Raw genomic sequence first — 128,952 nt, forward strand, 5'->3', positions numbered from 1 at the left:
AAAGAGGACTTTGATGAGAAAAGTGCAGAATGGGTGTATTTTTGTTTGACCTTTATTAATGGCTCAGGTTTAGTTGAAATGTCTTTGCTTTGCTTTAGTGAAGTTCTTTCTCTGTTGTGAATCATATTGTGCCAATTACAAAAAAGAAAATCTCAAAGGATTCATTCTCTTGTAAATCATATATTTTTTTAGCCCGCAGATATTGGTCCTCGTACTGAAAAGTTCAGAGATCCCTTTATATGGTTTGGACATTGATAGCTTAGTAATGATTTCCTGACATTTCTATTGGTTAGCGGTGAGATGAACTATTATTCTCCTGTATGGTATATATACTACTGAGTTGTCTTCACACATTGAAGTCTATATCGCTCACAATCTATAAGGGGAAAGCACATATTAAATCCATGAGATTTGTCATAAAATAATTAAAAAATAATTAATAAATAATGAAATAAAACATCAATTTCCACATTTATAAAGATTCCTGCAGGTGTATTATTTGTATTTTGAATACCTGGGATCTTCTTTTCTGACAATGAGATGTTGTGATGATTGTACACATTTAGTAGAGGTATACCTAGTGGGAGAGGAAAGAAGAAAAAAAAAAGGGGGGGGAGGGGAGTAAGGGGGAGCGGAAGGGGAAGGGATGGTATGTCTTGTGCAGGTGGGGTGGGGACTGATCTAGCCTGAATTCCATACTAATACAAGAAAACTTATTCCTGCGCCAAAACTTTCCAAATAACACTCTAAAAATGCTGCTGTGCCAATCGTGAAAACACAAACAATATAAATATAAATAAACAGCGCAAATTTAGATAATTAATCAATATAATAAATCATTAAAATAAGTGCATAAATTATTCGTGTTTCCCCTTAATAATGAACAAAAACACCCAAAAGTCCATGTGCTGAAGACATAATTGAATTGTAAAAATAAAAAAATAAAAAAATATAAAAAAATATAAAAAAATGAAAGTGCCAACTTCTTTTCTTCAAAAAATATTTTCACCTTCCACCAGTGCACACACCAACATTGAATACACTCACCAGAACTTGGTGAGTAAAAGACCTTTAAGGAATTTTAGGGATCCTAAACCCTCTTTGGTGCCACGCTAGGGAAAATCTTCACCCTCCGAATAGACTCCACCATCCAACCAAAAGAAAAAAACTCACATAGCATAATATTGTCACACAATAGTAACTTATTCCAAATCGAGATTAAGGCCACTCACATGTTAAACACTTGTTAAAGGCATGTTTATTATGTATAACAGGCTTCAGTTCCAGCAGATATACAACCTTTTCCTTCCAGGACTCTCACATCCACAATGGAACAAGGACAAAACTCCTCTTAGACCAAACAGTGAACCAAGATGGCCGCTGGAACGCACCGCTCCGCGTGCGTTCCACTCACCGGAAATGACATCAGGCGCATAGAGTGTGGACAGGAAATGCGTCAACGCGTTTCGCCCCTCCCATAGGGCGTTATCAAGACACCCATCTCCCGTCCTCACTCATTTAAATATCAATGTAATGCCCTCCCCTCCAATTTAATTGGTCAGACCACCTCCCAGGATAATTACAGAGGCTGCTCCTCCCACTACAATGAATGGGAATATCCTCCTGCGCTTAGTATGGGTGAGTCCCTATCCTAACAGCTGCTATCACTCTGCCTTAACCAATAAGTAATAAAGTATCAAAACCAAAAATAGTGAAGCGCTAGAATGAATCCCTAAATACACACACAGTGCATATAATACTAAGTGAAAACCATACCTCATAAAATAAAAAAAATAAAAAAAAATTTATATCCGTGACTAGAGATGAGCGAATCGAACCAGGCGAACCGGAATTCGAGTCGAATTTCAGGAAATATTCGATTTGCGTCGAAACCGAAATTTTGCCTACTTCGGGTGCGCGAATCGAACATTTCCAGATCAGCTGGCAAAAGTGTCCCTGCAGTGAGCTCCGCTATTTCTGACAGTTCTCTGACAGAAGGAACACATGTTTAGCGGTTGAAACATTGTATCTATTAGTTTACATTTAGGATACAGATGTTTCAACCGCTGTACATGTGAAGAAGCTGTGAGAGAACTGTCAGAAATAGAGGAACTCTGCACATACACTTTTTGCCGGCATGGAATTATTCTTCTTTTCATCCTACTTCTTCTTCTTCTTCTTCTTCTTCTTCATCCTCATCCTCTTCTTCTGAGGATGAGGATGAAGAAGAAGAAGAAGAAGTAGGATGAAAAGAAGAATAATTGCAAGCCGGCAAAAAGTGTATGTGCAGAGTTCCTCTATTCTGCAGATACACTTAGAGGAGCTCTGCAGATACACTTAGAGGAGCTCTGCACATACACTTTTTGCCGGCTTGGAATTAATCTTATTTTCATCCTACTTCTTCTTCTTCTTCTTCTTCTTCATCCTCATCCTCAGAAGAAGAGGATGAGGATGAGGATGAAGAAGAAGAAGAAGAAGTAGGATGAAAAGAAGAATAATTCCAAGCCGGCAAAAAGTGTATGTGCAGAGTTCCTCTATTCTGCAGATACACTTAGAGGAGCTCTGCAGATACACTTAGAGGAGCTCTGCACATACACTTTTTGCCTGTTTGGAATTAATCTTATTTTCATCCTACTTCTTCTTCTTCTTCTTTATCCTCATCCTCAGAAGAAGAAGAAGAGGATGAAGAAGAAGAAGAAGAAGAAGAAGAAGTAGGATGAAAATAAGAATAATTGCAAGCCGGCAAAAAGTGTATGTGCAGAGTTCCTCTATTCTGCAGATACACTTAGAGGAGCTCTGCAGATACACTTAGAGGAGCTCTGCACATACACTTTTTGCCGGCTTGGAATTAATCTTATTTTCATCCTACTTCTTCTTCTTCTTCTTCTTCTTCATCCTCATCCTCAGAAGAAGAAAAAGAAGAAGTAGGATGAAAATAAGAATAATTCCAAGCCGGCAAAAAGTGTATCTGCAGCGCTCCTCTAAGTGTATCTGCAGAATGTCATTTATGGAAAAAAATAGATACAATGTTTCAACCGCTGTATGGAGTGAATGTCCCAGAACTGTCATAAATAGTCTATTTCTGACAGTTCTGGGACATTCACTCCATACAGCTGTTTCAACCGCTGTATGGAGGGAATGTCATAGAACTGTCAGAAATAGACTATTAATGACAGTTCTGGGACTGTCCTTCCATGCAGCGGTTGAAACATTGTATCTATTTGTTTCCATAAATGGATCCATTTATGGAAACAAATACATACAATGTTTCAACCGCTGTATGGAAGGACAGTCCCAGAACTGTCAGAAATAGTCTATTTCTGACAGTTCTATGACATTCCCTCCATACAGCGGTTGAAACCGCTGTATGGAGTGAATGTCCCAGAACTGTCAGAAATAGACAGAAACTGTCACAGAACTGTCCTTCTTCTCATCCTTCTCCTTCTTCTCATCCTTCTTCTCATCCTTCTTCTCATCCTTCTCCTTTTTCTCATCCTTCTCCTTCTTCTCATCCTTCTCCTTCTCATCCTTCTCCTTCTTCTCATCCTTCTTCTCATCCTTCTCCTTCTTCTCATCCTTCTCCTTCTTCTCATCCTTCTCCTTCTCCTTCTTCTCATCCTTCTCCTTCTTCATCTTCTCATCCTTCTCCTTCTTCATCTTCTCATCCTTCGTCTTCTGCTTCTCCTTCTCCTTCTCCTTCTTCTCATCCTTCTCCTTCTTCTCATCCTTCTCCTTCTTCTCATCCTTCTCCTTCTTCTCATCCTTCTCCTTCTCCTTCTTCTCATCCTTCTCCTTCTCCTTCTTCTCATCCTTCTCCTTCTTCTCATCCTTCTCCTTCTTCTCATCCTTCTCCTTTTCCTTCTCCTTCTTCTCATCCTTCTCCATCTTCTCATCCTTCTCCTTCTCCTTCTTCTCATCCTTCTCCTTCTCATCCTTCTCCTTCTCCTCATCCTTCTCCTTCTTCTCATCCTTCTCCTTCTCCTTCTTCTCATCCTTCTCCTTCTCCTTCTTCTCATCCTTCTCCTTCTCCATCTTCTCATCCTTCTCCTTCTTCTCATCCTTCTCCTTCTCCTTCTTCTCATCCTTCTCCTTCTCCTTATTCTCATCCTTCTCCTTCTTCTCATCCTTCTCCTTCTCCTCATCCTTCTCCTTCTCCTTCTTCTCATCCTTCTCCTTCTTCTCATCCTTCTCCTTCTTCTCATCCTTCTCCTTCTCCTCATCCTTCTCCTTCTTCTCATCCTTCTCCTTCTTCTCATCCTTCTTCTCATCCTTCTCCTTCTCCTTCTTCTCATCCTTCTCCTTCTTCTCATCCTTCTCCTTCTCCTCATCCTTCTCCTTCTCCTTCTTCTCATCCTTCTTCTTCTCATCCTTCTCCTTCTCCTTCTTCTCATCCTTCTTCTTCTCATCCTTCTCCTTCTCCTTCTTCTCATCCTTCTCCTTCTTCTCATCCTTCTCCTTCTTCTCATCCTTCTTCTCATCCTTCTCCTTCTCCTTCTTCTCATCCTTCTCCTTCTCCTTCTTCTCATCCTTCTCCTTCTCCTTCTTCTCATCCTTCTCCTTCTTCTCATCCTTCTCCTTCTTCTCATCCTTCTCCTTCTCCTTCTCCTTCTTCTCATCCTTCTCCTTCTCCTTCTTCTCATCCTTCTCCTTCTTCTCATCCTTCTCCTTCTCCTTCTTCTCATCCTTCTCCTTCTCCTTCTTCTCATCCTTCTCCTTCTCCTTCTTCTCATCCTTCTCCTTCTCCTTCTTCTCATCCTTCTCCTTCTCCTTCTCCTTCTTCTCATCCTTCTCCTTCTCCTTCCTCATCTCCAAGGGCATTTAAATTAAAGGTACAGTGTTCTGCACTAATTTAAAGGCTCTCTGAAGCCTAGAAACCCTTTTTATAAGTCATCTTCGTAGCGGAGAAATTCGCATCGAATCGAATTTCATACTGGAATTCGCCGAATCAGCCGAATCGAATTTTTCATTTCTTCGCTCATCTCTATCCGTGACATAAAAAAATATATCAATAGAAAAACAAAATATATAAGGAAAAACTTTTCCTTGCCCTTAAATTATTTCTTCAAATCAAACATTAATAAAAAATAGAAAATCCATAATATTGCGAATAAACAGTGATGAAAAAAATATATATATAAAAAACTGTGTTAATTAACATATATATATATTTGTGATTATTTCCAATAATAAATGTGACAACCTAACAGAATAAAAATATAAAAAAGTGAATCTCAATCAAATATACGTGATTATTGTGAGAAAACCATATATTAAACTATTACATAAAAAAATCCACTAGAACTGGTGATATTTCAATATGAAAAAGTGTCCATAAATGAACAAACACAGTCCATGCAGTAAGGTGAAAACGACACTCAGTGTTCTTCACTTCTAGTGCTCATAAAAAAGAAAGGAAAGAAATCCTCCAATGGCAGCAATGCCTGCTCACCTCCCCAACTCGACCCGCAAAGGGCCACAAGGCTATAACTCTCCTCCAGGTAATCGTTTACTTCCAAGCAGCTCAGTAAGGAATCACAGGACCTCCTCTCCACCTCCAGCATTTGTTTGTAGTGTGGGAGGAAACCAAAATGAACCAGAGGAAACCCATGCAGGAACATGAAGAACATGCAAACTCCAGGCAGGTGGTGCTGTGGTTGGGATTCTGATAGGTTAATTAGATCCTGTTTAAATTGTCTGTGGGGTTAGTGGCTAAGTAGTTAGCACTTCTGCTTGGCAGCACTGGGGTCATTGCTTCAAATCCCAACCACAGCACCACCTGCCTGGAGTTTGCATGTTCTTCATGTTCCTGCATGGGTTTCCTCTGGTTCATTTTGGTTTCCTCCCACACTACAAACAAATGCTGGAGGTGGAGAGGAGGTCCTGTGATTCCTTACTGAGCTGCTTGGAAGTAAACGATTACCTGGAGGAGAGTTATAGCCTTGTGGCCCTTTGCGGGTCGAGTTGGGGAGGTGAGCAGGCATTGCTGCCATTGGAGGATTTCTTTCCTTTCTTTTTTATGAGCACTAGAAGTGAAGAACACTGAGTGTCGTTTTCACCTTACTGCATGGACTGTGTTTGTTCATTTATGGACACTTTTTCATATTGAAATATCACCAGTTCTAGTGGATTTTTTTATGTAATAGTTTAATATATGGTTTTCTCACAATAATCACGTATATTTGATTGAGATTCACTTTTTTATATTTTTATTCTGTTAGGTTGTCACATTTATTATTGGAAATAATCACAAATATATATATATATGTTAATTAACACAGTTTTTTATATATATTTTTTTTTCATCACTGTTTATTCGCAATATTATGGATTTTCTATTTTTTATTAATGTTTGATTTGAAGAAATAATTTAAGGGTAAGGAAAAGTTTTTCCTTATATATTTTGTTTTTCTATTGATATATTTTTTTATGTCACGGATATAAATTTTTTTTTTTTTTTTTTATTTTATGAGGTATGGTTTTCACTTAGTATTATATGCACTGTGTGTGTATTTAGGGATTCATTCTAGCGCTTCACTATTTTTGGTTTTGATCCTCCCACTACAAGATGTTATTGGAGGGGAGGAGATAGGGTCAAGTCCATCTCACAGAATGAAACGAGATGGATCCTAAAATTGGGTTCTTTGTTGCCCAGGGGGTTGAACTCAGATATAGATATCAACTGTTTCCTGTCAGATTGGTAAGAGTAGAGGATTTAGTGTTTAAAGACTGCTATTTATTTCCAATTTTTTATTTTTATTTTAATTTAATAATTTTTTATTTTTATTTTTATTATTATTTTTATTTTTATTTATTTTTATTTTATTTTTATTTTTATTTTATTTATTTTTATTTTTATATTTATTTTTATTTTTATTTTTATATTTATTTATTTTTATTTTTATTTTTATTTATTTTTATTTTTATTTTTATTTTTATTTATTTTTATTTTTATTTTATTTTTATTTTATTTATTTTTATTTTTATATTTATTTTTATTTTTATTTTATTTATTTTTATTTTTATATTTATTTTTATTTTTATTTTTATATTTATTTATTTTTATTTTTATTTTTATTTATTTTTATTTTTATTTATTCTTTATTTTTATTTTATTTGATTTTGTAATTTGTTTTTAGATAAGATACATATTTATTAATATGAATTATATTAAATTATAAAGATATTGTTTTTATTTGAATTGTTCATATCAATTGTTAGAATTCATGTTGTTGTTATGTAGATTGGCATCTTGTAAAGGTCTCTCACGTCTTGTAGTGGGAGGAGCAGCCTCTGTAATTATCCTGGGAGGTGGTCTGACCAATTAAATTGGAGGGGAGGGCATTACATCGATATTTAAATGAGTGAGGACGGGAGATGGGTGTCTTGATAACGCCCTATGGGAGGGGCGAAACGCGTTGACGCATTTCCTGTCCACACTCTATGCGCCTGACGTCATTTCCGGTGAGTGGAACGCACGCGGAGCGGTGCGTTCCAGCGGCCATCTTGGTTCACTGTTTGGTCTAAGAGGAGTTTTGTCCTTGTTCCATTGTGGATGTGAGAGTCCTGGAAGGAAAAGGTTGTATATCTGCTGGAACTGAAGCCTGTTACACATAATAAACATGCCTTTAACAAGTGTTTAACATGTGAGTGGCCTTAATCTCGATTTGGAATAAGTTACCATTGTGTGACAATATTATGCTATGTGAGTTTTTTTCTTTTGGTTGGATGGTGGAGTCTATTCGGAGGGTGAAGATTTTCCCTAGCGTGGCACCAAAGAGGGTTTAGGATCCCTAAAATTCCTTAAAGGTCTTTTACTCACCAAGTTCTGGTGAGTGTATTCAATGTTGGTGTGTGCACTGGTGGAAGGTGAAAATATTTTTTGAAGAAAAGAAGTTGGCACTTTCATTTTTTTATATTTTTTTATATTTTTTTATTTTTACAATTCAATTATGTCTTCAGCACATGGACTTTTGGGTGTTTTTGTTCATTATTAAGGGGAAACACGAATAATTTATGCACTTATTTTAATGATTTATTATATTGATTAATTATCTAAATTTGCGCTGTTTATTTATATTTATATTGAATTCCATACTAACTTATGGGCCTTCTATGTTCATCTAGAGATAATAACTCCTTTCTGGGGGGCTCAGTGTAGAATACTTATGTCCAACAGTCAATTTCCACCTTCATAATAATTCACCCACAGGAATTTTTATATTTTGAATTCATGGCATCTCCTCTCCTGACAATGGGATGTTGTGATGGTTGCACACATTGAGATACATGGCAATCTGCATAACAGGCACTGTTTATGAACAAGGCTCCAGGCCTCCCTCACCATGGTTGGGGCTGTTGAGTTGTAAATGAAGGTTGGAGGCACACAGGGAGTGAAGACCATTTATGGAGGGGGAGGAGTGTGCATTGTGCCCTGATGGGATACATCAGGAGAACATTGGGGTTTTGATGAATTACTTTAGACTTCTGGCATGTACTATTTACTGTAAACAAGATTCAGGCTGAGAAGTGAGACTCCTCAAGGCACATTATGGAAAGTCACTTTCATAAAAGTCATGGAACTGATCACAGGAATGGTGTCAGAATTGTCAAATTAGCCATCAATATTCCATGTTCTTGTGTAAATGGTAAACTGAGAATACTGACATTACGCCTCAACACATTTGTATCTGATTGTAGGATCTTCTTTAGATCTACTAACAACTATGTAGTGCAAGGGGCTTGCCTGATTGGATACAAATTGAATGGATAGATTAGGTAGGTCCTAACATTATAGAGTTTTGGTAAATATGAAGTTGATTCTACAATGCCCCAAACTCTTTCCGGCCCTTCTTGCTTTGGACATGGAGCCTGTTGTGGAGGCGGCCTCATGTCTCGCTCAACATTAGGAGTCATTTGATTGGTTGGCTGGCGGTCCTGTATGTGGACTATTTCCTGCTCTTCCTAAACAACATGGGCCTTTCCCTTCAAGGAGCCCTGCAAGGCTTACAAGTCTTTTAACAGAACTTAGGAGCCTCCAGGTCAATCAGACTAAGTACCTGTTGTTCCCTGTAGAGCCCAGCACCTCCAAAGCCCCGAACACACAATGAGAATATTGGACGAATGATTGTCTGGTTTTTTTTTGCATGCTAGCCTCCATATGATAAATGAAGAGGTTACGAAAACTCTCCAGGACAAGACAGGATCCTTTAGAGATACTACATCTAAGAGATGTGGACTATTATCTTACCATGTGGTGTGAAATATAACACCGGAACTCCATTAATGGTGTCCTTACACCTTTTGATATTACATTTAGGAACTGTTCAAAGCTTTTTGAAAATTCTCCAAGGAAGTTTTTTTTTTCTACCATACTTCTCTGCTTGTGACTGTCCAGGGACATCCTTATTTCAAAAAGATTTTTGATACCATATTGCATACCTGTGGGCTACCATAGCTTTCAAAAAGGGTTCTTTTAAGTGCGACTCTTTAACGTTTATGCGATTTTAATTGACGATGATCTTTTTTGCAATTCAAAATAAAGATTTTTTTCACTTTTTATATATATTTTTTTCATTTTAGATATGTGGTCATAATACTTTCTAAACAAGAATGAAGGTAAAAAAATCCAAAATGTTAAATTGTCACCTGGACAGGTACAGAGGGAAATCATCATCCAATGGGACAAGCTGTTCTAATGACAACTGTCTAAAGCTGGCCGTACTCTAGTGGATTTTCAAACTAATGTTTGTATGAACATTCGTTTGATACATTCATTATGTTGAAGAATGCCATTCAAAGATACTTCAACATTTCTTTTGCTTTTTAGTTGATTTTGGAATTAATACATTTTCCTGAACAAAAAAAAAAAACACATACACTGTTAGAAATTAGGTTTTTTAAAAAAAAAACATTTTCCATCCTGCTCCTTTTAATTTTTTAGTCACTGCGGTCAAAACAAATGTTGCTTTTACCCCACTAAAACTAGCCATAGATGGGTAGAATTTAAATGACAATTCTTGGGAAAAGAAGGTTCTAAAGTTCATTTGTTTCTCTAATCATTAGTGGGGACAAATTGATGTCCATTTTTGACCGCAGTGATGAGAAAATTCGAAGGAGCAGGATGGAAATTTTTCTTGAACAAACAAATTCCTAACACCTAGTATACATGATGAGAAAAATCGGACAAACAACCACATACAAGTGTAATATTAAAACCTTGTCACATATTTTTAAAAACCGAGCCCTTTTATTCTTTTTTAACCTCTCCTCACATGTTAACCCCCCAGCTTCATGTCTCCTTTGATTCCTGTAGTTGTCCCATGCTCTCGGGTCTCAGTTTCCACACAAATCCCATCCAACCTTGAACACTGACTCAGGACGACATGCTTTGAGAAACCCACCTGGACTATCTACAGCCATCTCACCCTGCTAGCAATTCCTGACCTGTCCTCAATCATGTAAAAGTGGCTGATGGACATTATGGACCTAAACACTGATGATTGGAGGGACATGTGGGACCTTCCTTCCATGCATTTAGTCTCGATAAAGGATAAACGTATTAAAATTAAAATGATACTTAGAGCTAATGACACCTTATACACGCTCCACGTGAGGCTTCCCTCAATCTCTTGGCCTGGGTGCTCTACAACTACTCACTGGGGGATTCTCACACACGTCTTCTGGTCCTGCCTGGCTGTCATGCAATACTGGCAGGACGTAATAAATGTTGTTGATGGGATAACTCATAACTGCTTTTCTCCCTCTCTATGGATCTGCCTGGTTGAGGACTTACGTGAATTTGCAATTCCAGGTAGGGGGCACGCACGCCCGAACCGCACCACCATTGGCGGTCTTAGCTGTTGACCACCGGGTCCAGGCCAGTGATTCCCCCACCATCACCCAGAGATCGCCAAGTATCGCTGATGGGGAGAGGTCTGTATGCAAAAAATATAGATCTCTCCCCTGTCAGCTCCTGCACACTGCTTTGTATTGCAAGAGCAGAGCCATACAAAGCAATGTGCTGACACAAGCACACACACAAGGTGCACAGTTAACCCTTTGATCGCCCCAGATGTTAACCCCTTCCTGCCCAGTGCCATTAGTACAGTGTCAGTGCTTTTTATTAACACTGATCACTGTATTGGTGTCACTGGGGATGTCAGTGGCAGTTAGTCAGTTCCCCCCCCCCCCAGTGTCAGAATGCCTGTCGCAGTCCCGCTATAAGTCGCTCATCGCCGCCATTACTAGAAGAAAAAAAAAGATCCATACCACCATTGTAAATGCTATAACTTTCATGTAAACCAATTAATTTACACGTATTGGGATTTTTTTTTTTAGCAAAGGCATGTTGCAGAATACATTTTGGCCTAAATTTATGACGAAATGTGATTTTTTAAAAAAAATTTCTACTGGACATGTTTAATAGCATAAAGTAAAAAATATTGTTTTTTTCTTAAAATTGTCGGTCTTTTTTTGATTACAGCGCAAAAAAATAAAAACTGCAGAGCCCAACAAATACCCCCAAAAGAAAGCTTCATTTGTGGGAAAAAAAGACATACATTTCATCTGGGTGCAGCGTTGCATGACCGTGCAATTGTCAGTTAAAGTAACGCAGTGCTGTATTGCAAAAAATGGTCTGGTCAGGAAGGGGGGGGGGGGGAATCCTCTGAAGGGCGAGGGGTTAAAATCAAGCAGACTAATTTGCTCCTGCCTTTTTTTCTCTCTCTTTTTCCCTTTCTCTCTCCTCCTCTTTCTCTCCTGTGCTTTCTGACTTATTGCTCTTTCCTATCTCTTTTTCTCTTTTTTTTTGTTTAACCTCCCTAGCGGTATGATGATTTCAGATTTTTGGTGCTGAAAGAGGTACAATTATTTTGCATGGAAATATGTAGTTTTTTTATTGTAGGCTGTAATTTTTGGGAATAACATACTGAAATCTGTCTGGACAAGAGTCTAGTAAACATCCCGGGGATGATAAAATTTGAAACACAAAATAATAAATTATAATTTAATAAATAATCATAAAAAATAATAATATAATAATAATACATTTAATTCAATAATATAATCAAACCAAAAACACTGAAATTTGAAATATAGCGCCAAGTTCGCACATCGCTGAGCAAAGTTGCAAAATCGTTTTCAGTGTCTGATGAGGAATTTCCCCCACGAATCATTATCACTCAATTCTGCAAGTGGTTCTGATTTACTATCGCTGTTCTCTAGCCGGTCTAAAACCGCGTCTGACCTAAAGGGACGCTTTTTGGATGCCATGGACTTTTCTAAGTTTCCAGGAAGAAAGAACAGTAAAAATGCAGGCAGGGCGCCGGACAAAGCACTCGGGACAAAATGTATGTGAAATGGGACCGGAACACAGAAGCCGGATGCCGGCATCCGCAGGAGGAGATGGCCAGGGATGCTGCAGGGGACACATCTCGGGAGCGCAGGACAAGGTAAGCTCTGCAGGGAATCCTTATGCAGCGCCGCATGGTAAGCCCGAGTGTAGCTCGGGGGGGTTACCGCTTTTGGTACTGAAATTTTACCCCGAGCTACACTCAGGAATACTGCTATGGAGTTTAAACTACAGCGGGGTTGTGACATTTGTGTGCACTGAGTTGCCCTGTACACCGCCTTGGGATTGTATTTTTCCCTGTACTATTTTGGAATTTACACATTCTTGTATCGCTTTTGATACCTTTATTCTGTAATTTGTTTATGTGTATATGGATACATGATACGTGTCTTCTGCTGTTCTGTTGTTTTAAATAAAAATAGAATTTGAAAAAAAAAAATAAAATCAAATAACTAAATCTTTCGAATGACAAACACATTTTCTGAGAATTTTCGTACAAAGTTCCTATTCCTAGTCTTCCTATTCCTTCTGTACTGAAATGTATTGTAATGGTATTGTCTCCTGTTAAATTGTAAAGTGCTGAGAAAACGGTTGGCGCCATAAATCCTGTATAATAATAATAATAGTAATAAAAAAGTTGCCTAAAAATTTTTGTTCAGAATTCTATTCATTTATGGTCAGCCTAAAAAACATTCAGAACACAAACCTTTTCAAATTAAGTTTTACATAGAAACATAGAAAAATAGAAAAATGACAGCAGAAATAAGTCTGAGTGGTCCATTGAGTCTTCCTGTTCTTTTTTGTTTTTATTTAAACTTGTTTTTTTATTTGTTTTCTGTTTTTTTTCTCTTTTCTTTTTTTTTAACTTTCTTTGTCTGAGTATAGATCTATGCTAGTCCCAAGCATGTTTGAAGCCATTTACATTTGAGGAACTCACTACCTAGAAAAGTGAGGGCAGAAAAGGACTGAGTGGTCAAACAGGTCTGACCAGTTTTTTTGTTTTTTGGGAGGGGGGGTTGTTTTGTTTTTTGCCCCAAGCATGTTTTTTAAGCCATTTACTGTTGACTGGCTCGCTGTCTCATTTGGGAGTTTCTTTCAAACATCAACTACCCTTTCAGTAAAATAATACTTTCTAAGGTTAGTTTTGAACTTTCCTCCTCTAGTTGAAGGTCATGTCCCGTGTTCTTGATCTTGGCTTCATATTGAAAATCCTGCCCTCCTGAGCCGTATTCACCCCTTTCATGTGTTTAAAGGTGTCAATCATGTCTCCCCTTTCCCTTCTTTCCTCCAGACAGACTGTACATATTATGTTCCTGAAATTGCTCTTGATATGTTTTATCTCCCAGACCTTTCACAATTTGTTTTACCCATCTCTGGACTTGTTCTATCTTATCAATATCTTTTTGTAAGTGAGGTCTCCAGAAATGGACACATGGGGGGGGGGATATTTACTAAAACTGGAGCACTCCGAACCTGGTGCTGCTGTGTATGGTAGCCAATCAGCTTCTAACTTCAGTTTGTTCAATTAGGCTGAATTCGCACTTGAGCGTTTTGTAGTTCAAAGCTCCAAAAAAGCTCAAACTTAAAAAAATCAATTGTTCTCTATGGTGCCTGTCTGTGTGATCAGGTGTGAACAGGCACCATAGAGAACAATTGATTTTTGAAAAGTTTGAGCTTCTTTGGAGCTTCGAGTTTCAAGCTACAAAATGTTCAAGTGTGAATGCAGCCTTAAGCTTAGGCAATAAAACCTGGAAGCGGATTGGTTACGATGCAGAGTTGCACCAGATTTTGCATTTAGTAAATAACCCCCAATATTCTGGTGAGGATCTAAAAGTGTATGACCAGTTTAAGAGTAGATTTCCATTCCTTTGGAAAGATGTCCTGTGTTGTCTAGATCAGGGGTCTCCAAACTATGACCCTCCAGATGTTGATGTACTACAAGTCCCATCATGCCTCTGTCTCTGGGAGTCTTACTTGTGGTTGTCAGAGTCTTGCAGTTCCTCAACACCTGGAGGGCCATAGTTTGGAGATCCTTGGTCTATAGCAGGGGTCTCCAAACTATGGCCCTCCAGGTGTTGAGGAACTGCAAGTCCCATGAGGCCTTGCAAAACTTTGACAGCCACAGGCAAGACTTTCAAAGTCAGAGGCATAATGGAACTTGTAGTACTTCAACACCTGGAGGGCCATAGTTTGGAGATCCTTGGTCTATAGTATAGGAAGGGAAAAAAAAATTTTCACCATTTTCTACTCTATCCAACTTTTTTAAAAAGGTTTTACTTTTTATACATTTTTATATAAGGTTTTGGATGAAGTGTGGAAGATCTTCCATTAATGAAGGCAGACAGTAAGACATCTGGACAAAGGTTGTACCCCGATCCCACTCCATCCAAAACTCTGCTTCCTCTTCAGACTAAATTCATTTTCCACTTTTACATAAAACAGTTTTGGCCGGAGTTACTTGATTTGGTTTATTAAAAGCAAATAGGCTGTTCACTTTGCAGGATAATATACTCCAAGTGTGATGAGTGAGGTGAACTGGATGGACTTTTGTCTTTTTCAGCCAGACTAAGGCTGGCCATACATTATACAATTTTCTGTCCAATTTCTACCCAATTTCCTTTTTATTTACCTTCAACTATGTAGTACAAGGGCCTGCCTAATTGGGTACAATTGAAAGTGTTTGTTTAGGTTTGACCTCATATTATATAGTTTTTGGTGAGTCTAAAGCAAAATTCTCAAGAAAATTGTATAATGTTTAATGCATTTGGCTGGCCATATATCATACAATTTTCTTCAGGATTTTGGTTTAGATTTACCAAAAAACCTAAACGCTTCCAATTGTATCCAATTAGGCAGACCCTTGCACCACATAGTTGATGGCAAATCTAAAGAAAATTGGGCAGAAATTGGACTGGAAATTGTAAGAAATACAATATTAGGCTGGCCAATCATTTTACAATATTTTGAGATTTTTGGTTTAGATTTAACAAAAATAATAAATATAATAGACGGTCAAACTTAACAACACTTTCAATTGTATCCAATTAGGACAGCCCTTACACTACATAGTTGCAGGTAAATATAAAGGAAATTCAGCAGAAAATTGTAAGAACATTTATAGTGTATGGCCAGTCTAAGGCTGGCCATACACTATACAATTTTCTTTAGAAAATTGCTTTAGATTTACCAAAAACCATATAATATGAGGTCAAACCTAAACAACACTTTCAGTTGTACCCAAGTAGGTGGGCTCTTGCACTACACAGTTGAAAAAAAAAAAACTAAAGAAAATTGGGCAGAAAATTATATAATGTATGGCCAGCCTATCTACGTAACTATGAATCTCTGGACTTCCATCATTCAATCATGTGTATGCGAAAATACAGTTTTTAAAAATATTATTCTTACACATGGTTGGGTTTTTTTTTGCAAAGTGAATATTTACCACATTCACGAAGTTAAAGGAAAATTCCCTTGCAAAGTGACCAACTGTTTGCCTTCAGCAAGTCATCCCCCACTGCGCCCAGTTCTGGAGACATCACTTACAAAAAGATACAGATAAGACAGATCGAGTCCAGAGATGGGCAACAAAAATGGTGAAAGATCTGAAGGACCAAACATATCAGGAGAGACTTCAGGAACTTAATATGTCCTGCCTGGAGGAAATAATGGAAAGGTTGGACATGACTGACACCTTTAAATCCATGAAGGGGGTGAATAAGGTTCAGGAGGGCAGGAATTTCAATATGAAGGCAAGATCAAGAACAGGAGGACATGGACTGAAACTAAAGGAGGAAAGGTTCACATAAACCTTAGAAAGTATTATTGTACAGAAAAAGTACAGAACAGACTTCCAGCGGAGGTAGAGATCTATACAATTTGAAAAAAGGAAAACAAAAACTCAAAAAAAACAAAACAATAAATAGAAAGGTGCACACTTGCTAGGTTGCTTTGTCTTTCACTGTTTCTTTGTTTCTACCCTTTCAACTTGTAATAAGTAGGATCAGTGGGGTTTATTGACTAAAGCTGGTTCACTCAGAATCTCCTGCACTTCTGCATAGAAACCAATCAGCTTCCAGGTTTTATTTCTAAAGCTTAATTGAACAAGCTGAGGTTAGAAGGTGATTGGCTGCCATGCACAGATGCACCAACCAGCTGAACCAGCTTTAGTAGATCAACCCCACAGTCACTATAGCCTAATAATGGTCAATTTTATATAATTCAATTTAATATGTGGCCTTTGTTATTTTCCTTCATTTATATAATAGCACACAACACATTACACCAGGGTTCCTCAACCATGGATCCCCCAGAGGTTGCTAAGGGTTCCTTGTGCAATGAGCAATTTCTGCCTCTCAGATAAGTTCACTCTGACACCAATGATCTTTTTATCTGTAAGGGGGGGATTCTTCCCAATGACCACAAGCGTATAGAGCAGGAGTCTCCAAACTATGGCCCTCCAGGTGTTGAGGAACTGCGAGTCCCATGAGGCCTTGCAAGACCCTGACAGCCACTGGCAAGACTCCCAGAGGCATGATGGGACTTGTAGTACTTCAACAGCTGGAGAGCCATAGCTTGGAAAACATTCTTCCGACTGACCTAATGTATCATAATTTGTAGATATAGTAATTATTAGCAAGGGTTCCCTGAGACCACAGCATTATTTCAAGGGTTCCTCTGCATTGAAAAAGGTTCAGAAAGGCTGCATTACTGAAAAAAAAAATTAACTTTTCAGGAGCTGAGCTCCACTTGGAATCTATCCATTAATAATAGATTATCTGAAATGTGGCACCTAATGGTAACAATTGTGGCATGCCAGCAGCTCCAAAATTAATTTCCCCGTATTTATAAACTGACAAAAGTATTTTAATATACATTTTGCTTGAGACAGTATATTTATCATTGCTGGGTATATAATTCCCTAAATTTTTTCCCCTGCTCCGCGTTCTTTCTCTACTGTGTTCACCAATTGCAGATTGTTCTGGGAAATATTGAGCTGCAATACATGTCCTTAATTATAACATATAAGATAGTAAATTCAAGGTATGTCTATCATAGATATAAAATGGCCATTTTGTTACTGGGGTGTCAAATGTTTTAAAAACATTTCTGCTACAAGGAAGAGAAATAAAGTAGCTTCAAAACTGCTCCCCATTACCCCTAAACCAATAAGTAATATGGCTTATTTAACTCTCATTAATAATACATATGTAATGCCCATTAAGTAAGAATTATTAATATTAATCAATTATTATGTACATAGTTACATAGTTAGTCTGATTGAAAAAAGACAAAAGTCCATCCAGTTCAACCATTAAAAAACAAACCAAAACAAAAACTATGTAGTCATAGATACCCATTCAGTGTTAATTTGGTTATTAGTAATACACCTCCCATGTTTAAAAGTCTAAAATATTATAAAATAATAAATCAAACAAACAGAAAACAATTGCAAATTTGTGTAAAAAGCCCAATTCTAATTTAATGAATGTACTCCCTAAATTAAAGATCCTCCAAGAAAGTTACCTTTCCAAGTTTAATAAATAAAAGTAATTACCAAATGCAATGTGCTTGTAAATGTGAAATGGATAGTTAAAATGATTTAAAAAAAATAATATAAAAACAGTTTAATTCAGGGTTGAAATCTTTAACAGAGTTTGCTGGATAAAAAGTTTTAAAATAAAGTCAACTTTAAGATTAGGTATGTATGCCAAAAAAAGTCATTCTAAGCTTGGTAACTTTTAAAAATCTAAAGTTAAAACAAATATACAAATATATTTTAATTAGTAACCAATCTAAATTATTCAAGGGATATACAAAATCTGAAACACTATATCCACAAGTATGCACACCATATACAAGGTGAACTAGGTATATGCAAATAATATACATGCCAGCAGCAAAGGATATACACACCAGCAGCAAATAGTCTACACAACATATACATAACAATCATACCACACCACAGCCCTGAAATTTCTATAACCTCCACTGAATGGAGGGATGGGGACCCTCTACAGTAAGCCAGGTGTGCCCTATTCTCCTAAAGGGCACATTTACATCATAAAACCAGGGTGGGGGTCCCAGCCTTATGTATATCTGGCAGCCCCAAGACTTCCAACACACTTGACAAAACATTGAGTTATCCACATCATCCCTGGAATCGCCTCAACATGCCTGTCTCTGACCCCAACAACTTGGACAGAAACCTGCCCGACATCGAGAACTGCCCTGGAGAGGCCAGTGGAGACCCCAAAGCCCCCGAGTCAAATGACCAGCACAGCAAGAATAGCAAAAAGAAGAATTATCAAAGATACGCCAAACCACCATACTCCTACATGGCCATGATTGCCATGGTGATCCAGAGCGCCCCAGGGAGAAAGCTCAAGCTTTCCCAGGTAACTAACCCCCATTATGGGTCTTCTTGGGACTTTACTGCAACTAGGGGCAGGGGAAGGGGGTGACATTGAGACCAGCTCAGAATAAGGACCAGTCAGAGGGAAAGTCTTTATTTTCAGAAAAAAATAGTTTAAGGAGAAAATTAATCTCTGGTAGACTTACGAAGGCTGAAAAAAACATACCAATATGTAGTAAAAACAGAAGTAGGGTGAATTTTCTGTTTTTATTACTGATAGGCTTTAAAGGAAACATTTCTGGACAAAAAACATGGAGGCTTTCAACATCAAACCTCTTCAGAAAATTGCTAGTTTCCCACCAAAATCAATACAAGCATGTACAAAGAGTTCTGTCTTTACCATGACTGCAATTGCTATATGCCCAGATTAGAAAGTATTGTATGATAGATGGGCTCCTGGCATATTCAGAAGGTCTGCAGAGGTGTCCTCCTAAGTGTTTCAGTGCAGGTTTCCTGGTGAGGGTCAAAGTCACAAATGGAGCTAAGTATTACTTATATAATGTGATAGGTATTACGTATCTGGGTTTATGGTTATGCTCATTTGCTTATGACTATATTTTTTCCTTGCAGATCCTCCAAGAGCTCAGCAGCATCTTCCCTTTCTTTAAGGGGGATTATCAGGGCTGGAAGGACTCTGTTCGACACAACCTCTCCTCCAATGATTGCTTCAGAAAGGTAAGGACTTGGTGCTCCTGTGATGTGATGGTGGTGGTAGGCTCTTAAGGTTCTAATCCTGCAGAATAGTCCTTGTATTAAAATGTAAATGTGATAATATGAGAGTGTGCCCAGAGCCCTGTTGCCTCTAAACTTCACACAGTCCCCCCCCCCCACCCCAAGACTCCCTGAGAGCTCTCCTGCCTCAAGAGTGTTGACTTGCCAACCTCCAACAGTGTCCCCCAAGCTCCTAAGGTGAACCCCAGGCTCTACAAAGCTCCCAGTCTCCTGGAGAGACCATCAACTCTCCCATCTACTCCCAACTCCCTCCAAAAGCCTCATCCCCTACAAGGGCATCAGGTCTGCTCTAATCCCCTCCAGAACCCCCAGTCCCCCACAGTGACATCCAGCCCCAGCCAAAGCTTTCCAGCATTTTAATACATATTTTGTATTCCGTAATTTAATTGTGTGACTATAGACTTTTTGTTTCTACTGTTTGGTCATAGAAAATTCTGGAAGAATTTATCAAGCCCTGGTCTCAGTACGGTTGCAAACCCTTGTTGTATGGTAGCTTGGAATATTTTCTGTATCCCGTACTTTGGATTTGTTCCATTTCTGTTGTTGGTCTGTCAGTTGTGTATTTATAACTAATTGTATATTTATGGTTTGATGTATATTGGTAATTGTCTATTTATAGAGCTGTTGAGGAATTTTCTTTTTTTGGCCGTATTTTTACAATTTATGAAGACCTCCAAGCAGGAACGGAACTTCATTTAAAATTGTTCTTTTCGTGTTCAAAAGTCTTTGTTTTTTTAAATTTCAAGGTTTTTTTTTACACTAATGTTTTTATACATCGCTGGAACTTTCTGCTTTAAATGTTTGTGAAACTGAGAACAGCAGCGTTGCGAAATACTGTCAAAAGGGAAAGCAACAATTTTTTCCTGCTCATTATAAATAATCCCGCAGACTCAACTAGAGTTATATTTTACCCAAACATAAACATCATTTTACTGATTATTTTTTTAAGTTCTCCTACTGTGGGCTGAGCGCCTCCAGCACTGCTGAGTGACACAATGGGAATCTGGTGTCACTGGGTGATGTTTGGGATTGTTTGGAGTCCCATGTGCTACAGACATTGTCCCAGGATGACACACCCAGTATGACCCAGTGAAGGGAGCTTCATTTGCAATGTCTTCAAATACAACTCAGATACCCAAAACAGAGCAACTATTGTATCTACTCCATGGGGGGGATTTACTAAAACTGGTGCACTCAGAATCTGGTGCAGCTGTGCATGGTAGTCAATCAGCTTCTTACCTCTGCTTGCTCAATTAGGCTTTGTCAGTAAAACCTGGAAGCTGATTGGTTTTTATGCAGAAGTGAACTTGATTCTGAACTCTCTAGCCTTAGTAAATAAACCCCGGTATGTGTAGATGTCCACTCTGCTTCATTACTCTACCTTGTGTTTTTACCCTCCCTCATCCTCCCATTACCCAACACTGATTCTACCTATTGCATCAGTATATTCTTCATATGGCCACCCCAGGGCCGGCATTGTCTCCTCCACCCCAGGGCATTGTCTCCTCCACCCCAGGGAAATGCCATCACCTCTACTGCAGGTTTGACCCCCTTCCTTTCAGCACAGGGTATTGTCTCTCCCCCCCCCCAGAGCTGGGCATTGCTCTATCTTCCGGTGCAGGGAATTGCCCCTCCCGCAGCAACCAATTTCTTACTTTTCTCCTGGAATTTGCAGATTGCCAGAAACATCACAGGAGGGGCAGAGACAACACTGCAATAGGTTGATTTTTGTATTTTGTATATTCGTGTATACTTAGATTTATATACAATTTGGATAAAAAAAAGAACTCCAGCTAAAATCTTAGCACACACCTGATAGGGGATCCTACTGTTTCCCACTCTTTAGAAAGCAAACATTTTTAATTTTCTACATATATTATCCATGTAAAATATAACCATTTATGATAATAGGGGCAGATCCGGGGAAATTATTTGTCTGTATTATAAATAGGCCGTAAGGATCGGTCACCCTGACTCGTAATAGATTTGTGTGAATTTGCTGTGCCGGCCTACGCCTCTAATGTCTTCTCACTCTTTGCAGGTCCTAAAAGATCCGCTAAAGCCGCAGGCTAAGGGCAACTTCTGGACGGTGGATGTGAGCCGAATTCCTGAGGATGCCATGAAGCTGCAGCATATGAGAGGCACCCGGCAAGAAGCCTACCCTCCTGACCTGGCTCCTTATATCCTGCATGGACAGCCCTACAGATCTGTAGACTTTTACCACCCCCATCTTTCAAACGAAACTACTGTGGTCAGATCAGATACAGAGGCTGGTCCCTCAGTACAAACCCAACCCCCAAATATAGATCCTGCTGCAACATTCCCAAACATCTTATGGAACCTTCCAACGTCTTATTCACAATATGTGCCCCCTAATGTTGTGGCCCCTCCCAGCATACACCCTCTCCTGCTTTACCCCAACTTCCCCTTTTCTTCTCAGTGCAACTACATACCTTCCCCATACTCAAGCTCCACCTATGCGGAGCGGAGGGATGTTTACAATCCCAGTCAGATGCCCCCAATGCCTCCCCCACCCACACCCTCTGAAGCCAGATTCTCCTCTTCAGATTTCCCTCCCATTAGAATGGCCTTTAACATCCCCGAGTATCCACAACATGGGGGCTACATGAATATACAAAATGTCTATGGCCAGCAATTTACTCAGGGTGGGGTGTACCCAGGGTACAGACCCAATGGTTTCTGATTGGCCAGTTGCTGAGACAAGGCTGGTCTTGGGCTAGTCACTTTTGCCTCCAGGACTATCTGCGCTTCAAGTCTTACCCAGTGATGTTGGCACCCAACGTGGCACATGGCCCAGCGGAGGTGGCAGTCCAAAGGCATTAGTCAACAATGTATATATCAGTCATTTTCTGTCTTGTCTGTCTTTTTTTACTTCAAATAAATTTGAATTTGTTTTTTAATCTCAAGTGATATCAATGTTTTTTTTAAATAACAAACATGTCATACTTACCTTCAGTGTGCAGTGGTTTTGCACAGAGCAGCTCAGGATCCTCTTCTTCTTGGGTCCCCCACCAGTTCTCCTGGCTGCTCCCCCTTGACCAGTGCCCCCAATAGTAAGCCTCTTTCTATGGGGGCACTGGTGCATGCTCACTCCTGAGCCCTGCTCTGTGCATTCATAAGACACATAGAGCCGTGGCTCGGTCCAGCTCCTCGCTCTCTCCACATTGGCTCACTGGCTGTGATTGATAGCAGTGGGAGCCAATGGCTCCAGCTGCTGTGTTTCAGCCAATGAGAAGAGAGACCTGGGACAGCCAAGGCACCCGTGCATATCGCCGGATCAAGAGGGGGCTCAGGTGAGTATTGGGGGGGGGCTGAGGGGGGAGCAGCACACAGAAGGCTTTTTACCTTCAAGCATAGAATGCATAACAGTACAAATCCTTCATCCTTTACAACCACTTTACCTTTATCATCAGTGTTGTAATTCTCTAGTTATATAATCTGTAAAAAGTACTTTGGAAGATAAGATCGGAACTTTATTGTCATTGCAACGGAAATCACAATGACATTCTATAAAAAAACTCCACACACATATGTGAACATATAACATTCTCAACATACACGCATGTGAACATTGCCCCCCCCCCATATAAAAGCCTAAAAGACACCCCGACCACAACATCAAGCCAAGTCACTTGGAGCGAGATAATATTACTCAGAATGACCATTTAGGGCCTTGATAGATCTTGGAAAGAAACCTTCCTCGAGTCGTTCTGTCCTCACCTTTTTCTTTTCTGAACCTCCTGCCAGATGGTTTCCAGGTTTAGTAGTTTATATTTACTAAAATAATTGCATTTCCATGTTGTGTGTACTGTGGGAGACCAGATATAGTGAATGCGGGGTCCGGGGAGAGCGGATATAGTGAATGCGGGGTCCGGGGAGACCAGATATAGTGAATGCAGGGTCCGGGGAGACCAGATATAGTGAATGCAGGGTCCGGGGAGAGCGGGTATAGTGAATGCAGGGTCCGGGGAGAGCGGGTATAGTGAATGCAGGGTCCGGGGAGAGCGGGTATAGTGAATGCAAGGTCCGGGGAGAGCGGATATAGTGAATGCAGGGTCCGGGGAGAGCGGATATAGTGAATGCAGGGTCCGGGGAGAGCGGATATAGTGAATGCAGGGTCTGGGGAGAGCGGATATAGTGAATGCAGGGTCCGGGGAGAGCGGATATAGTGAATGCAGGGTCCGGGGAGAGCGGATATAGTGAATGCAGGGTCCGGGGAGAGCGAATATAGTGAATGCAGGGTCCGGGGAGAGCGAATATAGTGAATGCAGGGTCCGGGGAGACCAGATATAGTGAATGCAGGGTCCGGGGAGAGCGGATATAGTGAATGCAGGGTCCGGGGAGAGCGGATATAGTGAATGCAGGGTCCGGGGAGAGCGGGTATAGTGAATGCAGGGTCCGGGGAGAGCGGATATAGTGAATGCAGGGTCCGGGGAGAGCGGATATAGTGAATGCAGGGTCCGGGGAGAGCGGATATAGTGAATGCAGGGTCCGGGGAGAGCGGATATAGTGAATGCAGGGTCCGGGGAGAGCGGATATAGTGAATGCAGGGTCCGGGGAGAGCGGATATAGTGAATGCAGGGTCCGGGGAGAGCGGATATAGTGAATGCAGGGTCCGGGGAGAGCGGATATAGTGAATGCAGGGTCCGGGGAGAGCGGATATAGTGAATGCAGGGTCCGGGGAGAGCGGATATAGTGAATGCAGGGTCAGGGGAGAGCGGATATAGTGAATGCGGGGTCCGGGGAGAGCAGATATAGTGAATGCGGGGTCCGGGGAGAGCGGATATAGTGAATGCAGGGTCCGGGGAGAGCGGGTATAGTGAATGCAGGGTCCGGGGAGAGCGGATATAGTGAATGCAGGGTCCGGGGAGACCAGATATAGTGAATGCGGGGTCCGGGGAGAGCGGATATAGTGAATGCGGGGTCAGGGGAGAGCGGATACAGTGAATGCGGGGTCAGGGGAGAGCGGATATAGTGAATGCGGGGTCAGGGGAGAGCGGATATAGTGAATGCGGGGTCAGGGGAGAGCGGATATAGTGAGTGCAGGGTCCGGGGATACCAGATATAGTGAATGCAGGGTCCGGGGATACCAGATATAGTGAATGCAGGGTCCGGGGATACCAGATATAGTGAATGCGGGGTCCAGGGAGAGCGGATATAGTGGATGCAGGGTCCGGGGAAAGAGGATATAGTGAGTGCAGGGTCCGGGGAGACCGGATATAGAGAATGAAGGGTCCAGGGAGAGCGGATATAGTGGATGCAGGGTCCGGGGAAAGAGGATATAGTGAATGCAGGGTCCACGGTTTAGTCACACTTTAATACCTAAAAACTTAGGTATTAAATTGTTTGCCCCACACCACAAGGGTGTAAACTACCTGTGAGGCTGTTTTGATACATTTTAACACCAATCCCTCAAAGCACTTCATTATTACCGGGGGGGAGCACAATTGGCCTATGGTCCTTCATACTATCTGTTTGCTACGTTTGGTATGGGAGTAATAATAGTAGATTTTAGGCAGGTTGGAACCACAGCCAATGATAATGATCAGTTAAATATATTAGTAAAGACCCCTGCAAGCTGGTTGGCTCAGGTCTTAACAGCCCTCCCTTGGACCCCATCTGGACCCACCGATTTACTGATATTGACAGATTTAAATGCCTGATGCACCTCATGTTCCTGTACCACAGGTGCGGCATCACCCATGTACGAGCTCAAGAAATTGTGTTTGCCGGGGTACTGCATCCTCGAAGTGTGAGAAAAAGCTGTTGAATTTCTCAGCTCGTTGGATATTAAAATGTGCACCCTGGAGAGTGTTCTCTCTGTGGTTTAGGATATCCTGTATCCCTTTCCAACCTTCCCATACATCATTCCCTCTGCAGTATTCTGCAATTTTATTTTTATAAACTAATTTGGCCTCTTTTATGCCCCTCTTTAGGTTTGCTCTAACAACACTATACTTCACCGTATCCCCATTCCTAAAGGCACCATCCCGTTCTGTCAAAAGACAACGCACTCTCTTGGTCATCCAGGGCTTCTGATTAGGAAAAACCTTGATATGCTTCCTAACCAGGGACGTATTTACCACAAGGCAAACAAGATTCTTGCCTAGGGTGGCATTTTTCAAGGGGGCAGCACCTCCCCCCAGCAGAAAGGATGAAAGAAGGGATGGACACGCGCACTGTGGGAACCAATTGGGATCCGAGAGATACTGCTTGATGGTGTATGTAGAGCCTGACTTTTGTTCCCGGGGATGTCTGAAGCTGTGAAGATGAGTGTTTCTCTATCACTGGGGGTAGTGGAAGGCTCTTCCGGGTGAGGGGCAGGGGTGCTGGTCAATGTCAGGCTCTCTCCGCGGGAGGGGGAAGGGGGGGGGGGTTGTGTTGTTCAGTGTCCCTGGGGGCAGACAATGGTTGTGTTGCCTAGGGCAGCATGAAACCTAAATACACGACTGCTCCTAACTGTAACAAAGTCTACACAAGTGCTGATGTAACTCAGTATTGTATCAGTGTACGTATTTAGGTCTAGTGATGGGCTGAACACCCCCCCCGTTTGGTTCGCGGTCAAACATCCAAACCTACAGAATGTTCGACCGCGAACAATTTACAGAACGGTATCTTACCACCTCTGAGTATGTGGAAGGATCCCGCTCAGTTACTAATATCCGGCATGAGTTATATTATGAAGTCACGCGGTATTATAGTAGTGAGACATTCATTCATGTCTCCGCTGTCAGTGGGGTTCCCCACTGAGAGCTGAATGTAAAAAGAATTATAATGTGAAAACTTACAGCGCAATATGCCTATCCAAATTCGTATAATAAATAACATAACCATAAAATATTGCAGCTAACATATACAGTGTTCCCACATACAAATACTAATATACAAAAAATGCAGCACAATATTACCAAATAAATAAATATTAAATATGCATAAATCTTGCTCTGTGACAATAATTAAATACCATATAAGTGCAAATTCTGTGCTCAAAACGTATTGCTTTAAATACAACACAATAACGCAACCCTCATATTCCTCATAAAACCATGCGTTATCTGAATTCTATCCACTGTGCGTTTATCTAATAATAGTGTCCCAATATAAATCTTGGTGAACCGTCCCTTTAAGACTCAGTGTTCCAAGTGCTAATGTGCAATGTCTTCTCTGTATATATTCATCCAGTGATATTGTGTGACCCCCAGTGTTGGATCCACCTCCGACACACTTATGCGCTCACCTTGTGGTTTGACCACATGAATGTAAAAAGAATTGTCGGCATTGCCCGACAATTAAATATTTTTTTTTTCAAACCAGCATGAGGTTCCCCCTCCCATCCATACCAAGCCCTTTGGGTCTGATATGGATTTTGAGGGGAACCCCCACATCAAAATTTTTTAAAAAATGGCTTGGGGTCCCCCCTAAAATCCATACCAGACCCTTATCTGAGCATGCAGCCCAGCATGTCAGGAAAGGGGAGGGACCGAGCGAGCACCTCCCTGAATCATACCAGGATATATGCCCTCAACATGGGGGAGGTGCTTTGGGGCAGGGAGGGCTCCCCTTCTCTAAATAACCTTGCCCTGGGCTGTGGCAGTGGGGGCCTTATTAAAATCTTGAGCCCCCCCAGATCGCCCCCCATTTTTTTAACTTTATTTTTAATAAAGGATATTTTTTCCTGGTGGTTTTTTTTTTGTGAATGAGTAATATTACCATATACCACATACTCATTCACAAAAAAAAAAACCACCAGGAAAAAATATCCTTTATTAAAAATAAATTTAAAAAAATATCCTCCAAAGTAGATCCAACATCAATCACAAAAAAACAAAAAAAAGAAATTTCTTTCCATAGTAACTACTTTGGGTGCTATCAGAATTGCCCACCCACTTTCAATCTGCTTCTGGCTTGTCCCCTTGGGTTCTCATGGAGTCATCCTTCCACAGCTCCCGGGTGAGACTCCCCTGGACATCACCATTTGGAAATACTGTAAGTATTAGGGACCCTCTGGTGACTCTTGAGATCGGAACGACTTCAAATATTACAAGATCCCACTAGGTTGTTATATACTTGATGATTTACCTTGCAGATATTATACCTGCATCTACTCCTGGAGAAGTGAACTAAGAGTCACGAAACACATTGAGTTTTTGGATGCAATTTTAATGTCATTATGTATTGACATCTGGATTGTATACCGTCAATTGTATATCCAATGATGTATGGAATGCATTAATATGGATTTATTACAAATGAGCTTGTTACCATTTTATCCTCTTTTGTGAGCGATGAGAAGTTTGCTCGTTGGTCGTGTGTGTTGTGCCTCATTTAAAGTCCCAGGACAAATAAATTGGTTGTATGGATATATTAGGGATGGGGGCACATCACTGGGTGCATCAGGTCACATTCTATTTTTGTTATATTAATTTGGGTGGACACCCCGGTCCATAGTGGCCTCTTGCACCATGCAGATGTACAATAATGACATTGTGAGATACTGACCAGAATTTATTGTATTACTACACAGATTATGTAAACTTCCTAGTATGACATTTCTGGTTTGGGATTGATGGCCAGGGTCTGCCTCATCCTCCAGATGTGATGCATTGAGAAGGCTTTTGCCTCTTTTTGCTGCCCAAGCCTGCTTATACAGGCGGGGTCTGGGCCGCATCGGCACCATGTCTGTGATTGATGTGTGATGTCAGCGTCATTGCGGTGTCATCACACCAGTGTGCTTTGTTCCATCTTGCTGCAGCCTCGAGGGGTATGGTGCTCACGTCGCCATTGTGCCTGCATGGCGGTGGATGCCTCTTTGTTGAGCGCTTCCCCTTTTAGACTGTTGGGAGGGACCAGCACCTAGCCCCTGGGGACAAATGGTGGAAGCAGATGAAGATTTTTTTTTTGTTTTGTTTTCCTTTTGAGAACACTGAGAAGCCACACTTGTTGAGAGCCTCCTCTCTTTGATTGCACACACAATGTTGGGAGGGACAACTGATTAGCCCCCCTCCCGGGATAAATAGTTGTAGCTTATGGGGGTGGTTTGCCTCATGAGGATACTGAGAAGTAACACTTTGATGTATAGGGCTTGAGTCATGGTGGGTCATGGGTTGGCTGCATATATGTATGTTTTTGCACATGGCCTTGGTGGTCTATTTTTCATTGGCATATTCTTTTATCTTTGGACTGGATTCTGTGATTTGGGTCCTCTTTTCTTTCTTTTTCATACCACCAGGTGCAGTACATTTCATAAAGTGATCTTGTTTCCTTTTATTATTGCTAAATTACAGCCAGGGCCGCATTCCATTTTTGTTGTATTGTGACTCAAATATCTATTCAGTATTACAATGACCGCTTCTGATCCATGGTGGTTTATGCTTTTGGCTGCCTACATTTTGTCTTCATTCGGCTCTGGCTACTTGGTGGTCTCTTTTTATTTCCACATGGAAGAAAAATATATTTTAAAAATATTCTTCCCATATATATTGACATATTTGAAATACTATAACTTTGTTTTATTTTAAATACAGCCATATACTGTATGTTGAAATGTCTTTTTATATATTTCCAAATATATGAAAATGTTTTTAAAAATACATTTTCAAATATACTGTGTCTTTAAAAATACATTTAATCTACATTTTTGGAATGCATTTACAAATATTTGCAAAAATGACTTTATGTTAAGCAAAATCTAAAAGGATATATTAAAATATTTTTCATATTTTGTAATATATAAAAAACCCAATTCCCCCCTGACTGAATGGTTAGACACACTGATGTAGTAGAGAACGCCCTGTCCACTGTAGACACATTTGGATGGACTGAGACTTGACATCGTAGCCTGCATTTCGGCTTCTGGACCCACGTGTTACCCCCTTGATTGATCTTGCAAGTATTGCATCTTAATCCATAGGACTATATTTTTGGCTTGCACTAAATGATGTGCACTATTTTATCCAAATCTATTCACTTTAACGTCCCCGTTACAACCTACCCATTCTCCTCTCTTCCTCTTTTTTTTTTTTTTGTCTCTTTTACCCCTCCTCCCCCCCACTACCTCACTCTATATCTTTTTCTCTAACTATTCTCCTTTCTGACTTTTTCCTCTCTCACACCTTCTACACGCCTTCATTGTTCATATATTCTATACAATTATTGCATTTAATCTCCCATATAGGCGTGACTGATCTCACATGGCTCACACATCCCTGCAATGGATGCACATACTATATCATATATTATCCTGTGCTAGCACTACCCAACACATCGCTCCCCCTTAACTTAGGGGCTCACAAATACATAGGTCATTAAACAATATGCCCGCTTTGATTTATCTATTATACTCTTGGTATATACGGGTTTGCTATATACAATAAGGATATATTTCATACCGATGTGTATTCTGGTTTAAACCCATGGCCTGTCTGCGTAACGGGATGCTACATGTTGTGTCTATGTTCGGACTGTGATCCGTTTTTGTATGTACACTGTATATCCTGCTTTTCTTCTAATAAAAATATTTTTGGAAACACATTTCAATATACAGTGTATGTGTGAAATATATACTTTTTTTTTTAAATATATTGAATATGGCCAAAATTGTAGTATTTCAAATATATGCCAATATATTTGGGAAGAATATTTTTCTTCCATGTGTGTTGGCACACCTTTCTGTGAACTAGACTGGGACCTGGATGTCTTTCCATTTTTTTACCACTAGGTGCAGTCTTGCACCTTTCATATAATCGCTCACTATGTCTCCCTACTCACTTCTATACTGCAGCCAGCATTACAAGTTGTTTTTGTCGTTTATCACTCATCTTGATTTTGTCATTCATTTTATTACTATAGTGTATATCCAAATTTCTTTCAATAGTAACTACTTTGGGTGCTATCAGAATTGCCCACCCACTTTGAATCTGTTTCTGGCTTGTCCCCTTGGGTTCTCATGGAGTCATCCTTCCACAGCTCCCGGGTGAGACTCCCCTGGCCATCACCATTTGGAAATACTGTCATATATTTTCAGCTGATTTGTAAGTATTAGGGTCCCTCTTGTGACTCTTGAGATCGGAACGACTTCAAATATTACAAGATCCCACTAGGTTGTTATATACTTGATGATTTACCTTGCAGATATTATACCTGCATCTACTCCTGAAGAAGTGAACTAAGAGTCCCGAAACACGGCGAGTTTTTGGAAGCAATTTTATTGTAATTCTGGATTGACATCTGGATTGTATAGAGACAATTGTATATCCAATGATGTATGGAATGCATTAATATGGATTTATTACAAATCAGCTTGTTACCATTTTATCCTCTTTGTAAGCAATGTGTCACGATCAGGGGTCAGGTTCAGAGACCAGTTGCTATAGCAGTGGAAAGGCTTACCTGAAACCAGCAGGATAGGTACACAGGCAGGTCACTGTGGCAGAGGAGTGGGATCACCCGAGGTGTGGAGTCTAAGTACCAACCGGTGTTCACCAGAGCTCCTAATGGTGGGGATGGATTTGGCTGCGTGTTGGTACCAGGTCACAGATCTCAGGATCACCCCACCAGGGAATGAGCAAGCCAGAAACCAGTAGCAGATTGAACAAGTTAGGGATCAAGCAGAAGCGGAGTCAGTCAACAAGCCAAGGGTCGGTCACAAACGGTAGTAGATGAGGATGAGGCAGAATCGTAGTCCAGGAACAAGCCAAAGGTCGGTAGCGAAGGTATAGACGGCAGTAGGAGAGACAAGTGGGATATTGGCTGGTGAAGGCACAATAATCTGGCAAAGAGGAAATGCAGAGACATGACTTTTATCAGGAAGTTCATGGGAGGAGCAAGGGGTTCAAGGTTCAAGACAAACAGGGCCAAGGCAGGATCATCCAAACCGTTGTCAAGGGAGCTGTCCAGCCTTCCAGGTGGCTCAGCAAGTAGAGACATTGCCTCTCACTGCAGAAGGCCCAGGTTTGATCCCAGGCTCTGACAGTCCAAGAGCAAGCCTGCCCTCCGAGGTCAAGATAAATATATGATGGCAGTAATGCTGGGGCAATTTACACAAGAATCGGGACACGTGGTTGGGGGAGTGATAAAAACAATGGTGGTTGACCTGTATTTACTGCCCTCCCCAAGCTGCAAAGGTAGCTTAGCATGTATTTTTGCACGGAAGTAATTGTCTCTGTTGAGTTTGGAAGGCAGTTGCGGTGAGGGATGTTAGGAGTTCAAATAGGCAATAGGGAGGTGATGTAATGTCAACTCACTGCCTTTCAATAGTCCTCTGAAAAGTGATCCACCACAGATTGCTTTTTCAGAGGGCAACACAAGGGTAAATGAGAGTAGAGAGAAGTACAGAGAGTTTGTTGGGTGAACTATGTGCAGGAGAGGAGTGTGGAGGGTATGACAGGGAGAAGTATGTGCAAGAGAGGAGTGTGGAGGGTATGACAGGGGGCAGTATGTGCAGGAGAGGAGTGTGGAGGGTATGACGGGGCAGTATGTGCAGGAGAGGAGTGTGGAGGGTATGACAGGGGAAGTATGTGCAGAAGAGGAGTGTGGAGGGTATGACAGGGGAAGTATGTGCAGAAGAGGAGTGTGGAGGGTATGACAGGGGAAGTATGTGCAGAAGAGAAGTGTGGAGGGTATGACGGGGCAGTATGTGCAGGAGAGGAGTGTGGAGGGTATGACGGGGCAGTATGTGCAGGAGAGGAGTGTGGAGGGTATGACGGGGCAGTATGTGCAGGAGAGCAGTGTGGAGGGTATGACAGGGGGAAGTATGTGCAGGAGAGGAGTGTGGAGGGTATGACGGGGCAGTATGTGCAGGAGAGGAGTGTGGAGGGTATGACGGGGCAGTATGTGCAGGAGAGGAGTGTGGAGAGTATGACGGGGCAGTATGTGCAGGAGAGGAGTGTGGAGGGTATGATTGGGCAGTATGTGCAGGAGAGGAGTGTGGAGGGTATGACGGGGAAGTATGTGCAGGAGAGCAGTGTGGAGGGTATGACAGGGGGAAGTATGTGCAGGAGAGGAGTGTGGAGGGTACGACAGGGGGAAGTATGTGCAGGAGAGGAGTGTGGAGGGTACGACAGGGGGAAGTATGTGCAGGAGAGGAGTGTGGAGGGTATGACGGGGAAGTATGTGCAGGAGAGGAGTGTGGAGGGTATGACGGGGAAGTATGTGCAGGAGAGGAGTGTGGACGGTATGACGGGGAAGTATGTGCAGGAGAGGAGTGTGGAGGGTATGACAGGGGGCAGTATGTGCAGGAGAGGAGTGTGGAGGGTATGACAGGAGGCAGTATGTGCAGGAGAGGAGTGTGGAGGGTTTGGCGGGGCAGTATGTGCAGGAGAGGAGTGTGGAGGGTATGACAGGGGACTGTATGTGCAGGAGAGGAGTGTGGAGAGTATGACGGGGCAGTATGTGCAGGAGAGGAGTGTGGAGAGTATGACGGGGCAGTATGTGCAGGAGAGGAGTGTAGAGGGTATGATTGGGCAGTATGTGCAGGAGAGGAGTGTGGAGGGTATGATTGGGCAGTATGTGCAGGAGAGGAGTGTGGAGGGTATGATGGGGACGTATGTGCAGGAGAGGAGTGTGTCCTCATGACGGGGCGTGGCAGGGGTGGTGCTCTTTACCTGCATTGGGAGGTATGGTGACATCACCACCAACAGTAACTCTACCCCTGGATTTCATAAAGGGTCATAAATGTAGCCCCCCCCAGTGTAGGATACTGGGTAAATTTAGTTTTTGGCTCCTCCTTTTATCAAGATAGCAGTGATCACTTGTCTTGGTCCTTTTAGGGGTTTCACAGGCTGGTTCGCTTTCCCTGCCTCTAGAAGAAGCTTCCAGAGCTTAGGGAAGGAGATGCAAATAGCCAGTTTGGATATTTATGATACTCCAACCAATCCCCGGAGAGGAGTGTCCAGTAGGGGGCTGGAAAGGTGATAAGTAGTCTGAAGCGCCAGAGAGCTGGGTGTCTCTCAGGTAAATTCTAGAGCCGGAGGGGCTGCTGCCCTCAGCCAGCTCATGGACTGTGTAGCTGCTGAGGGTCTGGTTGGATTTTCTTAGGAAGTGATTGTAGGACCTCCCCACAAGGGATCTGCTCTGGACAAGGACTGTCTCACTCCCTGGACTGTGTTTGGAGTTAGCTGGAAGGTGGCAGCTGTCCTGGGGACTTATGAGTAAAGACCCTAAATTGATCCCTGTGACTGTGCTGTGTTCTGGATGACACATTGGCTACAAGTAGTTGTATGTAGGCACAAGGTAGCCAGAAGCCAAAGAAACTTGCCGCATGTTCCCCAGCTGTGAGGCTTTAGACTGTCCAATACTCCCAAGCCTGTCCTCTAATTGCTGTGCGCCATTCGTGTTGCAGTCCCCCACCCCCGAACCCTCTCCTGTTAAAGTTTCTTCACCCAGTAAATCTTAAAAAGCCGTCCCCTAGACCAGGGGTCACTAAATGGTGAGTCGCGAACAGCCCCAGCAGTGCTGCCGCCCGGACCACCAGCCCTCAATGAGAGATCCGCCACTGAGCAGGGCGGTCATCATGGCAACATGACATCACGTGTGCGCTCCGCCCCTTTCATCACACTGTCTCTACGGCTCCCTCTCCCTGCCTGTACACAAGAGTCCAGCAAGGATCCCGGTACAGCTCCTGTCTGCCCTCAAGGTAGGGTGTAGTCTTACAAGGGCACTCTGATGGGCACAACATAAAATATGTCCATCAGAGTGCCCCTTTACATAACATGTGCCCAGCAGTGCCCCTTTACATAACACGTACCCATCAGAGTGCCCCTTAACATAATGTGCCCATCAGAGTGCCCCTTTACATAACATGTGCCCATCAGAGTGCCCCTTTACATAACATGTGCCCATCAGAGTGCCCCTTTACATAACATGTACCCATCAGTGCCCCTTAACATAACGTGCCCATCAGAGTGCCCCTTTACATAACATGTGCCCAGCAGTGCCCCTTTACATAACACGTACCCATCAGAGTGCCCCTTAACATAATGTGCCCATCAGAGTGCCCCTTTACATAACATGTGCCCATCAGAGTGCCCCTTTACATAACATGTGCCCATCAGAGTGCCCCTTTACATAACATGTGCCCATCAGAGTGCCCCTTTACATAACATGTACCCATCAGAGTGCCCCTTTACATAACATCTATCCATCAGAGTGCCCCTTTACATAACATCTATCCATCAGAGTGCCCCTTTACATAACATGTACCCATCAGAGTGCCCCTTTACATAACATGTATCCATCAGAGTGTCCCTTTACATAACATGTATCCATCAGAGTGTCCCTTTACATAACATGTATCCATCAGAGTGCCCCTTTACATAACATCTATCCATCAGAGTGCCCCTTTACATAACATCTATCCATCAGAGTGCCCCTTTACATAACATGTACCCATCAGAGTGCCCCTTTACATAACATCTATCCATCAGAGTGCCCCTTTACATAACATGTATCCATCAGAGTGCCCCTTTACATAACATCTATCCATCAGAGTGCCCCTTTACATAACATGTACCCATCAGAGTGCCCCTTTACATAACATGTACCCATCAGAGTGCCCCTTTACATAACATGTATCCATCAGAGTGCCCCTTTACATAACATGTATCCATCAGAGTGCCCCTTTACATAACATGTATCCATCAGAGTGCCCCTTTACATAACATCTATCCATCAGAGTGCATACAAAAGGAGAAGATGTGAAAAGAGATTCACAAGAAAGCGGCTACATTTTGGACAGAATACGATACTCAGAATAATTTTCAAAAATGATGCTTTATTAAACATTAATAGCAGACAATAGGGTAATTACCCCGGTTCACCATCACCTCAGTATGAGATATTACTCAGACCTAAAACCACATCAAGACCAGTATAAATATGGATGTGCTGCAAAGACAATGACAAATACCTGTCTAATGCATTTGCAGCACTGTCACATTGGTTACACTACCAGTAGGAGGTATTTAAAAAAATTGTACCATCAGGTATTATGATAACACGCTAAGCAAAATGGCTAATATAGTCACCATATGGTCCTGACGAAGCTGAGTGAGAGCCCATCGGCGAAACGCGTTGACGTCATACGTCAGATACGTCACTTCCGGTCATGCGCATTGACGTTACACACGCCGACCAGCAAGGAGGCGGCCATTTCTACATGCCACGAGCTATGCAAGGCTGTATTGGCGCCAGGGAGAGAGCGGAGCCCGCGAGATATCGGCTGATGTAAGCAGGTGTCCCCTGGATCAACACGTTGCAGCAATTACGGAGGAGATCTCCACTATACATCACCCATGGCACAGGTGGTCAGTGGACTGTTACAAGGTTAATGAAGAAGGTTTCTTGTTACTCTCTTCATATATTTAAGCAGGAGTACCCAGATTGACTGTCCATTTATTATTTGTTTTATTCCAGGATGGGGACATTATGATGTATCATCTAGGTGCAAGGCATCCATTATATATTACAACCAATGGAAAATTCACCAGGCCTTACTTCATCACGTCTATTACAGTGGTTCATAGTCCACACGTTGTGGTGAAGGAACCATGTAAAGCAGGGCCTTGCTACCTACATCATTTACTTCATCAAGGACATCTACAGGGACTCCTTCACATATAATTTGCAGATTTGCATTTGCCTAGTGTGGATGTGTACCACTCACATGTGCCTAAGAGGGGTTGTATTGTATGAGTCTATATAGATATCATTGGGGCTCTAATCCTCCCTATATCTAATAATAATAATAATTTTTTACCCACATTGCCTTTCATGGGCTAAGGGTTATATCTCTTCCATATGGTGACTATATTAGCCATTTTGCTTAGCGTGTTATCATAATACCTGATGGTACAATTTTTTGAAATACCTCCTACTGGTAGTGTAACCAATGTGACAGTGCTGCAAATGCATTAGACAGGTATTTGTCATTGTCTATGCAGCACATCCATATTTAGACCGGTCTTGAAGTGGTTTTAATGTGGTTTTAGGTCTGAGTAATATCTCATACTGAGGTGATGGTGAACCGGGGTAATTACCCTATTGTCTGCTATTAATGTTTAATAAAGCATCATTTCTGGAAATTATTCTGAGTATTGTATTCTGTCCAAAATGTAGCCGCTTTCTTGTGAATCTCTTTTCACAACTTCTCCTTTTCTATGCATATTTTTTGGCTACTGGACGGAAGCCATCTATTGGGTGATACAATAAATATCTATATGAACCTCTACCCCTTATTTTTCATTACCCATCAGAGTGCCCCTTAATATAACATGTACCCATCAGAGTGCCCCTTTACATAACATGTACCCATCAGAGTGCCCTTTACATAACATGTACCCATCAGAGTGCCCCTTTACATAACATGTATCCATCAGAGTGCCCCTTTACATAACATGTACCCATCAGAGTGCCCTTTACATAACATGTACCCATCAGAGTGCCCCTTTACATAACATGTACCCATCAGAGTGCCCCTTTACATAACATGTATCCATCAGAGTGCCCCTTTACATAACATGTGCCCATCAGAGTGCCCCTTATTTTATGATAATGGGGCACAAATGGGCACATACAGTGGAAAGGGGAACTCTGATGGGCACATGTGATGTAAAGGAGCACTCTGATGGGGAAATATGATATGAAGGGGTACTTTGAGTGTAAAGGGGCACTCTGACGGGAATACCTGATGTAAGGTGGCAATGTGATGGGGATACCTGATGTAAAGGGGCACTCTGATGGGGAATATGATGTAAAGGGGCACTCTGATGGGGAAATATGATAGAAAGGGGTACTTTGTAATGGGGCACTCTGACGGGAATACCTTATGTAAGGTGGCAATGTGATGGGGATGCCTGATGTAAAGGGGCACTCTGATGGGAACTGATGTAAAGGGGCACTCTGATGGGAACAACTGATGTAAAAGAGCACTCTGATGGGCACACCTGATGTGATGGGAATACATGATGTAAAGTTGCACTCTGATGGTGACCCCTAATATAAGGGGGCACACTGATGGGCACACACTATTCAGACCTTGGCCAGAAGATAATTTTAGTGACCGGATCTCCTTGAATTTAATTCAATCCCCCTGCCCTAGACTGTGGTATTGGCGCCGCTGTCAATGGACTGGTGCTTGGTGGTGGGCAGTCTGTGTACTGTTAGGGAAGAACCAGTTTTACCAAAGGCCCCCACATTGCACTCACTGAGACCAGTGATGGGGGTTATTTTTACACTCATGGGCACCAACATTGGGGGTTGTTACTGCATTCACTGACACCAATGTTGGGGGTTATTACTGCATCTACTGACACCAGTGTTGGGGGTTATTATTGCACTCACTGACACTAATGTTGGGGGTTGTTATTGCACTCACTGACACTAATGTTGGGGGTTGTTATTGCAATTACTGGCACCAATGTTGGCGTTTATTATTGCATCGACTGACACCAATGCTGGGGGTTATTATTGCAGCTACTGACACCAATTACTGTCACACAAAGCAATCAATATACACAGATTGGGATTTTTCTACCAAAAACATGGAGCACAAAATATTTTGGCCTAAATTTATGGCTAACTTTGAGCTTACTATATATTTTTTTAGCTGAACGTAAAAAAATATTGTTTTTCTTCAAAATTTCTGGTCTTTTTTTGTTTATAGTGCGAAAAATAAAAATTGCACAGGTGATAAAATACCACCAAACGTGTGTGTGAAAAAAAGGACATAAATTTTGTTTGGGTGCAGCACTGCATGACCGCGCAATTCTCAGTTGAAATAGTGCAGCTCCGAATAGCAAAAAGAGGCGTGGTCATTAAAGTGGAGTTCCACTCACTCTGTAAAAAAAAGAAGTCAGCAGCTACAAAAACAGCCACTCCCCTGTCCCCGTTTCACCGGCCGTCGGGTATTCCAGGCGCCGGCATCTTCAGTGTGGGCACCCGGCAGTGACAGCTTGCGGCTTCACAGCCGGGTGCCCACTGTGCATGCGCGAGTACCGCTGCACTTCCTGAATGGCCCCGTAGTCTTCTGGGATCTGTCACGTGTCCCACAAGACTTCAGGGAGGGAGGGTAGGAGGACAACTTCCGTTTCTGATCGCCTAGGCTAGGGGTAGGCAACCTGCGGCTCTCTAGCTGTTGTGGAACTACATTTTCCATGAGACATTGCAAAATTGACAGTTACAGCTATGACTTGCAGAGGCATGATGGAACTTGTAGTCCTGTAACAGTTGGAGCGCCGCAGGTTGCCTACCCCTGGCCTAGGCGATTGCAGTGGAAGTGGCAGCGGGTACCTGTCAAATTCGAATACCCGTTCCCCCCGCCGCTCCCCAAAGGTGCCAATCCTTAATGGGGAGCGGGGGACCAATCTATAAAGCGGGACTTCCCCTTTTGGGTGGAACTCCGCTTTAAGGGGGGTAAATCCTCTGGAGGGCAAGTGGTTAAAAAAAATAAAATGTATTTTGCACCGTTTGTCCTCCTTGTTTCATATCATCATTGCTGGTCTCCTGCAGCCTCCTTGCCGGCACTTCGTGTTTCCATCTGGGATCTAGATCTGTGCAGGACAAAGACATGCTTTACTTTCTATCCATTGCTGAACCGCTTGCCTACCTTTACCCCCTCTAAGCACCTGCCTCCCCCCATTGGCCTGGGCAGGAAGGGGGCACTTTTACCTCCTTCCTGCCCAGGACAATCGTCAGCTTTCAGCGCTTTCGCACTTTGAATGACAATTGCGCGGTCATGCAACACTGTACCCATATGACATTTGTATCATTGTTTTCCCACAAGCAGAGCTTTCTTCTGGAAGTATTTATTCCCCACTGGGGGGTTTATTTATTGCACTATAAACGAAAAAAGAGAGAAAATTCTGGAAAAAAAGGTTTTCTTTGTTTCTATGATAAAAATTTTGCAAACAGGTAATTTTTCTCCTTCACTGATGTGCATTGATGAGGCTGCACTGATAGGCAGCACTGGTGGCCATTGATGAGGAGGCACTGATGATGCTACACTGATAGGGAGCACTGATAGGCTGCACTGATGGGCACTGATAGGCTGCACTGATGAGGCGGCACTGACAAGGCAGCACTGGTGGCCATTGATGAGGAGGCACTGATGATGCTACACTGATAGGCAGTAATGATGGGCACTATTAGGTAGCACTGAAAGGCACCGACTGGCAGCACTGGCTGATTGGCTCTGACGGGCACAGATTGGCAGCACTGTTGGGAACTGATGAGCAGCATTGTTGAGCACTAATAGGCTGCACTGATATGCAGCACCGATAGGCAGAAATGATGGGTTTTATTAGGTAGCACTGACTGACTGGCACTGACTGATTGGCACTGATAGGTAGCACTGACAAGCACAGGTTGGCAGCACTGCTGGGCACTGATGAGCACTTTTGGGGCTGCACTGATAATCAGTGCCCTGACTATCAGTGCAGATGTCTGCTTTGACAGTTGCCTGTTATGGGCAGTACTTTCCTCACACTGTGACAGCATAAGGAAAGTACTGCTGATAATGTTTTAGTGTTGAAAAAATAAAGACAAACAATGTTTTAGTATTAAAAAATAGAAATAAAAAAGGTTTTACTGTTAAAAGATCAAAATAAAAAATATTTAATGTTATGAAAATAACAACTATTTTAGTGTTATTAGATAAAATTATTTTTGTTAAAAAATAAAAAAGTTTTAGTATTAAAGATATAAAAATATTTTATCGTTAAGAAAAATTTTAGTGCTAAAAAAATAAAGATAAAAATTATTTTGTGCTAAAAAATAAAACGTTTTGGTGTAAAAAAAGTTTTACTGTTAAAAGATAAAATAAAAAAATATTTATTGTTATTAAAATAACAAATATGTTAATAAATACAATTTTTTTTGTTAAAAAAATAAAATTTGTTTAGTGTTTAAAGAATAAAAAGGTTAAGTTTTCAAAAATAAAAAAAGTTTTACTGCTAAAAATGTTTTAGTTTTACACAAAACAGTTTGTGTTAAAAAAATAAATAAAACAAAAAATGGTTTATGTGCTAAAAAATGAAAAATGTATTACCGTTAAAAAAGAAAAAATATTTTTTGTTAATAAAAAAAGTGTTAAAAAATAAAAAATGTGTAGTGTTAAAATAATTTTTTTAAGTGTTGGGGTTAAAAATAAACAATTTTAGTGTTAAAAACTAAATAAAAACAAAAAATGTTTTTGTGTTAAAAAATAGAAAATGTTTTAATGTTATTTTTTTAACTTGTAGTGTTAAAAAAAATTACAAAAAGTTTTAGTGTTAAAAAAAATAAAACATTATTATGTTAAAAAAAAATTTTTTAAAAAGTTTAGTGTTAAGTAAAAAAGAAAGTTTTAGTGTTAAAAGAAATACAAATAAAAACGTTTTAGTGTAAAAAAAAAGTTTCGTGTTGCCTGTGTTGTGTATGGATTGGTGCAGGTCAGGACTACAATCCCCTCCCTCTCCATACGATGACAGGTGTGTGCTGTGGGTGGGGAGTTGTAATTCCAGCGCACGCCTGCAGTACCCATGTTCTCACACTAGAGGTCTCCCCCGCTCAGCCCCGCTCCGCCGGCTCTCCATCCCCGGCTGTCCTCATTAACCCCTGTGTGTCCGGCGGGCGGGGTGCCGGTGGGGTGTCGGTGTCCGTCCATCCTCCCCGGTGTGTCTCCTCCTCCGTGCTGGTCGTCGGTGTGCTCAGTATGGAGGGATGGCGGTAGAAGGCGGGGTGGAGGTGCTGCTCCGGGACGGTTGGTACACAGTTGCGGGGAAGTTGTCGGAGGTCTCCCCGGTGCTGAGCGCGGACCGGTCCGGGGACAACGGGGTGACCAATGGATCGTTCCGGGGCCCCTCTGAGCCCCCCCAGCCCGAAGCCATCGACAACCAGAAGCGGACGGTGCGGGTGGTGGAGCCGGGCGGGCTGGGGATCCATGAAGGGGGGCCGGGAGAACAAGATGCCCGTCCTCATCTCCAACATCTTCCGCGGGCTGGCCGCCGACCTCACCCACTCCCTCTGTCGGGGGCGCCATCCTCTCCGTCACTGGCACCGACCTCCGGGATGACACACGTGACGAGGGCGGGCAGGGAGGTCACCCTGGAGGGTAAGTACCACCTGTGACATGGGATGGGGGGCATGTATGTGTAGGGGACAAGGGGGGGTAACTACCACCTGTGGCATGGGATGGGGGGTGTCATGTATGTGTAGGGGACATGGGGGGTAAGTACCACCGATTGGATGGGAGGCATGTATGTGTAGGGGACATGGGGGGGTAAGTACCACCTGTGGCATGGGATGGGGGGCATGTATGTGTAGGGGACATGGGGGGGGGGGTAAGTACCATCTGTGGCATGGGATGGGGGTGTCATGTATGTGTAGGGGACATGGGGGGTAAGTGCCACCGATTGGATGGGGGGCATGTATGTGTAGGGGACATGGGGGGGTAAGTACCACCTGTGGCATGGGATGGGGGGCATGTATGTGTAGGGGACATGGGGGGGTAAGTACCACCTGTGGCATGGAATGGGGGCATGTATGTGTAGGGGACATGGGGGGGTAAGTACCACCTGTGGCATGGGATGGGGGGTGTCATGTATGTGTAGGGGACATTGGGGGGGGGGGTAAGTACCACCGATTGGATGGGTGGCATGTATGTGTAGGGGACATGGGGGGTAAGTACCACCGATTGGATGGGAGGCATGTATGTGTAGGGGACATGGGGGGATAAGTACCACCTGTGGCATGGGATGGGGGGTGTCATGTATGTATAGGGGACATGGGGGGGTAAGTACCACCGATTGGATGAGGGGCATGTATGTGTAGGGGACATGGGGGGGTAAGTACCACCGATTGGATGGGGGGCATGTATGTGTAGGGGACATGGGGGGGTAAGTACCACCTGTGGCATGGGATGGGGGGCATGTATGTGTAGGGTTACATGGAGGGGATAAGTACCACCGATTGGATGGGGGGCCTGTATGTGTAGGGGACATGGGGGGTAAGTACCACCTGTGGCATGGGATGGGGGGTGTCATGTATGTGTAGGGGACATGGGGGGTAAGTACCACCGATTTGGATGGGGGGTGTCATGTATGTGTAGGGGACATGGGGGGGTAAGTGCCACCAATTGGATGGGGGCATGTTTATGTAGGGGACATGGGGGGCTAAGTACCACCTGTAGCATGGGATGGGGGGTGTCATGTATGTGTAGGGGACATGGGGGGTAAGTACCACCGATTGGATGGGGGCATGTATGTGTAGGGGACATGGGGGGATAAGTACCACCTGTGGCATGGGATGGGGGGCATATATGTGTAGGGGACATGGGGGGGTAAGTACCACCGATTGGATGGGGGGCATGTATGTGTAGGGGACATGGGGGGGTAAGTACCACCTGTGGCATGGGATGGGGGGGCATGTATGTGTAGGGGACATGGGGGGGTAAGTACCACCTGTGGCATGGGATGGGGGGTGTAATGTATGTGTAGGGGACATGGGGGGGTAAGTACCACCGATTGGATGGGGGGCATGTATGTGTATGGGACATGGGGGGTAAGTACCACCGATTGGATGAGGGGCATGTATGTGTAGGGGACATGGGGGGGTAAGTACCACCTGTGGCATTAGATGGGGGAGGTGCCATGTATGTGTAGGGGGCATGGGGGGTAAGTACCACCTGTGGCATGGGATGATGGGGTTCCTTGTATGTGTAGGGGACATGGGGGGTAAGTACCACCTATGGCAAGGGATGGGAGAGGTGCCATGTATTTGTAGGGGACATGGGGGGGGTAAGTACCACCTGTGGCATGGGATGGGGGAGGTGCCATGTATGTGTAGGGGGCATGGGGGGATAAGTACCACCTGTGGCATGGGATGGGAGAGGTGTCATGTATGTGTAGGGGGCATGGGGGGTAAGTACCACCTGTGGCAAGGGATGGGAGAGGTGCCATGTATGTGTAGGGGACTTGGGGGGTAAGTACTACCTGTGGCATGAGATGAGGGGGTTCCTTGTATGTGTAGGGGACATGGGGGGTAAGTACCACCTGTGGCATGTGATGAGGGGGTTCCATGTATGTGTAGGGGACATGGGGGGGTAAGTACCACCTGCAGATAATTATACAATTAGTTTCCTGTTCTGTTAATTCATCTTGAAGCTCATTGTAATACAATTTTGATAAATGACATCATTAATTCTACATAATAGTGTTTGAACTTTTGTGTTTGATAATAAGCTGTTCATTGGAAAGTCTCATTTTGTAAAATAAAAAAAGGGTGTTATGTTTCCTTTTTTAGGTCAATTAAGAAAAAGCAAACCATTGACCCGATCTTCCCTGTTTTTATTCCATATTTAGATTCTGTTTTTGAAGTGGTTGTAAACCCTTACATACACCCAGTGATACACAGAGATGAAACAAATCCTCCTACATACGTTGTACTTGTTTATCTGCAGCTCCCTCTTCTCTACAGCTGTTCATAGTGCAGAATTAATAAAGCTTGTTTGAGATTTCAGAAAACAGGGGGCATGGAGCTGAAGTTACTCTTCAGAGCTCAGTGAGAAGAGCTGTGAGAGCTGATTGTAGGGAAGGGAAGGGACCCCCCCCCCTTCACACAGAACACAAGAACAGAGCTGAGGCTGTCAATCACAGGCTGTGTGCTGAAGCTCTCTCCCCATCACCATTTTTGTATTGGTGGCAGGAACACCTGTCAGAAGTAACTCAGAAGTGGTCATTTCTGGCAGTAGAACCATTTTATGAATTTCAGCGATTTCTCAAACAAAAAAAGAAACTAAGCAAATTAGCAAAAAGCAGAAGTTATTTAGGGGCACTGAAGGGTTATTTTTGTATTTTTTTTTTTTCTTTTGAGAACTTTATATATTTTTGCTGAAAGTTTTGATCAATGACTTATTTTTATCCTGTAACCGTATGTGCTAAACTCATCCCCCCCCCCCCCCCGTTGTGGCTCCGTTATTTTTTTCTCCTGTAGTTCATCTGCGGCCATTCCGGGTTCTACAACCTCCTCCGCTTGTCTATGTCAGTCACTTGGGTTGAATGTTCCCTTTTCCTGACTTGTCCAGGCTGTGATTGATATCCTTTCTTATAATGCTAATATTTGATGAATTTGGGTGTTTTCTCAGAACATGTTTCAAAGTAGTAAAAAGGAAATGAAATAAAATAGGAAAAAGCAGAAGTTTTTTGGGGGCACTGAAGGTTATTTTTGGACCGTGAGAGCAATTTTATGTAGGGGGGGTTTCAAGACTCCAAGTCCCATTGATAAGTGGCGTATCCCAGTATTTCTTGACGTTGTTTCAGTCGCGGCTCCCTTTAAAACTATGCAGAATGTCGGCATCTCAGTGTAAAAATGTACTGTAAGTGTTATTTATCAATGTGACATCCATGCCTGGGATGATGCAGACAACCACCTTGATGATATGAACTTCACAGTTCCCCCATCACATCAGAGACCCCCATCACATCAGAGACCCCCATCACATCAGGGTTCCCAAATCAAGTCAGAAGTTATCCCATCACATCAGAGTCACCTTTTCACATCAGAGACCCCCATCATGTCAGAAGTCCCCCTATCACATCAGAGTCACCGCTTTTCATCAGAGACCCCCATCACATAAGAGTGCCCCCATCATGTCATATGTCCCCCCCTATCACACCCCTGCCCTCATCTCATCAGAGTCACCCCTTCACATCAGAGAACCCCATTATATCAGAATTCCCCAATCATGTCAAATGCCCCCTCATCACATCAAAGTCACTCCTTCACATCTGAGACCCCCCCCAATCTCATCAGAGTCACCCCTTCACATCAGAGACCCTCTCCATCTCATCATAGTCACTTCTTCACATCAAGGGACCCCCCCATCTCATAAGAGTCATCCCTTCACATCAGAGACCCCCAATATATCAGAATTCCCCAATCATGTCAAATGCCCCCTCATCACATCAAAGTCACCCCTTCACTTCTGAGACCCCCCCCCCCCCATCTCATCAGAGACCCTCTCCATCTCATCATAGTCACTTCTTCACATCTGAGACCCCTCCCCATCTCATCATAGTCACCCCTTCACATCAGAGACCCCCAATATATCAGAATTCCCCAATCATGTCAAATGCCCCCTCATCACATCAAAGTCACCCCTTCCTTAATGCTAGAGGTCCCTGTCATGTCAGGGCCTCCCATACATCAGAGGCCCCCTATTCACAAGAGCCCCCATCAAAGCATTGTCACTCTTGTGCATAAAAGACCCCCTATACATGAATCCCCCATCACGCAGCCCTCCCAATCAGAGAACCCCTCCCAGTCACACAGTCCCCTCTTCACTTCAGAGCCCTACCTTTTTGCTCCAGTAGCACAGCCGAGAGCAGAAAGTGGAGGAGACTGACTTCCATGTTCTCCTGAAAGCTGGGGGTGGCCCTGCATGGTGCCTGCCATAGGTCAGAGTCATGGTTTGCTGGCAGGCTGGCTGCCACCACCATAATAATGAATGGTGCCGTGCATCCTGGCCCTAGAGTGCCATTGGTTGTTATTGGGCTGGTGGCCAGTTCATCTGCACCATGACAGCTTATGACACTGATCCAGGACAAAGTGGGTCCAATGTTTGTGACATCCTGGGGAGCCCAGATGGCACCCTGGGTGCCAAACACTGGTACAGTATATCATAAATAAGCAACATGGGTTTAAAAGCCTGTAAAGATGTATTCACTCATGAAACAATCAAACCCCAAACAAGAAAAATGGTATACCAGATCTTTACTTTACAAATGAAGAAGCAATATATTTTTTTAAATAGTACTGAGTCCTCCTTTGAGATTGCTAACTGATATCACTGTCCAAATAGACAATTTGTCAGACTGTCACCATCTCCCTCCTCATCTTTTCTGACTGTTTTTCACTACTGGTAGCATGAGGCGATACCAGGACCCTACAGAGGTTGCACAGGCAGTCCAGTTCCTCCAGGATGGCACATGAATACGTTCCATTGCCAGAAGGTTTGCTTTGTCTCCCAGCACAGTCTGAAGAGCATAGAGGCACCATAGAGCTCGATTGGCATTTGCCATTGAACACCAGAATTGGCAGGTCTGCCACTGGCGCCCTGTGCTTTTCACAGATGAGAGCAGGTTCACCCTGTGATAGATGTGAAAGGGCCTGGAGAAGCCGTGGAGAACATTATGCTGCCTGTAACATCGTTCAACATGACCATCTTGGTGGTGTGTCAGTGATGGTCTGGGGAAGCATATCCATGGAGGGACGCACAGACCTCTACAGGTTAGACAATGGCCCCCTGACTGCCATTTGGTATCGGCATGCAATCCTTGGACCCATTGTCAGACCCTACGCTGGTGCAGTGGGTCCTGGGTTCCTCCTGGTGCACGACAATGCCCAGCATCATGTGGTGAGGGTATGCAGGCAGTTCCTGGAGGATGAAGGAATTGATGGCATTGAATGGCCCCCATGCTCACCTGACCTAAATCCAATATAAAACTTCTGGGTTATCATGTTTCTGTCCATCTGACGCCGCCAGGTTGCACCTCAGACTGTCCAGGAGCTCAGTGATGCCCGGGTCCAGATCTGGGAGGAAATACACCTGGACACCATCATCGGCTCATTAGAAGCCTCCCCTGACGTTGTCAGACATACATACAAGCACGTGGGGGCCATACAAACTACTGAGGACCGTTTCGAGTTGCTGCAATGAAATTTTAGCAAAATGGACTCGTCTGCTGCATCATTTTTTCACTTTGATTTTCAGGGTATCTTTGAATTCAGTCCTCTGTAGGTCGATCATTTTCATTTCCATCAAACGATGGGGCATCCTTACGTTCCTAACACATTACCTAGTCCATGTCAATATAGATATCCAGCAGGAGATTTTTCTCCATTGAGAACTGATGTGTTTTCAAAGTGTAACTTTCATTTTTTTGAGCAGTGTATATGCGTCAGACCCCCCTCCTGGCACTTCTGCTATTTGCTCTTGTACGCCTGGGCCTCTTTGAAGTGAACCTGTGTTTGTCCATGCAGGACACAGCAACATGTTCACTTTGGCTTCATACATATGGCTGTACAAGAGCCGTACATCGTGATGTCACCACCTCACCCCTCCAGTTGTCCAATCATAGAACACATTGCATTCATTCAGAAAATGCAAAGCATTCTCTGAATGGTGCCCATGCTAAGTGACTTACCTCCTTTGTTCACAATGCATAAGGCTGGATACCCTGAATGGGACCCAGAAGAAAGTGGGGTACTGGTGTGTACCTCAGTGATTTCCAGCTTCTAGGAGGATTGTCCAGGTAATGTATGCATAGATACACGATCCAAGCTGGAACTTTGTATAAAATAGCAATACCTGGAATCCTATTTAAAAGAGAAGTATTGGAAACTTTTTTTTTACATCATACTTCCAGTACGTAGGTGTACCTAGAAAGTGCAGAACAAACTGCAGTCCTGTGATCCATAGGTGAAGTGCAGCCAAAAGAGCTTTGGCTGTAGTTCTCCTTTAACCACCTGAAGACCAAGACTATTCTGACACTTCTCTCCAACATCTAAAAATCTGTAATGTTTGCCAGAAAAATAATTAGAATCACCAGATATTTTCTATATTTTGAAACCGAAGCCCTAGAGAATAAAATGGTGGTTGTTGCAATTGTTTATGTCACACAGTATTTACACAGAGGTTTTTGGAAACATTTTTTTTAGTAATGCCCATGTTGAGGGTTAGGTCCCAAAAAAATTTTAATTCGGAAACCGTAATGAGTTTCCCTGCGAATGGTCTGGCAATGTTTGAATTTGGGTTGGCGGCGATAAATGTTTGTGCATATAAAATGCTTTGTTCCACAATCAATGCATACAGATCTTCTGTGAAAAACAGCTCCAAAAAATAAAGGGGAGTAGTTAAATTTGCAATTTCCACCTGAATTCCAGGTTGGGTAGTGAATGGGGGAAGTGCGGGTGCTGCAGAATTTGTGGGCTGCCAATCTGGATTTGCAAGCACGTCTGGAAGGATACTTGGGGCTCTACGGGCCTGTGTGCAAATCCCGGGCTAATCCCGTTAACGCTGCATTTTTTGGGGATGCTTTACTAATGTGAATGCTGGTTAAGTGCTGATCTGATCAAAGATGTTGATCCGTTCAGACACTATACTAACAATGGAGGTTTGTGTATGAGCGTGTTCCTGGCAATCAAGGGGTTAAATGCGATGACTGGTGTACTGATGGGCAATCTGATGCTATCTGGGAGGGGCGTGAAAACCACGGGAGTACAAATCACGTGTGTGTATATATATGTGATTTTGCACACCTGTGCCGCCCTGTAGCAGTATTTCTGCTATAGGGCGGTCAGGAAGCAGCTACATAAGCGGTTTGTGTTATGGTGCTACATCACTTTAACTGACAATTGCACGGTCATGCAACGCTGCACCAAAATGAAATTTACATCCTTTTTCCCCCCATGAATTGGGCTTTCTTTCGGTAGTATTGATCGCCTGTGCATTTTTTGTGTTTTGCGTTATAAAAAAAAAAACAACAATTTTGAGAAAAAAAACAATATTTTGGACTTTTTGCTATAAAACATGTCTAGTAAAAAAATTAAAATCAAATTTCATCATACATTTATGCCAAAATGTATTCTGCGACATGTCTTTGCTAAAACAAAATTCCAATACGTGTAAATTAATTGGTTTACGTGAAAGTTATAGCGTTTACAAATGGCGGTACAGAACTGAATTTTTTTTTGTATACTAATAATAGTGGCAATCAGTAACTTATGGCGGCAATCAGTAACCTATGGCGGGACTGCGGCGGACATTCTGACACTGGGGGGAAATGACTTGGGGTCACTGACATCCCCAGTGACACCAATACAGTGATCAGTGCAAAAAAAAAAGCACTGACACTGTAGTAATGGCACTGGGGAGGAAGGGGTTAACATTTTTAGGCAATCAAAGCGTTAACTGTGTGAAGGGAGTGTTTTAGTAGTGGGCGGGGGGGGGGTGTTCTTCACAGGAACACACTGTCCTGGAAAGCTAAGCTCTGCTCTCCGGAACAGTGTGCTGGAAACTGACAGGGAGCAGAGCTGCATTGAAAACACTGCAGCTGTGCTTCGTGTCAGTGTTTGCTGGTAATTGCCGGGATCCGGTGGCTAATCACCGGCCGGGACCCAGTAATTGACACCCGCGGCCGCGATCGGTGCCGCGGGCAGGGCGGTCGCACACGCCCCTTACCATGTAAACAGGATGATGTTTATAAACGTCATCGTGCCTACAGGGGCCACTTTGCCGCAGTAAATGTACTGTGGGCGGTCCCCTGGTGGTTAAGCCGGCATGTCGCCGATCCCAAATAAATGGACAACCTTGACTTGCCTCATATGGAAGCGCCTCTGTGAAGGATTTGGAAAACATTTCAGGCTTTTTTCTGCCTGGCCAAGTGCATGACACGCCGAGAACGAGACGGTCCGTTTGTGTCTCCCCGTTACCAACAACTGTCCTCAGATGCAGCGAACATACTAATCAGAGAACGCCGGAGGTCTTATGTCTGAAGCCCCGAAATACCGATCCATTCGTGCTCTCTAGCAATCAATTGGGAGAAATTCTCTGCGGTTCTCTGTTCTCTAGGCTGGTGATGGGAGCTGCTCGGCGGCAGCTATCTGGGATCACAGCTATTACCTGGGACACAGTAAAAACTCCCATAGACTGTAATGACATCTGGCAGATGAGGTCTGGGAATGCATACAACTCGGGGATTACCTGGACCATTTCTTTTTAATATGAAGACGCAGGAAAGTCATATCGCTGAAATTCAGAGATCGCAGGAGGGAGGGGTCAGAGGGACGTGGAATTAGTGAGAAACAGTCTATTATTGGATTTGGAGAAATACGCTATTTATTGTAGACTGGATCCTTTTCACTTTCATGATAATTAAAGGAAAGTTGTACGGAGTTTCTCTAAAATTACAAGTCACCTGATTGTTCTACTGATCTGTTGTCTTCAGTACTCTAAAATTAGAATCCCTGATCTGCATAAAAGTTCAAAGTGGAACTAAACTGTATCTGAGCACCATAAACTGAGAGCGCGATTTCATCCATTTTTAATATTCACCGCAAGCCCACCCATCCATCTATGTCTCCGTGCTTTATTTTGTTGAGAAATCACTTTTGAGAAACACCTTTTTAGATTTCCAGCTGTGGCCATCTTGAGTAAGTGCAGAAGATTCATGTAGCTTCTACTTCCTGGAATCCATCTGCCATTAGCTCAGGCATGCAAACAGGAGGATGTGCTTGACTGAGAAAGTCCCCACTCCTCGCCTCCAGATGAAAGGAAAAAAATGCCCATGAAGACTCCTGGGATCTATGACATCACAATGGCCCAGAAACCGGAAGCAACTCAAGAAATGTAAACAAAAAAGTTTAAAACAAGTAAATAGGAAGGTATATTCTATCTATCTAGCAGTAAAAGGATTAAAAATAGGTAATGTTGATTAAGAGAGAGAGTTTAGCTTCGCTTTAATTTTGGGCTAAAGTTTTATTTGTAAAAATGCAGTCTGCATCTCTTGTATCATGTCCACAGTCTCTGACCATCTCTTGTATCATGTCCGCAGTCTCTGACCATATCTTGTATCATGTCCGCAGTCTCTGATCATCTCTTGTGTCATGTCCGCAGTCTCTGACCATCTCTTGTATCATGTCCACAGTCTCTGACCATCTCTTGTGTCATGTCTGCAGTCTCTGACCATCTCTTGTATCATGTCCGCAGTCTCTGACCATCTCTTGTATCATGTCTGCAGTCTCTGACCATCTCTTGCATCATGTCTGCAGTCTCTGACCATCTCTTGCATCATGTCCGCAGTCTCTGACCATCTCTTGCATCATGTCCGCAGTCTCTGACCATCTCTTGTATCATGTCCGCAGTCTCTGACCATCTCTTGTATCATGTCCGCAGTCTCTGATCATCTCTTGTATCATGTCTGCAGTCTCTGACCATCTCTTGTATCATGTCTGCAGTCTCTGACCATCTCTTGTATCATGTCCGCAGTCTCTGATCATCTCTTGTATCATGTCTGCAGTCTCTGATCATGTCTTGTTTCATGTCCGCAGTCTCTGACCATCTCTTGTATCCTGTCCGCAGTCTCTGACCATCTCTTGTATCCTGTCCACAGTCTCTGACCATCTCTTGTATCATGTCCACAGTCTCTGATCATGTCTTGCTTCATGTCCACAGTCTCTGACCATCTTTTGTATCATGTCCGCACTCTCTGACCATCTCACAGCCACCCCCTGACAACAAAACAAGAGGTCTTTACAAAATCTTTATTGTCATTTTACCAGCTTGACCTCCATAGTCCTGTCACATATTAATAAATGGCTGCCTTGCCTATTCCTGAGACAGGACCTTGGAGCTTACAGCTACAATCCATAGCCCACTTTTACTTAAAGAAGAACTCTGGGCAAAACCTTCATTACATGTCCTTGCTGATTTCCTACCTTCACTGAATATGTCTTCCATCTTCTGGTTCATTCAGTAGTTGCTGTGAAATAATCTTTTCATTTTCAATTCAAACCGTTAATTTTCCTTGGTTTCCTGTTTGTAAGAGCAGTGGATGCTATGCCACTGGTCTTGGCACATCCCTTCTGTAGTTCTTTCTCCAGGAAGCAGTGATGTAATTCAGCCCCACTTGCAGTGGTGGGCAGACCGAGACTCTCAGATACATTCAACATGTACAGGCCTAGTGTACCCGCCCACATTCACTACAATTCCCTGTGGTTGATGGGAACTGTAGTTTCCTTTTACTGCAGAGAGAGGAGAGGATATGATGTCATCCCGGCTGTTACTCCTCCTCCTTGGTACAGAAGATACTGTTATCTTTTGAATTACAGAGATGAGGTCATGAAAATTCAATGAGACTTTTCTCCTAAATGGTAAAGCTTCTCAACATTTTATTATCTGTTTAGTGTTTTGTGTAGGGTGGTGTACTAATGGGTGATTTTTATGCCTATCCCGGAGTTCTTCTTTAAGTGCGACCCTTTTAAAATGTCAAGGACTGCACTTGAGGCTCTTCATAATAAACATGTTGACCACCACCGGAAAAAATGGGTCCGCATGGAGTAACTACTTCAAGTGTTTGTTCACCTTCTCATTCTGTTCATTCTTTCTGGAAAGGTGAAGCAACCCTTTAAGGAGCCTGTAGCAGCAATCAATCTGGTAGGATTGCACATTGCTCCATCCATGTGTGCTATGATCCATTGCTTTGGAATACCGATAGCTATTGGTGGAGCTCACCACCAAGCAAACCATCGTAAACGAGATGGTGAATGCATCTGGCCATACACCAGGATGTTCGTTGGAAAATGTTCTTTTTGGGTGTTGATTTGAATTTCCAAAGGGTAGTGGGTTCAAATCAATGTTTGTTTTCAAATGTAGTGATGAGAAAATTCGAAGGATCAGGATGGAAGATTGCTTTAAATAAATGACCTTCTAACAGAGAATGCGGATTTTGTTCAGGAAATTACATTTCATTCCAAAACTGAGTGTTAAAAGCAAGAGAAATTTTGAAGTCGGATGTTCGCACGGTCAACACATGTACAAAGGATTTGCAGATGAACGTTTGACAATCTACTAGTGTATAGCCAGCTTTACTGCTCTCCAGCCAACCAGGTTGGATGGGTTGACTGCCTTCTTCCTCATCTCAAACAATGGTTCTTCCCACCACGCTGGCTATGATGTGGCTGCAGGATGCCTGGACCACCATTTCCAAATATATATATAAAAATTGCCTTCAGTTATGACTGCGATCTCTTCTACAGGAGGAGGGATGCCCACCCCCCTCCCCCACCACCAATTCCTTTCCTGGGCCCTCTCATTCCATTGGGGATCCTGGGACCGCTCCAACTGGCAGCACCGACTTCAATACACACAGAGAAAGGAGCTGATGTAGTTCCTCCCTCTCTGTGGGATCACAAAATGGAAGCAACGAGGATTTTGTCACTTTTGGTTCTGGTTCTGTGTTTACTGGGCAGTTGCCGACCAGCTACTGTGCTGACCCATATGTGTCTGATCAGCTGCATTGGAGGCCAGAGGAGAGATCTGGGGTCTGATAGAGCCAGATGTCTCCATAAAGAGGACCTGTCATAGCCCATGCTGTCACAAGGGATGTTGTACATCCCTTGTGATAGCAATAAAGTTAATTTATAAAAAAAAAAGGGAGAGTTAAAAAAAAGTTTAAAATAAATAAATAATTAAAAACACATTTTAAAGTGTCCTCTCCCCCCCGTGCTCATGTGCAAATGCATACACATACGTAAATCCAGCAGCCATATGTAAATGGTGATCACACCATACATGTGAGGTATCGCCACGAACGTCAGAACAAGAACAATAATTCCAGCACCAGACCTCCTGCATCACTCTAAACTAGTAACCTGTAGAGGCTTTTAAAGTGTCACCTGTGGAGATTTGTAGGTCCCGTAGTTTGTAGATGTTCCACGAGTGTACTGCACAGTCTATTCCAAATCAAAACAAAACAAAAAATGTTTCAAATTTGTTATTACTTTACAAAAAGTGAAGAAAAAGGAATATTTGGCTGTTCAAAAAAAAAAACATGACTTGTTGAAGTATTTGGATGTGTTCAATCTGATCCATGATCCCTTGTATGCGATAAATAGGCCCAACACCGTAGTATGAGACATATCCCCATATCATGATGCTTGCACCACCATGCTTCACTGTCTTCACAGTGTACTGTGGCTTGAATTCAGTGTTTGGGGGTCGTCTGACAAACTGTCTGCAGCAGATCCAAAAAGAACAATCTTGCTTCCATCAGTCTACAAAATGTTGCTCCATTTCTCTTTTGCCAGTCAATATGTTCTTTGGTAAATTGTAAGCTCTTCAGCACCAGTTGTTTTTCCAACAATGGGACTTGCGGAGGCTTCTTGCCGATAAATAATATATAGTTGCAAGTGCACTAAAAGCTGCTAAGCACTCAGGTAACCAATAAAACCTCAAACAGACAAATTATATTATAGTGCAGAGGTAAAATATATAGACAAAAATGACCAATAAAATGCAATCACTGTATAAAATAGTTCATATGATAGCTGGTGTCATAAAACGTGAATCCTGTATTCAACTGGAAGTTGGTGCTTGTGCAGTCAAAAATGATAAGAATGCGCACTCACCAGAGCGCATGATAAAATGCGCATTTATATGTAAATATCCTGATGTCACTGAAGGTTATCAAGGTCTGGTCAGGAATGGAGTAGAATCCCTCACTGAGTGTGCCTGGATCTTGTAGCCTCTGGTGTGTGATGGAAAGGTAACCGGGGTCCCTTTAAGGGATGGACAGGTCAGCTCACCAGGTATATGGAAATCCTACTGGGAGTCCTGCGAATATGTAAAGTAATCCATTAATAAAATAGATCGGGAACGTATTCAAAACAGAAGCCAGGTCTTGGATGCCAGAGCGGGTTACCAGAAGATCCAGAGTTAGGAAATACAGTGGTGTCCTCTGTTCACCCCCAGCCGTCTGATTGGATGGTGAAACAACAGCAGCAGACTGATTAGGTCATCTCTTTGCTCTCTTCTCCTATCAGTATGTTCTATGTTGGTACATGTGCATGCAGCACACCTGATTGGCTCTCGGTTCTGCCCCTCCTTCTTCCAGTGCTGCTGCATAGTAAGAGGCTGATACCAAATCAATTTCAGGCACTTCCACTAGTGGCATTAAAAAACACACATTTCCAGATGTATTAACCCCTTCCTGTCGGATGTATGTACAGTCATGGCCGAAATTGTTGGCACCCTTGATATTTCTCCAGGAAATCATGTATTTCTCACGAAACGTATTGCATTAACACATGTTTTGCTATACACATGTTTATTCCCTTTGTGTGTATTGGGACAAAACAAAAAAAGGGAGGAAAGAAAGCAAATTCGACATAATGTCACACAAACCTCCAAAAATGGGCTGGACAAAAGTATTGGCACCCTTTCACAACTGCGGATAAATAAGAATGTTACAAGCATGTGATGCTCCTGTAAACTCACCTGGGGCAAGTAACAGGTGTGGGCAATATAGAAATCACACCTGAAAGCAGATAAAAAGGAGAGACGTTCACTTAACCTTTGCATTGTGTGTCTGTCTGTGCCACACTAAGCATGGACAACAGAAAGAGGAGACGAGAACTGTCTGAGGACCTGAGAACCAAAATTGTGGCAAAATATCAACAATCTCAAGGTTACAAGTCCATCTCCAGAGAACTAGATTTGCCTTTGTCCACAGTGCGCAACATTATCAAGAAGTTTGCAACCCATGGCACTGTAGCTAATCTCCCTGGTCGTGGACGGATGAGGAAAATTGATGAAAGATTGCAACGCAGAATAGTCCGGATGGTGGATAAGCAGCCCCAAACATGTTCCAAAGACATTCAAGCTGTCCTGCAGGCTCAGGGAGCATCAGTGTCAGCGCGAACTATCCGTCGACATTTAAATGAAATGAAACGCTATGGCAGGAGACCCAGGAGGACCCCACTGCTGACACAGAGACATAAAAAAGCAAGACTACAGTTTGCCAAAATGTACTTGAGTAAGCCAAAAGCCTTCTGGGAAAACGTCTTGTGGACAGATGAGACCAAGATAGAGCTTTTCGGTAAAGCACATCATTCTACTGTTTACCGAAAACGGAATGAGGCCTACAAAGAACAAAACACAGTACCTACGGTAAAATATGGTGGAGGTTCAATGATGTTTTGGGGTTGTTTTGCTGCCTCTGGCACTGGGTGCCTTGACTGTGTGCAAGGCATCATGAAATCTGAGGATTACCAAAGGATTTTGGGTCGCACTGTAGGGCCCAGTGTCAGAAAGCTGGGTTTGCGTCCAAGATCCTGGGTCTTCCAGCAGGACAATGACCCCAAACATACGTCAAAAAGCACTCAGAAATGGATGGCAAAGAAGCGCTGGAGAGTTCTGAAGTGGCCAGCAATGAGCCCAGATCTAAATCCCATTGAACACCTGTGGAGAGATCTTAAAATTGCTGTTGGGAAAAGGTGTCCTTCCAATAAGAGAGACCTGGAGCTGTTTGCAAAGGAAGAGTGGTCCAAAATTCCGGGTGAGAGGTGTCAGAAGCTTATTGATGGTTATAGGAAGCGACTGATTTCAGTTATGTTTTCCAAAGGGTGTGCAACCAAATATTAAGTTAAGGGTGCCAATACTTTTGTCCAGCCCATTTTTGGGGTTTTGTGTGACATTATGTCATATTTGCTTTTCTGCCTCTGTTTTATATTTGTTCCAATACATACAAAGGGAATAAACATGTGTATAGCAAAACATGTGTTAATGCAATACCTTTTTTGTGTGAAATACTTGATTTTCAGGAAAAATATCAAGGGTGCCAACAATTTCGGCCATGACTGTATATATGTGGCAGCACAGAGATTGGCCGTATTCTGTGCCTCCACGTATACACATACCTGTTTTGTGTTGGCAGCATGCCCCCAGCACTCTGACAGCACCGTCACTGACAATTGGAAGCTGGTAGGATGGACTTCCAATTATCTAATCATCCAATCACAGTGATCACATGGTGCGGAAGCTGAGCAAGCAGGTAACGATGCTCCGGTGTTGCGATCTCTTAATAGGCTGGGAAGAAGGGGTTAATGAATACAGAGTTGCATTTATTTGTGTCTGTTATATCTGTCTGGAGATTAGTCCAAAGATGTACAGTTTTTATTCAACTGTGTGTGGCAAAATATCCTAAAAATCCCGAGCTATGAACAGGGGATTCTAAGAAGATCCTGGGATTTCCCGCTGTAAACGCATGTGTTCTGTATTGCAGACATCTAGAACTGCATTCACCTGATGCCAAGCATACTGCGGTGCTGCGAGCAAAAGATCCTGCGGCAGCCCAGACCGGGTTCAACGCAATTCACGGGGCGGTGACGGAACTTCTTCCCAAGGTGATGGCCGAAGTCCAAACTCAGCTGAGAAAAAAACGGAACCTCTGGAAGTCATGAAATTCGGCACATGGGCTGGCTAGCAGAAAAGGTCAGTTTGTTGTGTCTTTGGCTTTATATTGTTTATCTCACGAGCTAAATGACCACAAAAATGTCTCATCTGAAGTCCCTTTAACCCTTTTCCGCCTACTCCGGTGTCCTTGTACAAAGTTCTGAGTGCCTGGGGGGCGGGAAGATTTTTGATCATGTGACTACTGTGTTTGGCTGTCATAGAGGTCACATGATCAGGAGTCGCTCCACTGGCTATGGATTATTAGTGAGGGCTGAGAGCTCTCTGTGACAGCCCAGTGTCTGTGCTGGGAGCTTGCAGTGAGCTTGTTCTCAGTACAGAAACATTGGCTGCCCAACAACGCACATGTGTGGGTGTTAAAGCCTGCCCTTGTGGCTGCAAATATGTGTTATTTGGGTGACAACAGGTTAAAGTGGAACTTAACCCCCCCAGGTTTAATTTTACTCTAAACCCCCTCCTCCCTTGTGTGCTGGGGGGAACTTAAATAACATACCCAGCCATCAACTGCAGCATTGCCCTGCAGTAATCTGCTGAAAGCGGAACCCACAGGGCCTTGTGCCGCCATCATTGGAGCCAGCTTTCTCTTCCAGGTCCTAGCAAGCAGCTCCCGATGACACTCCACTGCGCATAGACAATATTCGTAGTCCTCCTGGGCTTAAGTGAACCTGTGGCTAAAGCTGCTAGTACCTAACCATATACCAGAAATGGACAATCCAAAGTGTAAAGTGAGGTGCTGCGCTAATAACTAAACTATATGTAAATCCCAATGTGAATAAGTGGTGAACAGTAAATAAATGAGTGAACAATACTATAATACCCAGTGACTATATTAACAGCATAAGTGACATCAACCCCAAACTAAACATCTACACCGCCTCTCCTAAATGGGTGAAATCAACATAAAAAAATCTATAAATACAATAATTAAATACACATACATAGAATGAATGCCGTGGTACTGAATATGCGCCTATTACACAACACCAGTAAATACATATCATGTGGTGACATAAACGCATGTATGCTTTACATTCCCAAAACCAACTGATGTGAAAGAAATGGCAGTGATCCCACTAAGGGATAACAAACAAAGTGAATCAGTGAAACCACTCCTTGTGGTAAACGTACAAAAAGGGAAGAGGAATCGGATTATAAACGCATGTATACCTACATGCTCAAGGATAACTGGTGAATAAGAACAATAGCAGTGATCCCACTAAGGGACAAACAAAGTGAATCCGTGAAACCACAAATTGTGGTACTTGTGAAAAAAGAGAGAAGTCAGGCTCACCGCCTGTAAATCACTAACAATCACTAAATGTACACAATTGTGACCCCCCTACTGGGGATAAGTGAGCAGAAAACCTATAAATAATGAAGGGATTTGTAACCCCAAATGGGGGGTTCTGAATAAGCAGAGAAATAAGTGACGGCAAACAGAGCCTCACACTCTCCGTGTATCCACAAACATAGATAAACATGGATAATCCACCAATCAACATGAACAGAAAAACCAAAACACAAAATTATTAACGTGTCCTAAAAGGTGAAATATACAGTTGTGTTCAAATAATAGCAGTGTGTTGAAAAAAGTGAATAAAGCTGAAAATCCTTCTAATAGCTTTTATTTCCATCCACACAAATGCATTGGGAACACGACACATTCTATTCCAAATCACAACATGAAGAAAAATACATCAAATTTGTGTTGTTCCTCTAAAAACATTGAAGAAAAGTGAATATTAGACGGTTCAAAAAAATCGCAGTGTTTGTATTCTTCTTTACAAACTCAAACATTCACTATATAAACTGAGAAATGTTTGAAGATTTTGCTTTCCTTTGAATGACTTCATGAATATTTGGTTGTAGTCGCACTGTTTCTGAGAACTGCTGTACATCTGTGTTGCATGGAGTCACCCAACTTCTGGCCCCTGTGATCAGGTATTCCAGCCCAGGATGATTGGACCACATTCCACAGTTCTTCTCTATTTCTTGGTTTTGCCTCAGAAACGGCATTTTTGATGTCACCCCACAAGTTTTCTATTGGATTAAGATCCGGGGATTGGGCTGGCCACTCTATAACGTCAATCTTGTTGGTCTGGAACCAAGATGTTGCACGTTTACTGGTGTGTTTGGGGTCGTTGTCTTGTTGGAACACCCATTTCAAGGGCATTTCCTCTTCAGCATAAGGCAGCATGACCTCTTTAAGTATTCTGATGTATTCAAACTGATCCATGATCCCTGGTATGCGATAAATAGGCCCAACACCGTAGTATGAGAAACATCCCCATATCATGATGCTTGCACCACCATGCTTCACAGTCTTCACAGTGTCCTGTGGCTTGAATTCAGTGTTTGGGGGTCGTCTGGCAAACTGTCTCCGCCCACTAGACCCAAAAAGAACAATCTTACTTTCATCAGTCCACAAAATGTTGCGCCATTTCTCTTTAGGCCAGTCAATGTGCTCTTTGGCAGATTGTAACCTCTTCAGCACATGTCTTTTTTCCAACAGTGGGACTTTGCGGGGGCTTCTTGCAGATAGCTTGGCTTCACATCGGGGTCTTCTAATTGTAACAGTCCTCACAGGGAACGTCACACCTTCTTTCATCTTCCTGGAGCTGATTGTTGGCTGAGTCCGCGCCATTTTGGCTATTCTTCTATCCATTCGAATGCTAGTTATTCGCTTTCTTCCACGTCTTTCAGGTTTTGGTTGCCATTTTAAAGCATTTGCGATCATTTTAGCTGAGCAGCCGATCATTTTCTGCACTTCTTTATATGTTTTCCCCTCTCCAATCAACGTTTTAGTCAAGGTACGCTGTTCTTCTGAACAATGTCTGGAACAACCCATTTTCCTCAGAATTTCAGAGAGAAATGCACTGTAACCAGCATGTCCAACATTTGCTGCCTTCCTTCCTTAAATAAGGGCAATAATTGCCACCTGTTTTTCAAAAAATGAATGACCTCACTAATAGAACTCCACACTGCTATTATATTGAACATGCCCCTTTCAATGAGTGATTCAATGACACAGAATCAGCAGCATGCATGTCATGACTGTTGGGTCTGTTGGATTTCTATTACTCTACTACACCTGCTAGTAAATTATTTGCCATGTAGAAATATCATTTCTACCAAAAACAGAGATTGATCCGGTTAGTGATGTCTGACTGCTATTATTTTGACCACAACTGGACAAACTTCACAAGATCTACAAGTTGTCTTATCGATTGAGTCACTGACTGGTATCCAACTAAGATTGAAGTTATCGCTATCTCATCCCAACTGAGCCATCACTTCTAGGACCACTGAGAGGAGGCTGCATGCGGGACCTTGCCCACCAGAGAGGGAACTGACACAGCGGTGGACCTGACATCCATTGGAGAGAGTCCGGGTTCCAGACCGGTGGTGTTTGATTATCATAAGGTGTTTTAACCCTGCAGGGTCACCGCATGGAGGTGAGGGGCCATTGCACCTAGAGTGGGATTTATAGTATCCTGTTGCACATTTATGGTGATCACAGGACTACAGAACACCTCCACCATTTGGATGGTTCTGGACACCTTCTATAGATTGGACATTTATTTCACCTTTTAGGACACGTTAATAATTTAGTGTTTTGGTTTTTCTGTTCATGTTGATTGGTGGATTATCCATGTTTATGTATGTTTGTGGATACACGGAGAGTGTGAGGCTCTGTTTGCCGTCACTTATTTCTCTGCTTATTCAGAACCCCCCATTTGGGGTTACAAATCCCTTCATTATTTATAGGCACTATAGCCGATGTTTTCTGTTCACTTATCCCCAGTAGGGGGGTCACAATTGTGTACATTTAGTGATTGTTAGTGATTTACAGGCGGTGAGCCTGACTTCTCTCTTTTTTCACAAGTACCACAATTTGAGGTTTCACGGATTCACTTTGTTTGTCCCTTAGTGGGATCACTGCTATTGTTCTTATTCACCAGTTATCCTTGAGCATGTAGGTATACATGCGTTTATAATCCGATTCCTCTTCCCTTTTTGTACGTTTACCACAAGGAGTGGTTTCACTGATTCACTTTGTTTGTTATCCCTTAGTGGGATCACTGCCATTTCTTTCACACCAGTTGGTTTTGGGAATGTAAAGCATACATGCGTTTATGTCACCACATGATATGTATTTACTGGTGTTGTGTAATAGGCGCATATCCAGTACCACGGCATTCATTATATGTATGTGTATTTAATTATTGTATTTATAGATTTTTTTTATGTTGATTTAAGCCATTTAGGAGAGGCGGTGTAGATGTTTAGTTTGGGGTTTATGTCACTTATGCTGTTAATATAGTCACTGGGTATTATAGTATTGTTCACTCATTTATTTACTGTTCACCACTTATTCACATTGGGATTTACATATAGTTTAGTTATTAGCGCAGCACCTCACTTTACACTCCACTGCGCATGCACAGCGTATTGTACATAGCCCCAAAACCACCTGGGATACATGATGTTGGTATCCTAGGGGGCTTCAGGTGGGGTGGGGAGGATGTCATTCTTGCCTAAGCGAGGAAGGCAGACGCATGGGGTGTGTTCTCCTAAAAAAAAAAAAAAATTAAAAAAGAAAGAAGTACAGGAGTTAGATAAAAATATGGAAACACTACATGATTTGCAGGTGTGAAAGTGACGACATGGTTTGCGTTGAAAGCGGAAGTGACGTAACATTCTTTTGCTTCCGCTGTGTGATGAGACACCTAGCTAACAGGTGGAAAGCCTCACTTCCATCATTTACTGCGTGCGCAGCTGGTATTATGGAGTCATGTCAGAGCTTACTGAGCTTCAAAGAGGCAAATTGTTGGTGCCATTTAGCTGGTGCCTCTGTGACTGAAGTTGCCAATTTATTTGCCGTGTCACGAGGTACAATATCAAAGGTTATGGCGGCATATACAGTTTCTGGGAAAACGATGTCTGGGCAGCCATATCTTGGTGTTCTGCAGGTCCCATTGTCACCTTGAAAGATAGAGTCACTGCCAGTGACTATGTACAAATTTTGGCAGACTATGTGCACCCCATGGTGCAGACATTGTTTCCCGAAGACCGCGCCATTTACCAAGCTGACAATGCTCCGAATTCACACAGCTGGCGTTGTCAAATCACGGTTTGGCGAGGATGCAGACAAAGTCTCACACCTTCCCTGGGCGCCACAGTCGCCGGACCTCCATATCATAGAGCCATTATGGTCAACGAGATTTGGGCTCGTTTTCCTCCTCTGGCATCTCTGCGAGAACTGGAACGATTTTTGTATGAAGAGTAGTATCAGATTCCATTATCCACCACCCAAGACTTATATTTGTCAATTCCCAGGAGAATTCAGACCATCTCGGATGCTAAAGGCAGTCCAACACTATAGGAGCTAATGATTTTGTTCTGTTACCTAGGTGTTTCCATAATTTTGTCCAACCCCTGTAACTGGGACTGAAGGTTCGTGTTAAAATCTTAGTAGTTTGACGTCATCGTGTTCTTGCTCTATCTGTTTAATGTGCTGATTGTCTGCTTGTTATTTGGGTCCACTTTAAACTGTGATCAGTTACTTAGGCGGAGACCTTTCTCTGCCACCTACTGGAATTTGTCATTTCTGTGCAATGTATGCGATTAAAGAGGGGACTCCGTATGCAGCTTTCATTGAATGTTGCCACTTAACAGCAAGCACTGAACACATCAAATATGCCACAGTCTCCTGGGAAGTGTAATTAGTCGGTTTGTTTGAATTTGGGGTTTTACTGTTACACTTAGGAATCGGGGGAGGCTGAGGATAGGGCCACTGTAGCTGACAAGCCCCCTTTGCCAGTCACACTCCGTGAACAGGGGATTGTGGCAGCTATGCCGTGTCTGAGATCAATGTTAGTGACGCCCACTAATTGGGCATTCGTCGGGGAGGAGCAGAGAAGCTGGAAATTAAGGAACCAAAAAGAGATTTACTTCACATTTCAATACTGTTTCATTGGAGAAGTGAATACAGGCATTTAGACATGCAAGGATGGATCTGTATTTATGTTTTTAATTCCTTCAGGAGTTAATTTTTTAAGGCCCAACACTGGAAACACATTTTAGTCAGTTATTGTGTACCGAGAATACTATCTCTACAGTCACTGACCTTACATTTTCCAAAATACAATATTTTCCCTAAAGCGGGCCTTTAACGTCTTAAGGGGCCATGCACGGTGCTTACAAGAAGGTGTCCGTTCCGATATTGGGAGCACGTGTAAAGGTAAAGGTACTCTGGGCTCTGATTTGGGTCACGCCGTGTACATCGTTCTCTGGGGAGGTACAGTAGTAAGTGTAGATGGTGAGACGACTTGTTCAGCTGAGCCAATGCAGATTTAATGAGCATCACACTTGTTAGCGTTGGCGGTTGGATTGGCTGGATGTCCGTAAAGACAGATGGATCCAGTGAATGCTTCCTGTTAATATGGAAGATGGACAGTCTAGGTGTTGATAGACATCATTTATGTATTTACTTTGTACAGTTATTGTCATTTGCTTTTTATGAACACGTAATTTCCAAACATTTTGCCTATTTATAACAGTCCCTGAGCGATTTCTCTGCTCCTTTTTTGTTATGTTTCCACAGAAGTTGAAGCGTATCTAAACCCGAGAACAAAATCTTTTCCAGTTTACCAATCTTTAGATTTGGTGGCTGCCATTGTTTTATTTTTATTAGGATTATCTAGTTTTTATGGTAAGCTGGTAATCATGTTCACTTCCTGTCCTCGGGTGACAACACTCAATGTACTATATCTATTGTAATGTTTGGGGGTTGTTTAGCTCAGGGTAGCGCTCACCAGCAAGTAGAATCCACACCAGAAATTGTTGTTTTAGAGTTTCTTGGCCCACTTTTATTAAAGAAAAAAAAATGTCCATACAATGTATGTTTGCAACATCAACAGAAGACAACCAATCCAGCCTCCTGGCTTGCACTTGTAACAAAATAGTTCTTCAGCCTCCTGGCTTATGTACAGCAGTTCTGCTCAGGCCTTCCACTATAGACCCTCGTCAGTCCCCCATAGACCACTTCCTCGCCAACACTGTCCACACAGCTGGCAGCCCCTTGCTGCCCTGATCCTCAGGCTCTGGACTCTGTCCTTTCCAATGCACATATGCACTCCTCTGGATTCTCCCTTGCACATACCTGGATTCCTCGGGAGGATAGAGCCCAGAACCCTGGTCCTGTCTCTACAAAAGCCCAGAACCCACCTGCATAATCAGTGTTCTGGCTATTCCTAAAATCTAGTCCCAGGATTGCAGATTTCTTCCCACCAAGATCACTTTGAAATTTCCAGGCTCCAGGTCCCAAAATGGACCTTTATGAAACAATGAAGAAACTGAAAAGCCAGTTTCCTCTGCATTACACAAACCCCCTGGAGCCCCTTAACCTGCCTTGTTGAGGATCCTGGGTAGCATAATATCCTTTTACCAACATGACAGATCACCGCACTGTCACACTATGGAGAGCAGCATTGTCACCCTAGGACAAGAAGTGTGTCAGGGCTACAGAACAAACACGTGTCGGCTTGTGAGCTGCTATGTGAGTAATAAATCTTACCAAGTGCTGATTGTGAATAGCCTGCACCTAACACATGCTCATACTAGTGTGTAAAAAAACAAAACCCCACAATGTGCCGCGCTTCACTTCAACAATAATATGTGTATCCAATCACTAATATTTCTAATGCATATCCAGATATATAAATGAATATAAATATATGTAATTGTGCATCCAGTTACTATTAGTTATATATCAAAATAAATGAAAAAGTGAATGAACCAATGATGATTGTCAACAACAGTGTCCATATGATTGTTATAAGCAGTCAAAAGAAAAATCCATCTATGAGTTCCTTCAAACGTGCAAACTTTGCTTTATCGTATAATATCCCGTGCTTCTTAAAAAGTATTTGGTGTGAATAACTTGCATAAACGTGCCCCCCCCCCCCCCCCCCGGTTGTGCTCTCACCTCCAATATATGAACAAACCGTTAAGTAAGGTCATATAGCGCTTGTGTCCCTTCAAATGGACTAAAGTGTGGATGGGACGGTATCCTGCTGTTTGGGGTCCTTCTCTACTCAGACGATAAACTCCCCTTCCACGGTGGTTATTATAGAGGAATACATCAAATCATAGTGTATTACCCTTTAAAAATCATTGTCATTAATAAAAGTAATGCACTCATATTTACTCTGTTAAAACTGCTTTGTGTACAAAATGTGTCCTCCAGAACTTTTTCCCAGGTGAAAATACTAAAATTGCCAGCTGGTGTCAGTATGGTACCATCGAGCATCGCGAGGGGCTTTGACGTCATGACGCTGGATGGAGCACGTTTATGCAAGTTATTCGCACCAAATACTTTTTAAGAAGCACGGGATATTATACCGTAAAGCAAAGTTTGCACATTTGAAGAAACTCATATATGGATTTTTCTTTTGACTGCTTATAACAATCATATGGACACTGTTGTTGACAATCATCATTGGTTTATTCACGTTTTCATTTATTTTGATATATAACTAATAGTAACTGGATGCACAATTACATATATTTATATTCATTTATATATTTGGATATGCATTAGAAATATTAGTGATTGGATACACATATTATTTTTGAAGTGAAGGGCGGCACATTGTGGGTTTTTAGGACTACAGAACACCTCCCCCTTTCTCCATATATACAAGGCTAGGTTCACACCCTCTCTATGCTCTTTCTCTAAAAAGTTATTCCCTATATCGTATGGATGTATGTATATTAGAAGCCATAGGAATGACCGTTTCAGGCATTCCCACCCCTTTTTCATGCTCAATGCACATTTGAAATTGTGAAAGGGCAGGGATTCCCAAAACTCAAGAAGCGGCTGATTAGGCGGTCGCCTAATGCCTCACCCTCACAGGGGCTTTGCGGCAGCCTAATTTTCCTACGGCTAGGTTCACACATGTCTGGTGTGAATTTCCTGGTCATTTTCACTGCCAATTTCCAATGCAGCTATTCAGCGGTTCAGCTGCGGTTTTCAAATATGGTTCAGATGCAGATTTATGGAGCTGCTGGCCACTGGCGTCTTTAACAATACCTGGTCCACTTCAGGTCCAGACACTTGCACCCCCTTCCAGTCTAGGACAATTTTCAGCTTTCAGCACTATCACACTTTGAGTGACAATTACTCAGTCATGCAACACTATACCCATATTACATTTTTATCTTTTTATTGTGACAGATAGAACTTTCTTTTGGTGGTATTTGATCACCTCGGGGTTTTTTTATTTTTTGCTATATAAACGAAAAAATACTGACAATTTTGAAAAAAAAAAACATTTTTTGCTTAGTTTTTGTTATATAATTTTGCAAATATATCATTTTTCTTCATAAATTTAGGCCAAAATGTATTCTGCTACATTTTTGGGATAAAAATAACCCAAAACAGTTTATATTATTTAGTCTGTGTGAAAGCTATAGAGTCTATAAACTATGGGATATATATTTGAAATATATGGCATATGGCTGTGATCAGGACGGTGGTATGGCAGTAGCCAAGATGCTGTTATGTGGTATGGGGGTGATTAGGAAGCTGTTATGGGGTGTGGCTGTGATCAGGATGCTGGTATGGGGTGTGGCTGTGATCAGGATGCTGGTATGGGGTGTGGCTGTGATCAGGATGCTGGTATGGGGTGTGGCTGTGATCAGGATGCTGGTATGGGGTGTGGCTGTGATCAGGATGCTGGTATGGGGTGTGGCTGTGATCAGGACGCTGATATGGGGTGTGGCTGTGATCAGGATGCTGGTATGGGGTGTGGCTGTGATCAGGATGCTGGTATGGGGTTTGGCTGTGATCAGGATAGTATGGTGGTATGGGGTGTGGCGGTGATCAGGATGCTGGTATTGGGTGTGGCTGTGATCAGGATGCTGGTATTGGGTGTGGCTGTGATCAGGATGCTGGTATAGGGTGTGGCTGTGATCAGGATGCTGGTATTGGGTGTGGCTGTGATCAGGATGCTGGTATGGGGTGTGGCTGTGATCAGGATGCTGGTATGGGGTGTGGCTGTGATGAGGATGCTGGTATGGGGTGTGGCTGTGATCAGGATGCTGGTATTGGGTGTGGCTGTGATCAGGATGTTGGTATTGGGTGTGGCTGTGATCAGGATGCTGGTATGGGGTGTGGCGGTGATCAGGATGCTGGTATGGGATGTGGCTGTGATCAGGATGCTGGTATGGGGTGTGGCTGTAATCAGGATTCTGGTATGGGGTGTGGCTGTGATCAGGATGCTGGTATTGGGTGTGGCTGTGATCAGGATGCTGGTATGGGGTGTGGCTGTGATCAGGATGCTGGTATGGGGTGTGGCTGTGATCAGGATGCTGGTATGGGGTGTGGCTGTGATCAGGATGCCGGTATTGGGTGTGGCTGTGATCAGGATGCCGGTATGGGGTGTGGCTGTGATCAGGATGCCGGTATGGGGTGTGGCTGTGATCAGGATTCTGGTATGGGGTGTGGCTGTGATCAGGATTCTGGTATGGGGTGTGGCTGTGATCAGGATGCTGGTATGGGGTGTGGCTGTGATCAGGATGCCGGTATGGGGTGTGGCTGTGATCAGGACGCTGGTATTGGGTGTGGCGGTGATCAGGACATTGGTTTGGTGTATGGGGGGTGTTTTGTTTGCACTGGGACAGGTGACAAGGCCTCCTGAATGATGTATTATTGATACTGTGGGGCAGTGATCAGGGACACAGGGGAACTAAACTGGGGCACTGGGGAGGCTGGCAGTGCAGTGTGTGAGGGTACAAGCAGCCTGACATTCAGTGTAAACTCACACACTGCAGGATCGTTCACACTGAGAGCAGAGAGAAGCGATTGGTCACAGCAGTCACATGTGATACACCACGTGATCGCCCTAACACAGCGGTAATGTGATCCACTGTCCGGGCGACACACCGATCACCGGGTTTCGTGGTGAGCGCTCTGTGAGCCGCACACGAGCCATCGATGCAGCCTAACGTACAGGAACATTAGCCCGCATCGGCGCTGCTTCCCGTCTGCCGTCTATGTAGAATGGGCGGACGGGAAGAGGGTAAGGAGGGGGCCAGGTAGCTGGCTGCTTGTCCTGGTTTGGTATGGATTTTGAGGGTAACCCCATGCCAAAAAGAAAAACCTTATCCGAGCATGTGGCCGGGCTGGCCAGTAAAGGGGGGAGACCCCCAGATCCTGCCAACCCAACCCCCCCCCATGTGAATGACTATGGGGTACATTGGGCATTTTTTTGCTATCCCTCACTTCACTTTATCTGGCAATAGCACGGTCATGCAACGCTGCACACGAATGACATTTTTCATTTTTTTCCCACAAAAATAGAGCTTTCTTTTGGTGATATATGAACACCACTAGGTATTTATTATATAAATGCACAATTTGAAACAAAAAAAACTATTTTTAACTTTTTGTTATAAAACATATCCAATAAAAAAAAAAGAATATATGTTGGCCTTAATTTATGAAGAAATTTTTTTGTTACATGTTTTAGGTAAAAAAAAAAACGCAAATCAGTAAATGTGTATTAATTGGTTTGTGTGAAAGTTGCAGCGTCTACAAACAATGGGATAAATAATAAATACTGGAATTTTCTTTAGCTTTTACATTTATTTATGTTTATACTATTAATGGCGATGATGAGTGGGGCTGTGATAGTGCGCCGAGCAACGACACTTTGTCACAACTGACACTGACATCTCCAGTGACACTGATACAGTGATCAGTGTTAATACTATACACTGTGACTGTATAAATGACACTGACTGGGAAGGGGTAACATCTAGGGGCAATCAAAGGGTTTGCGGGGTGTACTGTGTGTAGTATGGGCTGCTTTTACTAATCCAATTGGCTGTTTTTACTCTCTGCTTTGCAGGGAGAAAAAAATAGACACATCGCTGCTGTTTGTACAGAGGTCTGTGTTGCTTGTCAACACAGAGCTCTGCTAAGTCATTCGCTCAGCCATTCAGCAGGTCCCAGCCATAAATCATTTGGCTGAACCTGCTGATTGGCTTGGGCTGTAGCGAATGGCAGCACAGATGGGGGTAACGGGCACACATGCCCCCTACCTAGAAATGAAAGATCACATACATGTACGTGACCTGGTGCAGAGGAGACCCCAGGCTGCTGTATATTTGCATGGGCCTGTCGGCAGCTGGTTAATTCATGGAACAGAGTTCTACTACCTAATAGTCTCTTATATGTTGTGGTGAGATGTCTGGAATCGGGATCCCAGATCTTCACATCCAGTGCAGCCATGACTAGAGGGTTCAACTCTTCTAGATGTGGGATTCATTTTATTGGATGGTCCATGCAGCAGAATTAGTGGGAACAGATGATACTATGAGAGACAGAAGAGGCCAGAGGGTGACTAAGCCCCGTAGACTCCACTGGGAACTAAAATATCACTTTTGGGTGGACTGACCCTTTAACTGTACAGGATATGGTGGTGGTACATAAATGAAAGGAGTGCGGGACACACGGAATGATAGAAATGCCAGTCACCACAGACTTGGAATTACACTGTATCTGAGCACCACAAAGAGAAAATGATCATTTATTCATTTGTAATAATCAAAGAAAACTCCCCCATCCATCCATGTTTCCATGCTTTATTTTACTGAGAAATCACTTTGAAAAACTCTCGTCTAGCATTTCTGGCTGTGGCCACCTTGAGTAAGGGCAGATGACTGATGTAGCATTTACTTGCTGGAATCCATCTGCCCTTAGCTCAGGCATGATGGTGTGCTTTGCTGAGAAAGCCCCTGCTCCACTCCTTAACACTCCTGGGATGTATGAGTTTATTTACCTAGTCTAGAAACCAGGAAGTAACTGAGGAATTGTTAATAAAAAAGAATATGTTTAAAACAAGTAAATGTGATCTACGTTCCTAAATACACTGCTCAAAAAAATTAAAGGAACGCTTTTTAATCAGAGTATAGTGTCAAGTCAGTTAAACTTCTGGAATATTTATCTGGTCAGTTAAGTAGCAGAGGGGGTTGTTAATCAGTTTCAGCTGCTTAGGTATTAATGAAATAAACAACAGTTGTATTAGATCGGCAACAATGAGACAACCCCCAACACAGGAATGGTTTTACAGGTGGAGGCCACTGACATTTTTTCCCTACTCATCTTTTCTGACTGTTTTTCACTAGTTTTGTATCATATGACGCCCTCCCAGAACTGGACAACCGCGCTCTATCCGTTATTCGGCTATAGCGCGCTTGGCAGGTGGTTAAAAAGATATTCCAGCATCCTCTGAGATCTCATGTTTCAGTCCATCTGATGCTGCCACGTTGCACCTCAGACTGTCCAGGAGCTCAGTGGTGACCTGGTCCAGATCTGGGAGGAAATCCTCCAGGACACCATCCGTCGTCTAATTAGAAGCATGCCCTGACGTTGTCAGACATACATACAATCACGTGGGGGCCATACAAACTACTGAGGACCATTCTGAGTTGCTGCAATACAATTTTAGCAAAATGGACTCGTCTGCTGCATTTTTTTTTCACTTTGGTTTTCGGGGTGTCTTTGAATTCAGTCCTCTGTTGGTTGATAATTTTCATCAAACGATGGGGCGTCCTTATGTTCCTAACACATCACCCCGTCCATGTCAGTATAGAGACCCAACATGAGATTTTCCCTATTGAGATCTGATGTGTTCTCAAAGTGTTCCTTTATTTTTTGAGCCGTGTATTTGCTGAGGATAGCAGCAGAAGGATTGAAAATAGCTCATGTTTATTGAGATTGAAGTTTATTTTATTTATTATTTATTTCAGGTACTTCTATATCGCCGTCAATTTACACAGCACTTTACATATATATTGTACATTCACATCAGTCCCTAACCCTCAAGGGGCGTCCAATCTAAGGTCCCTAACTCACATCCATACATACACTGTCTATCTATCTATCTATCTATCTATCTAGTTGTATCCAACCCTTGGTGATTGCATGGACCGTCTCTCGTAAGCAACTTTTTCCATGAATTCTCTTAGCAGTTATTTTACAGGGTAGGTTGCCAGGTCTTTCTCCAACCCCCACCATGCAGGAGATCCCACATGACCAGGGATGAAACTAGGACAATTTAGACAGGAGCCAATTCACCTACCAGCATGTCTTTGGAGTGTGGGAGGAAACTCACACAGGCACAGGGAGAACATGCAAACTCCAGGCAGGTGGTGCCATCTTTGGAATTCGAACCAACGACCCAAGTACTGCCAGGCAAAAGTGCTAACCATTTAGCCACTGTGCTGCCCAAGTTGTGCATTAAAGTTTTTCTGTTGCCTGAAGTTGCCCCTCCTCTGATCAATTTATTGTGTTCCATTGAACGGGCTGCCGACACACGCCAGAATAGACCAAATATCGGACACGCATCGTTTCTTCTGACTGGATGTGCAGTGTGGTGCGCTGCAATGCATGTTTGTCAGATGTGCTTTCGGTTCCTATTGACAATGGATGGCACTGCAACACGCTAATGCATGGACCACGTGTCGTCCTATGTTGCAGTAATGCATCTTACCGCAACACAAAAGTGTGATTGGATGCTTCATGTAAGGTGCACATAGGCAGGGCAATTCACAGAACGTTACAATACACAGAGTCCTCCAGCATACTTACCAGCCAGCCAGCAAAATTGGAAAAAGCCTAAAATGTTTCAGAAATTTGTGTTCAGATTGTTGGATACATTTGCAAATATATGTGAAGCCGCACTGCCACGTCAAGGCTCCTCTGTACAGTGCGGTCCCTAACTCCACTCTAATGTCATTTCCAAATTGTGACATACAGAGCAAGAAATACATTCAGAATGTAAACTAGTTCAACAAAAATTACATCAAAAACAGAGGTTTTGGTTGCATATATTTGCAATCATATACGAAACTACCATCTATAGACGTCTAAAACATGAGTGAAAAAAAAATACTGGCCTCCAACCTCCCCTTATAGCCAGTCCAACACACGCCTTTAAAAAAGAATACCGGCCTCCAACCTCCCCTTATAGCCGGTCCAACACACACCTGGAAAAAAAATATTGTAGCTCTCTTGTTGGTGAAGAGAGCTGGTGTAATTGCTTTCTTGGAGGCAGGTGCTGATGACAATCCTTCAATAGAGCGATGACGGAGCCTCCACGTAAATGTCACATGCTGACGGAGTCTCCACGTGAATATCACATGCTGACGGAGCCTCCATGTGAGTATCACATGCTGACGGAGCCTCCACGTGCTCGGCACATTCTGACGGAGCCTCCACGTGCTCGGCACATGCTGTCGGAGCCCCCACGTGCTCGGCACAAGCCGTCGGAGCCTCCACGTGCTCGGCACAAGCCGTCGGAGCCTCCACGTGCTCGGCACAAGCCGTCGGAGCCTCCACGTGCTCGGCACAAGCCGTCGGAGCCCCAACGTGCTCGGCACAAGCCGTCGGAGCCTCCACGTGCTTGGCACAAGCCGTCGGAGCCTCCACGTGCTTGGCACAAGCCGTCGGAGCCTCCACGTGCTCGGCACAAGCCGTCGGAGCCTCCACGTGCTCGGCACAAGCCGTCGGAGCCCCAACGTGCTCGGCACAAGCCGTCGGAGCCTCCACGTGCTCGGCACAAGCCGTCGGAGCCTCCACGTGCTCGGCACAAGCCGTCGGAGCCTCCACGTGCTCGGCACAAGCCGTCGGAGCCCCAACGTGCTCGGCACAAGCCGTCGGAGCCCCAACGTGCTCGGCACAAGCCGTCGGAGCCCCAACGTGCTCGGCACAAGCCGTCGGAGCCCGAACGTGCTCGGCACAAGCCGTCGGAGCCCCAACGTGCTCGGCACAAGCCGTCGGAGCCCCAACGTGCTCGGAACAAGCCGTCGGAGCCCCAACGTGCTCGGCACAAGCCGTCGGAGCCTCCACGTGCTCGGCACAAGCCGTCGGAGCCTCCACGTGCTCGGCACAAGCCGTCGGAGCCTCCACGTGCTCGGCACAAGCCGTCGGAGCCTCCACGTGCTCGGCAGAAGCCGTCGGAGCCCCAACGTGCTCGGCAGAAGCCGTCGGAGCCTCCACGTGCTCGGCACAAGCCGTCGGAGCCCCAACGTGCTCGGCACAAGCCGTCGGAGCCTCCACGTGCTCGGCACAAGCCGTCGGAGCCTCCACGTTCTCGGCACAAGCCGTCGGAGCCTCCACGTGCTCGGCACAAGCCGTCGGAGCCTCCACGTGCTCGGCCCATGCCGTCGGAGCCTCCACGTGCTCGGCCCATGCTGTCAGAGCCTTCCAGGCGGAAGTGCTAACCATTTAGCCAATGTGCTGCCTCCAACCATTTAGCTACCGGCCTCCAACCTCCCCTTATAGCCGGTCCAACACACACCTTGAAAAAAAATATTGTAACTCTCTTGTGGGTGAAGAGAGCTGGTGTAATTGCTTTCTTGGAGGCAGGTGCTGATGACAATCCTTCAATAGAGCGATGACATAGGGGACTTTCCGATGATGAAGATCCTCCTCTGCTTCACCTCCTAGTGTAATATTTCTTCCAACTTCTTGGCCATCTTAACTCCCAGAACAGTCGCACCCTGGCCATTTAAGTGCAGTCCGTCCCTGCTGTAGAGCTGGTAACTGAACGAAAAGTCTGCCCAGTTCTCCATGAACTCAAACCCCTCCTCTCTGCACCAGTTCTTCAGCCACTTGTTAAGCTCTCTAATCTCATTCTGCCTCACTGGTGTGGCTCGAGGTACAGGCAGTATTTCTGAAAATACTGCCTTGGAGGTTCTTTTCTTCAATATAGCTCCCAAGTCTCTGAAATCTTTTTGTAGGGCGTTCCATCTTCCTCTGACTTTGTCGTTGGTACCGACATGTACGATGACAGCTGGGTCCTCCCCAGCCCCTTTCAGCAATCTGTCCATGCGATCTGCAATGTCCCGAACCCGAGCGCCTGGTAAACTACAGACTGTTCGGCAATGACGGTCTTTGTGACAGATTGCTCTCTCTGTACCTCTAAGAATGGAGTCCCCTACCACCAGTATATGTCTATCCTTTCTTGTAACCTTGCCCCCATCTTCACTGGAGGAGATGTTCCCCTGGCATTTTGGTAGGGTCTTGTCATTAACGTCGCGTTCTGTCGGAGTCTCCACGTGAATGTCACATGCTGATGGAGCCTCCACGTGAATGTCAACTACTGACGGATCCTCCACGTGCTGGGCACATGCTGTCGGAGCCTCCACGTGCTGGGCACATGCTGTCGGAGCCTCCACGTGCTGGGCACATTCTGTCGGAGCCTCCACGTGCTGGGCACATGCTGTCGGAGCCTCCACGTGCTGGGCACATGCTGACGGAGCCTCCACGTGCTGGGCACATGCTGACGGAGCCTCCACGTGCTGGGCACATGCTGACGGAGCCTCCACGTGCTGGGCACATGCTGTCGGAGCCTCCACGTGCTGGGCACATGCTGTCGGAGCCTCCACGTGCTGGGCACATTCTGTCGGAGCCTCCACGTGCTGGGCACATGCTGTCGGAGCCTCCACGTGCTGGGCACATTCTGTCGGAGCCTCCACGTGCTGGGCACATTCTGTCGGAGCCTCCACGTGCTGGGCACATTCTGTCGGAGCCTCCACGTGCTGGGCACATTCTGTCGGAGCCTCCACGTGCTGGGCACATTCTGTCGGAGCCTCCACGTGCTCGGCACATTCTGTCGGAGCCTCCACGTGCTGGGCACATTCTGTCGGAGCCTCCACGTGCTCGGCACATTCTGTCGGAGCCTCCACGTGCTGGGCACATTCTGTCGGAGCCTCCACGTGCTGGGCACATTCTGTCGGAGCCTCCACGTGCTGGGCACATGCTGTCGGAGTCTCCACGTGCTGGGCACATGCTGTCGGAGTCTCCACGTGCTGGGCACATGCTGTCGGAGCCTCCACGTGCTGGGCACATGCTGTCGGAGCCTCCACGTGCTGGGCACATGCTGTCGGAGCCTCCACGTGCTGGGCACATGCTGTGGGAGCCCCCACGTGCTCGGCACATTCTGTCGGAGCCTCCACGTGCTGGGCACATGCTGTCGGAGCCTCCACGTGCTGGGCACATGCTGTCGGAGCCTCCACGTGCTGGGCACATGCTGTCGGAGCCTCCACGTGCTGGGCACATGCTGTCGGAGCCTCCACGTGCTGGGCACATGCTGTGGGAGCCCCCACGTGCTCGGCACATTCTGTCGGAGCCTCCACGTGAATGTCACATGCTATCTGAGCCTTTACGTGCTCGGCACATGCTGACGGAGTCTCCATGTCGATATCATATCTCTTCTCGCTCACTGTGGCAAGCCTGCCGGGTGAGCTGTGTTTGCAGTAAATAATATTTACATCTACAATAAAAAAGAATTGAATTTAGCACCTTAATCTACATTTTATATATTTTTCTTTATACAAAATCAAAATACAGAGAAAGTTAGAAACACCTGTGCCAGGGACAGTAAGGAGACCTGACATGATGGGGACACAGGGATGACTATAGTGGCCTTCATATAAAAATGCTAGTTGGGTGGCAGTTATGCCAAGCCTCTACAATGAAATGACTGAAGAAACCGGCAAGTTAAATGAGTGGGCGGGTCACAAGGGAAGTGGCAGTAGGAAGTAGTGGTGTCACCTGCCTGGCTCTGCATTGTGGCTGGGGTTTGTGAATCATTGGGCCAGCTAAGCACAGCCTTTTTTTACTGGAATTTTTGCCCAGAAAGTGTCATTTATCAGCCCTGAGGTCAGACAGGATACGGGTCACCCACTATGGGGGGGTCATACACCAGCCTGACAACAGCTGATTGTTTGCATTGGCAGGGAGAGTAAACATGTGACTAATGTAGTAGGAATATTTATGTCTAGTCATATGTTTTTATCAATGTTATATGGATATTCATACTTTTGCTGGTGGAGTTGCAATGTGAGCGTCACATGTATTCATGACCATCCGTATACGTGTGTGCATATGGGAATGTCAGCCGTCATCAGTGTCTATGACCATCCGTATACATGTGTGCATATGGGAATGTCAGCCGTCATCAGTGTCTATGACCATCCCTATACATGTGTGCATATGGGAATGTCAGCCGTCATCAGTGTCTATGACCATCCGTATACATGTGTGCATATGGGAATGTCATCCGTCATCAGTGTCTATGACCATCCGTATACATGTGTGCATATGGGAATGTCAGCCATCATCAGTGTCTATGACCATCCCTATACATGTGTGCATATGGGAATGTCAGCCGTCATCAGTGTCTATGACCATCCCTATACATGTGTGCATATGGGAATGTCAGCCGTCATCAGTGTCTATGACCATCCCTATACATGTGTGCATATGGGAATGTCAGCCGTCATCAGTGTCTATGACCATCTGTATACATGTGTGCATATGGGAATGTCAGCCATCATCAGTGTCTATGACCATCCCTATACATGTGTGCATATGGGAATGTCAGCCGTCATCAGTGTCTATGACCATCCCTATACATGTGTGCATATGGGAATGTCAGCCGTCATCAGTGTCTATGGCGATCCCTGTACATGGATACATATGGGAATGTCAGCCGTCATCAGTGTCTATGGCCCAGGGATGATGAATTCCTATCTCCCTACACCTGGGACATCTTCAGTCCTGCTGCGGGCAAAATAAAAAAACAAAAAATTCTAATTTTTTTAGTTGTAAACCATGAAAGGTACACCCAAGTACATATCATCCAATCCCCCCCCCCCCCAGACATATACACATGTACAAACGTAAAAGCACACGCTGGGGCTCCTACACATGAAAACGTTGATTGCAATACACGTTACATATCGCCGCACACGCCAGAATGAGCGCAATAATTCTAGCAGCAGACCCCTCCATACACTATACTGATCACCTAGAAGGGGCTGTAAAAGCGTCAACTACAGAAAATGTCGGACTGTTACAGCCCCTTCTAGGTGATCAGTATAGTGTATGGAGGGGGTCTGCTGCTAGAATTATTGCGCTCATTCTGGCGTGTGCGGTGATATGTAACGTGTATTGTAATCAATGTTTTCATGTGTAGGCGCCCCAGTGTGTGCTTTTACATGTGTACATGTGTATATGTCTGGGGGGGGGGGGGGTGTTATGTGATTGGGAGGAACTTTAATTTTTTCAATTAAAAAAAATATATTTTATTTTTCCTGAATTTGTTTCCATGACATAGGGAACAATGTGCCGTCTGGGATGTATTTTGGTGACAGGTTCTCTTTATGGAGACATCTGAGGTGTAATAGACCCCGGATGTCTCCCCTGTACTACACTGGATGGACTGCAATGCACATCGGATTCCATATGTCCCGCCCTCGGTGGGCGGGGATCTCTGACCGGTAACCAGGAAGTGAACTCACACCATCACTTCCTGGTCAGGACCAGACGGGGACGGGCGCTCTCCTCCTTCCTCTCCTGCTGAGGGCGGTGAGTCGGCCCCGGGGCCCGCAGATGAGGGGGCGGAGCCCGGGAGATAGTGGGCGGGGGGAGGGTCACACGGGGGGGGCCGGCACTGTGTGGAAGCTGCTGCCCCGCCCCTCCAATGCTTCCACCTGACAGGTGAGCCCCGCAGCAGGGCTGAAGGGGAGAGGAAACTACCTGCCCCACCCCCGGGACGTGTCCGGACATGCCCGGCCATATGAATTCCCCATCCCTGCTGGAATGTCAGCTCTCCTCAGTGTCTATGGGGATCCCTGTACATGTGTCCATATGGGAATGTCAGCCGGGAAAAAGGGGAAAAAAGGGTCCAGTGAGAGGAGGTGAGTTCCCTCGTCTCTCTCTAGATCCACAATACATACCATTTTGGTGTTCTGCCTTGTGGTGGCGCCCATTGACTTTACTGCCGGCGCCTAAACATCCAGCAACGGCTCTGAAGCAGCCGCGCAGAAAAGCCCGAGTCCTCTTCATGGTGGTGGGCCTCTTGGTGGTGGGATCTGCAGACTGCTCAGTGATCCCTCCTTCCATAGGGGGCTTTCCTTCCCCCGATTCCTCTTTGGTGGTTTTCTGAGAAATAAACGTTTTGATCTTCAATTGTCTCATTACGGAAAATAATGAAACCCGCTTCAACCTGTGTGAGAGAGGAAGTGCAGCCAATCGGATCAAATCCCAACCGATGAGACTGCAAGCCAAACTCAGGAGAAGGAACAATCACGTCTGCTCTGTACCGGGTACAAGGAGCGACTGAAGGGACTCTGGGAGAGCTGGCTTAGGGGGAGAAAGGGGGGGGGGGGAGGGGGGAAGGGGGAGGGGCCAGGCGATGACATCACGGTGCTGGAGAGCCTTTTTTTTTTTTCTTCAAAGTTTTCTTAAAGGGGCCACGTCCTTTTTAAATTCAGCCACCTGCAGGTTTAATTCAAAGACAAGGACGTGGCCCCTTTAAGAACTCTAGGTGACTGTTTTTTTTTTTGTTTTTTTTCAAATCTCCTGGTACTCAGACAAACACAACTGACGATTTTTCCTAAAGGGGCGGCAGTTATGTGAATGCAGCCTCAGTATATAGATCCCATATACCAGGAGAAGAGGTTTTTTTTCTTTTTTTTTTTTAAGTGAGTTATTTTGATTGATATTTCAACCTTACAGTCCCACGGCTTAAAATAAAGGTCTTTATTCCTATGAGAACTCTGTGATTGGAGGCTTATCGCTGAATAGAAAGATTTCCTGCCCAACAAATATTTTCATTTCTGTCTTGCTCTTTTTATTTATATTGTCTTTTATCGTTATTTCCCTAAATGATGGAATTTTTTTTTTTTTCAATGCGAAAACGTCTCCCATAGACTTTAATGAGAAATCCCCTCCCATAGACTTCAATGTGAATACACCTCCCATAGACTTTAATGCAAAATCCCCTCCCATTAACTTCAATGTGAAAACACCTCCCATAGACTTTAATGCGAAAAAAACTTTCAGTAGCAATCCTATGTGAACACTTCTGTTCTCTTGAGGCTCTGCTCTATCACTTGTGATTCTGGAACGCACCGCAACAAACTCGCACGGAACCCTTTCCATAATGGCACTCAAAGCACAATGCGTGTGGGTGGCATCTGTGTGAACCTCCTCAATAGGAGCACATAATATCTCGCCTGTCATGTCAATCTGTGAGTTTGAAAATGCATCCAGAATGGCATATGTGTGAACCAGGGCTGCTCCTTTCACATTTGGGCATTTTGGGATTGCGGCAGAATCGCTGTGATCGCAAAACGCAGGTTCAGGCGCCATTATTTATTATTAGGGTCATGTACACGGGGCGTTTGGAAAACTTTTCTGACCTCTGGAAACTGACTGCTAGAAAACGTAGGTTATAAAATGTCAGTTTAGCCGCGTTTGCATACCGCGTTTATGCGCGTTTGCGTTTAGAAGCGTTTTTAAACAATAGCGTCAGGAGACCTTCCAAATGCCCAGAATGCACTGAAAATAGTAAATATTGAAGTATTTCAGACATTTTGAGAGGAATAGAGAGAGCAGAAGCAGAGAGAGCAGTATGTGTGGAGATGACCTGTCTTTTCTGGTTGTAGTCACTATGGATCCCATCATAATGCGGCGCGTTTTACCATTGTTTCCTTCACGTGAAACCTGGACCTGACTGCGCTGGTGTACCGGGTCCATTGGAATACATGGAAAACGCTTTGCATGCACTTTTGATGAAGAAAATCGTCTCTGGACAGCATCTGGATATGGACCTGTCAAAAAACGCATCTAAACGCAAACGCTTGTAAAGGCGGTTAACAGCGTTCATAAGCGTTTGGCGTTTGAAATGGCGGTAAAATCTAATCCTGAATGCAATTTTGGGGCGTTAAAAAAAAGCCGACTAAACTGATCTGCCTGTAAACGTCTGTAAACGCCTGTGTGTACATGGACACAGGGAGACATAAAGGAGAGTTCAGGGGCTGCTGAAAAATCTGCTCCACAGTTCCTGAACGTCAGTGTAGCAGCTGCAGTGTACATGAGCCCTGAAAACGTTTCAGTTTTGCCGTGATTGTCGTGCGGTAAGTCACATGGTGTGAAGCTTGTCCCCCAAAAGTCGCCTTGCCCCAGGAGCTGACAATCCACGCTACTCTTTACAAAAATCAGTCCGCTGGGTTGAATGAAAACAAAGCTTGTAGTGTGTACCCGGCTACAGCGCCCTCTGCTGGAGGTAGTGAGTAAACAGATGAAGGACTCCATCTCTTCCACTCTCTGCCCCTGATAACAGTCAGGTCTGCGATGGTTGAACAGTGACTGATGAAAGGTTATAGCCTGTGATAGCCGGGTGTGAAGAAGGGCAATAAACTCACAAATGATAATGTGTTCATTTCCAGGTCTTATCCCAGAGAGGTGCCTCTATGTCTGTACCACAGGGTGTTGCAGTTCATCTGCTCAGCCGGGATCAACTCTGTTGTCTCTCTTGTTACAAACTGTTCATGACCACTGTGGTTCTGGGTATGGTGTTGTGTGGTTCTGGGTATGGTGCTGTGTGGTTCTGGGTATGGTGCCGTGTGGTTCTGGGTATGGTGCTGTGTGGTTCTGGGTATGGTGCTGTGTGGTTCTGGGTATGGTGCTGTGTGGTTCTGGGTATGGTGCTGTGTGGTTCTGGGTATGGTCCTGTGTGGTTCTAGGTATGGCGCTGTGTGGTTCTGGGTATGGTGCTGTGTGGTTCTGGGTATGGTGCTGTGTGGTTCTGGGTATGGTCCTGTGTGGTTCTGGGTATGGCGCTGCGTGGTTCTGGGTATGGTGCTGTGTTGTTCTGGGTATGGTGCTGTGTGGTTCTGGGTATGGTGCTGTGTGGTTCTGGGTATGGTGCTGTGTTGTTCTGGGTATGGTGCTGTGTGGTTCTGGGTGTGGTGCCGTGTGGTTCTGGGTATGGTGCCGTGTGGTTCTGGGTATGGGGCTGTGTGGTTCTGGGTATCAGACTGTGAGGTCCTGTGTCGGGCTGTGTGTGGCTCCTGGGTATGGGGCTGTGTGTGGCTCCTGGGTATCGGGCTGTGTGTGGCTCCTGGGTATCGGACTGTGTGTGGCTCCTGGGTATCGGGCTGTGTGTGTGGCTCCTGGGTATGGGACTGTGTGTGTGGCTCCTGGGTATGGGACTGTGTGTGTGGCTCCTGGGTATCGGGCTGTGTGTGTGGCTCCTGGGTATCGGGCTGTGTGTGGCTCCTGGGTATCGGGCTGTGTGTGTGGCCCCTGGGTATCGGGCTGTGTGTGGCTCCTGGGTATCGGGCTGTGTGTGTGGCTCCTGGGTATCGGGCTGTGTGTGGCTCCTGGGTATCGGGCTGTGTGTGTTGCTCCTGGGTATCGGGCTGTGTGTGTGGCTCCTCGGTATCGGGCTGTGTGTGTGGCTCCTGGGTATCGGGCTGTGTGTGGCTCCTCGGTATCAGGCTGTGTGTGGCTCCTGGGTATCGGGCTGTGTGTGGCTCCTGCGTGTCCTGACCCGGAAGTGACGTGATGATATGACTTCTGGGGCCCCATTGACAGACTCCTGACCATGGAGGCCAGGATAGAATGTAATGCAGTGCACTGTATTCCTGTCAGTGTAGTACAGGGGACACACCCGGGGCTTTTAGACCTTTGATGTCTCAATAAAGAGAACCTGTCACACAGAAAAAAAGTTAAAAAAAATAAAAGTAATAAATGAAAGTTACACCCAAGCACATTTCCTCCACCCCCCCCCCCTCCAAAATATAAAATTTGAGTCCCCCCCACATATATGCATGGTGAAACGTCCGAGCACACAGTGGGGCCCCTACACATGAAGATGTGGATTGCGATACATGTTACATATCAGCGCAAACGCCAGGATGAGGCAATAATTCCAGCACCAGACCTCCTCCATACACTACACTGATGACCTTTAAGGGGCTTTAACCCCTCCCACCTGACCAATGTACATAAACGGCCAGCTGGGAGCTCCCCCGTTCTGATTGGACGTTCCTGTACGTCCCTCAGAACATGTGCTTGTGTGCGGCCCCGGGGCCACGCAACAGCACGGATCTGTGATGGCCGCACCCGTCGGACTCAGCCCATTACGGATTGGGATATGGGCTCTCTGATTGGACCTTCCAATGGTGATGGCAGTGTCCAATCACAGCCATCTCTGAATGTCAGCTGACACGTGTCTCTGTAGCTGTTCCCTCAGCTGAGGTCTGTGAGAGCTCAGTGAGGGGGGGAGGGGGGGATGCTGCAAATTGTGACAGTTGATGTGTGTAGCTGATGATTTTATTCCTCCATTACACAGCTCTGCAGCCCCCCCACACCAGGACACCAAGCAGCATCTGTCCCTGTCCACATGTCAGCGTCTGTCAGTGTCCCACATACATGTCATCACCTGTCAGTGTCCCACAAACATGTCATCACCTGTCAGTGTCCCACATACATGTCATCACCTGTCAGTGTCCCACAAACATGTCATCACCTGTCAGTGTCCCACACACATGTCATCACCTGTCAGTGTCCCACAAACATGTCATCCCCTGTCAGTGTCCCACAAACATGTCATCACCTGTCAGTGTCCCACAAACATATCATCACCTGTCAGTGTCCCACAAACATGTCATCCCCTGTCAGTGTCCCACATACATGTCATCCCCTGTCAGTGTCCCACAAACATGTCATCACCTGTCAGTGTCCCACAAACATGTCATCACCTGTCAGTGTCCCACAAACATGTCATCACCTGTCAGTGTCCCACAAACATGTCATCACCTGTCAGTGTCCCACAAACATGTCATCCCCTGTCAGTGTCCCACATACATGTCATCCCCTGTCAGTGTCCCACAAACATGTCATCACCTGTCAGTGTCCCACAAACATGTCATCACCTGTCAGTGTCCCACAAACATGTCATCACCTGTCAGTGTCCCACAAACATGTCATCACCTGTCAGTGTCCCACAAACATGTCATCCCCTGTCAGTGTCCCACATACATGTCATCACCTGTCAGTGTCCCACAAACATGTCATCACCTGTCAGTGTCCCACAAACATGTCATCACCTGTCAGTGTCCCACATACATGTCATCACCTGTCAGTGTCCCACAAACATGTCATCACCTGTCAGTGTCCCACATACATGTCATCACCTGTCACAGTGTACAGGATACAAAACAAATAATAAAAAACAATGTAAAGTGCCCCCATCCCCCCCTCGCTGAAGTGCAAAGGTGAACGCAGGCATTGGTGTCATACACATACATGACCAGTGATCACACCACACATGTGAGGTATCGCGGTGAATGTCGGAGGAGAGCAATAATTCTATCACCTGACCTCCTCTGTGACTCTAAACTGGTAACCTGGAACGGCTTATAAAGTGTCTCCTATAAAGATTTGTAAATCACGTAGTTTGGCGCCATTCCATAATCGTGACAATTATAAAGCGTGACGGGTTTTATCTATTACTTGGTGCAACACCAGATTTTATATTTTACCAAAAATGTGGGTATTATATAGTGTTTGTGCATCAAAATTCTCTAACCGCTTCCCCCCCCCCCCCCGACCACTGCACATAATCGGCCAGGTGGGATCATCGCTGTTCTGATTGGACGTTCCTGAACAGTAGTAAAGTACAGGCACAGTGTTGTGGGGTCTGTGCTTTGTGCAGGCATGGAGTCACAGAGGGGAGGAGGGTGAGTTATGAGAGGAGGGGACTGGCATGGAGGGTAAAGCAGGGGGTGTAGGAATGGTGCTGAAAGGTGAAGAGGAGCCTGCAGGTGCAATGCTGACAGTGAAGGGCTGGGGTCAGTTGGAGAGAAGGGGGGTGCAGGCATAATGATGTTAGGGGGGCAGGTGTGCTGTCTGCGGGGGGGTTGGGGGTGCAGGCATAATGATGTTAGGGGGGCAGGTGTGCTGTCTGCGGGGGGGGGGGGGTGCAGGCATAATGGTGTTAGGGGAGCAGGTGTGCTGTCTGCGGGGGGGTGCAGGCACAATAAGGGCTATAAGCATTGGGTGTGGGTAAAGGGGGGCTGGACGGGTGCAGTAGTGATAGAGGGGTGAGATGTAGGAGTGTAGGGGGGCGGTGGGGAGAAGAAGATGCAGTGCTTAGAGGCAGCGTAAGAGGAAGGAGTGCAGGCATGGAGTGCAGGCATGGAGGGCGGGCATGGAGGGCAGGCATGGGGTGCAGGCATGGGGTGCTGGCATGGGGTGCAGGCATTGAGTGCAGGCATGGGGTGCAGGCATGGGGTGCAGGCATGGGGTGCAGGCATTGAGTGCAGGCGTGGAGGGCAGGCATGGGGTGCAGGTATGGAGCGCAGGCCCGGTGGGAGGTGATAGAAGGTGGGCTGCAGAAATGGTGAGTGTGGTGCTTAGAAAGGGGTGGTGCGGGTGCAGTGGGTGCGGAGAGAAGGGTGCTGAGAGCAGATGCAGGAACAGTCGGTGGAGAGTACGAGGACTACAGGAGCGTGTGCCCCGAGTGAGGAGTGCAGGGGTGGTGTTTGTGCAGCGGGGGCTAAGACAAGGGGGGGTGTAGGGATGGAGAGTGACAACAGACGGGGGGCTCATTCACATGAATGGACTGTCATCCACATCACAATGATCACATAAAGTGGGCGTGGACTGTTACTGACAACATGAATTCCGGCATCATCTCCCCAATGCACACGTTCCTGAGGAGTGGCTGTGAATGGCAGTGAGTGCTGCAGCGACCACCAGCTGGGAACCGAAGACATTGAAAGTGGGAAGTATATGACCAGCACACCATGGATCTCCAGAACCGGTCCGAAGCTTTATTCAGTGATCACATGACCATTACAGAAGCAGCGCTTCGGATCCTCGCAGGACCCATCATCAGGCATGTGAAGCCCATGTTAGAACTCTGCTGTTTGTAACTGTTAACCCTTTTCCTGCCACCATTGTATATCAAACATTGGGGGGGGGGGGGGGGGTTACATTAGTGGTGAGCCAAAATGAGAATTCTGGTGCCGAAACTTCAGGATGCACTTGACCGAAAACTGAAACCAAAATGTCTGTATGTGGGGGTGGGGGGGCTCATATTATTTTTTATTTCTTTTTTATACTTTTAATGATCTTTAACTTATGATTTCATCGCTATCACATAGAGACCAATAGTCCCCCACATGATAGCATGTAAGTGGCTGGTCTTCTTTTTGGGGGGGGGGCAGTATGTACAAGGAGGGGGTAGGCAGTAGCAGTGATTACAGACAGGCTCCCTCACTTGCTGCCACTAACTGTCATTGCTGGTTTATAAATGCACCCGCTGACTTTTTTTTTTCCTCCACTTTATAGATCGGAGGAGGAGCTGTCATTCACCCTGCACTAAAATAAACAAAGGGGCGGGGTCATTAAGTGATGTCACTGGGTGACCCCACCCCTTTGTTTACTTTAGCAGCTGACCGCTCCTTCTCGGAGGTTTAAAGTGAAAAAGAAAAAGTCGGTAATTGCTTTTAAAAACCGTCAATGATATTTATCAGCAGCCAGTGAGGGAGCCTGTGTGTGTACACTGCATCCTCACTGTATACACTGCTTACCCCCCCTCCTGCCCCCTCCCCCATGTGCAGTACACACAGCCCCCCCAACCCCTCCGGCTGTAATAATCGGCACCTGTATCGGATCACTTTTTTCTGTAAGGCTTTTTTCAGCCGATTATGTTTGATATTTCAGTGCATCCCGACACACAGTGGGCTGGATTTACTAAAGGCAAATAGACTGAGCACTCTGCAAGTGCAATTGTTTCACAGCTTAGTAAATGAGCAGAAGATCTGCTGACTTCCATCATCCAATCATGTGCAAGCAAAACTGCTTTATTTATTTATTTATTTTCCTTGCACATGATTGGGTATTCTTGGCACGGTAGAGCTTTACCTCATTTACTAAGCTCTGGAGCAACTGCAAAGTGCACCGTCTATTTGCCTTTAGTAAATCAACCCCAGTGTGTGTACACTTGACAAGCCGTCTGTCAGCTTTCTGATAAAAGTGATTGGATGGCCGTACAGGGTGACCCCCGAAACTGTGTCTGCTCCTCCCCCTTGTGTTCTGTCAGCTTCATTGGAAGGCAGCTGAGACATCAGGGGTGTAAAAGGCCTCTGATATTCCATCCAGCATTTCCCATCCATAGGATGCACTTGTACGTCCTTCATTGGGAAGGGTGATATCTCCGTCATCTCTGCAGCTGCAGAGCCAACAATTCCCTTCTATGCAAAAGTATCCTAGCAGCTGGATTACTTTTAGAGGCGGCAGAAGGGTGTCCCCTCCCCCCTCCTGACGCCTCCTCCGCCTATACCGCCCAAAAATTGTGATTTTTCCATGAGAGAAATGTCAGAATTGGCCGGGGTGGCAAGTGGTTAAAGTGGAACTTCACTCTCTCAATCAGCATTGACTATTGTTAATCCAACTATTTCTGCCTGAGCTAAGGGCAGATGCATTTCAGGAAGTAAATGCTGCGTGAATCATCTGCCCTTACTCAAGAGGGTCACAGTAAGAAATGCGTGGGGGGGGGGTTTGGGGGGGGGTTTCAAAATGAATTCTCAGCAAAATAAATCATGGAGACATGGATGGATGGGGGGGTTTGCTTTGAATATTAACAATGGGTTAAATAGCATTCTTGATTTGTGGTGCTTAGATGCAGCGCAGTTCCACATTACAGAGAAGCTGTCACACAGAGTTGGTCACATGGGGTAGATTTCATTTGTGTGCCAGAAACTTAAAGCGATTCTAAAGATTGATTTTTTTTTTTAAATAACAAACATTTCTATACTTCCCTACTGTGTGCAGTGGTTTTACACAGAGCAGCCTGGATCCTCCTCTTCTCGGGTCCCCCGCAGGCTCTCCTAGCCCTTTGTTTCTGTCGGGTGGCCCCACAGCAAGCATTTTGCAATGGGGGCACCCACTGCTCCTTGTGTCCATTCACATATGGAGCCACGGCTTGGTCCTGCCCCCTCTCTCTCCTGATTGGCTGACTGGCTGTGATTGACAGCAGGAGCCAATGGCTCTCAATTGCTGTCTCAGCCAATGAGGAGGCAGAGACCTGGGACAGGCGAGGCTGTCATTCACATTGCTGGATCAGGTAAATATTGGGGGGCTGGGGGCATTGCTGCACTCAGTAGGTTTTTTACCTTCATGCATACAATGTACGAAGGTACAAAACCTTGAGCCTTTACAACCACTTTAACTTTAGTTACTGTGCCCCTGATAACCCATTGCACAAATAACACGTGACATACAAAATTGGAACTGCCATCATTTTATTCTCCAGGGTGTCTGCTTTCAGAAAATGTGTGAAGTTTGGGGGTTTTAACTAATCTTCAGGCCTAAAATGATGTTTTAAATGTGTGTAGAAACAAGCAGAAATGTCTCTGGCAGCGGAAAGGTTAAAGGGCCGGCTCCCCCGGCTGGTAAGGGTTAATGATGGGGCAAAGGGCCTACATGGAGTACGCGGATCTTGCGTTTTTTCTGTGTCGGCTTAGAGGGCGGACCATGGTGAAGAAGTCAGCATTACCTTTGTATGTTGGTAGTTTTCATCAGAACTGGGGATTCCTTGTAAGTCGATGAGACACAATAACCTGGCAGATGATCTGACTTCCCATTAAGCCGGCATGTAGATAGAATGCGCGGTGACGTCACTTCCCCCTCCCCAAGGGGCAGTGACGTCACCGCGCATTCTATCTACGATACGGCGAGTACTGAAGGTGTGTGGACACACACCCTCCGCTCTGTTTTAGCTGCAAGCTGTGGGATCTTATATATACAAAGCGCAATTGTATTCTACTAAATGTGAGTGCGACATGGAAGGACATTAAAGCTGTTTTACCCGGGGATGAGACACTATATCTTTTATCTCTTTGTATGAGACATACGAGGAATACAAAGGCCGAGGACTAAGGAGTGGATCAAAAGAGGGAGTTTCCCTCACAGTCCTGCAGCCACACAGGTTTATAACATCACTGCAAAGATCTTCACACCGAAGGAGAGTATATCTGTTCAGGCTGGAGATTCATTTGCACATTGGGACAGTTTTCTCACAATAGACTTTTTATTTTATTTATTTTTTAATTATCTTTCAGATTATTGCATTTTTATATTATATTATTGATTTTTCTTGAGGTTTACAAATGGAAGATTTGCACATTGTCATAAGGATTGCACATATAGGGATCTGCTAATATGATATGATTGTATCAATTTTTCACATGCTTCAATTTATTTATTTAATTAGCCGCGGCACATCAATAATTATTATTATTTATTTATAAGCACTTTTGCACTTTTCGATTACACCTTTTTGATGATATTAGAGTGCGGTAATTATTTAAATATTTTGTGGATGGGAACTGTAGTTTCCTTTTACTGCAGAGAGAGGAGAGGATATGATGTCATCCCGGCTGTTACTCCTCCTCCTTGGTACAGAAGATACTGTTATATTTTGAATTACAGAGATGAGGTCATGAAAATTCAATTAGACTTTTCTCCTAAATGGTAAAGATTTTGAACATTTTATTATCTGTTTAGTGTTTTGTGTAGGGTGGTGTACTAATGGGTGATTTTTATGCCTATCCCGGAGTTCTTCTTTAAGTTCGGCCCTTTTAAAATGTCAAGGACTGCACTTGAGGCTCTTCATAATAACCATGTTGACCTCCACCGGAATAAATGGGTCCGCATGGAGTAACTACTTCAAGTGTTTGTTCACCTTCTCATTCTGTTCATTCTTTCTGGAAAGGTGAAGCAACCCTTTAAGGAGCCTGTAGCAGCAATCAGTCTGGTAGGATTGCACATTGCTCCATCCATGTGTGCTATGATCCATTGCTTTGGAATACCGATAGCTATTGGTGGAGCTCACCACCAAGCAAACCATCGTAAACGAGATGGTGAATGCATCTGGCCATACACCAGGATGTTCATTGGAAAATGTTCTTTTTGGGTGTTGATTTGAATTTCCAAAGGGTAGTGGGTTCAAATCGATGTTTGTTTTCAGATGTAGTGATGAGAAAATTCGAAGGATCAGGATGGAAGATTGCTTTAAATAAATGACCTTCTAACAGAGAATGCGGATTTTGTTCAGGAAATTACATTTCATTCCAAAACTGAGTGTTAAAAGGAAGAGAAATTTTGAAGTCGGATGTTCACACGGTCAACACATGTACAAAGGATTTGCAGATGAACGTTTGACAATCTACTAGTGTATAGCCAGCTTTACTGCTCTCCAGCCAACCAGGTTGGATGGGTTGACTGCCTTCTTCCTCATCTCAAACAATGGTTCTTCCCACCACGCTGGCTATGATGTGGCTGCAGGATGCCTGGACCACCATTTCCAAATATATATATAAAACAATGCCTTCAGTTATGACTGCGATCTCTTCTACAGGAGGAGGGATGCCCGCCCCCCTCCCCCACCACCAATTCCTTTCCTGGGCTCTCTCATTCCATTGGGGATCCTGGGACCGCTCCAACCGGCAGCACCGACTTCAATACACACAGAGAAAGGAGCTGATGTAGTTCCTCCCTCTCTGTGGGATCACAAAATGGAAGCAACAAGGATTTTGTCACTTTTGGTTCTGGTTCTGTGTTTACTGGGCAGTTGGCGACCAGCTACTGTGCTGACCCATATGTGTCTGATCAGCTGCATTGGAGGCCAGAGGAGAGATCTGGGGTCTGATAGAGCCAGATGTCTCCATAAAGAGGACCTGTCATAGCCCATGCTGTCACAAGGGATGTTGTCCCCCCCCCTTCCCCCCCGTGCTCATATGCAAATACATACACATACGTAAGTCCAGAACACATATGTAAATGGTGATCACACCATACATGTGAGGTATCGCCACGAACGTCAGAACAAGAACAATAATTCCAGCACCAGACCTCCTGCATCACTCTAAACTAGTAACCTGTAGAGGCTTTTAAAGTGTCTCCTGTGGAGATTTGTAGGTCCCGTAGTTTGTAGATGTTCCACGAGTGTACTGCACAGTCTATTCCAAATCAAAACAGAAAGAAAAATGTTTCAAATTTTTTATTACTTTACAAAAAGTGAAGAAAAAGGAATATTTGGCTGTTAAAAAAAAAACATGACCTCTTCAAGTATTTGGATGAGTTCAATCTGATCCATGATCCCTGGTATGCGATAAATAGGCCCAACACCGTAGTATGAGAAACATCCCCATATCATGATGCTTGCACCACCATGCTTCACGGTCTTCACAGTGTACTGTGGCTTGTATTCAGTGTTTGGGGGGCGTCTGACAAACTGCAGCAGATCCAAAATGAACAATCTTACTTTCATCAGTCCACAAAATGTTGCACCATTTCTCTTTTGCCAGTCAATGTGCTCTTTGGTAAATTGTAACCTCTTCAGCACATGTCTTTTTCCCAACAGTGGGACTTTGCGGGGGCTTCTTGCAGATAGCTTGGCTTCACATAGGCGTCTTCTAATTGTAACAGTCCTCACAGGGAACGTCACACCTTCTTTCATCACCCGGAGCTGATCATTGGCTGAGTCTTTGCCATTTTGGCTATTATTCGATCCATTCAAATGGCAGTTTTCTGTTTACTTTCACGTTTTGTTTTCCATTTTACAGCATTTGAGATCATTTTAGCTTAGCAGCCTATCAGTTTCTGCACTTATTTATATATTTTCTCCTCTCCAATGAACTTTTTAATCAAAGTACGCTGTTTTTCTACACTTTGTCTGGAATGAGCCGTTCCTCAGATTTGTAGAGATATATTATATATAGAGGTATATTCCTTTCAGCAACACTGGCTATATCCATATGAACGTCCAACCTCCAGGAGCCACAATATACCGGGCAGAAAACAAACCTTCCTCACAAATTCACTATTCAGTGTCTCTCCAAAGAAAAGCCAAAGGGATCTGCAATAATGTTCTGTCATAAAAAATGTTCTTTATTAAAACCCGACCGGTACTTACATAATAGGAAGAAACAAGAGCGACAATCATACAAAACGCACTCATATCTACATCTCATTGGTTGGTTTGTATTCCCACAGATGGGGGGCCCAGTTTTTATTTCTGGGGCCTGTTTGTTGCCACCTTAGGCAGACTGTAATGGTTATTATATGTGATTTATTTTGTTATTATATACAGTACATGTTGTTCCTTAAAGCAGTTAGGGTGGATCCTGTCATCTCTAGGTGCATGGAGTACACTCACAGTCCTAGAAAGCTGGACTCTAAATACAGATATGAGAAATGTTTTGCCTGTCAGAAGATTTTTATATCTGTTCATCCATTGCTGGGATTTACACAGCTCTGCCGGACAGCACAGCCAAGCAGACAAGACTACTTACAGTTAGGAAATACAGTGGTGTCCTCTGTTCACCCCCAACCGTCTGATTGGATGGTGAAACAACAGCAGCAGACCGATTAGGTCATCTCTTTGCTCTCTTCTCCTATCAGTATGTTCTATGTTGGTACATGTGCATGCAGCACACCTGATTGGCTCTCGGTTCTGCCCCTTCTTCTTCCAGTGCTGCTGCATAGTAAGAGGCTGATGCCAAATCAATTTCAGGCACTTCCACTAGTGGCATTAAAAAACACACATTTCCAGATGTATTAACCCCTTCCTGTCGGATGTATGTATATACCGTATTTTTCGCTCCATAAGACGCACCCCCCCCCCCCCCAGAAAGGGGGGAAAATGTCAGTGCGTCTTATGGAGCGAATGTAAAGCGGCCGGTCCGGTATTTCTGCCGCCACCGTGTCAGAATATCGGGCCGGCCGCTTAGCTCTTCTCTCCTGCAGGTCCTTACCTATTCCTCGCTCCAGCGCTGCAGTCTTCCCGCGGCGGCTTCTGTGACACATGACAGGTCCCAGAAGGCTCCGGGCCATTCACAAAGTGCAGTGCTTCTCGCGCATGCGCAGTGGGCACCCGGCTGTCACAGAAGCCGCCACGGGAAGAAGAAGGAAGGACAACTCCGCGGAAGTGGAAGCGGGTACCTGTCAAATTCAGTTACCCGCTCCCCCTCCCTCCCCAAAGGTCCGCAGTCTCTGGTTATCCCCTGCACTGTCCGCAGTCTCTGGTCTCCTGTACTGTGTCCGCAGTCTCTGGTCATCCCCTGTACCGTGTCCGCAGTCTCTGGTCATCTCCTGTCCTATGTCCGCAGTCTCTGGTCATCTACTGTACTGTCCACAGTCTCTGTTCTTCTCCTGTACTGTGTCCGCAGTCTCTGGTCATCTCCTGTACTGTGTCCGCAGTCTCTGGTCATCCCCTGTACTGTGTCCGCAGTCTCTGGTCATCTCCTGTACTGTGTCCGCAGTCTCTGGTCATCCCCTGTACTGTGTCCGCAGTCTCTGGTCATCCCCTGTACTGTGTCTGCAGTCCATTGGTTCAGAATATTTTTTTTCTTGTTTTTCTCTAAAACCTAGGTGCGTCTTATGGAGTGAAAAATACGGTATGTGGCAGCAGAGAGATTGGACGTATTCTGTGCCTCCACGTATACACATACCTGTTTTGTGTTGGCAGCATGCCCCCAGCACTCTGACAGCACCGTCACTGACAATTGGAAGCTGGTAGGATGGGCTTCCAATTATCTAATCATCCAATCACAGTGATCACATGGTGCGGAAGCTGAGCAAGCAGGTAAGGATGCTCCGGTGTTGCGATCTCTTAAAAGGCTGGGAAGAAGGGGTTAATGAATACAGAGCTGCATTCGTTTGTGTCTGTTATATCTGTCTGGAGATTAGTCCAAAGATGTACAGTTTTTATTCAACTGTGTGTGGCAAAATATCCTAAAAATCCAGAGCTATGAACAGGGGATTCTAAGAAGATCCTGGGATTTCCCGCTGTAAACGCATGTGTTCTGTATTGCAGACATCTAGAACTGCATTCACCTGATGCCAAGCATACTGCGGTGCTGCGAGCAAAAGATCCTGCGGCGGCCCAGACCTGGTTCAACGCAATTCACGGGGCGGTGACGGAACTTCTTCCCAAGGTGATGGCCGAAGTCCAAACTCAGCTGGGAAAAAACGGAATCTCTGGAAGTCATGAAATTCGGCACATGGGCTGGCTAGCCGAAAAGGTCAGTTTGTTGTGTCTTTGGCTTTATATTGTTTATCTCACGAGCTAAATGACCACAAAAATGTCTCATCTGAAGTCCCTTTAACCCTTTTCTGCCTACTCCGGTGTCCTTGTACAAAGTTCTGAGTGCCTGGGGGGCGGGAAGATTTCCGATCATGTGACTACTGTGTTTTGCTTTCATAGTGGTCACATGATCAGGAGTCGTTCCACTGGCTGTGGATTATTAGTGAGGGCCGAGAGCTGTCTGTGACAGCCCAGTGTCTGTGCTGGGAGCTTGCAGTGAGCTTGTTCTCAGCACAGAAACATTGGCTGCCCAACAACGCACATGTGTGGGTGTTAAAGCCTGCCCCTGCGGCTGCAAATATGTGTTATTTGGGTGACAACAGGTTAAAGTGGAACTTAACCCCCCCAGGTTTAATTTTACTCTAAACCCCCTCCTCCCTTGTGTGCTGGGGTGAACTTAAATAACATACCCAGCCATCAACTGCAGCATTGCCCTGCAGTAATCTGCTGAAAGCGGAACCCACAGGGCCTTGTGCCGCCATCATTGGAGCCAGCTTTCTCTTCCAGGTCCTAGCAAGCAGCTCCCGATGACACTCCACTGCACATGCACAGCGTATTGTACATAGCCCCAAAGCCACCTGAGATACATGATGTTGGTATCCTAGGGGGCTTCAAGTGGGGTGGGGAGGATGTCATTCTTACCTAAGCGAGGAAGGCAGAAGCATGGGGTGTGTTCTCCTAAAGAAAGAAAGAAAGAAAGAAGTACAGGAGTTGGATAAAAATATGGAAACACTACATGATTTGCAGGTGTGAAAGTGACGACAAGGTTTGCGTTGAAAACGGAAGTGATGTAACATTCTTTTGCTTCCGCTGTGTGATGAGACACCTAGCTAACAGGTGGAAAGCCTCACTTCCGTCATTTACTGCGTGCGCAGCTAGTAATATGGAGTCATGTCAGAGCTTACTGGGCTTCAATGAGGGCAAATTGTTGGTGCCACTTAGCTGGTGCCTCTGTGACTGAAGTTGTCAATTTATTTGCCGTGTCACGAGGTACAATATCAAAGGTTATGGCGGCATATACAGTTTCTGGGAAAACGATGTCTGGGCAGCCTTATCTTGGTGTTCTGCAGGTCCCATTGTCACCTTGAAAGATAGAGTCACTGCCAGTGACTATGTACAAATTTTGGCCGACTATGTGCACCCCATGGTGCAGACATTGTTTCCCGAAGACCGCGCCATTTACCAAGCTGACAATGCTCTGAATTCACACAGCTGGCGTTGTCAAATCACGGTTTGGTGAGGATGCAGACAAAGTCTCACACCTTCTCTGGGCGCCACAGTCACCGGACTTCCATATCATAGAGCCATTATGGTCAACGAGATTTGGGCTCATTTTCCGCCTCCGGCATCTCTGCGAGAACTGGAACGATTTGTGTATGAAGAGTAGTATCAGATTCCATTATCCACCACCCAAGACTTATATTTGTCAATTCCCAGGAGAATTCAGACCGTCTTGGATGCTAAAGGCAGTCCAACACTATAGGAGCTAATGATTTTGTTCTTTTACCTAGTGTTTCCATAATTTTGTCCAACCCCTGTAACTGGGACTGAAGGTTCGTGTTAAAATCTTAGTAGTTTGACTTCATCGTGTTCTTGCTCTATCTGTTTAATGTGCTGATTGTCTGCTTGTTATTTGGGTCCACTTTAAACTATGATCAGTTACTTAGGCGGAGACCTTTCTCTGCCACCTACTGGAATTTGTCATTTCTGTGCAATGTATGCGATTAAAGAGGGGACTCCGTATGCAGCTTTCATTGAATGTTGCCACCTAACAGCAAGCACTGAACACATCAAATATGCCCCAGTCTCCTGGGAAGTGTAATTAGTCGGTTTGTTTGAATTTGGGGTTTTACTGCTACACTTAGGAATCGGGGGAGGCTGAGGATAGGGCCACTGTAGCTGACAAGCCCCCTTTGCCAGTCACACTCCGTGAACAGGGGATTGTGGCAGCTATGCTGTGTCTGAGATCAATGTTAGTGACGCCCACTAATTGGGCATTCGTCGGGGAGGAGCAGAGAAGCTGGAAATTAAGGGACCAAAAAGAGATTTACTTCACATTTCAATACTGTTTCATTGGAGAAGTGAATACAGGCATTTAGACATGCAAGGATGGATCTGTATTTATGTTTTTAATTCCTTCAGGAGTTAATTTTTTAAGGCCCAACACTGGAAACACTTTTTAGTCGGTTATTGTGTACCGAGAATACTATCTCTACAGTCACTGACCTTACATTTTCCAAAATACAATATTTTTCCCTAAAGCGGGCCTTTAACGTCTTAAGGGGCCATGCACGGTGCTTACAAGAAGGTGTCCGTTCCGATATTGGGAGCACGTGTAAAGGTAAAGGTACTCTGGGCTCTGATTTGGGTCACGCCGTGTACATCGTTCTCTGGGGAGGTACAGTAGTAAGTGTAGATGGTGAGACGACTTGTTCAGCTGAGCCAATGCAGATTTAATGAGCATCACACTTGTTAGCGTTGGCGGTTGGATTGGCTGGATGTCCGTAAAGACAGATGGATCCAGTGAATGCTTCCTGTTAATATGGAAGATGGACAGTCTAGGTGTTGATAGACATCGTTTATGTATTTACTTTGTACAGTTATTATTTGCTTTTTATGAACACGTAATTTCCAAAGGTTTTGCCCATTTATAACAGTCCCTGAGCGATTTCTCTGCTCCTTTTTTGTTATGTTTCCACAGAAGTTGAAGCGTATCTAAACCCGAGAACAAAATCTTTTCCAGTTTACCAATCTTTAGATTTGGTGGCTGCCATTGTTTTATGTTTATTAGGATTATCTAGTTTTTATGTTAAGCTGGTAATCATGTTCACTTCCTGTCCTAGGGTGACAACACTCAATGTACTATATCTATTATAATGTTTGGGGGTTGTTTAGCTCAGGGTAGCGCTCACCAGCAAGTAGAATCCACACCAGAAATTGTTGTTTTAGAGTTTCTTGGCCCACTTTTATCAAAGAAAAAAAAAAAGTCCACACAATGTATGTTTGCCACATCAACAGAAAACAACCAATCCAGCCTCCTGGCTTGCACTTGCAACAAAATAGTTCTTCAGCCTCCTGGCTTATGTACAGCAGTTCTGCTCAGGCCTTCCACTATAGACCCTCGTCAGTCCCCCATAGACCACTTCCTCACCAACACTGTCCACACAGCTGGCAGCCCCTTGCTGCCCTGATCCTCAGGCTCTGGACTCTGTCCTTTCCAATGCACATATGCACTCCTCTGGATTCTCCCTTGCACATACCTGGATTCCTCGGGAGGATAGAGCCCAGAACCCTGGTCCTGTCTCTACAAAAAGCCCAGAACCCACCTGCATAATCTGTGTTCTGGCTATTCCTAAAATCTAGTCCCGGGATTACAGACTTCTTCCCACCAAGATCACTTTGAAATTTCCAGGCTCCAGGTCCCAAAATGGACCTTTATGAAACAATGAAGAAACTGAAAAGCCAGTTTCCTCTGCATTACACAAACCCCCTGGAGCCCCTTAACCTGCCTTGTTGAGGATCCTGGGTAGCATAATATCCTTTTACCAACATGACAGATCACCGCACTGTCACACTATGGAGAGCAGCGTTGTCACCCTAGGACAAGAAGTGTGTCAGGGCTACAGAACAAACACGTGTCGGCTTGTGAGCTGCTATGTGAGTAATAAATCTTACCAAGTGCTGATTGTGAATCGCCTGCACCTAACACATGCTCATACTAGTGTGTAAAAAAACGAAACCCACAATGTGCCGCACTTCACTTCAACAATAATATGTGTATCCAATCACTAATATTTCTAATGCATATCCAAATATATAAATGAATATAAATATATGTAATTGTGCATCCAGTTACTATTACTTATATATCAAAATAAATGGAAAAGTGAATGAACCAATGATGATTGTCAACAACAGTGTCCATATGATTGTTATAAGCAGTCAAAAGAAAAATCCATATATGAATTCCTTCAAACGGGCAAACTTTCTTCTGGTGGTATTTGATCACCACTAGATTTTTCATTTTTTGCTATATAAACGAAAAAATACTGACAATTTTGAAAAAAAAAAAATGTTTTGCTTAGTTTTTGTTATATAATTTTGCAAGTAGATCATTTTTCTTCATAAATTTAGGCCAAAATGTTTTCTGCTACATTTTTGGGATAAAAATAACCCAAAACAGTTTATATTATTTAGTCTGTGTGAAAGCTATAGAGTCTATAAACTATGGGATATATATTTGAAATATATGGCGTATGGCAGTGATCAGGACGGTGGTATGGGGTGTGGCTGTGATCGGGATGCTGGTATGGGGTGTGGCTGTGATCAGGATGCTGGTATGGGGTGTGGCTGTGATCAGGATGCTGGTATGGGGTGTGGCTGTGATCAGGATGCTGGTATGGGGTGTGGCGGTGATCAGGACACTGGTATGGGGTGTGACTGTGATCAGGATGCCGGTATGGGGTGTGGCTGTGATCAGGATGCTGGTATGGGGTGTGGCGGTGATCAGGACACTGGTATGGGGTATGGCTGTGATCAGGATGCTGGTATGGGGTGTGGCTGTGATCAGGACGCTGGTATGGGGTGTGGCTGTGATCGGGATGCTGGTATGGGGTGTGGCTGTGATCAGGACGCTGGTATGGGGTGTGGCGGTGATCAGGACGCTGGTATGGGGTATGGCTGTGGGCTGTGATCAGGGTGCTGGTATGGGGTGTGGCTGTGATCAGGATGCTGGTATGGGGTGTGGCTGTGATCAGGATGCTGGTATGGGGTGTGGCTGTGATCAGGATGCTGGTATGGGGTGTGGCTGTGATCAGGACGCTGGTATGGGGTGTGACTGTGATCAGGATGCTGGTATGGGGTTTGGCGGTGATCAGGACGCTGCTATGGGGTGTGGCTGTGATCAGGATGCTGGTATGGGGTGTGGCTGTGATCAGGATGCTGGTATGGGGTGTGGCTGTGATCAGGATGCTGGTATGGGATTTGGCGGTGATCAGGACGCTGCTATGGGGTGTGGCTGTGATCAGGACATTGGTATGGGGTATGGCTGTGATCAGGACATTGGCATGGTGTATGGGGGTGTTTTGTTTGCACTGGGACAGGTGACAAGGCCTCCTGAATGATGTATTATTGATATTGTGGGGCAGTGATCAGGGACACAGGGGAACTAAACTGGGGCACTGGGGAGGCTGGCAGTGCAGTGTGTGAGGGTACAAGCAGCCTGACATTCAGTGTAAACTCACACACTGCAGGATCGTTCACACTGAGAGCAGAGAGAAGCGATTGGTCACAGCAGTCACATGTGATACACCACGTGATCGCCCTAACACAGCGGTAATGTGATCCACTGTGTCCGGGCGACACACCAATCACCGGGTTTCGTGGTGAGCGCTCTGTGAGCCGCACACGAGCCATCGATGCAGCCTAACGTACAGGAACATTAGCCCGCATCGGCGCTGCTTCCCGTCTGCCGTCTATGTAGAATGTGCGGACGGGAAGAGGGTAAGGAGGGGGCCAGGTAGCTGGCTGCTTGTCCTGGTTTGGTATGGATTTTGAGGGCAACCCCAATGCCAAAAAAAACCCCTTATCCGAGCATGTGGCCAGGCTGGCCAATAAAGGGGGGAGACCCCCAAATCCTGCCAACCCCCCCCCCCATCCATGTGAATGACTATGGGGTACATTGGGTATTTTTTTGCTATCTGTCACTTCGCTTTATCTGGCAATAGCACGGTCATGCAACGCTGCACACGAATGACATTTTTCATTTTTTTCCCACAAAAATAGAGCTTTCTTTTGGTGATATATGAACACCACTAGGTATTTATTATATAAATGAGAATTTTGAAACAAAAAAATGTATATTTTTAACTTTTGTTATAAAACACATCCAATAAAAATTAAAAAAAAAATCTAATTTCTTCTTAAATTTAGGCCAACATATATTCTGTTACATGTTTTAGGTAAAAAAAAACGCAAATCAGTAAATGTGTATTAATTGGTTTGTGTGAAAGTTGCAGCGTCTACAAACAATGGGATAAATAATAAATACTGGAATTTTCTTTATCATTTACATTTATTTATGTTTATACTATTAATGGCGATGATGAGTGGGGCTGTGATAGTGCGCCGAGCAATCTGACACTTTGTCACAACTGACACTGACATCTCCAGTGACACTGATACAGTGATCAGTGTTAATACTATACACTGTGACTGTATAAATGACACTGACTGGGAAGGGGTAACATCTAGGGGCAATCAAAGGGTTAGCGGTGTGTACTGTGTGTAGTATGGGCTGCTTTTACTAATCCATTTGGCTGTTTTTACTCTCTGCTTTGCAGGGAGAAAAAAATAGACACATCGCTGCTGTTTGTACAGAGGTCTGTGCTGCTTGTCAACACAGAGCTCTGCTAAATCATTCACTCAGCCATTCAGCAGGTCCCAGCCATAAATCATTTGACTGAACCTGCTGATTGGCTTGGGCTGTAGCGAATGGCAGCACAGATGGGGGTAACGGGCACACATGCCCCCTACCTAGAAATGAAAGATGACATACATGTACGTGATCTGGTGCAGAAGAGACCCCAGGCTGCTGTATATTTGCATGGGCCTGTCGGCAGCTGGTTAATTCATGGAACAGAGTTCTACTACCTAATAGTCTCTTATATGTTGTGGTGAGATGTCTGGAATCGGGATCCCAGATCTTCACATCCAGTGCAGCCATGACTAGAGGGTTCAACTCTTCTAGATGTGGGATTCATTTTATTGGATGGTCCATGCAGCAGAATTAGTGGGAACAGATGATACTATGAGAGACAGAAGAGGCCAGAGGGGGACTAAGCCCCGTAGACTCCACTGGGAACTAAAATCTCACTTTTGGGGGGACTGACCCTTTAACTGTACAGGATATGGTGGTGGTACACAAATGAAAGGAGTGCGGGACACACGGAATGATAGAAATGCCAGTCACCACAGACTTGGAATTACACTGTATCTGAGCACCACAAAGAGAAAATGATCATTTATTCATTTGTAATAATCAAAGAAAACTCCCCCATCCATCCATGTTTCCATGCTTTATTTTACTGAGAAATCACTTTGAAAAACTCTTGTCTAGCATTTCTGGCTGTGGCCACCTTCAGTAAGGGCAGATGGCTGATGTAGCATTTACTTCCTGGAATCCATCTGCCCTTAGCTCAGGCACGAGGATGTGCTTTGCTGAGAAAGCCCCTGCTCCACTCCTGAATACTCCTGGGATGTATGAGTTTATTTGCCTAGGCTAGAAACCAGGAAGTAACTGAGGAATTGTTAATAAATAAGAATACGTTTAAAACAAGTAGATATGATCTACGTTCCTAAATACACTGCTCAAAAAAATTAAAGGAACGCTTTTTAAACAGAGTATAGTGTCAAGTCAATTAAACTTCTGGGATATTTATCTGGTCAGTTAAGTAGCAGAGGGGGTTGTTAATCAGTTTCAGCTGCTTTGGTATTAATGAAATGAACAACAGTTGCATTAGATGGGCAACAATGAGACAACTCCCAACACAGGAATGGTTTTACAGGTGGAGGCCACTGATATTTTTTTCCCTACTCATCTTTTCTGACTGTTTTTCACTAGTTTTGTATCATATGACGCCCTCCCAGAACTGGACAACCGCGCTCTATCCGTTATTCAGCTATAGCGCGCTTGGCAAGTGGTTAAAAAGATATTCCAGCATCCTCTGAGATATCATGTTTCAGTCCATCTGATGCTGCCACGTTGCACCTCAGACTGTCCAGGAGCTCAGTGGTGACCTGGTCCAGATCTGGGAGGAAATCCTCCAGGACACCATCCGTCGTCTAATTAGAAGCCTCCCCTGATGTTGTCAGACATACATACAATCACGTGGGGGCCACACAAACTACTGAGGACCATTCTGAGTTGCTGCAATACAATTTTAGCAAAATGGACTCGTCTGCTGCATTTTTTTTTTCACTTTGATTTTCGGGGTGTCTTTGAATTCAGTCCTCTATTGGTTGATCATTTTCATGAAACGATGGGGCGTCCTTATGTTCCTAACACATCACCCCGTCCATGTCAGTATAGAGACCCAACATGAGATTTTCCCCATTGAGATCTGATGTGTTCTCAAAGTGTTCCTTTATTTTTTGAGCCGTGTATTTGCTAAGGATAGCAGCAGAAGGATTGAAAATAGTTCATGTTTATTGAGATTGAAGTGTATTTTATTTATTATTTATTTCAGGTACTTCTATATCGCCGTCAATTTACACAGCACTTTACATATATATTGTACATTCACATCAGTCCCTAACCCTCAAGGGGCGTCCAATCTAAGGTCCCTAACTCACATCCATACATACACTATCTATCTATCTATCTATCTATCTATCTATCTATCTATCCAACTATCTATCCAGTTGTATCCAACCCTTGGCGATTGCATGGACTGTCACTCGTAAGTGACTTTTTCCATGAATTCTCTTAGCAGTTATTTTACAGGGTAGGTTGCCAGGTCTTTCTCCAACCCCCACCATGCAGGAGATCCCACATGGCCAGGGATGAAACTAGGACAATTTAGACAGGAGCCAATTCACCTACCAGCATGTCTTTGGAGTGTGGGAGGAAACCGGAGTACCCAGAGGAAACCCACACAGGCACAGGGAGAACATGCAAACTCCAGGCAGGAGGTGCCGTGGTTTTGATTCAAACCAACGACCCAAGTACTGCCAGGCGGAAGTGCTAACCATTTAGCCACTGTGCTGCCCAAGTTGTGCATTCAAGTTTTTCTGTTGCCTGAAGTTGCCCCTCCTTTGATCAATTTATTGTGTTCCATTGAACGGGCTGCCGACACACGCCAGAATAGACCAAATATCGGACACGCATCGTTTCTTCTGACTGGATGTGCAGTGTGGTGCGCTGCAATGCATGTTTGTCAGATGTGCGTTCGGTTCCTATTGACAATGGATGGCACTGCAACACGCTAATGCATGGACCACGTGTCGTCCTATGTTGCAGGAATGCATCTTACCGCAACACAAAGTGTGATTGGATGCTTCATGTAAGGTGCGCATAGGCAGGACAATTCACAGAACGTTACAATACACAGAGTCCTCCAGCATACTTACCAGCCAGCCAGCAAAATTGGAAAAAGCCTAAAATGTTTCAGCAATTTGTGTTCAGTTTGTTGGATACATTTGCAAATATATGTGAAGCCGCACTGCCACGTCAAGGCTCCTCTGTACAGTGCGGTCCCTAACTCCACTCTAATGTCATTTCCAAATTGTGACATACAGAGCAAGAAATACATTCAGATTGTAAACTAGTTCAACAAAAATTAAATCAAAAACAGAGGTTTTGGTTGCATATATTTGCAATTATATACGAAACTACCATCTATAGACGTCTAAAACATGAGAGAAAAAAATACTGGCCTCCAACCTCCCCTTATAGCCAGTCCAACACACGCCTTTAAAAAAGAATACCGGCCTCCAACCTCCCCTTATAGCCGGTCCAACACACACCTGGAAAAAAAATATTGTAGCTCTCTTGTTGGTGAAGAGAGCTGGTGTAATTGCTTTCTTGGAGGCAGGTGCTGATGACAATCCTTCAATAGAGCGATGACGGAGTCTCCACGTAAATGTCACATGCTGACGGAGCCTCCACGTGAATATCACATGCTGACGAAGCCTCCACGTGAATGTCACATGCTGACGGAGCCTCCACGTGCTCGGCACATTCTGACGGAGCCTCCACGTGCTTGGCACATGCTGTCGGAGCCCCCACGTGCTCGGCACAAGCCGTCGGAGCCTCCACGTGCTCGGCACAAGCCGTCGGAGCCTCCACGTGCTCGGCACAAGCCGTCGGAGCCCCAACGTGCTCGGCACAAGCCGTCGGAGCCCCAACGTGCTCGGCACAAGCCGTCGGAGCCCCAACGTGCTCGGCACAAGCCTTCGGAGCCCCAACGTGCTCGGCACAAGCCGTCGGAGCCCCAACGTGCTCGTTACAAGCCGTCGGAGCCTCCACGTGCTCGACACAAGCCGTCGGAGCCTCCACGTGCTTGGCACAAGCCGTCGGAGCCTCCACGTGCTCGGCACAAGCCGTCGGAGCCCCAACGTGCTCGGCACAAGCCGTCGGAGCCTCCACGTGCTCGGCACAAGCCGTCGGAGCCTCCACGTGCTCGGCACAAGCCGTCGGAGCCTCCACGTGCTCGGCACAAGCCGTCGGAGCCTCCACGTGCTCGGCACAAGCCGTCGGAGCCTCCACGTGCCTGGCACAAGCCGTCGGAGCCTCCACGTGCTCGGCACAAGCCGTCGGAGCCCCAACGTGCTCGGCACAAGCCGTCGGAGCCTCCACGTGCTCGGCACAAGCCGACGGAGCCCCAACGTGCTCGGCACAAGCCGTCGGACCCCAACGTGCTCGGCACAAGCCGTCGGAGCCCCAACGTGCTCGGCACAAGCCGTCGGAGCCCCAACATGCTCGGCACAAGCCGTCGGAGCCCCAACGTGCTCGGCACAAGCCGTCGGAGCCCCAACGTGCTCGGCACAAGCCGTCGGAGCCCCAACGTGCTCGGCACAAGCCGTCGGAGCCCCAACGTGCTCGGCACAAGCCGTCGGAGCCCCAACGTGCTCGGCACAAGCCGTCGGAGCCTCCACGTGCTCGGCCCATGCCGTCGGAGCCTCCACGTGCTCGGCCCATGCCGTCGGAGCCTCCACGTGCTCGGCCCATGCTGTCAGAGCCTTCCAGGCGGAAGTGCTAACCATTTAGCCAATGTGCTGCCTCCAACCATTTAGCTACCGGCCTCCAACCTCCCCTTATAGCCGGTCCAACACACACCTTGGAAAAAAATATTGTAGCTCTCTTGTGGGTGAAGAGAGCTGGTGTAATTGCTTTCTTGGAGGCAGGTGCTGATGACAATCCTTCAATAGAGCGATGACATAGGGGACTTTCCGATGATGAAGATCCTCCTCTGCTTCACCTCCTAGTGTAACATTTCTTCCAACTTCTTGGCCATCTTAACTCCCAGAACAGTTGCACCCTGGCCATTTAAGTGCAGTCCGTCCCTGCTGTAGAGCTGGTAACTGAACGAAAAGTCTGCCCAGTTCTCCATGAACTCAAACCCCTCCTCTCTGCACCAGTTCTTCAGCCACTTGTTAAGCTCTCTAATCTCATTCTGCCTCACTGGTGTGGCTCGAGGTACAGGCAGTATTTCTGAAAATACTGCCTTGGAGGTTCTTTTCTTCAATATAGCTCCCAAGTCTCTGAAATCTTTTTGTAGGGCGTTCCATCTTCCTCTGACTTTGTCGTTGGTGCCGACATGTACGATGACAGCTGGGTCCTCCCCAGCCCCTTTCAGCAATCTGTCCATGCGATCTGCAATGTCCCGAACCCGAGCGCCTGGTAAACTACAGACTGTTCGGCAATGACGGTCTTTGTGACAGATTGCTTTCTCTGTACCTCTAAGAATGGAGTCCCCTACCACCAGTATATGTCTATCCTTTCTTGTATCCTTGTCCTTATCTTCACTGGAGGAGATGTTCCCCTGGCATTTTGGTAGGGTCTTGTCATTAACGTCGCGTTCTGTCGGAGTCTCCACGTGAATGTCAACTACTGACAGAGCCTCCACGTGAATGTCAACTACTGACGGAGTCTCCACGTGCTGGGCACATGCTGTCGGAGCCTCCACATGCTGGGCACATGCTGTCGGAGCCTCCACGTGCTGGGCACATGCTGTCGGAGCCTCCACGTGCTGGGCACATGCTGTCGGAGCCTCCACGTGCTGGGCACATGCTGTCGGAGCCTCCACGTGCTGGGCACATGCTGTCGGAGCCTCCACGTGCTGGGCACATGCTGTCGGAGCCTCCACGTGCTGGGCACATTCTGTCGGAGCCTCCACGTGCTGGGCACATGCTGTCGGAGCCTCCACGTGCTGGGCACATGCTGTCGGAGCCTCCACGTGCTGGGCACATGCTGTCGGGGCCTCCACGTGCTGGGCACATGCTGTCGGGGCCTCCACGTGCTGGGCACATGCTGTCGGGGCCTCCACGTGCTGGGCACATGCTGTCGGAGCCTCCACGTGCTCGGCACATTCTGTCGGGGTTTCCACGTGCTCGGCACATTCTGTCGGGATTTCCACGTGCTCGGCACATTCTGTCGGAGCCTCCACGTGCTCGGCACATTCTGTCGGGGTTTCCACGTGCTCGGCACATTCTGTCGGGGCCTCCACGTGCTGGGCACATTCTGTCGGAGCCTCCACGGGCTGGGCACATTCTGTCGGAGCCTCCACGTGCTGGGCACATTCTGTCGGAGCCTCCACGTGCTGGGCACATTCTGTCGGAGCCTCCACGTGCTGGGCACATTCTGTCGGAGCCTCCACGTGCTGGGCACATTCTGTCGGAGCCTCCACGTGCTCGGCACATTCTGTCGGAGCCTCCACGTGCTCTGCACATGCTGTCGGAGCCTCCACGTGCTCGGCACATTCTGTCGGAGCCTCCACGTGCTGGGCACATGCTGTCGGAGCCTCCACGTGCTGGGCACATGCTGTCGGAGCCTCCACGTGCTCGGCACATTCTGTCGGAGCCTCCATGTCGATATCATATCTCTTCTCGCTCACTGTGGCAAGCCTGCCGGGTGAGCTGTGTTTGCAGTAAATATTGTTTACATCTACAATAAAAAAGAATTGAATTTAGCACCTTATTATACATTTTATATATTTTTCTTTATACAAAATCAAATTACAGAGAATAAAGTTAGAAACACCTGTGCCAGGGACAGTAAGGAGACCTGACATGATAGGGACACAGGGATGACTATAGTGGCCTTCATATAAAAATGCTAGTTGGGTGGCAGTTATGCCAAGCCTCTACAATTAAATGACTGAAGAAACTGGCAAGTTAAATGAGTGGGCGGGTCACAAGGGAAGTGGCAGTAGGAAGTAGTGGTGTCACCTGCCTGGCTCTGCATTGTGGCTGGGGTTTGTGAATCATTGGGCCAGCTAAGCACAGCCTTTTTTACTGGCAGTTTTGCCCAGAAAGTGTCATTTATCAGCCCTGAGGTCAGACAGGATACGGGTCACCCACTATGGGGGGGTCATACACCAGCCTGACAACAGATGATTGTTTGCATTGGCAGGGAGAGTAAACACGTGACTAATGTAGTAGGAATATTTATGTCTAGTCATATGTTTTTATCAATGTTATATGGATATTCATACTTTTGCTGGTGGAGTTGCAATGTGAGCATCACATGTATTCATGACCATCCGTGTACATGTGTGTATATGGGAATGTCAGCCGTCATCAGTGTCTATGACCATCCCTATACATGTGTGCATATGGGAACGTCGGCCGTCATCAGTGTCTATGACCATCCCTATACATGTGTGCATATGGGAATGTCAGCCGTCATCAGTGTCTATGACCATCCCTATACATGTGTGCATATGGGAATGTCAGCCGTCATCAGTGTCTATGACCATCCCTATACATGTGTGCATATGGGAATGTCAGCCGTCATCAGTGTCTATGGTGATCCCTGTACATGGATACATATGGGAATCCGAGCCGTCATCAGTGTCTATGGCCCAGGGATGTTGAAATCCTATCGCCCAACACCTTTTGCTGCGGGCAAAATAAAAATTCTTTCCCTCATTTTTTTAAATGTAAAAAATGAAAGGTACACCCAAGTACATATCATCCAATCCCCCCCCCCCCCCCCAGACATATACGCACGTACAAACGTAAAAGCACACGCTGGGGCGCCTACACATGAAAACATTGATTACAATACACGTTACATATCGCCGCACACGCCAGAATGAGCGCAATAATTCTAGCAGCAGACCCCCTCCATACACTATACTGATCACCTAGAAGGGGCTGTAAAAGCGTCAACTACAGAAAATGTCGGACTGTTACAGCCCCTTCTAGGTGATCAGTATAGTGTATGGAGGGGTCTGCTGCTAGAATTATTGCGCTCATTCTGGCGTGTGCGGCGATATGTAACGTGTATTGCAATCAATGTTTTCATGTGTAGGCGCCCCAGCGTGTGCTTTTACATGTGTACATGTGTATATGTGTGGGGGGGGGGGTGTTATGTGATTGGTTGTTACTTTAATTTTTTCAATTAAAAATAATATATATTTTGTTTCTGAATTTGTTTCCATGACATAGGGAACAATGTGCCGTCTGTGATGTATTTTGGTGACAGGTTCTCTTTATGGAGACATCTGAGGTGTAATAGACCCCGGATGTCTCCCCTGTACTACACTGGATGGACTGCAATGCACATCGGATTCCATATGTCCCGCCCTCGGTGGGCGGGGATCTCTGACCGGTAACCAGGAAGTGACATCACACCGTCACTTCCTGGTCAGGACCAGACGGGGACGGGCGCTCTCCTCCTTCCTCTCCTGCTGAGGACGGTGAGCCGGCCCCGGGGCCCGCAGATGAGGGGGCGGAGCCTGGGAGATAGTGGGCGGGGGGAGGGTCACACGGGGCGGGGGGGCCGACACTGTGTGGAAGCGGCTGCGCTGCCCCTCCAATGCTTCCACCTGACAGGTGAGCCCCGCAGCAGGGCTGAAGGGGAGAGGAAACTACCTGCCCCACCCCCGGGACGTGTCCGGACATGCCCGGCCATATGAATTCCCCATCCCTGCTGGAATGTCAGCTCTCCTCAGTGTCTATGGGGATCCCTGTACATGTGTCCATATGGGAATGTCAGCCGGGAAAAAGGGGAAAAAAGGGTCCAGTGAGAGGAGGTGAGTTCCCTCGTCTCTCTCTAGATCCACAATACATACCATTTTGGTGTTCTGCCTTGTGGTGGCGCCCATTGACTTTACTGCCGGCGCCTAAACATCCAGCAACGGCTCTGAAGCAGCCGCGCAGAAAAGCCCGAGTCCTCTTCATGGTGGTGGGCCTCTTGGTGGTGGGATCTGCAGACTGCTCAGTGATCCCTCCTTCCATAGGGGGCTTTCCTTCCCCCGATTCCTCTTTGGTGGTTTTCTGAGAAATAAACGTTTTAATCTTCAATTGTCTCATTACGGAAAATAATGAAACCCGCTTCAACCTGTGTGAGAGAGGAAGTGCAGCCAATCGGATCAAATCCGAACCGATGAGACTGCAAGCCAAACTCAGGAGAAGGAACAATCACGTCTGCTCTGTACCGGGTACAAGGAGCGACTGAAGGGACTCTGGGAGAGCTGGCTTAGGGGGAGAAAGGGGGGGGGGGGGGAGGGGAGAAGGGGGAGGGGTCAGGTGATGACATCACGGTGCTGGAGAGCCTTCTTTTTTTTTTTTTTCAAAGTTTTCTTAAAGGGGCCACGTCCTTTTTAAATTCAGCCACCTGCAAGTTTAATTGAAAAACAAGGACGTGGCCCCTTTAAGAACTCTAGGTGACTGTTTGTTTGTTTTTGGTTTTTTTTCAAATCTCCTGGTACTCAGACAAACACAACTGACGATTTTTCCTAAAGGGGCGGCAGTTATGTGAATGCAGCCTCAGTATATAGATCTCATATACCAGGAGAAGAGGTTTTTTCTTTTTTTTTTTTAATTTAAGTGAGTTATTTTGATTGATATTTCATCCTTACAGTCCCACGGCTTAAAATAAAGGTCTTTATTCCTATGAGAACTCTGTGATTGGAGCCTTATCGCTGAATAGAAAGATTTCCTGCAGAACAAATATTTTCATTTCTGTCTTGCTTTTTTTATTTATATTGTCTTTTATCGTTATTTCCCTAAATGATTGAATTTTTTTTTTTCAATGCGAAAACGTCTCCCATAAACTTTAATGCAAAATCCCCTCCCTTAGACTTTAATGCGAAATCCCCTCCCATAGACTTCAATGTGAAAACACCTCCCATAGACTTTAATGCGAAAACACCTTTCAGTAGCCATCCTATGTGAACACTTATGTTCTCTTGAGGCTCTGCTCTATCACTTGTGATTCTGGAACGCACCGCAACAAACTCGCACAGAACCCTTTCCATAATGGCACTCAAAGCACAATGCGTGTGGGTGGCATCTGTGTGAACCTCCTCAATAGGAGCACATAATATCTAGCCTGTCATGTCAATCTGTGAGTTTGAAAATGCATCCAGAATGGCATATGTGTGAACCAGGGCTGCTCCTTTCACATTTGGGCATTTTGGGATTGCGGCAGAATCGCTGTGATCGCAAAACGCAGGTTCAGGCGCCATTATTTATTATTAGGGCTCATGTACACGGGGCGTTTGGAAAACTCTTCTGATCTCTGGAAACTGACTGCTAGAAAACGTAGGTTATAAAATGTCAGTTTAGCCGCGTTTGCATACCGCGTTTATGTGCGTTTGCGTTTAGACGCGTTTTTAAACAATAGCGTCAGGAGACCTTCCAAATGCCCAGAATGCACTGAAAATAGTAAATATTGAAGTATTTCAGACATTTTGAGAGGAATAGAGAGAGCAGAAGCAGAGAGAGCAGTATGTGTGGAGATGACCTGTCTTTTCTGGTTGTAGTCACTATGGATCCCATCATAATGCGACACGTTTTACCATTTTTTCCTTCACGTGAAACCTGGAACTGACTGCGCTGGTGTACCGGGTCCATTGGAATACATGGAAAACGCTTTGCATGCATTTTTGATGAATAAAATCGGCTCTGGACAGCATCTGGATATGGATCTGTCAAATAACGCGTCTAAACGCAAACGCTTGTAAAGGCGGTTAACAGCATTCATAAGCGTTTGGCGTTTGAAATGGCGGTAAAATCTAATCCTGAATGCAATTTTGGTGCGTTATAAAAAAGCCGACTAAACTGATCTGCCTGTAAACGTCTGTAAACGCCTGTGTGTACATGGACACAGGGAGACATAAAGGAGAGTTCAGGGGCTGCTGAAAAATCTGCTCCACAGTTCCTGACCGTCAGTGTAGCAGCTGCAGTGTACATGAGCCCTGAAAACGTTTCAGTTTTGCCGTGATTGTCGCGCGGTAAGTCACATGGTGTGAAGCTTGTCCCCCAAAAGTCGCCTTGCCCCAGGAGCTGACAATCCACGCTACTCTTTACAAAAATCAGTCCGCTGGGTTGAATGAAAACAAAGCTTGTAGTGTGTACCCGGCTACAGCGCCCTCTGCTGGAGGTAGTGAGTAAACAGATGAAGGACTCCATCTCTTCCACTCTCTGCCCCTGATAACAGTCAGGTCTGCGATGGTTGAACAGTGACTGATGAAAGGTTATAGCCTGTGATAGCCGGGTGTGAAGAAGGGCAATAAACTCACAAATGATAATGTGTTCATTTCCAGGTCTTATCCCAGAGAGGTGCCTCTATGTCTGTACCACAGGGTGTTGCAGCTCATCTGCTCAGCCAGGATCAACTCTGTTGTCTCTCTTGTTACAAACTGTTCATGACCACTGTGGTTCTGGGTATGGTGCTGTGTGGTTCTGGGTATGGTGCTGTGTGGTTCTGGGTATGGTGCTGTGTGGTTCTGGGTATGCTGCCGTGTGGTTCTGGGTATGGTGCCGTGTGGTTCTGGGTATGGTGCTGTGTGGTTCTGGGTATGGTGCCGTGTGGTTCTGGGTATGGTGCTGTGTGGTTCTGGGTATGGTGCCGTGTGGTTCTGGGTATGGGGCTGTGAGGTCCTGGATATTGGGCTGTGTGGTTTGAGTGTCAGGCTGTGTGGTTCCTGCCTATGGTACTGTGTGGCTCCTGGGTATTGGACTGCGTGTGGCTCCTGGGTATGGGGCTGTGTGTGTGGCTCCTGGGTGTCGGGCTGTGTGTGTGGCTCCTGGGTGTCGGGCTGTCTGTGTGGCTCCTGGGTATCGGGCTGTGTGTGTGGCTCCTGGGTATCGGGCTGTGTGTGGCTCCTGGGTATCGGGCTGTGTGTGGCTCCTGGGTATCGGGCTGTGTGTGGCCCCTGCGTGTCCTGACCCGGAAGTGACGTGATGATATGACTTCTGGGGCCCCATTGACAGACTCCTGACCATGGAGGCCAGGATAGAATGTAATGCAGTGCACTGTATTCCTGTCAGTGTAGTACAGGGGACACACCCGGGGCTTTTAGACCTTTGATGTCTCAATAAAGAGAACCTGTCACACAGAAAAAATAAAAGTTATGTAATAAATGAAAGTTACACCCAAGCACATCTCCTCCCCCCTCCAAAACAAAAAATTGAGACCCCCCACATATATGCATGTTGAAACGTCAAAGCACACAGTGGGGCCCCTACACATGAAGATGTGGATTGCGATACACGTTACATATCAGCGCACACGCCAGGATGAGGCAATAATTCCAGCACCAGACCTCCTCCATACACTACACTGATGACCTTTAAGGGGCTTTAACCCCTCCCACCTGACCAATGTACATAAACGGCCAGCTGGGAGCTCCCCCGTTCTGATTGGACGTTCCTGTACGTCCCTCAGAACATGCGCTTGTGTGCGGCCCCGGGGCCACGCAACAGCACGGATCTGTGATGGCCGCGCCTGTCGGACTCAGCCCATTACGGATTGGGATATGGGCTCTCTGATTGGACCTTCCAATGGTGATGGCAGTGTCCAATCACAGCCATCTCTGAATGTCAGCTGACACGTGTCTCTGTAGCTGTCCCCTCAGCTGAGGTCTGTGAGAGCTCAGTGAGGGGGGGAGGGGGGGATGCTGCAAATTGTGACAGTTGATGTGTGTAGCTGATGATTTTATTCCTCCATTACACAGCTCTGCAGCCCCCCCACACCAGGACACCAAGCAGCATCTGTCCCTGTCCACATGTCAGCGTCTGTCAGTGTCCCACATACATGTCATCACCTGTCAGTGTCCCACAAACATGTCATCACCTGTCAGTGTCCCACAAACATGTCATCACCTGTCAGTGTCCCACATACATGTCATCACCTGTCAGTGTCCCACAAACATGTCAGCGTCTGTCAGTGTCCCACAAACATGTCATCACCTGTCAGTGTCCCACAAACATGTCAGCGTCTGTCAGTGTCCCACAAACATGTCATCACCTGTCAGTGTCCCACAAACATGTCAGCGTCTGTCAGTGTCCCACAAACATGTCATCACCTGTCAGTGTCCCACACACATGTCATCACCTGTCAGTGTCCCACACACGTGTCATCACCTGTCAGTGTCCCACAAACATGTCATCACCTGTCAGTGTCCCACAAACATGTCATCACCTGTCAGTGTCCCACAAACATGTCATCATCACCTGTCAGTGTCCCACAAACATGTCATCACCTGTCAGTGTACAGGGCACAAAAAATAAATAATAAAAAACAATGTTAGGATGTAAAGTGCCCCCATCCCCCCCTCGCTGAATTGTAAAGGTGAACGCAGGCATTGGTGTCATACACATACATGACCAGTGATCACACCACACATGTGAGGTATCGCGGTGAATGTCGGAGGAGAGCAATAATTCTATCACCTGACCTCCTCTGTAACTCTAAACTGGTAACCTGGAACGGCTTATAAAGCGTCTCCTATAAAGATTTGTAAATCACGTAGTTTGGCGCCATTCCATAATCGTGACAATTATAAAGCGTGACGGGTTTTATCTATTACTTGGTGCAACACCAGATTTTCTATTTTACCAAAAATGTGGGTATTATATAGTGTTTTTGTGCATCAACATTCTTTAACCGCTTCCCCCCCGACCACTGCACATAATCGGCCAGGTGGGATCATCGCTGTTCTGATTGGACGTTCCTGAACGTCACTCAGAACGTGGCCACGCAGCTGTGCGCTCTCAGTGTGCCTGTGTCCAATGGACACAGCACAACGCCGCACGGCAGAAAGGCTCTCTGATTGGCCCTTCTGATCACATGATGTCTGTGTCCAATCACAGCCATCATGTGATGTCAATAAAGCCGCCAGCCTGTTGATTGGCTCTGCCTCCTCACACAGAGCCCGCTAGTGAGAAGCGGAGCCGATCTGTGTAAAACACACATCACCCCATAGTGTCCCCCACACAGCTGTCAGTGCACCAGTGATCCACATCTGTCACACATACCAGTGATCATCCACATCTGTACCAGTGATCCACTTCTGTTAATGACGTACCAGTGTAAATTCCAGATCTGTACCAGTGATCCACATCTGTCACATTGTACCAGCTTAACTGGTTGCCGCCCAGTCACAGTGTTTTTACTGCGGCAGGGCGGCACCTCTGCGCAGAGTGCCGTTGTTTAACGGCGCTCTGCAAAACAGGTAGTGCAGCAAGGTACCACAAACCACTTCTGTAACCGCTTCCTGACCGTCCTATAGCAGAAATACTGCTACAGGGCGGCATGGGTGCGCAAAATCACATATATATATATATATACATGGTTTGTGCTCCCATGGTTTTCACGCCCCTCCCAGATAGTGTCAGATTGCCCACCAGTACACCAGTAATCACATTTAACCCCTTGATTGCCAGGAACTCTCATACACAATAAACCTCCATTGCTAGTATAGTGTCTGAATGGATCAATATCGTTGATCAGATCAGCACTATACCAGCGTTCACAGTAATATAGCGTCCCCAAAAACACAGCATTAGCGGGATCAGCCCTGGCACCTGCCAGCACCTGCGTTTAGCCCCTACGCTTACCCTCCCCCCTTCTCCCCTAGGAAGTGCAGTGTCAGTAGGTCACTGTCACTTGATACTTTGCACACAAAACCTCAGTGTTGGCAGAATCAGGCCTGATCTCTGTTAGCACTTGTGGTAAATTTTGATGACTCTCACATGCAGCAGAGTGCCAGTACTAGTGCCGCGCTACCTTTTGGTGAACTGGCGAGCACCAGCGGTCTAGTACATCCTGGTCTTTCACATACCTCTTAGATTGTAAGCTCCCAGGATCAGGGCCCTCCTAACCCTCTTGTATTGAACTGTATTGTTGCTGCATTGTCTCCCGTTATATTGTACAGCGCTGAGCAAACTGTTGGCGCCATAAATCCTGTATAATAATAATAATAATAATACCAGCACTGCAGTATGACTTGGTAACATGGCGAGTCCCATAAGTGCAGTACAAGCTGGTGCGGTGGTGAGCACAAGTATTATCTCGCAACCACCAAGAATTCGCACACAGGCCCATAGAGCTCCTAGTATCCTTCCGGATGTGCTTGCAAATCTGATTGACAGCCCACAAATTCTGCAGCACCCGTACTTCCCCCATTCACTGCCCAACCTGGAATTCAGGTGGAAATAGCAAATATAACTCCTCCCCTTGATTTTTGGAGCTGTTTTTCTGGAATATTTGTATGCGTTGATTGTGGATCAAAGCAATTTACATGCACAACAATTCTCATGGAAACTCATTACGGTTTCCGAATTTACATTTTTTTGGTCCTAACCCTCAACATGGGCATTACTAAAAAAAATGAATTGCGGTTGTATTGGTCCGCAGACCCGATTCATCATATGCAGTGTTCTCTGCTGCCATGGCCAGGCATAGATATGATAATGTGTTTTATGCATTTCAGCGACAATACACTCTGTCATCCTCGGGGTGACCCTGAATTTGATTGGCTCCACAAAATTCAGCCCCTCGTAAACCACCTTAACCTAAAATTTGCAGATGTCTATACTCCCCAGCAAAAAATCTGCGTTGATGAGTCCCTCATTAATTTTTCTGGCCGCCTTGCATTCAAACAATTTCTCCCCAGCAAGCGTGCCAGATATGGGGTCAAGATGTAGAAGACCTGTGAGAGGACAACAGGCTATACTTATAAGTTTCAGATTTATGAGGGAAAAGATAGTCATGTGGAGCCCCCCAGATGCCCAGTCTACATGGGGAGCAGTGGCAAGATAGTTTGGGACTTGGTGTCATCATTTCTCCATATGGGGTACCACTTATACGTGGACAATTTTTATTCAAGCGTGCCACTATTTAGACATTTGTACAATCTTGGAACTGACTCATGTGGCAAAGTGTGACCTAATGTGTGCCCACCATTAGAAGTGGGTGGAAGCAGGGCGGTATATTCTAATGGTGGGCATACCACTCACTTTTTATGGCAGAGATTTCTTCTCTTTTCTTCATTCAGTCCACAGGCTGCATACGAAAAAAAAAACCATAGCATATACTGTATATCCAACAAGGACCAGCGACGTACTGGTACATCACTGGACTTTGAAAGGTTATACCAGTATGATGCCTACAGCTGCAGGCATCATTCTAGTATCGTTTTTTTCAGCCGGCATTCGGCTTTCATGTAAGAGCAATCCTAGTGGCTAATTAGCTGCAGGATTGCTTTTACAAGCAGCGGAATATGATGCCCCCCTCCCCCGCTGGCTTCCACAGCCTTCTCGGGCATTCCTGTGCCATCAGGGGAACCTGAGAATGCAGCTGGTATTTCTGCCAGCTGACCATAGAGCTGATTGGAGACCAGAGTGGTGCCAATCATCTCTATGGTCTAAGAATTCGGAAGCTATGAGTATTTCATCACTTCAGTTTTGCAGGATATAAATGAAGAAAAAAAACAAAAACATATTTTTTCTATTCTTTTTTTATATTTCAAAACCTTGTGAGAAAAAATGAGATTTGCAAAATACCCACCATGCCTCTATTTAAATTCCTTGGGGTGTCTACTTTCCAGAAAGGGGTCATTTTGGGGGCTTTGGTGCTATCCTGGCATGTCAGGGCCTCCGAAACTGTGATAGGTAGTGAGGATGTGTAATGAGGAAGTTGCGCACCTTCAGGCTTTTAAAGTGGTCATTGGATTTCAGGCTCCTGTATGTGGCTAGGCTCCCAAAAAGTCTCACTCGTGTGGTATCCCCATACTCGGTAGAAGTAGCAGAATGTATTTTTGGGTGTAATTCCACATATATCCATGGCTTGTGTGCGCAATATATAATTTAACTGACAACTTTGTGTAAAAAAAAATGTTTTTGTCATTTTCCAAAACCTTGTGGAAAGGAATAAAGCTTCCATGGCTCAATATTCCTCTCAGAGGATATCTTAGGGTGTCTACTTTCTGAAAAGGGGTCATTTGGGGGTGTTTGTACTATCCTGGTATTTTAGCACCTTAAGAAATGTGATGAGCAGTCAGAAAGTAAAAGCTGTGTAAATTCCATTATCTATAACATAGTTTGTAGACGCTATAACTTTCACACAAAGCAATAAATATACACTTTTTGGGATTTTTTAACCAAAAACATGTGGCAGAATACATTTTGGCCTAAATTTATGACGAAATTTTAGTTTTTTGGGATATTTTTTATGACCGAAATGAGAAAATATTGTTTTTAAAAAAAAAAATTTCTTCAAAATGTTTTTGTTTATAGAGCCAAAAATAAAAGTGCACAGGTGATAAAATATCACCAAAAGAAAGCTCTATTTGTGTGAAAAAGGACATAAATTTCATTTATGTACCGTATTGCATGACTGTGCAGTTGTCCGTTAAACTAGCATAGCGCTGTATAGCAAAAAAAAAAAATGGCGTAAATTGCAGTATCTATACCATAGTTTGGGTGCAGCGTTGCATGACCGCGCAATTATCAGTTGAATTAGTGCAGCACCGAGTAGAAAAAAGAGGCCTGGTCAGGAAGGGGGGTAAATCCTCAGGAGAGCAAGTGGTTAATGTGATGCCTTAGAGACAGTTTCAACACTTTTCAGAAAATAGGATTTATAACTAAAAATGTCAAAATGGTGCAATTAAAATATTTACAGAAAAGATGTGTATATATATGAAAAATAAAGATATGTGTATATATATATATGAAAAATATTTTTAAAAAATACATTTTAAATATACTGTATGTCCTTAAAAATACAAATCTACATTTTTGGAATGCATTTACAAATATATGTAAACATATATGTTCAATTGACTTTTGTATATGTTGAAAAAAAATCTGAAGAATATATTTTTTTAAAAATATACTTTTAAATATATATTTTTTAAAATATATTCTTCAGATTTTTTTTAACAAATAAAAAAGTCAAATGCAGTGCACAAATGTAGATTTGTATTTCTAAAGACTTTTATGTTTTTCATATATTTTGTAATAAATGCACATTTCAACAGCCAGTGTATGTATGTGTGTGTGTGTGTGTGTGTGTGTGTGTGTGTGTGTGTGTGTGTGTGTGTATATATAATATATATTATGTGTACCTATATATATTTATCTATAGAATATGGCCAAAATTGTAGCATTTCAAATATATGGCAATGTGGATAATGTTGAAATATGTCTGGAGGTGTTGGGAGGTCAGGGCAACCACAGGGCCAAGCATTATCAAGTGGCCCCTGTGGGGGTAGCGCTAGATATTCATGTAGTTCTTCCTACAGTGGAGGTCTTCATGAAGCCCCATCTATGACAACACTAGGCCCCCTTCATGTGGCTGTGTGGTCACTGTAATCTTTCGTAGTGTCTGTGTTCAAACTTCTCCCATGACTGGTGTGAGTTATTGTATCTGCTTGGGGACAGATATTGTATGTGTATGCAAGAAGTGTGTTATCTTCTCGTCCTTCCAGATCACTTGTGTGGTTTAGTAATGACTATACATCGGTATTTCAGGGCTGCTTTCACACGGATCTGCTTTTGGTGCATGCTTTAGTTTAAAGAAAATTAGAAGAAAACTGCGTCCCTTTAAATCCTCGCTCTTCACATTGGTCCGTTGTGCCTCAGCCACAATGAAAAAATCCTGCTTGCTGCATTTTTGCAGCATGTTTCGTCTGGTAAGAAAGCACCTCCCCATTGAAATGAATGGAAACCACAGCAGAAACACAACATACCTGTGGATTTGTCCAGTGGTTTTCCCCACTTTTGTCCTGCATTGCAAATTAATCAAAAATGCAACACATAACACCTTCCATTATCCAGCCCTCGTAGCCTTTCCTCTACTCCCTTCCATTATCCAGCCCTCGCTGCCTTCTCTCTACTCCTTTCCATTATTCGACCCTCGCTACCTCCCCTTTACTCCCTTCCATTATCCAGCCCTCACTGCCTTCCCTCTACTCCCTTCCATTATCCAGCCCTCACAGCCTTCCCTCTACTCCCTTCCATTATCCAGCCCTTGCTGCCTATCTTTTACTCCATTCAATTATCTAAACTCATTCCCTTCCCTCTACTCCCTCCCATTATCCAGCCCTCACTGCCTTCCCTTTACTCCCTCCCATTATCCAGCCCCCACTGCCTTCCCTCTACTCCGTTCCATTATCCAGCCCTCACTGCCTTCCCTCTACTCCCTTCCATTATCCAGCACTCACTGCCTTCCCTGTATTCCCTCCCATTATCCAGCCCTCACTGCCTTCCCTCTACTCCCTTCCATTATCCAGCCCTCACTGCCTTCCCTTTACTCCCTCCCATTATCCAGCCCTCACTGCCTTCCCTCTATTCCGTTCCATTATCCAGCCTCGCTGCCTTCCCTCTACTCCCTCCCATTATCCAGCCTCGCTGCCTTCCCTCTACTCCCTTCCATTATCCAGCCCTCACTGCCTTCCCTCTACTCCTTTCCATTATCCAGCCCTCACTGCCTTCTCTCTACTCCTTTCCATTATTCGACCCTCGCTACCTTCCCTTTACTCCGTTCCATTATCCAGCCCTCACTGCCTTCCCTCTACTCCCTTCCATTCTTCAGCCCTCACTGCCTTTCCTCTACTCCCTCCCATTATCCAGCCCTCACTACCTTCCCTCTACTCCCTTCCATTATTCAGCCCTCGCTGCCTTCCCTCTACTCCCTTCCATTATCCAGCCCTTGCTGCCTATCTTTTACTCCATTCAATTATCTAAACTCATTCCCTTGCCTCTACTCTGTTCCATTATCCAGCCCTCACTGCCTTCCCTTTACTCCCTCCCATTATCCAGCCCCCACTGCCTTCCCTCTACTCCGTTCCATTATCCAGCCCTCACTGCCTTCCCTCTACTCTCTTCGATTATCCAGCACTCACTGCCTTCCCTGTATTCCCTCCCATTATCCAGCCCTCACTGCCTTCCCTCTACTCCCTTCCATTATCCAGCCCTCACTGCCTTCCCTCTATTCCGTTCCATTATCCAGCCTCGCTGCCTTCCCTCTACTCCCTCCCATTATCCAGCCCTCACTGCCTTCCCTTTACTCCCTCCTATTATCCAGCCCCCACTGCCTTCCCTCTATTCCGTTCCATTATCCAGCCCTCACTGCCTTCCCTCTTCTCCCTCCCATTATCCAGCCTCGCTGCCTTCCCTCTACTCCCTCCCATTATCCAGCCCTCACTGCCTTCCCTTTACTCCCTCCTATTATCCAGCCCCCACTGCCTTTCCTCTACTCCCTTCCATTATCCAGCCCTCACTGCCTTCCCTCTACTCCCTTCCATTATCCAGCCCTCACTGCCTTCCCTCTACTCCCTTCCATTATCCAGCCCTCACTGCCTTCCCTCTACTCCCTTCCATTATCCAGCCATCGCTGCCTTCCCTCTACTCCCTTCCATTATCCAGCCCTCACAGCCTTCCCTCTACTCCCTTCCATTATCCAGCCCTCACTGCCTTCCCTCTACTCCCTCCCATTATCCAGCCCTCACTGCCTTCCCTCTACTCCCTCCCATTATCCAGCCCTCACTGCCTTCCCTCTACTCCCTTCCATTATCCAGCCCTCACAGCCTTCCCTCTACTCCCTTCCATTATCCAGCCCTCACTGCCTTCCCTCTACTCCCTCCCATTATCCAGCCCTCACTGCCTTCCCTCTACTCCCTTCCATTATCCAGCCCTCACTGCCTTCCCTCTACTCCCTCCCATTATCCAGCCCTCACTGCCTTTCCTCTACTCCCTTCCATTATCCAGCCCTCACTGCCTTCCCTCTACTCCCTTCCATTTTTCCAGCCCTCGCTGCCTTCCCTCTACTCCCTTCCATTATCCAGCCCTCACTGCCTTCCCTCTACTCCCTTCCATTTTTCCAGCCCTCACTGCCTTCCCTCTACTCCCTTCCATTATCCAGCCCCCACTGCCTTCCCTCTACTCCCTCCCATTATCCAACCCTCACTGCCTTCCCTCTACTCCCTTCCATTATCCAGCCCCCACTGCCTTCCCTCTACTCCCTCCCATTATCCAACCCTCACTGCCTTCCCTCTACTCCCTCCCATTATCCAGCCCTCACTGCCTTCCCTCTACTCCCTTCCATTATCCAGCCATCACTGCCTTCCCTCTACTCCCTCCCATTATCCAGCCCTCACTACCTTCCCTCTACTTCGCCATGGCAAAGAGAAAACCAGGAGTAAATCAAAAGCCACTGGGACTTGCTGTGTCACATTCTCAGACAAATGGAAATATTTGAGGGCTTTCAAGTCCATTTTTTTAAATGGCATTCTAATCATTGGCTGGTAGAAGTAAAGCAAATTCTGGTTAATCTTAGGTAATCGTACTAAGAAAATCGATTTCTTTGTTTTGCTATGTTCTTTTTGTGGTTTGCTTTGCTCATAATATAGTATCTTGCAGGTTTTACCATTAAATAATTGACAAAACTGTAAAATGCATTGCGCTCATTTGTTAAACATAAACTGGGCACTAAAGAGTCTTTCTGATGACACGGCATTTTAGTTAGGAGAGTCCATGTCATATTCAAAGCAGCTGTCATGATCCGCTCACAAAGTAGTTAATTTTTTACAATCTTTTGTTGGCATACACTGAAAATTCAGATAGGTGTGTCAAATGAATCATCTCGTTAACCTTTGACAAGGCCTTCCCATCACTGTGGTGCACCCAAACGCAGCACGATGCAAAGGAGAGAACCATCTGGGCCTTGTGGTCTGCTGAAAAACAAAGGTGTTGATTTATTAGAAACTCCATTGTGGTGCATTGGCAGTCCATTTACAATGAATATGTTTATTTATTTATTTCAGGTACTTATATATCGCCGTCAATTTACGCAACGCTTTACATATATATTGTACATTCACATCAGTCCCCGCCGCCGAGGAGTGTACAATCTAAGGTCCCTAACTCACAGTCATACATACACATACTAGGGACAATTTGGACAGGAATAAATTCACCTACCAGCATGTCTTTGGAGTGTGAGAGGAAACCCATGCAGGCACAGGGAGAACATGCTAATTTCAGGCAGGTGGTGCTGTGGTTGGGATTTTAACCGATGACCATAGTACTTCCAGGTGAAAGTGCTAACTATTTAGCCACTGTGCTGCCCATATGTTAAATCCCCCTTTGAACCTTCAAGTGCTGATTTAATCTGAAAGTTTAATTGGGCTTTAATGTTAGATGTGAGACTGGCCTAAGTTTTTATCTCTAATATGTACATATCAGATCCGTACCTTTTATAAACTGTAAATAAAATTGACACAATCTTTATAGATTCCCTTTAATGCACTCATAGATGTTGGATTATACACTCACCGACCACTTTATTAGGTCCACCTGAAAAATTGCTTGATAACATAAATTGCTAATCAGCCAATCGCATGGTAGCAACTCAATGCATTTAGGCATCTAGATGTGATGACGACAACTTGTTGAAGTTCAAACCGAGCATCAGAATGGGGAAGAAAGGGAATTTTAGTGACTTTAACATGGCATGTTTCTTGGTGCCAGATGAGCTGTTCTTAGTATTTCAAAACTGCTGATCTACTGGGATTTTCACCCACAACCATCTCTAGGGAAATCAAGACTCATCAGACCAGGAAATGTTTTTTCCAATCTTCTATCATCCAATTTTGTGAACCTGTGCGAATTGTAGCCTCCGTTTTCTGTTCTTAGCTTACAGGAGTAAAATGCCTTGTTGATATCAGAGGTCAGAGGAGAAGGTGGCTCAATTCTCGGAAGCAAAATGGCCCAACCTTGAAGGAGATGGCTCCGGCGGCCATCTTTGTAAGTGGATTACATTTGTTTTATGCTCCACGTGGATGCTTCTTTACATTTTAATACAATTTTCTGCACCATGAGTGGTTTCCTTCTGTGAGCTCTCTCCTTCAAGGTTGGGCCATCTTGCTTCCGAGAATCAAGCCTCCTTTTGGGGGAACCAACTGTCTTTGTTGAATTGAAGCTGTGCATACCTTTACCTGTACCTGGCGGTGGATGAGGTTGACCTGCTGAAGGAGTTTTTCAATTTTGAATGCGCATATACTACTTGTTTCTGGTGAGTGCATTAGGAGGAAGAAATTGTCACGGATTCACTCATCACCCGATGTCACGCTTATTTATAAATTTTAGGACACTATACATATGAGATTACAACCAAGGTATGCAGAATACCATCTCTGAATGCACAACACGTCAAACCTTGAAGCAGATGGGCTACAGCAGCAGAAGACCGCACCGGGTGCCACTCCTGTCAGCTAATAGGAAATGGAGGCTACAATTCACACAGGCTTACCAACAATTGGACAATTGAAAATTGGAAAAACGTTGCCTGGTCTGATGAATCTGAATTGCAGCTGCGACATTCAGATGGTAGGGTCAGAATTTGGGGTAAACAACATGAAAGCATGGATCCATCCTGCCTTGTATCCACAGCTCATGGATGTGTGGCCGACATATCTCCAGCAACTGTGTGATGCTATCATGTCAATATGGACCAAAATCTCTGAGGAATATCTCCAACACCTTGTGGAATCTATGCCATGAAGAATGAAGGCAGTTCTGAGGGCAAAAAGGGGATCCAACCCGGTACTAGCAAGGTGGACCTAATAAAGTGGCCGGTGAGTGTTTCAATGGCCCCTGGTGTCTTCTGATATACAGAGGAGATATTGTTCTAACAACCAAACCTTACTCGTCAACTCTGTAAAAGAGAAACAGTAAAGCTGTGTAGCTAATCAGCAGGGAGGACTGGAAATCTTTGGTCTTGGGGGGCAAACACAAGTCATAAAATAGCAGCATAGGAAGCAGAAAGAAGATGGACAGGAAGCACCAAACTAACAGAACCTCCAGTTGGTGGAGAGCATGTGGGCAAGAACAGCATGGAGGTGACCAGAAGTAATCTAAAGCCAAACCAATAGATAGCTTGTGGCTATACATACCGTACATGAACTTCTCCTTTCCTCCTCATTTGCTCCCGGAGCTCTCCTTTAACCCTTTGCCCTCCGGAAGATTTACCCCCGCTGCGACACTTTAACTGACAATTGCGCGGTCATGCAAAACTGTACACAAATGAAATTTATATAATTGTTTTTCACACAAATAGAGCTTGTATTTGATTATCACTGTGTTATTTTAATTTTTTGCACTAAAATGAAAAAAGAATGAAAATTTAGAAAGAAAAAAAAAAGAGGTATAGATTCCAGAGAGATATCATATTACCCCGGTACAAATCATCAGTAAGACCTCATCTGCAAAATGCAGGTCAGTTTTGGACCAATTCAGAAAAAGAACATTGGGGAACTGGAGAAAGTACAGGGAAGGGCAACCAAACTGATAAGAGGCATGGAGGAGATCAGCTCTGAGGAGAGATTAGAGGAACTGAGTTTATTCTCTCTTGAGAAGAGGAGCTTAAGGGGGGATATGATCACCATGTATAATACATAAGGGGGGATATGATCACCATGTATAATACATAAGGGGGGATATGATCACCATGTATAATACATAAGGGGGGATATGATCACCATGTATAATACATAAGGGGGGATATGATCTCCATGTATAATACATAAGGGGGGATATGATCTCCATGTATAATACATAAGGGGGGATATGATCACCATGTATAATACATAAGGGGGGATATGATCACCATGTATAATACATAAGGGGGGATATGATCTCCATGTATAATACATAAGGGGGGGGATATGATCTCCATGTATAATACATAAGGGGGGATATGATCACCATGTATAATACATAAGGGGGGATATGATCACCATGTATAATACATAAGGGGGGATATGATCTCCATGTATAATACATAAGGGGGGATATGATCTCCATGTATAATACATAAGGAGGATATGATCTCCATGTATAATACATAAGGGGGGATATGATCTCCATGTATAATACATAAGGGGGGATATGATCTCCATGTATAATACATAAGGGGGGATATGATCTCCATGTATAATACATAAGGGGGGGATATGATCATGTATAATACATAAGGGGGGATATGATCTCCATGTATAATACATAAGGGGGGATATGATCTCCATGTATAATACATAAGGGGGGATATGATCTCCATGTATAATACATAAGGGGGGATATGATCTCCATGTATAATACATAAGGGGGGGATATGATCATGTATAATACATAAGGGGGGATATGATCTCCATGTATAATACATAAGGGGGGATATGATCTCCATGTATAATACATAAGGGGGGATATGATCTCCATGTATAATACATAAGGGGGGATATGATCTCCATGTATAATACATAAGGGGGGATATGATCTCCATGTATAATACATAAGGGGGGATATGATCTCCATGTATAATACATAAGGGGGGATATGATCTCCATGTATAATACATAAGGGGGGATATGATCTCCATGTATAATACATAAGGGGGGATATGATCTCCATGTATAATACATAAGGGGGATATGATCTCCATGTATAATACATAAGGGGGATATGATCTCCATGTATAATGCATAAGGGGGGATATGATCTCCATGTATAATACATAAGGGGGGATATGATCACCATGTATAATACATAAGGGGGATATGATCTCCATGTATAATACATAAGGGGGGATATGATCTCCATGTATAATACATAAGGGGGATATGATCTCCATGTATAATACATAAGGGGGGATATGATCTCCATGTATAATACATAAGGGGGGGGATATGATCACCGTGTATAATACATAAGGGGGGATATGATCTCCATGTATAATACATAAGGGGGATATGATCTCCATGTATAATACATAAGGGGGGGATACGATCTCCATGTATAATACATAAGGGGGGATATGATCTCCATGTATAATACATAAGGGGGATATGATCTCCATGTATATTACATAAGGGGGGATACGATCTCCATGTATAAATACATCAGTGGTTCATATAGTGAACTCGGTGTAGAGTTATTCACCCTGAGGTCATCACAGAGGACAAGGGGGCGCTCTTTACGTCTAGAGGAAAAGAGATTTAATCTCCAAACATGGAAAGGTTTCTTCACAGTGAGAGCTGTGAAAATGTGGAATAGACTCCCTCAAGAGTTGGTTGTGGCCAGCTCTGTGGATTGCTTCAAAAAAGTCCTGGATTTTTTCTTAGATACACAGAATATAACTGGATATAACATTTATAGGTAAAGTTGATCCAGGGAATATCCGATTGCCTCTCGGGGCAATTGGGGATCAAGAAGGAATTTTTTTCCCTGCAGGAGCAAATTGAATAGTGCTTTGCTGGATTTTTTTGTTTCCTCTGCATCACCCTTGGGTGTAGGATTATAATTTTTTTTTTTTTTTCTATGGTTGAACTGGACGGACTTTTGTCTTTTTTCAGCCAGACTAACTATGTAAGCTGCTGCGGCACTTTTAGAATTTACTGCCAGGTGCGTATTTACCACAAGGCAAACAAGTCACGTGCCTAGGGCGGCATTTTTCAGGGGGGCACTACTTCCCCCCAGAAGAAGAGATGGAAGAAGGGACACGTGTGCCATGGGAACCAGGTGGGATCTGAGAGAGGCTGCGGGCTGCTTGATGGTGTATGTAGAGCCTGACTCTCGTTCCCAGGGATGTCCAGAGCTGTGAATATGAGTGTCTTTCTCTCTATTGCCGGGGGGAGGGGGGGGGTGTTGGTTCATGTCAGTGGGGGCAGACGATCTTTATGTTGCCCAGGGCAACACAAAACCTAAATACACCACAGCTGACTGCGAAGTCTGATGTGGTTCAGATACTCACACCATGGGGAGTGGACAATCATTTTCCCCTTCCCGTTCTGCGTAGACCTTGCTGTGGATGTTGGCCTTTATAGCCGGCTATGGCATCCCATCTTGGCTCTCTGTGGGTTTTTGGCCATTCACTGCAAGAATGAGGGTCCCCCAGGGCAGATTTCTTTAAATATGAACTAGTTTGTACCTCTTACTCTGCCACAATGTCAGTGATTTTTGATCAAAGCAGGAACAAAAGCGCAAGCATAAGTAACCACACCTAAGCATAAAGGTAGAACTATTTCACTCAGAAAAAAGGAACTTTCTATGTACCTCACAATGGGATAAATATGCAACACAAAACTATAAAAAATTTATATTTATGAATCCATCCAGTTGAAATAGAATAATAAATTAAAACTCATAAATTTCCCACTCGAAAAGTCAACCTTTCACCCTTGAAAGTGCATATGCAATAACCTTTTCATAATCTACAAACAATAACCATAATCCCATACATACAAAAAATTAATGTCCATCACAAATCCCATATAACCAATCCAAAATATGTAAAGTTCAAAAAAAAAACAAAACAAAAACATATAAAGTCCAAAAAATATATTGTGCAAACGACACTCCTCACTTCTTCAATCTTCAAAAATGTGATAGTGTCCAATTCTTCCCTTTAATCCAATAAGTACCTCAAAAAAACAAACTCAATATGGTGCATTATCTTTTAGAATCAATAACTGTGATAACATGCAACACACTGGTGACACATCATCACACATGTGAAGTGAAAAAAGCACACAACGCACCACTTAGCTAGTGGTCCTATGAAACCACCACTACAAACCGTGATAATCTTCAAAACACACTATGTGATCAGTGACAAATGGTATCAGATACGTGCCACTCCACGTGTAGGATAAATACAATTACCCCTAAATTTAGTGCCACATATAGTTGCCTTCACTGGGGGTATAACATCCTTGACGGTAGTAGACACAGCTTCCTCACACAATGACGGGTATCGGGATCCCCGTTCCTCACAGGACAAAATGGGAGCAGACTCAGTGGAGTAGTACGAATGGTAACAAAATTTATTAGCAACAGCTTACATGATAAAATTGCCGTCCATCCTCGCTGGTCTCCATATTCTGCTGAGACCTATTCCAAAATGGCCGCTCTGCACCTTCCGGCCTAGCGTCTGACGTCACGACCCTGACGCGTTTCGTCACTTCCGACTTTTTCACAAGGGCTTGTGAAAAAGTCAGAAGTGACGAAACGCGTCAGGGTCGTGACGTCAGACGCTAGGCCGGAAGGTGCAGAGCGGCCATTTTGGAATAGGTCTCAGCAGAATACGGAGACCAGCGAGGATGGACGGCAATTTTATCATGTAAGCTGTTGCTAATAAATTTTGTTACCATTCGTACTACTCCACTGAGTCTTCTCCCATTTTGTCCTGTGAGGAACGGGGATCCCGATACCTGTCATTGTGTGAGGAAGCTGTGTCTACTACCGTCAAGGATGTTATACCCCCAGTGAAGGCAACGATATGTGGCACTAAATTTAGGGGTAATTGTATTTATCCTACACGTGGAGTGGCACGTATCTGATACCATTTGTCACTGATCACATAGTGTGTTTTGAAGATTATCACGGTTTGTAGTGGTGGTTTCATAGGACCACTAGCTAAGTGGTGCGTTGTGTGCTTTTTTCACTTCACATGTGTGATGATGTGTCACCAGTGTGTTGCATGTTATCACAGTTATTGATTCTAAAAGATAATGCACCATATTGAGTTTGTTTTTTTGAGGTACTTATTGGATTAAAGGGAAGAATTGGACACTATCACATTTTTGAAGATTGAAGAAGTGAGGAGTGTCGTTTGCACAATATATTTTTTGGACTTTATATGTTTTTGTTTTGTTTTTTTTTGAACTTTACATATTTTGGATTGGTTATATGGCAGTTGAAATAGAAATTTGACATAAAAACAATGAATATGACGGTCTAGCACCAGCATACAGACTGTTACGTGTGTGATGAACAAACAATAACCGCATCGCATTGACACGTTTTACTGCATTTGCTTCCTCAGGATCCACGCTTGAGATGCAACACTAAGCCTTATCATCCAGCATGAAAGGATTGAGCCCGGGTTCACATAAATACAGTGCGGTACATCGCATGTGATTCGCACAGGAACCGCACTGCATTCCTGTGCAAATCACATGCGATTTGTGTGCGATGCAATCGGAGCCGTACATTTTCTATGGCTCTAATCGCACCGCTCCCGCACCCTTTTTTGGGTCCGCACTAGAATTGGATTGCATGGGTATTCACACCTATGTGATCCGATTCTGCACATCGCACCGCATTTTGTGGACCGATTTCGGGGTGTTGTTAACTTAACATACACACCCGCAGCGGTTCGCATGAACGGGGTGCGATTCTGATGCAGTGCAAAATTCGCACAGAAAACTCTGCGAATTCAGCACCGCATCAGAGTGAACCAGGGCTGAAACTGTGTACACCCTTCCTTGTGGGGGAGAGGAGGATCACTTTACCCAAACGGAATCAAATGGGGGATTTTAAGCAAAGAGCGGGATCAAACTCTGATCTGGCTCTAAACGAGGGAGAGGAGGAATTGGCTTGTAATTAGGTA

The 128,952-nt window shown here is 44.8% G+C and overlaps 1 protein-coding gene and 1 pseudogene across 1 annotated transcript; both read left to right on the forward strand.

Moving 5' to 3' along the window:
- Positions 1–19,263: 19,263 nt before the first annotated feature.
- LOC149450359 (forkhead activin signal transducer 3-like) lies at positions 19,264–22,285 on the forward strand (annotated as a pseudogene).
- Positions 22,286–41,210: 18,925 nt separating this feature from the next.
- On the forward strand, positions 41,211–57,506 carry LOC149450360 (beta-1-syntrophin-like). Its single transcript, XM_089692004.1, has 3 exons — positions 41,211–41,601; positions 50,814–50,895; positions 57,329–57,506. Exons 1-3 carry the CDS (start codon positions 41,211–41,213, stop codon positions 57,504–57,506), a joined length of 651 nt encoding a protein of 216 aa, XP_089548130.1.
- Positions 57,507–128,952: the final 71,446 nt, after the last annotated feature.

Source organism: Staurois parvus, unplaced genomic scaffold (genome assembly GCF_062004578.1).
Source record: "Staurois parvus isolate SC_StPar_1 unplaced genomic scaffold, SC_StPar_1.0 ptg000575l, whole genome shotgun sequence".
Taxonomy (NCBI): domain Eukaryota; kingdom Metazoa; phylum Chordata; class Amphibia; order Anura; family Ranidae; genus Staurois; species Staurois parvus.

Bases quoted from the DNA above. Each gene is read 5' to 3' on its own strand.
- LOC149450360 (XM_089692004.1), top strand. From the start codon at position 41,211: ATGGCGGTAGAAGGCGGGGTGGAGGTGCTGCTCCGGGACGGTTGGTAC. The intron at 41,602-50,813 runs GTAAGTACCACC...CCTCGCCTCCAG, and splicing joins CAGGGAGGTCACCCTGGAGG to ATGAAAGGAAAAAAATGCCC. The intron at 50,896-57,328 runs GTAAACAAAAAA...TCTGTATTGCAG, and splicing joins CCGGAAGCAACTCAAGAAAT to ACATCTAGAACTGCATTCAC.